The sequence below is a fragment of the Chanodichthys erythropterus genome, chromosome 20, assembly GCF_024489055.1.
Source record: "Chanodichthys erythropterus isolate Z2021 chromosome 20, ASM2448905v1, whole genome shotgun sequence".
Taxonomy (NCBI): Eukaryota; Metazoa; Chordata; class Actinopteri; order Cypriniformes; family Xenocyprididae; genus Chanodichthys; species Chanodichthys erythropterus.
The window spans coordinates 34374696-34479922 of record NC_090240.1 but is presented as its reverse complement, the minus strand read 5'-3'; the positions used below and the strand labels follow the sequence as shown (position 1 = coordinate 34479922).

Genomic DNA, 105227 nt, shown 5'->3' with positions numbered 1-105227 from the left:
TGGCAAACTTTTGAGACTTCAAAACACAACAATTTGGAGAATTCATAATAGTTTTTAGTATATGGATATAAATATGGAGTTTCACTTGCTGTTTTATCAACAATATTTTGCCATTTAAGAGTTTGTGTCAGGTTATAATCATTTTGAATTCTTTTTTGAGTGTGTGGAAACAATTTGTCATCCTTTTGTTTTCTAGTTTCAGTTTTTGTTAGAATTTTTTTAGAGCTGAAATTAATGAAATATGTGTTCTTTGTTAACACAGTCAATGCATTTACCTAATTTGACATTTCTGCCCATTTCTGTTATTGTTATGGATCAGAACAGTAGGAACTTGGCAAAAGTTCAAGGACATCCAAATCAAAATGAGGGCATACGTAGACTTGTGTTTTTGTATTAGGCTAATAATATTGACTACACAATAACCCAAAAAGCTTTTTGCATTTTCAGAATGCCATTTTTGGATCATGTCTGTTTTCATTGAATGGAAAGAGCAATAAGAACATCCTGCCAAACAACATGTTCGACCGATGAAAGAAAGTCATACAGGTTTGAAATGAGGGTGAGTAAATGATGACAGAATTTTTAACTGAATTTAATAAATTTCTGGTTACACTAAACTATTAAACTACAACTTTTCCCTCAATAAACTCCTAATTTACTATATAGGTAGTTGTTAAGTTGAGGTAGGATTAAGAATGTAGAAAAAGGTCATGCAGAATAAGGCATTAATATGTGCTTTATAAGAACTATAAACAGACAATTTTTTGGTAATATGCATGCTAATTAATTAGCAACTAGTTAAAAGATCCTAAAATAAAGTGTTACCGAAGTTCCAATTAATAAAGAACTGAAAATAAAAATAAGTCATACAATTCATGCTTTTTTTAAGCATTCTTATAATTATATAAGAAAACAATTCCTTAATATGATGCATCCAGTTCCTTTTTTTAAGGCAAAGAGGGAAAAAAAGGTGTGTAAGTCAAATTATGGCTGACACTTGAAGTGAAATGTACATGCACTATGATGAATCATTACAATTTTCGAAGATGCTCTGGCTGGTTAACATCTGTTTAAGTGCAGTTTGCTTTGATTCCTAAAGGATCTTTAGCTGTCGCTTTAGTACCATCATCAGGAGTATTGAGAGGCTAGGTCATACATGACTACTCACTCGCTGGGGTTCAGTGGGTTTTAATGAAGCATCTGACAGGCACGTTATTCAACAGTGCTCCACTAAAAGCTCTTTATTTGACCCAGTGCTTTTGCATCTTCTGAGAGTCATTGATGAATAAGACAGCTGGAGAGCGATGCTTAGCCTTCGGCGCTGCGGATTAATTGTGAATGAGGAGCAGAGATGTGTGTGGTGTGCTGGGATTATGTCATCTAACGCTCCTGTGATTCTCTGATTCCCTGTGCAAAAATCACTGACTGCGCAGATTGCCTACACCACTTTTCATACTATATATTATTTTTCTTCTTTTTTATTGATATACTGTTAAAAAGCTTTGGGTCGGAAAGATTTTAAAGGTAGTCTTTTGTGCAAACCGAGGCTGAATTTATTTGATCAAAAATACAGTAAAAGAAGTAATAGTGTGAAGAGTTTTCTATTTTTAATTTATTTAAAAATGTAATTTATTCCTGTGATCAAAGCTGAATTTTCAGCATCAGTCTTCAGTGTCACATGATCCTTCAGAAATCATTCTAATATGATGATTTGCTGCTTAAGAAACTACTTTTTCAGGATTCTTTGATGAATAGAATAACAAGAACAGCATTTATTTTAAATAGAAATCTTTTGTAACATTATAAATGTCTTTACTGTTACTTTTGATCACTTTAATGCATCCTTGCTTGATTAAAGTATTAAAGGGGACCTTTTTAAAAATGTAACACAAGTCTTTTAATTATCATTTATTACAGCTTGTCAAATTTGACGCTATTTGGGTGTGAGCAAAAACACGTCGTTTTTGTGTGTGTCCCTTTAAATGCAAATAAGCTGCTGCTCCCGCCCACTTTCCAGAAGAGGGCGGAGCTTTAACAGCTCAACAACAACAACAAAGCTGGAGAATCTCACGCAGTCAAAATGAGGATTGTCAGTGTTGGTGTTCAGCCTTACATTGTTCAAACCGGAGTCGACACTGATGGAGAGACTCAGGAAGAAGAATGGCAACAACACTCTACTACAACAACTCTTCTTTGTTGCATGTTCTCGGAGGCGGGGTTTATGTAAATTTTCGAGTTAGTGATGTCACTAACCAAGGAAGAAGCTCGTTGTTTATGCTCAAACAGCAACATTACACAAAGGTAAAAAAGTGAAATCATAATCAACCACCCCTTTAATTTCTTTTTACAAAATATTTTACTGACCCCAAACTTTTGCATGTTTTTTTTTTACATGCATCATGTCTAACAATGACCTTTATCAAGATTATATTTCATACGATATTTCTCTCTATATTAATTTCTTGAGTATTCCTAGCACATTTGGAACTACAAATCCCATGTTTTTGTTCCAAGTCCTTCTGAATCGGTTCAAAATATGTGCAAAAATGGTTGTGCTTTAACCTCAAACTCCCATTCTCCCCAAACACTACACAAAGATATGCATCTGTAAACGCCCAAAGACCATTTGTCTTCAATTCAGTGTTGTTTATGAATAGATCCAGCCAGTTTAATCTTCATTTGATGCTCTGTGTTTGTAATCCAGGCCACATACCCCTTTACACAGCGTGCTTTCGCTAATAGGATTGATGCTGCCCGCACTGTGCACGACACCAACTGCCGCTCGCTTCCTATTGGCTGAGCTGGAAGGTGGGCGGAGCTGATCCATCCCGAATGGGCTTGGAAACAGTGGATGCATCAAAAAAGTGTGATGATCTTCTTAGTCTATTGCTGCATGGTGAAGAACGAGAGACGAGAAAGAAAGAGTATGAGTGTTTTACCCAGGGTCTGAGCAAAACTACAATTACCTTTCTCTTTCACGCTCTGTCCAAGGTCCATCTGCGTGGGTCGTTGTCCCATCTGGATCTGGGTGGTGGATATATGGAGATCTGCTAGTGTGGCTGGTGTTTTGTGGACGTGGGACACACGATGGCCGTGGCGCTGGATGCAGTGTGGGTGCGAGTGAAAGGGGTTTGTAAGCAGAACGGCCTGCTGATCCTCTCAGTGTTGGCCGTGGTTATCGGATGTCTGCTCGGCTTCTTCCTGCGCTCCAAGAACCTCTCGGAGCAGGTTAGTCCTTCTGTCAACCCCTTGTATGACCAAGCCACCGAAGCACTGTAAAATTCTCTCTCGAAACCCTTTCCAGCGCCTCCTACAATGGTCACAAACTTGGTCTCATTTGGTCCGAATGACCTGTGGGTTTCCTTTTTTAGACGACTTTCCAGTACTATTGCTTTTGTTTCACCCTGTCTTTAATAATATGGTTAAATGTATACATTTTTATATAAATGCATCAACCCCTGTTTTGAGTTTGTTTTGTTTTCCCTAATATCCTTTTTTATACATCCCTTGAGTTTTTTTGTGTCTTGATTTAAGAATTTTTAGATATTTGTACTGGAAAACAAGACAAAAAATTCTGCGGAAGAACATACACGTAATTTTTGCAATGTAGATTAAAACTACAGCGTTATGTAGATTAAAACTACAGTGACTGAATGAATGACAAACAAAAGGTCACGTTGGCTAAAACCTCCGTTATGATTCTCAAATACGCCTAAAAATAAAACCTCCACAGGCCATTTGCTGTGACGGCCAGGGATTACTGTCCAATCATATAAATGCTCTTAGTAATTGTACATTAAGCAAGTGCTGCTTAGCCTCGCAGCGTTTAAAGCAGGTCGGTGAGGCTATCGGCCGTTTCAGCTAAATTAGAATGGGCTCTTTAAAAAAAATTGGCTTATTTTGCAAGAGAAACTTAGCTTGAACCTATAAAAGAAAGAAAGGAAATGTTATGTGCATTTTTGCATTTGGCAAATGCTCTTTATCTAGGGCGACTTATGTTTTGTCAGTACATGCATTCACTGAAAATCGAACCCATGACCTTGGTGTTATGCTTGATAATTTCAGCTACAGGAACATCTAATTCATGTACTCTACTGGTAATAATTCCATTTATTTTGTTTTTCAAAGAGTTTTTTGGAAAAAAAGACATAGTAATATTGTGAAATATTATTATCATTTAAAATAACTGTTTTCTATGTGAATATATTGTAAAATGTAATTTATTTCTGTGATCAAAGCTGAATTTTCAGCATCATTACTCCTGTATTTAGTGTCACATGATCCTTCAGAAATCATTCTGATATGATGATTTGCTGCTCAAGAAACATTTCTGACTATTATCAATGTGGGAAACTCTTGTGCTGATACATATTTTTGTGGAAACCATGAAACATTACCAAGAAAAAGGATAGATTTTTTTTTTTTTTTCAGCAAGTGCACATTAAATTGATCATAAGTGACAGTAAAGACATTTATAGTGTTACAAAAGATTTCTATTTCAAATAAATGCTGTTAAACTTTCTATTCATCCAAGAATTCTGATTTGTTTCCACTAAAATATTAAGCTGTTTTCAACATTGATAATAATAAGAATCTTTATTATTAACATCAAAAATAATTACTTATAATTGAGCACCAAATCAGAATATTTGCCATCACAGGAATAAATTACATTTTAAAATACATAAAAAAAAATAAATAAAAAAAAATTAAATTATACTTTAACAATATTACTGTTTTTATATAAAGGCAGCCTTGGTGAGCAGAAGAAACTTCTTACAAAAACATAAAACAAAAATCTTTATTATTCCAAAGTTTGAATGCATGTAAAAATTAGTTATTGTCCTCACAATCCACAAAAAACAAATTGCACCAAAATATCGAAATATCTTCCAGTTGGCTATTGTTTCCAGTCAAACAGCATTTTCGCTTTCAGTATTGAGAGATTACTTGATGGAAAGAAATGTTTGGCTCACTTCATACAAGCTCTTTTATCTCTCTGTCTCTCACAGTCTTAATCTCAGTATCAAGTGTTTGATTCACAAGCAGTCCTTTAAGGAGACCATTAAGGATGGGAAGTGTGAAGAATAGTTTCTATAAGTATCTCTCATGCATGTATAGAGTATAGTACACCATTACCAACATATAATAGGATATTTATATATAGTAGCAGTAACACAGTCACTTACATTTTTAATTTATGGTCTTTTAAAAAGGTCTCTGAAATAATAAACGAATTGTAATGTAGTGTCATAAATATTGATTTTTCGATACTGAAACATCTGAACCTAATTTTCCTAAGAATAGATACACAATACCAGCTGCTCTTTCTCTCTCTCCATCTCTCCGACAGTGATTGACACGCAAACCATCCTCCCCTCACTCACTCGAATCATAATTTGACTCATTCCTGCAGATTTTGTGCTCCTACCCAAAGTGTGCTGCCTTCTTTTTTGCTGCTTATTGCACGTAAACAGTCAAATACACACAAAATAATGTCAAAATGTTAGTCAGGTAATGTTTTAAGTGAACGTGTAACAGTATAATGGTATAATGCCAGGTCTTAAAGGGTTAGTTCACCCAAAAATGAAAATTCTGTCCTTTATTACTCACCCTTATGTTGTTCCTTTATTCATCTTCTGAAAACAAATTAAGATATTTTTGATGAAATCTGTGGGTTTTCTGATCCCCCATAGGCAGCAATGTCATGGCAAATTTTCAAGGACCAGAAAGGTACTTAAGACATCATTAAAATAGTCCATGTAACTGCATTGATTCAAACTCAGTGTTATAAAGCAATGACAAAAACATAAAATAATGACTTCATTCACACAGGATTCTCATCACTTCAAAACATTAAGGTTGAACTACTGTAGTCACATGGACTATTTTAACAAAGGTTTTACTACTTGTCGTAATGTTGTAATTAAGTTACTTTCTATATTGGATAAAAAAAATAAAAAACTTAATTTGTGTTCTGAAGATGAACAAAGGTCTTATATGAGGGTGAGTAATTAATGACTGAAATTTCATTTTTGGGTGAACTAACCCTTTAAAGTGACAGCAGCCTAATATACCTGCTAATATACAGAATTATGAGATAATATTATAAATATCTATATGGCAGTTTTTCCCAATGTTATCGATGTCAAAATTGTGGCCAGTGAAAATGGCTAGTAAACTTTGGAAAACCACAAGCCACAGTGGCTGGTGATCAAAAAAGTACAACTATTGTATATCTCTCTATTGATTTATTTTTATACAAAAGCAAACAGAAAACTGTACATTCTATCCCCAAACTCAAACCCAACCCCTAGACACAACCCTTTACATTTTCAAAAAACATCACTCAGTGTGATTTATAAGCTGTTTTCCTCATGGCGACCAAAAGATTTTGTCCCAAAATTACATTTTGTCCCCATAACATAGGGTTTACCTGCATCACACATACACACACAGGCATTTAGCTAGCCATTTTACTACAGAAAATGTTATTGTGTTTAAAGTAAGCTACAACTGCACATCATAAAATGAAAATGTATAGGTCAAATTAATAATCATCACTAAAAAGCATTATTTTTCATTTTACTTTTGAGGATGTGAGATTTTGTTTTTAAAACTATCAAATCAGCATGAAACAGAAGTTGCCATAGATTTTTATTCCCAATTGTGAAGTACATCTGAGTGAAACTGCTTCTCAAACAAGAACAAATGTAGGGCGGGGCTTGTGGAATTGATTGGATGGTTGTGGTTTGCTATTGGTGGATCTCATGTGAGTGACAGGTTGCCCCGCCCTCACACCAGTAAACATGTCATCAGAGAAGAGAAGTCACTGCAAGAGAGAGGTGAAGTTATTTTGATTCAAGATTACAAGGCACATGAATTTAAAAAAAATGTGCATGGATAATTTATAATAAATACTGCAATAGCTACACTTTGCGTAACTATACATTAAATACAAATGCAAATACACTCACATACTTGAAAATACATTGACATTTACAATAGGGAATGTGTCCGTGTAATCATGAAAATGTCATAATTTATCTGTTTATGTCTTTTTAAAATGGTGCAAATCTTCTTTTAAAACGATCAACATTTTTTCTGACGTATAATAAAACTGAATATTTCGATGTTTGACATCATATTTTTTCTTATATGCACTGGATGTGTTTTTCCAACCCGATCTCACGGCAATTCGTACGTATTTTACGAGGTGGCTAAATCGTATGAATTCATACGACCTCACTCGTACTAATTCATACGTGTTTTGCTAAATCGTATGTATTTTACGAGTTGACAAATTCGTATGAATTCATACGAATGACCTACCCCAAACCCCGCCCCTAAACCTAACCGTCACTGGGATTTAGACAAATCGTACGAATTCGCACGAGTGATGTCTTATGAATTTATACGAAATAGCCACCTCGTAGAATAAGTACGAATTGGTCGTGAGATAGCGTTGGTTTTCCCCAATGCAATTTTTCAAACACAAGCAACTTTGACATGCTTATTGAAGGATGTAAAACCCTATCAAAGTGCTTCTGCTAGAAAGATTTCCAAGCTGATTTCAGAAAACGTTCTCACAATACAGACTCTCTTTTGTTGTTTGCATTGTGGAGAGCAAAAGCAGAGCGCCTTTATGTCTACATCTGTCAGAGGTGCTTTGTGTTTGTGTGTAAAGCTCAGTGATAGCAATGCAATCTCAGCACTGGCAGGGGAAGGATGCTGTGGGTCGTGAAGAGATGGTCATGCTTCGCATTAGTTTGAAGTACTCCTGTGTTTATCATGTTTTTGGAAAAGCAAATGGGAGACAAAACTGTCTCCCATTTGGACCCAAAACTGTTTACGGACACTTTGAAGAATAGTCTTTTTTGTTAGCTTTGATGTTTAAGAAGCACAGAATCTGAATTATCCCTATTGTGCATGCAGTTAGTGTAATCTGCACAGCAGCGTTTCTTCATTCTCTTTCAGATGTGAGAATATTCTTGGATTTGTTGTGCCGTCGCTAGCAGTATTGAATGAGATACAAGAAGATATAGCATGCACTTGTTGAATAGTTGCATTGAGAAAGAGTGTTTTGAGAGTAATAGTCACAGATGATCACAGAAAATGTGTGCATTTATTAAGGGTGCAGTGGTACTACGGTGTACATTTTAGGACATCCTCACACCTCAGTCATACTGGACGTCAACGAAAGTCACTGGACAAAACAGCATCTTGCTGCAGAATGAAAGGCTTCAGGTCTCAGGAAAAATGACGTCAGGTTTCAGGTCTCGTACAATTAGCCATCAAACCAAACAGCCTCATACCAAAAGGCATCAGACGAAACGGACTCAAACAAACAGGCATCATAACTTTCTATTGGCTTTTATCCCATCATAATGTCAACCTTCAGTTGTCATTTTCTTTCTCCCCTTTTTATACATTTAACTGTTACTATTCCCAAATTGATGCAAAGGCAGGAACACACCAAGCCGACACCGACGAACTAGTGGCGACGAAAGCAGACTGCCGGGTTGGCTCACGTCGGCAGCGTCTGGGTCCAAAGTTGGCCTGACACGCCAAACCGATGAGGATCAACTTAGACCGTCGTCTTGGTGTGTTCCTGCCTTATGGTGTGTGTGCATGCATGTTAATTATGTAGAATTCATAACTGATGGTATTCATGTAGGCTATTTATGTAATACTTTGGCAATGTTCTTTATTTTATTGTTATTCGAGCATTAAAAATGATTTAAAAAAGAAAAACAGCAACGGGCTGAATGAAAATGTAAAATGTGACTCTTCCATCCAGATAGTGGTATTCTGCTTTTATTGTTATTTTTATTTTTATGCATTACATTTTTATTCTTATGTATTTGTTTCCTTTTTATGTAAAGCACTTTGAATTACCATTGTGTATGAAATGTGCTATATAAATAAAATTGAGTTGTCTTGCCTAATCACCTCTCTGGCGCTGGAACAGCAGAAATAAATCCTTGGTAACCAGTCAAATAGCTCAAAAGACTTTTTACCTCTTTTAAAAAAATCATAGTTAACACACTTTTAACCTTGGTTAATTTTCGTATGTGTTCACAATTGTTTGCATCGCTTCTTTCACAGTCCGTTTCGTCTGATGCCTCTTCGTCTGATGCCTAATTGTACATGACCTAACACCTGACGTTGTTTTTCCTGAGAACTGAAGCCTTTCAGTTTGAGGCGCGGTGCCATTTTGTTCGATGACTGAAGCCTTTTAGTCTGAGGCATGACGCATTTTCGTTGTATGACTGAGGTGTGAGGATGTCCTAAAATGTACACCGTACGGTACACAGATGTCACGGTTCAGTATATGCTGCAGTTTTGGGGTCACGGTTCAAGATGAGTTTGGTATAACAGGAAAAAGCAACAAATGCCCAATGCTAGGATTCTTTTCTTCTATTCTTTGTTCCAACTAGTGGCATTAAGTCCACCTGTTGGTACAGTACAGCCTCCTTCAGTGTATTATGCACAAATGCTGGGTAATTTTTTTTTATAAAACTCCAATTGTGTTTGTCTGAAAGAAGATAGTCATATACACCTAGGATGGCATAAGGGTCAGTAAATCATGGGATAGTTTTCATTTTTGGCAATGGTGGATTCACAAAGTTTGATTTGACTGATTTGGGATGTTCTTTTGCTTTCTATGTTCCTTACTGGGGCCAGACCCGTATGTCAATGTCAAACCAGCTGGACGTGAGTAGAAATGCAATCTGTCACTGAAGCTCAGCAGGATTCTGTTCTGTTGTTTAAAGCATAAATGAATCCTGCAGCGTTTGGTATGATGTTGTCGGTATCGGCAGTTCGGGAGTATCTCACACATTCAGCAGGAGGTTTTGAATAAAATCTCAAAACAATATTGTCCCCAAAAAGATCTTTTGTGCCCTTTATTGAGACATTTCAAAGAGTGACCTGAATGGGAGCTCACGTGCATCATGGATGTACCAGGTCTAAATTGAATTGAGAGAATTGAGAGCAAGGGTGGAAGGCAAAATTTCAGTAAGCAAATTACATTTTGGTGCGTTCCTCACACAAAGCTATTGTGTGGCCTTAGAAAACAAGGAAGATATCGCATTTATAGTGGTTTTTGAAGCTGGACAAACATTAATGATGTCTCTTATCACTATATTATAATGAAAGAAAGTCATATGGGTTTGCTAACAACATGAGGGTGAGTAAATAATGACAGAAGTTTAATTTTGGGTGATGTATTGCTTTTCCTCAGGGCATCACCATAGATTAAGTATGGACGTCTCCAAACAGCTGATATACAAAAGACTGCAGGAAATTTGAATACTCGTTTATCTGTCATCTACTTTTTAAACAAACCTGAGGGGTTTTAATTTTCTTGAACAGACTTTATTGGCCACATAAAGTAAAGTCAAATTTATTTATATAGCACTTTTCACTATACAGATTGTTGAAAATCATGATGTTGTTTATGATATCTTAATATCTTCATGCCTTTTAGTTGCATTTAGCAGATTAGAGCTGGAAAATAATATAGTTTACATTTGGGAAGATATAACCAATCACACAGCCGAGATTTGCTATAGATTTGCTATTATGTGAGTATATCGTATGTATGTACGCAGGTAAAGTACACTTTAAAAACTGCTGGGTTAAAAACAACCTAAGGTGGGTTGAAAATGGACAAACCCAGCAACTGGGTTGTTAAATGTTTGCCCAACCTGCTGGGTAGTTTTATTTAACTCAACTATTGTTTAAAAATGACTGTATTGCTTGCTTAAAATGAACCAAAATATGTTGGAAATTGACATTTATTAATGTTTAATAAATGAACATTTATTAAAAAGTTTAATGAATAATAATTAAACAACAAACATTTATTAAATTGCTTATTAATGTTCACCTTTTGATTATTGTTGCCACTACTAATTATGTGTCTGATTTTTAATTTCCAACCCATTTTGGCTTCATTTTAAGCCAGCCATATAGTCATTTTAAACAATAGTTTGGTAAAATAAAACTGCCCAGCATGTTGGGCAAACATTTAACCCAAACACAGGGTTAAAACAACCCAATCGCTGGGTTTTTCAACCCAACTTGGGTTGTTTTTAACCCAGCAGTATAAGTTGTTCTACAAACAAATTGTGAATAAAAAAGGAATGCAATAATTTACAAATCTCATAAACTTATATTTCATTCACAATAGAATATAGATAACATATCAAATGTTGAAAGTGAGACATTTTGAAATGTCATGCCAAATATTGGCTCATTTTGGATTTCATGAGAGTTACACATTCCAAAAAAGTTGGGACAGGTAGCAATAAGAGGACAGAAAAGTTAAATGTATATGTAAGGAACAGCTGGAGGACCAATTTGCAACTTATTAGGTCAATTGGCAACATGATTGGGTATAAAGAGTGGCAGTGTCTCTCAGAAGTCAAGATGGGCTGAGGATCACCAATTCCCCCAATGCTGCGGCGAAAAATAGTGGAGCAATATCAGAAAGAGTTTCTAAGAGAAAAATTGCAAAGAGTTTGAAGTTATCATCATCTACAGTGCATAATATCATCCAAAGATTCAGAGAATCTGGAACAATCTCTGCGCGTAAGGGTCAAGGCCGGAAAACCATACTGGATGCCCGTGGTCTTCGGGCCCTTAGACGGCACTGCATCACATACAGGAATGCTACTGTAATGGAAATCACAACATGGGCTCAGGAATACTTCCAGAAAACATTGTCGGTGAACACAATCCACCGTGCCATTCACCGTTGCCGGCTAAAACTCTATAGGTCACAAAAGAAGCCATATCTAAACATGATCCAGAAGCGCAGGCGTTTTCTCTGGACCAAGGCTCATTTAAAATGGACTGTGGCAAAGTGGAAAACTGTTCTGTGGTCAGACGAATCAAAATTTGAATTTCTTTTTGGAAAACTGGGACACCATGTCATCCGGACTAAAGAGGACAACCAAAGTTGTTATCAGCGCTCAGTTCAGGGAAGACCTTGCATTTTCCAACATGACAATGCCAGACCACATACTGCATCAAGTACAACATCATGGCTGCGTAGAAGAAGGATCCGGGTACTGAAATGGCCAGCCTGCAGTCCAGATCTTTCACCCATAGAAAACATTTGGCGCATCATAAAGAGGAAGATGCGACAAAGACCTAAGACAGTTGAGCAACTAGAAGCCTGTATTAGACAAGAACATTCCTATTCCTAAACTTGAGCAACTTGTCTTCTCAGTCCCCAGACGTTTGCAGACTGTTATAAAAAGAAGAGGGGATGCCACACAGTGGTAAACATGGCCTTGTCTCAACTTTTTTTGAGATGTGTTGATGCCATGAAATTTAAAATCAACTTATTTTTCCCTTAAAATGATACATTTTCTCAGTTTAAACATTTGATATGTCATCTATGTTGTATTCTGAATAAAATATTGAAATCTGAAACTTCCACATCATTGCATTCTGTTTTTATTCACAATTTGTACAGTGTCCCAACTTTTTTTGGAATCGGGTTTATATATATATATATATATATATATATAACATGGAAAGCATGCTGCTCATTTACATGTAGTGACCAAATCTGTCAAGCTCCAAAAATATTAATGATCTTTTTTCTTTTTTTTTTACAAAGTCATACCATAATTTTGTGCGAAAAACAGACTGATATTTAAGTCTTCAATTCTGTCTGATCTTCATTCAGTGCTATTGTGTGCTATCAAGATGAGTGTGTGAGAATTAGTCCACTTCAGGGTTCTTTATGTGAGGAAACATAAAGCTTCAGGAACAATATTACCTGATTAAAAGCTGATCTTCAGCTCCATTCATCTCATGAGAAATTAGTGGGCTTGTTCCACTAGATGGCAGGATTCAAGCAGGTGCCCTGAGGTCTTGAGGAAAAACTTGATGGAAAAACTTAGTGATAGTTGTACTTCTGAAATTACAGTGTTCACCAACATGTTAGTGATATGCTGACTATTTAAAGTACTTTTTTACAGACTAACACTTTTTGGAAGTCAATTCACCCAATAGATGGATCGGGCTGCGCAATAATGATAATCATGATTATTTTGTTCAGAAATTATAATCACGATTATTAATCACAATTAATATCCAGATATTCCAGGGAAAGAGAAAGAAAAGTTGTTGACATTGGCATAAGTTGACACTGTGAAGGCGATCTCAAAGGTTAGTAGGGTTTGATTACGTTAGGTTACACTTTATTGTCCCAGTTAGGGAAATTAGTCTTGGTCTGATAAATGAACACATTCAATAATAAAATATATGCGAGAGATATATATATACATTCAAAATATACAAAGAGCCTCAAAGGGTCTTATTCTCATATCTAGGCTCTGGAGTGAGGCTTCAGGTGTTCACTGTTCAACCCTTTTTGCTTTTAAACATCAGCTAATATGTTCGGTTCAGCAAGGACACTAAAGCACTCACACTTAAATTGCTTTTAAAAAAGAAACAGTGCGTTCAAAAACTTGCATGGAGAGGCTTTTAGAGCAGAGCAGACTGCTACAGTAGAAGGACTTGCTCTTGTTTTGCTTGTAAACATCCCATACTAGACAGAGATAACTCATTATAAATAAATCAGTGCATCTTTTTATTTATGCAGCGTCATTCTAGAGAGCATTTGATTGAACAAACATCTGCATGTACTCCATGTAGTGCAAGATAATGTCATCAATATTTCTGTTACATTTGAATTACTACTAAAAGTTAATTTTGTCAGTTTTCATTTTAAAAATGAATGTTAACATGGGTAACACTTTACAATAAGGTCCCATTAGTTAACTTTAGTTAATGCATTAACTAACATAAGTAACAATGAACAATCCATTTGTTACAGTATTATTATTATTAACCTTTTAATAAATGTTATATATAAATAGCAATTTTAGTTAGCATTTATTAATGTTACTGTTCAATGTCAGTTCATGTTATCTCCGGTCCATTAAAAGGGGCATATCATGAAAATTGAACTTTTTCTGTGTTTAAAGGATTAGTTCACTTTCAAATGAAATTTTCCTGATAATTTACTCACCCCCATGTCATCCAAGATGTCCATGAGCTTCTTTCTTCAGTCGAAAAGAAATTAAGGTTTTTGATGAAAACATTCCAGGATTATTCTCCTTATAGTGGACTTCAATGGGCACCAAACGGTTGAAGGTCAAAATCACAGTTTCAGTGCAGCTTCAAAGAGCTTTAAACGATACGGAATAAGGGTCTTATCTAGTAAACACAATCGGTCATTTAAAAAAAAAAAAAAATGTTCGCTTATATAAAGCATATACATTTAAATTTTTTGTTTTTCGAAAATGACCGATCGTTTCACTAGATAAGACCCTTATTCCTCATCTGGTATCGTTTATGAACATCTTGGATGACATGGGGGTGAGTAAATTATGAGGAAAATTTTATTTAAAAGTGGACTAATACTTTAATGCTTTAGAATTGCTTTTTACTGTTAGTTAACTAAAGTTAACAAATGGAACCTTATTGTAAAGAGCTACCAGTAACTGTAATGTCTTTCCCATCTTGACTTGTTAGGGAAATATCCCGTTCTGTATTTTCAATATGATTACATGTTCTTGATTTCTTGTTAGTCTCTGTCATAACAAAAGGCGGTTTGTACCATTTAAACACAATTTTAAAGTCTCCCAGGACACATTTGTACTGTTGTATACCGCCCAGTCATTGTTTAACCACTAAAAACAAGCATGATGTACCTTATTGTTACGCTTTAGGAGAACAAGTGTGCCATCTGGCCTCTGCTCTCACACACAGATGAGCCACTTATGCACAAATCAATGGTTAATTTTTAAACAACTGCTTTGTGATTCTTCTCAGAGTGTAGGGACAGAGGCATTACAATTCCACCTCAAAAACTGAGCATTCAGAAACAAAGCATAAAATGTTCTTAAAGAAATAATGGATTGGCAATCATTGTTCCATTGTAAAATATGGACCTGGACATCTTGCAACATGAGGAAAAATACAATGCTTGTCCTTGTCCTTTCAGACATTTCCTAATCAATACTTGCAGTGAAGTGTCTCCCACTGTAATTAAAGTGATCTAATCCAAAAGAACATCTATTTTAAATAATGCAACAGGCAGATAGGGAACGTTTTTGATAGGGTGATTTGCAATTTTCTTTCCGAGCAGTTGTTCCTCTTCAGAAATGATTGGCCTTTGGGAGCCATTACATTAAAAGAGTAATCAGTAATTGAAATGCAGCAGAGTAAGGGCATTTTCTGTATGAAGGGCACTTTCTGTATTCTGAGATTAATTCTCTGTATTTTACAGTGGTCGAAAAACATCAAATATTTAAACATATATAAACATATGTTTGTTTGGTTTGAAAACAGTTGTGCCGCTTGATATTTTTATGTAAACTTTTTAACAGTTTAAACTGTTCTTTCAGGATTCATTAATATACCTCATGTCCACTGTCATTAGGATCATTTTAAAGGACTTATATTTCAAATAAATGGTGTTCTTTTAAACTTTCATCAAAGAATCCTGAAGAAAATCTACCATGGTTCCCACAAAAATATTAAGTTCCAAATTTTTTATCAATTTTACTGGTAGTCCACTGTATGAAGAATTTTTGGGTTTAATATATATAATATGTCACAATTTACTTTATTTTGCTATCCTCACTTACATAAATGAACAATTGTCCTGAACCCACTACTAAAAATATATCAAAAATGTCTGCATAATTTTTGGTTTGACTGTATATGACATTCATATTTGTGTATTTGCCTATGTGAGCAGTGGATGGAGTGTGGCTCTGCAGTTTTAAGATGGATTAATTTCTCCGCTCTGGCAGTCCTCTGCTCTCATAGCATGCCACAAAACAGGCAGAGCTTAAAGTAAAGAGGCTTTCTCAGAGTCCTGACCACAGGCCAAACATCCAACCAAAGAGAGAGAGAGAGAGAGATTTGGGCATTATCGCTGGGCAGTTTTGGACTGAGGTCACTGCTGAGTTCTGATGAAGAGAAGTGTTTAGGCAACTCAGTAAGATTTGCTGATGCTAGCTGTTTTCTGCCTGAAGTTAAAGGGATAGTTCACCAAAACATGACCAAACCCAAACCTTTAGGGACTTTCATTCATCTTTAGAACACAAATAAAGATCTTTTTGATGAAATCTCAGCGATTTCTGTCCCTCCATTGACAGCTACACAACTAACACTGTGACGCTTCAAAAAGTTCATGAAGACATCGTAAAACGAATCGATATGAATTGCCGTTTTAGCAGTTTAGTCCAAATTTTCTGAAGAGACATGATCACTTTGTGAACAGATGTAAATTCGGCTTTAATTTACACATAAACACTGACCAGTGAACATGAACAGAAGCTCAAACGTGCTGCGTAACATGAGAATGAACCTCATTGGTTCTTGCTGAAGCTCAAATGTGATGCGTAACATGAGAATGAACCTCATTGGTTCTTGCTGAAGCTCAAACATGCTGTGTAACACGAGAATGAACCTCATTGGTTCTTGCTGAAGCTCAAACATGCTGCGTAACACGAGAATGAACCTCATTGGTTCTTGCAGAAGCTCAAACATGCTGCGTAACTCGAGAATGAACCTCACTGATTCTTGCAGAAGCTCAAACATGCTGCGTAACACACCAGAATAGCTGTCAATGGACAGAAATCACTCAGATTTGGAACAACATGAAGGTGAGTAAATTTTAGGTGAATTATCCCTTTAAGAAACAGAGGCATAATCTCTTAATTGTGGGTCAGAACCTCATTTTCTTTGGAGGGTTTTGGGGAATATTAAAGGTCAATACTTCATTCCAACAGTATGAAAGCAAATCCTGATTATATTGAAACAAGCCCTGACTACTGAACAGCACTTACAGGCAGCTTTAAAGCTGAAGCCTGAGGACTATTGCAAAACCATTATTCCCAAAACACTGGGAAAGAGAAATCTCACCACGGCATATCAAAAATTCTCTCACATGATGATTCTCCGCAATTTCTCTTATAAACGCCTCATTGAACTCTGCGACTGGTCTATGTTTTGTTTATTGTTGTGTCTTTTTTTTCTCCACCAGGAAGTGAAATACTTCCAGTTCCCTGGAGAGCTGCTGATGAGGATGTTGAAGATGTTGATTTTGCCTCTAGTCGTGTCCAGGTAAGCTTCGATAATGATTACAATACATAACAAGCTGATTTTATGTCTGCAGTTCTCCATGCCCTGCTTTGAAAACAATCTTAAAGGATTAGTTCACTTTCAAATGAAAATTTTCCTGATAATTTCCCCATGACATCCAAGATGTCCATGTCCTTCTTTCCTCAGTCAAAAAGAAATTAAGATTTTTGATTAAAACATTCCAGGATTATTCTCCTTATAGTGGACTTCAATGGAGCCCAAATGGTTGAAGGCCAGTTTCAGTGCAGCTTCAAAGCATTCATTTTCTAAAAAAAAAAAAAAAAAAAATTATATACGTTTTAACCATAAATGTTCATCTTGAACTAGCTCTCTTCTTCTTCTTCTTCTCTTTTAGAATTCCGGCAGTGTAGACACTGCTAAGTGTATTACTGCCCTCCTCAGGTCAAAGTTTGAACTAATTGTTATATACTTGCACTAGTTTGGGGTTGGCAAGATTTGTCACGTTTCAGAGTTTCTTATGCTCACCAAGGCTACATTTATTTGTTCAAAAATACTATAAAAACACTAATATTCTGAAATATTTTTACAATTTAGAATATCTGTTTTCTTAAAATATTTTAAAATATAATTTATAATGATCAAAGCTGAATTTTTAATAAACTTGTTATCTTCATTATTATTGGCCCACCTGTACTAAATTAAGAGCCTTTAGATTTATCCATATTCCATAAGAATCATGCTCATAAACACCCTGCAAACTGTATTGTAATTATAAATAAGCAACCTGGTCTGACATAACAAGCACAAAATAAGCAACAAGAACCTCCAAAATATCACCCCTGGTTTTCATACATGGTTTTAATCAATGCTAATGCAATATGGTTGCCTAAGTTACAAATTATCTTTAAAAAAAGATGTAAAAGTAACTGCTGAGGATGTCATATGATTTGGTGTTGTTGAGAATGGTGTTTTAAGTTTATGTAGCACATCCAATAACTTGAAATGTTCAATTTCAAGACATAAACAACAGTCCACTTGATGCAGAGAGGAGTGTGAATTGCACAGCAGTGGGCTGAAAGTGTCTGGCATCAATGGAAACAGGAGCTGATTTCTGAGAAAAATCCATTCAGTTCCTGGAAGCGAAGAACCCGTGATATGTCTGCCTATTTCTTTAGAGTGTCTTGCATATACACGAGGAGAGCTCTCGCATCCTGCTCTTCATATGACCTTTGACTTTAGTGTGAATTAACCGTATAAACTCTTTGAACCAGCCACAGATGTCAATGCGGCCAAAACAGACGGTGGAAAATTGAAAGATCTTAAATCTGAAGCTTAAATAAGCAGATATGCATTTATTGCGTGACATGAGACTGCTTGCAAAGATAATACTATCTATTCTACTTTATTTGTTTATTTATTCTTTACACTGCTGCTACTGTCATGGCAGAGCAATAGTTTGAATTGAATTATTTGAGACAATGTCATTGCATTGCATTTTGTACAGTACATCTATTGTTTTATTTATTTATTACAAAATATCAGGTATTATGCCTGTTTTTTTTCATGGTATGACCTTTTAATGCAACCTGTTCTAATGGAAGTCACATTAACACCTGCCAATCCACCAAATGCGGGTGTATTTCAGCAGTGGCGTGTAACACAGTCACTCCTACTAGCCACTTTTGGTAGGTTGAATTGGATATATAATATATACATTTTTCAATTGTAGTGTTTTAAAAAGGCACACAAAATAATAAACTAAGTGCAATGTAGTGTCAAAAATATAGATTTTTCGATAGCAGCTGCTCTTTCTCTCTCTCTCATCTCTCTGACAGAGAGTTGACACACAAACAGTCCTCCCCTCACTCACTCGTTTCATTTGCTCCGAAAAAATATTATTGGTGTTACAGAGCTTGAATTTTGGTGTAGGATTATGTGTATTGCATATAATTTTACTAATTTCCACAGATTTTTGGCTTACACCAAAAAAGTGCGTGCACATAACGCTGCCTCTCAGTACTAAATTGAGTTATTTTTCGGCTCTCATTGTGCTTGAACAGTCGAATACACACAAAATAATGTCAAAATGGCGAGTATTCACGTAAACACAGTCAGTTATGTTTTAAAAGGATAGTTCGCCCAAAAATAAAAATTTGATGTTTATCTGCTTACCCCCAGTGCATCCAAGATGCAGGTGACTTTGTTTCTTCAGTAGAACACAAATGATGATTTTTAACTCCAACAGTTGCGGTCTGTCTGTAGTATAATGCATGTCAATCGGAACACAATCTATAAGAGTAAAAAAAAAAACATGCACAGACAAATCCATATTAAACCCTGCGGCTCGTGACGACACACTGATGTCATAAGACACGAAAAGATCAGTTTGTGCGAGAAACTGAACAGTATTTATATCATTTTTTACCTCTAATACACCACTATGTCCAACTGCCCTGCGCATACAGTTAGTGAGGTCTTAACGCGCTCTGACAACAGAAGTGATGTCTCGCTCGAGAACACGAGCACGAGAACATTGAAGTATAAGCGTCAGAATGGGTTTTCTGACCTTACCAACCAGATGCTGAATGCAGTTGTACATAGTGGTGTTTTAGAGGTAAAAAAATTATATCAATACTGTGGTTTCTCACACAAACCGATCGTTTCGTGTTTTAAGACATCAATGTGTCTATATTGACAAACTGTATAAATTACATGATTTGTCCAGATTTACCAAATTTAATCAAACTTTTAAAGTTAGTAGTGTGAGTGCAACCAAACATTGAGAACACTTTGACCGTGTACCATCAAACACTCACTATCAGAGCTTTCACTAATACAGTATGTGCCCTGAGACTGAGCCAGTGTTATTTTAGTATCATTAAGGCCATGTATCCACCAAAGCATTATTAGCTTTTTCTTTTAGTCAAGACACTTTTCTTGCAAAGATTCAGAATATCTGTGGAAGTGTTACTAGTATCTGATGCCATTGTACAAGCAGGATGTGTTGATTGGTTGGTGTGTGGTGTTTGTCCCGCCCCTCCTCCACTGTGATTGGACGGCTGGGTAAAAACTGACAGTCATGAATGCTGTGTTTGAACTGAAAAAATACTCTGGCTTTAGGAAGCAGTGCTTTGGTGGACACACGGCCTAAGTATAGTTTTTATTTTTATTTATTTTGCTTTTTTTTTTAATTAGTTTTTATTTTCATATTTTCCATTTCCAAATGTTATTGTGTTTTTGTCCATTTTTGAAAGTTGTAGTTTTTTTTTAAAAACATCGGTATAGTTTTTATTAACCCCTAATAAACCCCCTAGTTTTAGTAACCCCTGTTTGAACTGCTTTCTGCTTGCTTCAGTCACAGAATATACAATTTAATGGCCCTAATATATACGGTGATTTAAATGGTAGTGAGGCTTCCTTTAGCACCTTTGTTTACATTAATCTTGCATCAATTTGCATATCCTGTGATTTTTCTCTTGTCCTATTTTCTCCAGTAAATCACCAGGTTAGTCCATTTGAGTGTTCTTCAGATGCATTAGATGAATTACAAAATTGATGTGAAGACTCTGTGGTCTTTATTAGAAACAAAATTAGAGGTTTCTTGGTGCAGTTTGAAGGGTTTACTGCTTCTTAAATGACCCTCTTGCACAAATGGCTGAAAATCTCTCTATAGTGAGTTTCTGACATGTTGCAAAGTCTTAATAGACCACATGCTCACTTGATCTCTTAGGACTGAAATAGCCATCATTTGCGTAAAAACATGTCTTGTTGAGCATAACTGACTTTGGTTACAATCTGTGCATGGCCGCTTGATGAACTTCCAGCTTTGGATTTGGCGACTATTTGACGTTATGGATCAAGGTGGATTGTTTGGCTAAAATAGGCCATTTACCAGCAATCTGACCTCAGCGACGAGGCAAGATCCTGACAATTAGCTGTAATCTGTAACGAATGCTGAATGCACTGAGGACTTTCATTGCATGGAGATTAATTAGAGGGAATTTTCATTGATGACTTCTGAAGATGCATTACAAGTCTTCACAAAATTTAAACTGAACTGAAAAGAGAACTAGTGAATCCTTAGAAAATTGCAAAGAGCAAAAAGGCACAGGCAGAAATATTAGAAATGAATCATGTTTTTTTTAATAATGTAATGCACTTTCCAAGGTCATTGGTGAACCAGAAATAATGGCAAACCATGATTTCGAATCATCTTGACTGATTATTTGGTCATTATGTCATTTTTACACCAAATTAGATTTTAAACAACCATGATTAACAAGATAACTTGATAACAAGATGCTTCTCACTGAATTGATGTGTGACGTGATGAGGTCTTGTGACACAGATGAGGTCTTTCGAAAAGTGTGCTTTTGCGCACACAAAATGAAAAAAAACTGAATGCAGTATTCTAGAATTTCATCCTAAACTTACAACTAAACCTATTATGCAAGAACTTTTGAAGCAATGACATATTTGTTGTGTTTTTATTGTGTGGTGTAACATTAACATACACAAGTATCAGATCACATGAACTTTATCTGGAAAATTGCCTTTTTGTTGGTGTGCCATTCATAAGAGACACATTTAATAAAGACTGTGTTTAAACTGAAATGAAGTAGTGACTTAAATGTTGATTTTCCAGCTGGTCAAATTAACAAAATTTCGGATACCTCCCCAGCTCAAATTTTTTCCTGAAGAAAGACAAATATAAATAGCAATAAAAGCCAAAATATTAAATGTCATGGATGTATATTTACTGAGTAATCCATCCTTTTGTAGAGGTGGTCAAAATGACAATTTTCACCTCAGATTTGGAGCCAAATTAGAGGGGGGTAAAAATGATTTTAGAAAGATGGCAGCATCACTATTTCATTTTTACACAGAGATTAGTAGGTCTATTAGTAAAATCTGTTGACTTTAGCAATCTTTGTTGCATTACACGCCAATGGTGGCATTTTGAAAATGGGGAAAAAGACATTTTCAAGTGTTTTTCTCAAAGTCTGCATACCTGCAACTCAAGAAGCATTAAAGATAACTTAATATCTTTTTAGATTTTGGTTCATAACAAACTTTTCTTTAAATAGCTTCATTTTGAAGGCCCTATGTGGTTTAATTCCAGATATATTGGGATCTCAATATGGCTGCAAGAACAAATTGTACACATCTTAAATGGTCAAAATGCGGGTAACTTTGGATACAGCTGATCATTTATTCTTTTAAAGAAGAATGTCTGAAGTTGAAACTAGAAATTTATCGTTTCCTTCTATGAAAACAATTGCATAGAATAATCCTGTCTGAGTGACATAAATATTCCTTTCCCCAAGTTTTATATAACTTTTATTTAGATTTGTTAATTTTTAAAGGCCGATATGGTTAAATTCAACAGTTATATGGATCTCAAAGCGGTTCCATGTCCAAACTGTTGTATATCACTCATTTGGCTTTCTTCTTTATGAATGCCTTTCACCAGAAATCACATTTTTAGCCGGGGACCTCTGGTTGAGTTGGCACGGAATGACCCAGTTCTTTTATCTTTTCTTTCTGAGCCTGGTGTTGATGAATATCTCCCAGGACATTGTGAGAGCCAGTAACTGATGTCAGTAAATCTGATTTTAAGTTGTTGGCAGTTGAGCACATCTAATCAAAACATGCGGATATGACGCATTTCCATAATCTAGTGGCTTAGGTCCTGTTTAGCAGGCACTCTTTCAGTCAGTGCGGTCAAATCACTAATATTTCTTACAATAAATCTAATTTTTCTTTGTTCCTTGATAGCCTATATTATTTACACCAATCATGTCAACCATTCAATGCACAAAGCCATATAATAGAAGCTGGCGTGAGAAACCTTATAAAGGTCAACAGCTGCACTGAGTTGAGTCCTTCTACATGCTTTCACTGAACGCCTGAAGATTATGATGCTGTACATGAACACACAAGAGGGACTTACTCTCCTGTTCTGAACATTTTTACCCCTTTAACAATAACAGATGTACTGGAGTCATTGAAAACAATTTTAGAGTCATTACTACATTCATCCATTGCAGGGAGCCTCGGTGCAGCTGCTGTCTTGAGTGGCACATGAGAGTGGTTTTGTTCGGTATTGGTTTGATTGACAGTTTTATGAAACCCCCCATTTGCACTGGTCATACCACAGTTGTGAAAAATAACACAAGCTGCAGGTAAAGAGCTTTTCAGGTGCTGTCATTTCACACAAAATGCATTTTTCTTTTCCTCATGTTGATCCAAACTTGCTTTCCTATGGAAGCTTTTCCACCACAGAATAAAACAATTTAGAAAATAATTGCAACTTTTTATCTCACTATTCTGACTTTTTTCTCAGGTAAAAGAACTGAGGTACAATTTAGACAATTCAGACTTTAAAAACACGAAATTCTGACTTTATATCTCGCAATTCTGACTTTATAACGCACAGTTGTGACTTTATAACTCACGATTTTGACTTTATAACACGCAATTGCGACTTTGTATCTCACAATTATGACTTTATAACTTGCAGTTGCGACTTTGTATCTCATAATTATGACTTTATATCTTGCAATTCTGACTTTATAACACAATTGCAACTTTACATCAAGCAATCTGACTTTATAACTCTCAATTCTGACTTAACTCACATTGTGACTTTATCCCCCATCCTAGTTTAAATGGCATGTTTGAGCTGTTTTAACTGAAAGCAACTTGTACTGACATGTCTTAAAGGGGTGTTTCAGTGTTTTTTTTTCTAGGCTTGATTGTGTTTTTGGGGCACAGTTTAACATGTCTTAATGCTTAGTTTTTTTGAAAACGCTGTATTTTTCATATATTTTACCTTTATTCTACACCTCTGTTTCAACTGTCATTCAAACGGCTCGTTTCACTTCCTGCTTCTATGAAGCCACTGGTAACACTTTAGATTACAGCCCGGAAAGTACTGCGTAATTACAATGAATTTACAGCATAACTTTCAATATTTATAGTGTAACTATAAAGTAAGTATGTGTAAGTATAGGGGAACAATATGTAAAGTATTGGGAATAAAGGGGTAACAACCAGGAAAATAACTAATTATTTATACTGTAAATATTTTATAACTAAGGGGTAAGTGTGACATTACGGGCCGTAAATTAAAGTGGAGCTTGTTACCCTCTTATTTCATGTAGTTACAGGGTAAGTAATTAATAAAATGCAAACAATCTGACATCACTGACTCTGAAACCTTTATTTGAAAAACAACTTTATTAAAAACAGGTCTACAACACTTATTATTCATTTTTTTTTAAATCAACTTTTCATTTCAAACTCTAAAGTCCTGACAGAAAGTAACAAGTTTTGTCCGTTTTTTGGTTGTTGTTGTTTCTCGCTTGGCTTCCTCCTGCTCTTGTTTCTCAGCTGATGAATCTTAAGAAGGAATCCCGTTGCTATTCTGTACTATAAGAAAATACAGTACACCACGAAATTCATGGTTTAGGCTATTCATCTTTTCACTTCCGACCAACTGTCACCAGCGCCTGCATGAGAGTCGACTTCACTTTCGATGAAGCATATTGAAATGAGCAACGTGTAGCTTTCATGGCGTTCTCGCGGGAGATTCGTGTGAAACTCGCGCGAGAACTGCCGTCTGTTATTCTGTCTTGTTTGTTTCTCATTCTCATTATCTGTTATTCTGTGTATTTTATTGTGAGCATTACTAAAAAAATAATAAAAAAAGAAAACAACTGACGGCATCCAACATCTGCGTGAGTTTACGTTACGTCACGCTTCAAGTTACGTCAAGCATGAACTCTCAACCCTCGCATGCACGCGCAGGAGACAGCTGGTCGAAAGTTTTAAAAATATTCAAATATATGGTATTTTTCTTACAAATACGTATCGTTTCACTTCAGAAGACATCGATTCATCCATTAGGGTCGTATGGATTACTGTAGTTATTGCTGTTTGTGCTGTTTGATGCTTCGACTTTTAGGAACACGTGAGCTTGCATTATAAAGCGTTCCCAGATGATTTATTTTTTTCCTAAAATGCTTTTTGTGTTCATCTTAAGAAGGTCGTATACATCTCAGATGGCATGAGGGTAAATCATGAGTACATTTCCGGGTGTACTGTATTTTTTAAATACAGAATAGCAAATGGGATTCCCTCTTAAGATTCATCAGTGGAAAAAAAGAAAAAGAGGAACAAGAGGAGGAGGAAGCCAAGTAAGAGAAACGAATAAGAAGTGTTGTAACTTTAAATCTGTTTTGAAATAAGTTGTTTTTCAAATAAAGTTTTCCAAGTGATATGACTGTTTGCGTTTTTATTTATTTATATATTTTGTATTAATTACTTACCCTGTAACTACATGAAATAAGAGGGTAACAAGCACCACTTTAATTTACGGCCCGTAATGTCATATTTACCCCTTAGTTATAAAATATTTACAGTATAAAATCATTTGTCATTTTCCTGGTTGTTACCCCTTTATTCCCAATACTTCACATATTGTTGCCCTATACTTACACATACTTACTGTATAGTTACACTATAAATATTGAAAGTTACGCTGTAAATTTGTTGTAATTACGCAGTACTTTCAGGGCTGTAATCTAAAGTGTTACCAAGCCACTCCCTCCGAAATACGCAATGTGCTCAGATTGGTTAGCGGGCCCAGTGTATCCAGAGTCATCATGATTCGCTGAAGCGTCCGGAAACGTCACGATCCTTACATTTTTTACGGGTTACGTGCGCTTCGGTTATATTAAATGCTCAATTTAATTTTATTGCTGTATCAAATTGAGCCCAAATCAGACCCAGATGAACAGCAATCACGGCTTTTAAAGGACGTTTATGCATGGTATTTCATTTAGTATTTGTGTCAAAGTGTTTAGATGCTGTCACTGCTGTTTGTTAGCTTTCAATATACGGTTTTATCCCGATTAAAGCTTTACTGTAGCCGAATACATGACTGAGTAGTCGCATTTTTGTAAAGGTAGCGTTTAATTTATAGCATGAACAACTGTTTGTCTATGAACATAGAAGTTTGTTGGTGTTTGTTGGAGAAGTATGCACTTTAATACAGCTAACTGGCTAGTTACTTTAAAAGACAATATCTCAGTTTGCATTGAACTTTCAGCGCTGTAATTTTGCAGATACTGTTTATGCTCAAGAAGCAACATTACACACTAACTAAAGTAAAAAAAAAGTGAAATCGCATTGAACCACCCCTTTAAATATGTAAGTGCCATTGTTTGTTCTCAAGATGCACACCAGTAATGTTTTTTTTTTCTAGTGAACGTTTATAAAAGCTACTTAAATATCCTAATCCACACTTTACTTTATACTTCTGACTTTAAAACACGCAATTGTGACTTTGTATCTCGCAATTCTGAGAAAAAAAGAATTGCGTGATATAAAATTGCGAGTTACAGTCAGAAGTGTGAGATTTTTTTATTTTTCATTCAGTGGCGGAAACAAGCTTCCATAGTTTCCTCTGTGCAGCAAAAAAAGAAAAATTCTAAAGACTATGTAAGTCAATTCTTTTTTCATGCATTTTTTCTCGCATGGAATTACAGGTAATGGGGTTTGAAGCTTTCAAGCTTCAAAAAGGACCCCGAGGCACCATAAAAGCATCATAATTGTGATTCAAGCAACTGAACTTATATCATATGTTGGCTTTGTGTGAGGAACAGACTGAAATGGAAATCGTTATTCAATTAAAATAGTTGGTTGTTGAGTCAGTGAGCAGAACCTGATTAAACCGCATCAATGGACTCATTAAAAAGATCTGATTCAAAAGAATGACTCATTCATGAATCAGGCATTGCTAATTCTCCCAGGAAATCTAATAACGTAGCCAAGGAGAGCCAAATTTGGTGTGTTTAATCCTTAGGATTTTAAACCATGGCTGTGCTTATACATAGGACTGAACAATATATATTGAATATTTATGATAATAATATTTATGATAATATATATATATATATATGTGTAGACAGTCCTGTGGTGTTACTGTGATATATCAGCTGCACATTTTTCCCCCTAAAAATAAACAACACATACCTAGCTGTTTTAGCTTGCTAAGAATGCATTCATTTTACAAGGATGTTATTGAAATACACAAATGACACTATCACATGTGCACATTTTAGACCGATTTAAAAGGTGCTATAAGATTTTCACTTTAATAAAGCATAAAATACCCCAATATGTTTGCAGATTTTTAGGAAACATGCTAAGTTCACCTACTTGTATCTCAGAAAAACATTACTACAGCCGGACATTCTACTTTGAAATGTGAGTTCCGTGTCGGAATGTCCGTCTTCGTTTTGGTCTGTGTGAAACCGTGTGCTGTCAGTTTATCCAATAGTATATCGACATCACAGGTTGCCAGTTGTCAGAAAACACTGCGTATTGCAGACATGGAAACCAGCAAACAAACCGGGTCACAGATATTCTCCAAAAATCATAGTCCATACCAGGCAGGCGGTCAAAACACATGTATCAGTCCAAACACATACCATCCACAGTGAGAAACTCCACGAAACAAAAAGAGACTGCTCAAGAATATTGACTGTCATGCAAACCAAAACAAACAAACAAGACTTCATACTGAGTACTTGCCAAAAGGCATTCAAATAGACAGGGTAATGACGGGGTAAATAGACACAGAGTAAACAGACACAGCTGAAACCAGGGGCCAGTTGCACCAGCTGTGCGCAAGTTACAACGTAGACTAGTTTTGACGTAAATGGGCACTAAGTTACAATTTACGCACTACTAAATATTTTTGTGTTGCACCATTAAACTTAGTTGAAGCGTAACTCTACGTATACACTAAATATTTACGGAAGCCTCCTATCAGGAGTAACGGTTGGAATAAAATAGCAGACTGACTGAACTGCATCAATAAGCTCTTGTTTTACCTGACAGACTTCATTCTTTACACATATATGATGCTGCTGACATTTACACTCTCTTAAATTTTAAGAGAGAGAACATCATGTGAAAAGATTACTTTGTTAGACACTCTTCAACACGAACCCGTTAAACAGCGCGCCGCTGTGTGCATCGGTCCTATCACTCCGTGTTGTGCATGTCAAATAAAATCAGTCATAATCAATAAATGTAATTTCTTATGTTTTTGTTGTTGTTTCAGTATTTATTTATTGATCCTTATTAATTTCGTTTCAAATACAGTTTCTGAATGTTATTTACATATAAAAACATTTATGATTAAGTAGCTAGAAGGCTATTATATTTAATGGGAACTTATTTTTACTGTTAGCTACGTGAGGCAAAATAAGTCAGAATGAAGGATAAACTGAAATTCACGGAATTTCAACAACTTCTGCTCCTGTATTTGAAGGATAACTGAAGGTAAACGTCATATTATGCGACTACGCATTACTTTACGGAGACCTTACGAGCTACTAGCTACGTTCTGCCTTAAGAACAAATGGTGCAACCGAATAAAGTACAGCGTTAGTTACAAACTAGCTAGTAGTTACTAAGCCACTAGTGTGGACTTTACGTTCCAATTTAAGAAAGAACTTACGAACGGCTGGTGCAACCCTACCCAGTAAACTAATAATGAGCAGTGGGTTCTGGGAAATGGAGTCCGGAATAACTCTATAGAGAGAGGCTGCCATCTGCTGGTACATGATAGCATCAGCAGCTGACAGGTATAACTTCATGTGCACATGAACTTTAATGACATCCAATTCTTAATCTGTATGGTTTAATATGGAGTTGGCCCACCCTTTACAGTTATAACAGCTTCAACTCTTCTGGGTAGGCTTTCCACAAGGTTTAAGGTTTTGTGGGAATTTTTGACCGTTCCTCTAGAAGCGCATTTGTGAGTTCAGGCAGTGATGTTGGCTCACAGTCTCCGCTCTAATTCATCCCAAAGGTGTTCTATCAGGTTGAGGTCAGGACAGTCAGGTTCCTCCACACCAAACTCGCTCATCCATGTCTTTATGGACCTTGCTTTGTGCACTGGTGCGCAGTCATTTTGGAACACGAAGGGGCCATCTTTGCTGTTCCCACAAAGTTGGAGCATGAAATTGACCAAAATGTATTGGTATGCTGAAACATATAGGGCCCTATTTTAACGATCTAAACGCAAAGTGTGAAGCGCACAGCGCAGGTGCACTCAGGGCGTGTCCAAATCCACTTTTGCTATTTTAACGACGGAAAAACGGTCCGTGCGCCGGGGCGCATTTTTAAAATGGGTTGTCCCTATTCTCTTAATGAGTAATGGGCGTAACGTTCAATAAACCAATCAGAGTGTCATCTCCCATTCCCTTTAAGAGCGAGATGCGCTCGCGCCATGGCGGATTGCTATTTACATGCCGGAATTTGTTGGCAGAAAAGCTGAACGCTTTTAAAGCGAAGAAACCGATCTGCTCGTGCGCGAAGTTAAAGCGCGCGAGCAGATCATCTACGGGACAAGCAGGATATAACATTATATATATTATATAATTATATATTATATAACATATAACATTATAAAATACACTGACTTATTAAACACACCGATTCAACTGAGGAGTTCAACGAGTGATGTTTTGCTGAAATTACCTGTTAAGTGGCCAGTCAATCTTTCAGTCGTCTGCGTTGGATGCAGGCTTTCAAATAGCTCCGCGCGATCAGTCAGTTAATATGTGTGTGTGTATTGGCACGATTGTTCAATTAATTAGCCAGTTTCGTTCATCATTATAAGTAGCAATAGGCTGAATTGAAAATAGGTATCCTAATTCTAATACACACAATGACTATTCATCATTACATTTTTATATTTATGTAGCCTACACAATAATATTCTTTTACACTGTAATCCTTTTGTTTTTAATATTTGGCATATTTGTGTGATGCGCATCCCTGTGTGTAATAAGCAAAGTCAAGCGCACTGTGGACGCGCCCAGAGGTGCAGTTTCTACCAACGCGCTCTAACAAACAAAATATTGCGCCATTGACTTTAGACTTTAGACCAGGTTTGATTTGGTCTATGGCGCAGTCTATTTTCAGCTCCTTAAAATAGCAATGCGCCAGCAATGCGGCTGAACACACCTCTTTTTTAGACCAGCACGCCCATGGGCGCACTAACTGGCGCAAATGCATTTACTAATTTAAGGACGTGGCGCTGAACGGGAAAACGCGAACGGCGCCGGACGCAAACTAGCAAACACACTTGCGCTGCGCCTTGCGTCGCATTGCGCCGGGTGTATTATAGGGCCCTAAGAGTTCCTTTCACTGGAACTAAGGGTTCAAGTCCAACCCCTAAAAATCAACCCCACACCATAATCCCCCTCCACCAATCTTTACTCTTGGCACAATGCAGTCAGGCAAGTACCGTTCTCCTGATAACTGCCAAACCCAGACTCGTCCATCAGATTGCTAGACAGAAGCGTGATTGGTCACTCCAGAGAACGCGTCTCCACTGCTCTAGAGTCCAGTGGTGGCGTGCTTTACACCACTGCATCCGAAGCTTTGCATTGCACTTGGTGATGTAAGGCTTGGATGCAGCTGCTCGGCTATGGAAACACATTTCATGAAGCTCTCTAGGCACTGTTCTTGAGCTAATCTGAAGGCCACACGAAGTTTGGAGGTCTGTAGCTATTGACTCTGCAGAAAGTTGGCGACTTCTGCGCACTGTGTGCCTCAGCTGACCCCGCTCTGTGATTTTACGTGGCCTAGTTAGTTGCTGTTCTTCCCAATTGCTTCCACCTTGTTATGATACTATTAACAGTTGACTGAATATTTAGTGGTGAGGAAATTTCACAAATGGACTTATTGCACAGGTGGCAACCTATCAAGGTACCACGCTTGAATTCACTGAGCTCCTGAGAGCGACCCATTCTCTCACAAATGTTCGTAGAAGCGTCTGCATGCTTAGGTGCTTGATTTATACACCTGTGGTTATGGAAGTGATTGGAACACCTGAATTTAATGATTTGGAGGGGTGTCCCAATACATTTGGCAATATAGTATCTATCTATCTATCTATCTATCTATCTATCTATCTATCTATCTATCTATCTATCTATCTATCTATCTATCTATCTATCATCTATCTATCTATCTATCTATCTGTCTGTCTGTCTATCTGTCTGTCTGTCTGTCTGTCTGTCTGTCTGTCTCTGTCTGTCTATCTATCTATCTATCTATCTATCTATCTATCTATCTATCTATCTATCTATCTATCTATCTATCTATCTATCTATCTATCTATCTATCTATCTATCTATCTATCTGTCTGTCTGTCTGTCTGTCTGTCTGTCTGTCTGTCTGTCTGTCTGTCTGTCTGTCTGTCTGTCTGTCTATCTATCTATCTATCTATCTATCTATCTATCTGTCTATCTATCTATATATATGTATAATAAGAAAAATTATATTGAGTTTTATTTAAATCAGAAAAAGTCCAGTGAAGAGTATTGTTTTGTTCAAAAAAGTTGAATTGCTTGATCATGATTCATAACACTTATTGTATGTAGAGAGGCAAATAAATTCATCTGTCCTGTGTGTCTGACTGTGTCTCTAGCCACACGCTTCATTTTGCAGACATTTGTCGCAGCTAAAGCTCGGGTCACGTCACTCCGCTGATCTGGCTGTCAGGCGGCTCGGAGCTTCGGAGGGGATTTGTTGTTTTGAAGTCGACCCACTGAGGCGTATGTTCTGCATCTGACTGCGATATGATTTTGATGAAGTGACGTGCAGGAGACAGGAAGGGATTTTTCCCCCAATAAGTGCATGTGAATGGAGCTAAATGGCTTATATAATTTCCTTTATCTTCTCTTAGATACTTTTACCCATCAGAAACATGCAATGATATAAAAAATTATGTAATTTACATCATGCAACTAGACCTGTGCAAGAAAGTGCAGCATTTGAACTCCACACGATTTTATTGGCTTAAAACTGTATTTTTTGTAGACCTTGAAAGCGATGTGTTGTTACGTATCAAAACACTACTTTATGCAAGTGCACAAACATTGTTAGCTATGTAAGCTTTAATTCTGCCATTGTTTTGTTCAGAAATGTATACGGCAATATGACATTCTCCACATTACTGCAAGGGTTGCCTCCTACTACTGTCATTGTTTTAAGAAATGTAATGTCTGAACGTCATTGCATTGATTTTGTACAGAATACCTTTTGTTTTATTTAAATGTCAATATTCTCATCAATTTATCACCTCAATATGTCTTTCTACTTACTTTAAGATATAAAATGGAATTTATACAACACTATAACTGTGCACAAATGTTTGAACTTTCATTCAGGCATTGCTAAGTTCAGAAATGTTAACGGCAACATGCGTGACATTCTCCACATTACTGCTACTGTCAAGACAGAGCAATTGTTTGTATTGAATTGTTTGAGACTTAATGCCTGAACGTCATTGCATTGCATTTTATACAGTCAATCTCTTGTTTTATTTATTTAAAGGCCAGCAGATGAAGTGTTTTGTTTGTGCAATGTTCCGTAAAAATAAATGTTTTGAAATTATTATCATCTAATGCAATGACATTCAGCCATTTTCATTTATTTTTATTTTTTTGCACCACAGTATATTTTGTATATCTATTCATGGAGATTATGATGCTCTTTCCAATGTTAAGAATAAACTGAACATATGCTTCACATTCCTGTTATGAGTTTCTGATGATGATTGTTTCCTCTCTACTGACAAAGGTCAGCGAGGGTGAAAACACACACTGGAAACAGGAGGGGATAAAGAGAGAGAGAAATAGATTTGACATTTCCTTAATAAATCCATCCGCACGCAAACCCAGATTGAAACGTCACTGCAACTGGATACGGATTACCCACAACGCTCACCACGGTCACAATGTTAAACAAGAGGATGTGATTCATTCAAACATGCCTATTTACACTGATCTGACATCAGCTGTGCCATGTTAGCATCTGAAATCGCCCCCCTATAACTTTTAATAGGGCACTATTTTGAGAGGACATTCATTTGTAGTGGTGTCTGAAACCATAGTGGATGTTATCCAGTGCACTCATTCAATCCCATAATACACCGCAATAACAAGTGTACAACCTAAACACTAAACGGCAAGAGAATACCCATAATGTCGCACCAAATGAATTCCAAATGATATTCCTAATTCTAGAGATAAAGACTGCAGTGATATGACATGTTCTCAACAAATTCTCAGACTGTGCTCAGCATCAGATCTCAAAGGTGCAGATCTCAACATGAGCATGGATCTCAACATATCAAACGAGATTAAATAATATGAGCTGCTATAAACATTCATTTACAATATACCTTTTCATACTATTACTGTATGATGACTATAGAATGCAGCAGTCGGGTTCCGGAAGTAAAAACTCTCTATAGGGAAATTGATTTTTTAATAATAACTTATAAACCTTTAAAGACAGCCCTGCTGTGAGCTATGAGGTTGTTAGTCAATGGTATTTGCTTCCGTCCGCATGCGTTATTTCAACTTCGTTTTAAAATAATTGTGTTTAAAAGCAGAATTCATGGTGAAAAACTACATTACCCATGATGCTGTACAGAAAATTCCACCAATCAGAGAGTTGCCACAATCAAAACACTCCAAAAGATCTCCTTAGCCCCGCCCACTGTCATGAAGCCCTGCGAGTGATGTAATTGAGGGGCTGTTTACACGACACTGTTAGAAAACTTTTTATGCATTTTGGCTGTTCATTTAAACGGCAAAGGCATTTTGGTGGCCTAAAAACATAAATTTTTGAAAACTGGTTTCAAAAGTGCAAGTATTTGAAAATGACGACGTTGTCATCTCCGTGTACACTGCAAAAACACAAATCTGTGAACACGGTGAGGGATGCACATCCGTATTACATTTTTAGTCTATCCACCTTATTTTTCAGTGTGTTTTCTGTGAATGTGATTTATTAGCCACTACAAGGAAATAACAAGAAGAATATCAAAGTGCAGTAAACTGTAAAAATAAGGTGGATAGGCATTCGCGTTTGGCGCGAGTGCTCTGTAAAAGAACACGTATGTTCTTTACAAACTTCCATCTTTGTTGTGTAACGTACCCTTAGTCATCCTCTCAAAATATTTGCATATATGTGCATATTTTATCGCAATAAACGTAAAAAATATATAAATAAATAAGTCACTGGCCACTTGCAAATGGGGCAAAAAGTAGTAGCTTTATTAGGCTGCTGTCACTTTAAGACATGCACTGTTTACGTTAACTTAAGACATACGCTACGATATTTGCTGAGATGGGCATTTTTTGACATAATTTTGTTCAAATTTGTTGGTTCAATCACAAGAAGAGATGAAAGAGAGCTCAATGAAGTATTCGTGTGCTGTCTGAGATGTGGCTTTCTGGGCACACGCTTCGGATGTTTGTGCACAGAAACGAATTCCCTTTCGTGTCTTCTTGTGCTTGAATATTTAAATTGGCAAGGCTTAAACTTTCGTGATGATGCAGTACTTGCTCTTCATCTGTCCCGAGCGTCATTCATGTTTATTCACATTCATGTTCTCACAACATTGCATTGCTAGAATTCATATGAATGTTACCAGTAAACTGGTGATTGGCAGTGTTTCATATACAACGCCAATTTTTACTCGCATTTGGCACTTACCGAGTATTCATTATATATATATATATATATATATATATATATATATTATATATATATATATATATATATATATATATATATATGTACAGAGGCTAAAATTTACACTCGCCATGCGCCAAATGCGACTTCTGGAACCACTGCCATTAAAAAAGTGTGCAGGCACTAATGCACTCTATTGAATGACTATTTTTAGTAATTGTAAGGAATGCAGAACAAACTTCATACTTAAATGAAACACAACTGAGAACTAAATGAAGTTTCCTGAGCTATGAAAGAGAAAAAAAAATCCTCTGAACAGTGACTATGCAAAACTCAACATGTTTTGAGTGCTTTTGGTTGCTAGAGTCAAAAGAGTCCACCCTTAATTCTATGAAACAATAAAATATAGGTATTGAAGGAAGAACCTGAATATCAATTTCATTTTCTTGTTCATCCACATCTGTGACTATATGTATCATAGCATTACTATACTCAAAATCATCTCTGATTTGAAAAAAAATCCAATATAGGAAGAGGAAATCATGTGAATATGAAAAAGCAATATTTTTGCGAGATGTCCTGCGGTCATTAATATGTAATCTCTGGCTGATGGAGCCAGCTGTTCATCTGCACAACAGAGGCTGTTTAGAGGGCACCTTCTCTCGCACGCTAATCTCGCAGCTTTTGTGTGGATGACTGCTCGTGTTGTAGTGAGATTTAGCTGAATTCCCACCAGAGAGATGAGCGCATGTGAACATGACAATGTTGGGCTTTTTTATAGGCACCTAAAGGCCTTGAGAGGTCAAATTGTAGGTCAAAATTTGGTCTGCTAAGATACCTTTAGGATTTGACATACTGTAAGATGCTATTGCACATTAGCGTTTGAAAACATTATTCATATGAAACATAATTTACAGACAAAGCATTATGAAATCATTTACTTACAGTTTGTGATGCAGCTGACAGATCTAATACAGTTGGCTGCTTCATCTTTCAACAAAAGTTTCTTTGTGAACTCTCCATTACACTGTGCCTAGATAACAAAACAATCTGCAGTCAAATGCTCCGAACAAACATATAATCATCTGATGCGATTAAAAATATAACATCCACTTGTTCCGGCCACTGAGATCCTTCATGAAGTCTATACAGAGACGCAAACAAACTGTTTAAACTGGACGCAAAGCGAATGCTTTTTCAATCTTCCATTTATCGAGTTGTCACAGACTCAAGCATGTGGAGTGTCAGAAACTTAACGGACATCATTACTGTATACAGTGTAGTCAGCATCAGTGATTATAATGAGGTCAATTTTTAGGGTTGCCCAATAGCTACTCAAAACTAGCCCAATGGCATTTCAGAGGGGTCCTCCAGAAAAAAAAAATTGTGCTCCTAAGGGTAAAATCCACATTTTGGCAGGGTAAAATTTGCATTCCGGGGGCTAAATATCATGTTATTTAGGGTCGCTTCAACCTGCGGACATGAAAAACAACCCATGGCAACAGTGTTAGTAGCCCAATTATGTAGGAAAACTGTGGACTTGGCAACACTAGTCTATTTGCTTTTGATGCAACTGTTAAGTGACTGAACGCCAGTGGGCGGGGCCTATGGTATGATGATGTAGAACTATTCGTCGATCTCTTGCTCTAAAGGCGGTCATATGTACTTGTCCGTGTAACATCACAGATCCCACAATATTCAAACAAGATGTCTTTGGAGCTTGGTAAAAAAAAAAAATTAATTAAAAAAAAATAAAACTTTGTTTATAAGGAGAATGTTTTAAGCTATGTTTTAAGCTATGAAAACCACAGGATGATTAAATTATGTCAAAAGCACAAGGAAAATTTTATTTCTCATGTCATGACCCCTTTCATTTGCCATAATATTTCCAAATATTATGTTTTTACTAGGTTTGATCAAATAAATGCATGAGTGTTTGTGTAAAAATGAGCTCTACGGAAGACAGTAGTGTCATTTTTCATCTCAAATGTTGATTCAGTCCAGTTCAATAACTGTAAAGTTCATCAATTATGAAACAAGTTCATTTGAGCTATAAGCAGCTCTACAGAAGACAATAGTGTCATTATTCACTTTGAGTCAGTTCAATGTTGATTCAGTTCAATTCAATAACAGTGCCGATGTTGCAAAATTTGACAATTATGAAAAAAAGAAAAAAAAAAATCGCATCATCTATAAAGCAGCTCTACAGAAGATAACGGTGTCATTTTCCAGCTCAAGTCTGTTAAAGATAACTCTGTTTGCTCTCTTTCAGTTTGATGTCTGGTCTGGCGGCGCTGGATGCAAAGTGCTCCAGTCGGCTGGGCCTCATCACGGTCTCTTACTACCTGTGGACCACCTTCCTGGCTGTGGTGGTGGGAATTGTCATGGTGTTGATCATCCATCCAGGTGGAATGGCACAGAAGGAAGACTCAGAGGACAGCGGGAAACCCATCATGAGCTCCGCTGATGCTCTCCTGGATCTCATACGGTGAGACAGACCTTATGTTTCTCCCTCTTATCATTCCAAACCTGTATCACATTCTTTTTCTGTGGAAGACAAAAGAAAAGGTAGTCAGACAACTCTGATCCACAATCATGGCTCATGATATTAACCCAGCTAACAGGCAATGTTCTCAGAACGTTCTGGCTTGGTTCACCCAAAAATGAAAATTCTTTCATTAATCACTCGTTCCAAACCTCGTTCATGTCGTTCCAAAGCTGTAAGACTTTCGTTCATCTTTAGAACAAAAATTAAGATATATTTTTTTAATAAAATCTGACCAATTTTTGTCCCTCCATTGACAGCAACGCAACTACCACTTTGACGCTTCAAAAAGTTCATAAAGAGATTGTAAAACTAATCCATTTGAATTGAGCAGTTTAGTCCAAATTTTTTATATGATGAACAGATTGAATTTAGGCTTTTATTCCCATATCACATTAATCAACTCACACAGTTGTGGTAAACGGAAGCTCAAGCATGTTCACTTGACAGGTTCATTCTCGTGTTACGCAGCATGTTTGAGCTTCAGCAAGAACCAATGAGGTTCATTCTCGTGTTACGCGGCACGTTTGAGCTTCAGCAAGAACCAATGAGGTTCATTCTAGTGTTACGCAGCACGTTTGAGCTTCAGCAAGAACCAATGAGGTTCATTCTCGTGTTACGCGGCACGTTTGAGCTTCAGCAAGAACCAATGAGGTTCATTCTCGTGTTACGCAGCATGTTTGAACTTCCGCAAGAACCAATGAGGTTCATTCTCGTGTTACGCAGCACGCTTGAGCTTCAGCAAGAACCAATGAGGTTCATTCTCGTGTTACGCGGCACGTTTGAGCTTCAGCAAGAACCAATAAGGTTCATTCTCGTGTTACGCAGCACGTTTGAGCTTCAGCAAGAACCAGTGAGGCTCATTCTCGTGTTACGCAGCACGTTTGAGCTTCAACAAGAACCAATGAGGTTCATTCTCGTGTTACGCAGCACATTTGAGCTTCAGCAAGAACCAATGAGGTTCATTCTCGTGTTACGCGGCACGTTTGAGCTTCAGCAAGAACCAATGAGGTTCATTCTCGTGTTACGCAGCACGTTTGAGCTTCAGCAAGAACCAATGAGGTTCATTCTCGTGTTACGCGGCACGTTTGAGCTTCAGCAAGAACCAATGAGGTTCATTCTCGTGTTACGCAGCACGTTTGAGCTTCAGCAAGAACCAGTGAGGCTCATTCTCGTGTTACGCAGCACGTTTGAGCTTCAACAAGAACCAATGAGGCTCATTCTCGTGTTACGCAGCACGTTTGAGCTTCAACAAGAACCAATGAGGCTCATTCTCGTGTTACGCAGCACGTTTGAGCTTCAACAAGAACCAATGAGGTTCATTCTCGTGTTACGCAGCACGTTTGAGCTTCAACAAGAACCAATGAGGTTCATTCTCGTGTTACGCAGCACGTTTGAGCTTCAGCAAGAACCAATGAGGTTCATTCTCGTGTTACGCAGCACGTTTGAGCTTCAGCAAGAACCAATGAGGTTCATTCTCGTGTTACGCAGCACGTTTGAGCTTCAACAAGAACCAATGAGGTTCATTCTCGTGTTACGCAGCACGTTTGAGCTTCAGCAAGAACCAATGAGGTTCATTCTCGTGTTACGCGGCACGTTTGAGCTTCAGCAAGAACCAATGAGGTTCATTCTCGTGTTACGCAGCACGTTTGAGCTTCAACAAGAACCAATGAGGTTCATTCTCGTGTTACGCGGCACGTTTGAGCTTCAGCAAGAACCAATGAGGTTCATTCTCGTGTTACGCGGCACGTTTGAGCTTCAGCAAGAACCAATGAGGTTCATTCTCGTGTTACGCAGCATGTTTGAGCTTCAGCAAGAACCAATGAGGTTCATTCTCGTGTTACGCAGCACGTTTGAGCTTCAACAAGAACCAATGAGGTTCATTCTCGTGTTACGCAGCACATTTGAGCTTCAGCAAGAACCAATGAGGTTCATTCTCGTGTTACGCGGCACGTTTGAGCTTCAGCAAGAACCAATGAGGTTCATTCTCGTGTTACGCAGCACGTTTGAGCTTCAGCAAGAACCAATGAGGTTCATTCTCGTGTTACGCGGCACGTTTGAGCTTCAGCAAGAACCAATGAGGTTCATTCTCGTGTTACGCAGCACGTTTGAGCTTCAGCAAGAACCAATGAGGTTCATTCTCGTGTTACGCAGCACGTTTGAGCTTCAGCAAGAACCAGTGAGGCTCATTCTCGTGTTACGCAGCACGTTTGAGCTTCAACAAGAACCAATGAGGCTCATTCTCGTGTTACGCAGCACGTTTGAGCTTCAGCAAGAACCAGTGAGGCTCATTCTCGTGTTACGCAGCACGTTTGAGCTTCAACAAGAACCAATGAGGTTCATTCTCGTGTTACGCGGCACGTTTGAGCTTCAGCAAGAACCAATGAGGTTCATTCTCGTGTTACGCGGCACGTTTGAGCTTCAGCAAGAACCAATGAGGTTCATTCTCGTGTTACGCAGCATGTTTGAGCTTCAGCAAGAACCAATGAGGTTCATTCTCGTGTTACGCAGCACGTTTGAGCTTCAGCAAGAACCAATGAGGTTCATTCTCGTGTTACGCGGCACGTTTGAGCTTCAGCAAGAACCAATGAGGTTCATTCTCGTGTTACGCGGCACGTTTGAGCTTCAGCAAGAACCAATGAGGTTCATTCTCGTGTTACGCGGCACGTTTGAGCTTCAGCAAGAACCAATGAGGTTCATTCTCGTGTTACGCAGCACGTTTGAGCTTCAGCAAGAACCAATGAGGTTCATTCTCGTGTTACGCAGCACGTTTGAGCTTCAGCAAGAACCAGTGAGGCTCATTCTCGTGTTACGCAGCACGTTTGAGCTTCAACAAGAACCAATGAGGCTCATTCTCGTGTTACGCAGCACGTTTGAGCTTCAGCAAGAACCAATGAGGTTCATTCTCGTGTTACGCAGCACGTTTGAGCTTCAGCAAGAACCAATGAGGTTCATTCTCGTGTTACGCAGCACGTTTGAGCTTCAGCAAGAACCAATGAGGTTCATTCTCGTGTTACGCAGCACATTTGAGCTTCAGCAAGAACCAATGAGGCTCATTCTCGTGTTACGCAGCACATTTGAGCTTCAGCAAGAACCAATGAGGTTCATTCTCGTGTTACGCAGCACGTTTGAGCTTCAGCAAGAACCAATGAGGTTCATTCTCGTGTTACGCAGCACGTTTGAGCTTCAGCAAGAACCAATGAGGTTCATTCTCGTGTTACGCAGCACATTTGAGCTTCAGCAAGAACCAATGAGGTTCATTCTCGTGTTACGCAGCACATTTGAGCTTCAGCAAGAACCAATGAGGTTCATTCTCGTGTTACGCAGCACGTTTGAGCTTCAGCAAGAACCAATGAGGTTCATTCTCGTGTTACGCAGCACATTTGAGCTTCAGCAAGAACCAATGAGGCTCATTCTCGTGTTACGCAGCACGTTTGAGCTTCAGCAAGATCCAATGAGGTTCATTCTCATGTTACGCAGCACGTTTGAGCTTCAGCAAGAACCAATGATGTTCATTCTCGTGTTACGCAGCACGTCTGAGCTTCAGCAAGAACCAATGAGGTTCAGTCTCGTGTTACGCAGCACGTCTGAGCTTCAGCAAGAACCAATGATGTTCATTCTCGTGTTACGCAGCATGTTTGAGCTTCAGCAAGAACCAATGATGTTCATTCTCGTGTTACGCAGCACGTCTGAGCTTCAGCAAGAACCAATGAGGTTCATTCTCGTGTTACGCAGCACGTTTGAGCTTCAGCAAGAACCAATGAGGTTCATTCTCGTGTTACGCAGCACGTTTGAGCTTCCTCGAGAACCAATGAGGTTCATTCAGGTTTGAGCTTCCACAATAGGTTTGTTCTCACCAGTGAAGCAGGTTTGATTGAGCTTCTGTTTTTGTTCACTGATCGATGTTTATATTGCAGTACAAGTAAATTTTGATTCTCTGATCTTAGTTTTCTTGGAGGATTATATGGGATTAAAAGATTTGCCAAATAAGACGGGGCCTGGTTGTTTAAAGATTTGTACACAAACATTAAAATTCTGTATTTAATTTTAAAATGGACCAGGAGCCAATTTAAAGAAACTAACACAGGGGAAATTGATTCATATTAACTTTTTTAATAACCTCACCAGGGCATTTTGTACTGATTGATAGAAGTGATGCCAGAAACAAAGAATTAAAGAAATCCAGCCATGATAGAATAAAGATGTGGATTACTGAGTCTCAGTTTCTTAAGAATGCTTCAGTTTTGGCTAACAAATGCAAATTATAAAAACAAGCCCGGACCACTGAATTCATTTGTTTATCTAATTTTAGGTTATTATCAATTAAGAAGCCTAAATCTCTCACTGTTCATCATATGAAGTGATCGAGTCTCTTTAGAAAATTTGGTCTAAACCGCTCAATACTTATGGATTAGTTTTACGATCTCTTTATGAACTTTTTGAAGCGTCAAATAGCTGTCTATGGAAGAGCAGAAATTGCTCAGATTTCATCAAAAAGATTTTAATTTGTGTTCTGAAGATGAACGAAAGTCTTACGGGTTTGAAACGACATGAGGGTGAGTAAATAATGACAGAATTTTCATTTTTTGTTGAACTAACCCTTTAACATTCTAACAACAAAAAAATGTTTTTAAAACATTTTTAAAAAATGGATGTTTTGAACGTTCAGGGAACATTCACAAAAACGTTTTCACAACTTAATGGGAACGTAAGTTCTTGTTTTTTTAGCTGGGAAAGTGACTTTTTTGTTATCAACAATAACTGGCAATAAAAATAGAAGTTGATTTATGAATTACTTGCAACTATCAGGCAGGTCAGCAATATTTTACAGTGAACATCATGGATACAATTTCCAGACAACCTAATTGTGTTTCGATTGAAGGTATAGCAGTCATAATGTCACATGACCTGTATGAGAGCACTCGAGCATCTACAATGAGTCATGAGCACGTCTAGAACGACTGGGAAAACATTGTAGATTTGTGTAGATTGATGTAACTGTATTTGATAATAAAATTAACTATAAACATGTTCCACAAAAGATAATCAAACACAAAGTCAAACAATATTGACTCGTCAACACTAGATCTATTGTTTTAGGATTTCAAACCATGTAAATGTGTTTTCGCTTGAAAGTGTGCTTGCGGCTATGTTTATTTGCTAAAAATGACACTTGGTTTCATATTAAGCTATGCACAGGAAGTGAATTATTAACCACGCTGGAAGCAAATACAGCCATTATCTCTGCCTCCAGGAAGCCAAGTAACTAAAATAAATTACACTCTGATGTTACAATCCGTCAGCTGAAGGTAATTTCATTACAAACATAATATAAACAGTTGTTTGTGTAGACAAGCCATTTAAAAGACACTCAATACATTCAGAACCTACATGTGGTCTGTTGGCAGGGTTATTTGGTTTAATCATTTCTTTAATTAAAACGAACGATAAAAATGCTTTGCTATGTCATAACTCATTCCAGCCCACATAAGAATAAAACATAAAACATAATATAAATATTTTTCTATCTTTGGAATGTTAACGTCCCTCAACAACAGCAGAAAATATAATTTTTCAGTGACTATTTGTTGGCCTTCATTCATTGTGCTTTTTGTTTTTGTTTTCCAGCCACATTACAACTACATGGTTTAGGTATATTTATAAAAACAGGTTTAGGTATAGGGAAGCACGATAGTAAATTGAGTCAACATTGAGTCTCATATAAAAGATTTTGTCCTTGCGGTGTTCAATTAAAGGACCTCACAATGTGAAACATTCCATATCTTTCATACGTTGTGGGGTCTTCAGGACACACACACACACACACACGATGTAATATAAACAAGAACACACACACACACACACACACACACACACACATGATGTAATATAAACAAGAACACACACACACACACTGAAGAGCTGCAAGGACATTTTTTATAAAGGACACTAGCAGTTGTGTACATGTTATACTTTCTAGAAAAGTCTTAATAAAAGCACTCAATAGTTGAATAGTGAAACTATGTGATATATTTTATGTCCCCAAACAGAAACATGTTTCCAGCCAACCTTGTTCAAGCTACATTTCAACAGGTAAGTTGGACAAAAAATGAAAATGAACCATTGAATTAATGAATGCAAAGCATGAATGCATACTTGAGCGTTTTGAATCAACTTTCAAAAACTTTGTGTTTTCCTCAAAAAAGTGTCTTTAAAAAGAACTTATTTTAGTATCACTGAGATACAATTGGTTTTTGTTAATATTTTGAATAAGTTTTATTTTTTTATTTTTAGTAAGTTTATTTTTAGTCGGGTTTTATTGTCATTTGTATTAGTTTTTCTTTTAGTTTTAGTTGTTTTAGTATGGAAGAGGATTAGGGCCAAGCAATAATAAAAAAATAAAACCATCTCGAGATTAAAGTTGTTAAATTTCGAGAAAAAAGTTGAGATAAAATGTTGAGAAAGTCATTAAATTATGAGAAAAAAGTCATTAGATTATGAGAACAAATTTGTTAAATGATGAGAAAAAAAGTCGTTAAATTTCGAGAAAAAAAATTTAATTTCGAGAAAAAAAGTCATTAAATTTCGAGAAAAAAGTTGAGATAAAATGTTGAGAATAAAGTCATTAAATTACGAGAAAAAAGTTGTTAAATTACGAGAACAAATTAGTTGAATTAGGAGAAAAATTTCGTTAAATTTCGAGAAAAAAGTCTAGATAAAATGTTGAGAATAAAGTCATTAAATTACGAGAAAATATCATTAGATTATGAGAACAAATTCGTTGAATTATGTGAAAAAAAGTTAAATTTCGAGAAAAAAGTCGAGATAAAATGTTGAGAATAAAGTCATTAAATTACGAGAAAAAAGTCATTAAATTACGAGAACAAATTTGTTAAATTATGAGAAAAAAGTCGTTAAATTACAAGAACAAATTGGTTAAATTACTAATTTGTTCTTATAATTTAACGACTTTTTTCTCATAATTTAATGAGTTTATTCTCAACATTTTATCTCTACTTTTTTCTCAAAATGTAACGAGTTTTTTTCTCGAAATTTAACAACTTTAATCTCGAGATGGTTTTATTTTTTTTATTATTGCTTGGCCCTAATCTTCTTCCGTAGTTTTAGTACATCAAGTTTAACTAAATTAAAATGAGAAATGTTGCCTTGGCAAATAGCTGAAATGTGTAAATTATATTTAATTTAATCCAATTAACATTTATTTTATTTCAAGTAACAAAATGTTTTTAATGGTTTTAGTTTCAGTTTTAGTTTTATTTAACTATAATAATCCTGCCAGGAATGACTTAAAGGATTAGTTCTCTTTCAAATGTAAGTGACCCCAAGCTTTACTCACCTTCATCTTCTTTCTGATGAACACAACCTGAGAAATATTAATAAATATCCTGACGCATACAAGCTTTATAATGGCAGTGAACAGGGGTCATGAGTATGAGCTGAAGAAAGTATCTTCATCCACATCCATCCATCATAACGTACTCCACAAATGCATCACATCACTTGAAGTGATGCATTTGTGTAAAAAAAATATCCATATTTAACAAGTTATGAAGTAAAATATCTAGCTTCCGCCAGACCACCTTCTGTATTCACCTTATGAAGAAAGTGTAAAACTCTCACAGCTTACGCTACGTCCTACGCCTTCCATATTCAACTTACAGAAAAAGCTTAACTGATGCGACACCACTTTACACTTTCTTCACAAGGTCAAGAAGGCTGTCTGGTGGAAGCTAGATATTTTACTTCATAACTTGTTAAATATGGATTTTTTTTACACAAATGTATCACTTCGCTTCAGAAGGCCTTTATTAACCCTCTGTGGAGTACGTTTATGATGGATGGATGTGGATGAAAACACTTTCTTCTGCTCATACTCGTTATTATCACTCACTGCCATTATAAAGCTCGGATGCATCAGGATATTTATTCATATTTCTTCTTTTGTTCATCAGAAAGATGAAAGTCATATACACCTAGGATGGCTTGAGAGTGAGTAAAGCTTGGGCTAATTTTCATTTGAAAGTGAACTAATCCTTTAATTTCCATGGAATTACACAAAATTAATCACTTGTAAACCAATTAGAATCAAGAATTCAACTGTCATTGTATATAATGCTATAGACCTGTGATTTAAGATATGGCATCTGTTTATGGATTATGTTCATTTTTTTTTTTTTTTGGTGACATTTGGCCTTTATTATTTAGTGATATGTTTAAAAGCACTTTTTCAATGATATGAGAACATTTTCATCTAAAATGCCTTTCAACTTCTGAAATAACTTTATTTGCCATTATATCACTAATATTTAATATTCCTTTAAAACAATGAATTATGCACTGCAAAAATGATTTTCTTCCTCAGTATTTCTGTCTTGTTTTCCAGTACAAATATTTAAACATTCTTAAATTAAGATAGAATTACTTGAGAAGCAAAAATTCCTAAAAAAAATAAAACATTTCTGAGAAATTGATAAAAAATTAAGTGATTTATGTTTAAAAATGCCAATGGAGCAAGTAAATAAATAAATAATCTTAAAACAAGATTATTATTCTTATCTAGTTGGCAGACATTTTTTCATGTCTTCAGTGTAAAGTCAGAAAACAAGACTTGTTATCTTATGTCATTTTGCTTCTCAAGTAAATATATATCTTGATTGAAGAATGTTTAGATATTTATACTGGAAAACAAGACAAAAATACTGAGGAAGAATGTTTTGCAGTGTGAGCAGGTCGGTTGCTTTGCAGTTAGCATCACTGACTAAGGGGCCGTTTACCCGACAGCGTTTTCAAGTAAAAGCGTAAAACTTTTTATGCATTTTGGTCAATCGTTTACACGACAATGGTGTTTTGGAGACCTGAAAACACAAACTTTTGAAAACTTCAAGTGCAATTTTTTGAAAACAATACCGTTATCGTCATGAACTATTATATTTTCTATTGGCGCTTAGTGTTTCTTTACAAAGTGAAATCGCCATCTACTGGACTGGCAGCAGAATACAGCGATTTGCGTGAACGGGGATCACTTTCACAACATTGCTGTCTGTACGCAAAAAACATTTTAGTTCATTGGTGTCATGTAAATGTACCATAAATGCATTTGAGGAGCTTCTGCTCTGATCACACAAACTGAAGTCAAATAAAGACAGATTCATTTTGTTCTCTCTTTAGTATCGTACCAACAGTGTGCCCATAATGAAGACGCCCAAGGCGACAGTGGCCACCAGTCTGACGGAGAGCACCACTCGCCGCACGCTCATCTACGGGATTCAGGATGACAACGGGACGGACATCCAGAACTTTCAGCTGGATCTGACCCCGCCTCCTGACGTGGTGATGCGAACGCTTCCTGGCACCAGTGAGGGCATGAACGTCTTGGGGATTGTCATTTTCTCTGCCACCATGGGTGAGAAAACTGCCACAGAGACAATAAATGACATTTGAGAATAAATGTGTTAATATTTTCACATCATATCTCTGCTCATTTTTGCGCAGGCATAATGTTGGGTAGAATGGGTCCTAACGGCAGTGCTCTGGTTAACTTTTGCCAAAGTCTAAATGAAGCGGTGCTGAAAATCGTTGCTATTGTCATCTGGTAAGATTGTTATTTTATCAATTTTTATTTTCCTTTGATTTTAATGTTTAAAGTGATAAAACATTACCAACTGTAACCTTGTAAAGTCTGACATTTGAAATGATAGTCAGAAAATTTAAACATTTAGACAAATTCTTATTTTTTAAAAAAGAAAGAAAAAGTGTGCATATGTGTTTTTATGGCTCATACATTATGATATAGCAAAAATATGCAATTTTATGATAAAAGCTCTGTAGTATTAAAACATATAATGCAATGCATTACATTGATTACAAATAAACATTTTTCAAAAGCCTGATGGATCATATTTGATACAAAAAAATGATGCATGGATAAACAAGTAAACCTAAGTTGCTTCCGTCCAGTAAGTGTTCATCTTGAAATATTACTAACAATATAAAAGTTATTTTTACATTTACTTGATAAAAATCTAGCAAAAAGACTTAGAATTATGCTGAAATGCCTTTTACTTGCTAAAAAATGTATAAACTGTCAATCAGACCACAGAAGGCTTGCAGTAAATGTGGTTTTGTTCATGTTGATTATTTAGAGGTCTTACAATCTTGTGTATCAAATATGATACTGTAGGCTTTATAAAGTCTAAAAGGCCCTGTTTCTGTGTAGGTACTTCCCGTTCGGCATCGTGTTTCTGGTGGCCGGTAAGATTCTGGAGATGAGCGACCCGTCTGCGATGGGGAAGAAGCTTGGCTTTTACGCCATCACCGTGGTTATGGGTCTCATTCTGCACGGCCTCTTCATCCTGCCCAGCATGTACTTCTTCATCACCAAGAAGAGCCCCATCGTCTACATCCGAGGAATCCTGCAGGCGCTGCTCATCTCACTGGCCACATCCTCCAGGTACAACACACACAAACACCTGCGAAATCAAATACAAATGTCATATTCATTCCTGTTATTCTTTTGCTAAATCCCTTTAACTAACAAAAGCCATTACTTAATGACATCATCCTCCAAGAAGTGACCATTTTTGGTGGTAAAACAGCACAAATGTCAGAATTAGCAACAAATTTGATGAATTCTGTGGTGTTTTATGGTATGTTGATGGATAATACCAAAATATATATAGATATATATGCAGTACTGTTCAAAAGTTTGGGGTCAGTAATTTTTATTTTTTTATGTTTTTGAAAGAAGTCTCTTCTTTTCACCAAGGCTGCATTTATTTGATCAAGAATACAGTAAAAACAGTAATATTGTGAAATATTATTATCATTTAAAATAACTGTTTTCTTTGTGAATATATGTTAAAATGTAATTTATTTCTGTAATGAAAAGCTGAATTTTCAGCATCATTACTCCAGTCACATGATCCTTTAGAAATCATTCTAATGTGCTGATATGAAGTTGAAAACATTGAAACAAATGTTTATACTTTTGAACAGTAGTGTGTTTTACCATAGTGTAACCCTATGGTCCTGCTCATTTAGCGGTCAAAAATGACAGAAATTTTTATTTTTATTTTAATGAAATGTACTATATTTTAGTTTGATAATGTTTTTAATTTAATATTTTGTATTTTTAGGTGATTTTATGGTGCTAAATTATATTTATGGAATAGTTATGATCCATTTATTACCTGTTAATGGCTTAGCATAGACCTGGGGCCAGTTGCATAAACTTAGTCACTACATTAAGACTGTGTCTTAAGAACTTGTTTGATCAACTTGCAGTTAACCAAAGGGTAATCAATTTTATTTTTCCAATTCAAATTACACCAATCTACCTTTTTATGTAACAGACTTTAAAAAATTAGGGCCACTCTTCAAGAAAAACACTAGTGTCTTTACTTTTAAGACTAGTCTAAGTGGTTTATGCAACCGGCCCCTGAAGATGAAATTTCCAACTTAAACTGTCATAAATCTTGAATGTGTTGGAGCTCAGACTTATTTTTAAAGAAGACACTTGGCAAATTAGTGCTTAAGTTTATTATCATGAAAATGCATAAAAATACTATTTTTAAATTTTATATGAAATATATTTTCCAAAACACACTTTACTCTAAAACTGAGACAAAATCAAAACCATGATCTAAACAAATTTGAGCTTGATACCACAAAAAATGAGCTTTCAGTAAGATTTTGTTTGGGCGCAGTACCAAATGTTTCCACTAGATGAAATTCGCTTCCCATTTGCTTCCAATGCGGTCATTTTTGACCATGAGAAGCACAAGTGTGACTATTTTTTTTCAGGACCATTTAAACTTTTCGAATAATGACTATGATTATGTGTGTGTTTGTGAGTGTGTGTGTTTGTGTTCACATAGCAAGTGCCAAAACCTTTACCAAGATTTATACCGTTCCAATGAAGTAAAAAATCTAAAACACAAAAACAACATGTTTACAGCCAGACCACAGTTTGTGTCCAAGGAAAGTTTGTGGCACGAGAGGTTTTGTGTGCGTTTGGAGTGCTTACAGATTTCAACAAACGCCTGAAGCTCTCATTTCAAACTACACAGGAGGTTGTGACCCTGCATGCACCCATGAAAGAGAAAGGGAAAACATCATAAATATTGGACAAGCACTCACCCACATGAGAAATTTCATCAATATATTTACCCTTTTGTCAACTCACTCTGCCAGTGGCTGTGGTTCACATGTGTCTACTTAAAAGAAAAATGTGCAAACAAAATTGTATTAATGGCAATTATTTTCTTCTCTCTCACTTAAAAATATAGCTCCACCACACAACTCTCATCTGTAATTTATTCATAACAATGATGCTTTACTTCAGTCTTTTATTGCAGTGATTGCATCATGTGAATGTTTGCACATACATATATAGTTGTGTGAGGTTGGGTGGTTATACAGTATAAAGAGAAACTGTTGAAACCGATATTATAACTATATAGAAGCATTTTCTACACTGATTATGGTGATAAATATGTGGATTTTCTCAGAATATATTTAAAGGTGGCAAATTGTGTTTATGAGGGTAGCGGTATATATGAATAACGGATGACATGAGTTTGATATATGAATAACGTGAGATCCTTTTTCATTTTCAGTTCTGCCACTCTGCCTATCACCTTTAAGTGCCTGCTGGAGAACAATCACATAGACCGGCGGATCATTCGCTTCGTGCTGCCTGTGGGAGCCACCATCAACATGGATGGCACTGCACTGTATGAGGCGGTGGCAGCCATTTTTATCGCCCAAGTCAACAACTATGAGCTAGACTTTGGCCAAATCATCACTATCAGGTATGTTTGGAAATTTAAGTCATGTTCCTAAAAACATTTGGGGCCCTATTTTAACGATCTAAACGCAAAGTGTGAAGCGCACGGCGCAGGTGCACTCAGGGCGTGTCCAAATCCACTTTTGCTATTTTAACGACGGAAAAACGGTCCGTGCGCCGGGGCGCATTTTTGAAATGGGTTGTCCCTATTCTCTTAATGAGTAATGGGCGTAACGTTCGATAAACCAATCAGAGTGTCATCTCCCATTCCCTTTAAGAGCGAGATGCACTCGCGCCATGGCGGATTGCTATTTACATGCCGGAATTTGTTGGCGGAAAAGATGAACGCTTTTCAAGCGAAGAAACTGATCTGCTCTTGCGCAAAGTTAAAGCGCGCGAGCAGATCATCTACGGGACAAGCAGGATATAACATTATATATATTATATAATTATATATTATATAACATTATAAAATACACTGACTTATTAAACACACCGATTCAACTGAGGAGTTCAACGAGTGATGTTTTGCTGAAATTACCTGTTAAGTGGCCAGTCAATCTTTCAGTCGTCTGCGTTGGATGCAGGCTTTCAAATAGCTCTGCGCGATCAGTCAGTTAATATGTGTGTATTGGCACGATTGTTCAATTAATTAGCCAGTTTCGTTCATCATTATAAGTAGCAATAGGCTGAATTGAAAATAGGTAGCCTAATTCTAATACACACAATGACTATTCATCATTACATTTTTATATTTATGTAGCCTACACAATAATATTCTTTTACACTGTAATCCTTTTGTTTTTAATGTTTGGCATATTTGTGTGATGCGTATCCCTGTGTGTAATAAGCAAAGTCAAGCGCACTGTGGACGCGCCCAGAGGTGCAGTTTCTACCAACGCGCTCTAACAAAAAAATATTGCGCCATTGACTTTAGACTTTAGACCAGGTTTGAGTTGGTCTATGGCGCAGTCTATTTTCAGCTCCTTAAAATAGCAATGCGGCTGAACACACCTCTTTTTTAGACCAGCACGCCCATGGGCGCACTAACTGGCGCAAATGCATTTACTAATTTAGGACGTGGCGCTGGACGGGAAAACGCGAACGGCGCCGGACGCAAACTAGCAAACACACTTGCGCTGCGCCTTGCGTCGCATTGCGCCGGGTGTATTATAGGGCCCTTGCTCTCTATGATTTTTTTTTTTAACTCTAGGTGGCACAAGCTGATAGGTCCTTGATTGAATCTGCTTGCAATCACATCATTCTCTAATAACAGCAGCATTAATAACCAACAGCAAAGCAGCAGCAGCAATAACCAACATCAGAGCAATAGCAGAGCAGCAGCAATAAAAGAAGCAGCAAAAATAACAGCAGCAACAATAATAACAACAACAACAATAATATCAGCAGCAGCAATAACAGCAGCAGTGTAGCAAAACATTGCCAAAAACCCAAACATATCAACAATGTCATATCCATTACCATGCCAAACAGTCCAAGAGTAAAAAACTACACACAAAAGTAATTCAAATTATTAATAAAAAGTATAACAATATCTCAACAATACTAACACAACACTAGTATGAGAAATTTACCACTATTTGACCCATTCATCCATCAATCTGTTCACCAGTCTAGCTAACTATCTAGTTGTGGATTTACAGTATTTTGCACATGCAGATCTTCATGATCCAGAGACTGAATGAAGCCAAAAAGACACTTTAATCCAGCTGCATGGTGCACAAAAGAGCATTATGTAATAGCAGTCCATTATTTATGCAACTGTTAAATTTTTAGAGGAAGTAATAAATATCTTAGAATAACAATTCAAACTTTTTTACCATTTCAAAGCTCTTTCCACGCTGAAGTGGCCCTTCAATTTATACAAGTTAAACTAATTCATATCAGCTAAAGTGCTTCAATTTTAAGGAATGTATATGCAATTTCAAGTTGCATTACTGTTTCAGTATGATTGAAAGTATGCAAATATAAAATAATTATGATGCATGTAAAATATTTAGCATGTGCATGGAACCTACACCTATAATCTATAAATATTCCCCAGTATCGCCATGCCACAATTTCATGTTGTGCTCAGTTTGAACAACAAAGAGGTGCTGTTGACATGAAAAGAACTCAAGACCTCTTGAGATCCATCTTTGGTTAGATGCATCTGAATGGACAAAATACTGAAGCATCTCATGACAAATTTACTCTGTTAGTTTCACATTTCCTCCATTCATGTGCACATGCTCATGTGGGGTTTATTTTAGCATGCACAAGACAGCTGCTGCTGCGCAGATGTGGTGATACGTGCTTGACAGAACCATCATTTGTTAGATCTTTTGGCATGCAGCATTATCTCAGAGCTTTGGTGCCCTCCACAGAGTCATAAATATTCCCATATTCATCCGGTCTGGACTAAAAGGAAGACCAAGCACATACTTCAGAGTTTACTGTGCACTACATCATAGATTGACATGAAGACCTCATAATCTTGCAAGTGGAAGGTCAGGTGAATAAATGGAGGGTAAGAAAATACAGGGATAGAGAGTCAGAGAGCATTTGGGGCAGCGCTGTTACATGGATAAACACCGCTGTCACATGGCAGTCTTACAGCAGGATTATTGCGCAGTTTTCAATTGTCCCCCCACCCCCACCACTCTTCCCAAAATCCATCAGCTGTCTATCTCTCTCTTTCTCAACCCTAACTGTCATTTGCACTGTGTTAGGGATTGAACGAGCCTGTTTCACACCACATGCATAAGCAGGGCAATAGCACAATGCATTTATTGCGACGCCAGAACTCACTTTGCATACATATGCAGTGCAACAGCAGCAAGCAGTTATTGCGGTGCTCATATTAACATGCTACAGAATTCTCTCTGCACGCAATAGCACAGAATTTACTCTGTACACATATACAGTGCAATAGCAGCATGCATTTATTGCAGTGCTTATATAAACAAGTCACTATTTAAGCTTGTTTCTGCCACTGAATAAAAAAGAAAAAAAAAATGTAATTGCGACTTCTTGCAATTCTGACTTTATAACGCAATGTGAGTTTATATCTCGAAATTTTGACTTTATAACATGTAATTGCGAGTTTATAACTTGCAGTTGCGACTTTATATCTTGCTATTGCAACTTTATATCTTGCAATTCTGACTTTATAACTCATAATTGTTAGTTTATATCTCACAATTTTGACTTTATTACACGTAATTGTGAGTTTATATCTCGCAATTCTGACTTTATAATGCAATGTGAGTTTATATCTCACAATTCTAACTTTATAACTTGCAATTACGACTTTATATATCGCAATTCTGACTTTATTACTTGTAATTGCGAGTTTATATCTCACAATTCTGACTTTATAACTCACAATTGTGAGTTTATATCTCGAAATTTTGACTTTATTACACGTAATTGTGAGTTTATATCTCGCAATTCTGACTTTATAACACAATTGCAAGTTTATATCTCACAATTCTGACTTTATAACTCACAATTGTGAGTTTATATCTCGAAATTTTGACTTTATAACACGTAATTGCGAGTTTATAACTTGCAGTTGTGACTTTATATCTCGCTATTGCAACTTTATATCTTGCAATTCTGACTTTATAACACGTAATTGTGAGTTTATATCTCGCAATTCTGACTTCATAACTCGCAATTGTGAGTTTATATCTCGAAATTTTGACTTTATAACACATAATTGCGAGTTTATATCTCACAATTTTGACTTTATAACTCGCAATTGCAAGTTTATATCTTGCAATTCTGACTTTATAACACAATTGCAAGTTTATATCTCACAATTCTGACTTTATAATACAATTGCAAGTTTATATCTCACAATTCTGACTTTATAACTTGCAATTACGACTTTATATCTCGCAATTGCAACTTTATATCTCACAATTCTAACTTTATAACTTGCAATTACGACTTTATATATCGCAATTCTGACTTTATTACTTTGTAATTGCGAGTTTATATCTCACAATTCTGACTTTATAACTCACAATTGTGAGTTTATATCTCGAAATTTTGACTTTATAACACGTAATTGCGAGTTTATAACTTGCAGTTGTGACTTTATATCTCGCTATTGCAACTTTATATCTTGCAATTCTGACTTTATAACTCATAATTGTTAGTTTATATCTCACAATTTTGACTTTATTACACGTAATTTTGAGTTTATATCTCACAATTCTGACTTTATTACACGTAATTGCAAGTTTATATCTCACAATTCTGACTTTATAACTCACAATTGCAAGTTTATATCTCGCAATTCTGACTTTATAACGCAATTGCGAGTTTATATCTCACAATTCTGACTTTATATCTCGCAATTGCAACTTTATATCTTGCAATTCTGACTTTATAACACAGTTGCGAGTTTATATCTCTCAATTTTGACTTTATAACTCGCAATTGCAACTTTATATCTTGCAATTCTGACTTTATAACACAGTTGCGAGTTTATATCTCACAATTTTGACTTTATAACTCGCAATTGCAAGTTTATATCTCACAATTCTGACTTTATATCTTGCAATTGCAACTTTATATCTTGCAATTCTGACTTTATAACACGTAATTGTGAGTTTATAACTCGCAATTCTGACTTCATAACTCGCAGTTGTGAGTTTATATCTCGAAATTTTGACTTTATAAAACATAATTGCGAGTTTATATATCACAATTCTGACTTTATATCTCGCAATTGCAACTTTATATCTTGCAATTCTGACTTTATAACACAGTTGCGAGTTTATATCTCACAATTTTGACTTTATAACTCGCAATTGCAAGTTTATATCTCACAATTCTGACTTTATATCTTGCAATTCTGACTTTATAACACGTAATTGTGAGTTTATATCTCGCAATTCTGACTTCATAACTCGCAATTGTGAGTTTATATCTTGAAATTTTGACTTTATAACACGTAATTGTGAGTTTATATCTCGAAATTTTGACTTTATAACACATAATTGCGAGTTTATATCTCACAATTTTGACTTTATAACTCGCAATTGCAAGTTTATATCTTGCAATTCTGACTTTATAACACAATTGTGAGTTTATATCTCGTAATTCTGACTTAAATAAATATTATAACTCACAATTATCTTTTAAATTGTTTTATTTTGTGGCAGACACAAACTTCCATTCAATTGTCTCTAGTTTGTTGTGTAACGTTTTGTTTAACATGTTTTCCAGTATTACAGCGACAGCAGCGAGCATCGGTGCAGCCGGGATCCCACAGGCCGGTCTGGTCACCATGGTAATAGTGCTGACATCTGTAGGACTGCCCACTGATGACATCACTCTCATTATCGCTGTTGATTGGGCCTTGTAAGTATCGACATGTGCTGTATATTATATGCATTTATTGCAGTGCTTATATAAACAGGTTACTATGGAAGCTTGTTTCCACCACTGAATAAAAATAAAACATAAAACATAATTTTTTATTTATGTTTATAATGATAAACATCTATTTCTTTCTCAACTGTTTACATTCACTTACGACATACCCAACTGTGTTTATGAGAATGCTCGCCGAGACGGGTACTTTGACAATTTTATGTGTTGGCTATGTGTCCGATCGTTCAGGCACAAGAATATGCGAAAGAGGAATCAATTCGGTCTTTGCGCTTTTGACAATGAAATTAATCTGTGAATTACACCGAACCTGATCTGCATGGATCACAGATCAAGTGAATTAAGTGAATTTTAACATCTTGTCTGTTTGCCCTCACCTCTTCAGAGACAGATTTCGCACCATGGTCAATGTGATGGGCGACGCTCTGGCCACAGGAATCATGGCTCATATCTGCAGAAAGGATTTCATCAAAGAGGGAGATGGGGTGAGTTACCAGAAACATCATATAATATCTGTACACACACACACACAGACAAAAAATACAGTATACCATGTCACATTACTTGAAATTTCATGTAATCAGCCAAAATCTGAAAATTTAATGGATGTTCAATGACAATTTAATGTATTGGAATTAGATAGAGCAGAACAACTTCAGGGAATCTTTTACACATACTCATACCTGCATATATTTCCACAAACACAAAGACCAAGTTTGATCCTCCCATGGTTTTTCTCTGCCATTGTCTCTGTGGGGGCTGTGAACTGCTATTCTTTGTAAAGCTCTTTTGGAAAATATAATTTGTAAAAAGCACTACACACATAATTTCACTGAACTGCAGTAAATTTCTCAAAATTACAAGTTGCACGGAGACAGTCCTCTCTGAATGATATATTTATCATGTGTTTATTTCTTTGTCAGTGTTTCATGAGTACAGATATAAGTGCAATCTTAATTTTACACCCACACTTTTATGCCCTCAACATGGTAACAATAATGAGGGAGATGTGAATGGAAAATAAGTATGTTAAGTTACTACTGAATATGGAACTCAATTAAAGAAAAAAATGGGTTTAAAAGTTTTTTCCTTGACAAATACGGCAGATCACCTGATTCAGAACTCACAAAGACATCTCAAGGATATTTTATTGAAAATCAGAACAAACTTAGTGGTGCGAGGAGAGTTCGTGACTATTGCATGCAGATAGCTATTAAGATAGTCACGACAAGGTCAGGTGGAAAAACATTAGTTTTTAGAAACTATGTAAATATGACATGATACCGATGTCATCACAACGGACCCTTTTCACAGACTGTGATGCATTTCGACAGCTAACGTTAACATCATAAATACAGCAGTATTTTTTTAATTAAAGAAAATGCAAAACATCCATTTTTGTTGTTTTCATTGCAAATGGTTAAGAAAAAATATAATTTGTCTTTATTTTTTGCTAATGCCTGATTGAAGGCATATGTGCACCATATGTTGAGGGCCATTTCTAATGATTCTTCAGGACATGTGAGTGCTTCTGGGACTGTGATGATCTTATTTTTCCACTCTTAGTAATTAAAAAGTAATTTAGCAGACGCTTTTATCCAAGAGCTACTTGTAGTTCAAGGAGTATTCAACTGGACAAACTAGTTCAAGAGCAAAATGATGATAGCTTATTTAACCCCTATACACCACACCACCAAAAGATGATCAAGTGCCTTCACTACACGATATTTGGTTGGATTCCATGACAAAAAACCCGTATTGTAGTCAAATTGTAGTAACACACTGCCAAATCATAGCCATGCTGATATTCAGTAAACAGTGCATTTGTTCATCAAAATTTTGCTTAAAAGTGTTTACTTTTTAGTGCATATTTGCTTTTTCTTATAAAGGCAAATATGCACTAAAAAGTAAAAATCTTCCTGAAAATTTACACTTCATAAATAGTTAATTTTGGACACTGATTCAAGACCAGCTGCTCATTTCTCATTTCATTATTTGCCAATTTCTAGGTAGTGATGATTTTGATGCATTAACTAATGTTAACAAACAGTGTTGGGGAAAGTTACTTTTAAAAGTAATGTTACAATATTGTGTTACTCCCTCAAAAAGTAACAAATTGCTTTAGATAGTTACTTTTTATGGAAAGTAATGCATTGCATTACTTTTATAATGTGTAAGTAATGTTACAATATTGCCTTGATCCCTAAAAAATTAACTAATTATGTTAGATAGTTACTTTTTATGGATAGTAATGCATTACGTTACTTGTGTAATGTGTAAGTAATGTGTTATTGCGTTACTCCCTAAAAAGTAACTAATTACATTAGATAGTTACTTTTTATAGAAAGTAATGTGTTGCTTTACTTTTGTAATGTGCAAGTAACATGTTACAATATTACGTTACTCCCTAAAAGAGTAACTAATTAAGTTAGATAGTTAATTAGATAATGTAGTTACTTATAGAAAGTAATCACTGCATTACTTTTATAATGTGTAAGTAATGTCTTACAATATTGCATTACTCTACAAAAACCTAATTATGTTAGTTACTTTTTATGGAAAGTAATGTGTTAAGTTACTTGTAATGTTTAAGTAATGTGTTACAATATTATGTTACTCCCTAACAAAAGTAACTAACTACGTTAGAGAGTTACTTTTTATGGATAGTAATGCATTATGTTACTTTTGTAATGTGTAAGTAATGTGTTATTGCGTTACTCCCTAAAAAGTAACTAATTTCATTAGATAGTTACTTTTTATAGAAAGTAATGTGTTGTTTTACTTTTGTAATGTGTAAGTAACGTGTTACAATATTACGTTACTCCCTAAAAAAGTAACTAATTAAGTTAGTTACTTAGATAACGTACAGTAGTTACTTACAGAAAGTAATCACTGCGTTACTTTTATAATGTGTAAGTAATGGGTTACAATATTGCATTACTCCCTAAAAAAAAAAGTAACTAATTACATTAGAGAGTTACTTTTTATGGAAAGTAATTTGTTACTTTTGTAATGTGTAAGTAATGTGTTACAATATTGCGTTACTACCTAAAAAAGTAACTAATTACATTAGATAGTTACTTTTTATGGAAAGTAATGAATTACATTACTTTTGTAATGTGTAAGTAATGTGTTATTGTGTTACTCCCTAAAAAGTAACTAAATAAGTTACATAGTTACTTTTTATGGAAAGTAATGCGTTGTTACTTTTGTAATGTATAAGTAATGTGTTACAATATTGTGTTACTCCCTAAAAAAGTAACTAATTACGATAGATAGATACTTTTTATGGATAGTAATGCATTGTGCAACTTTTACTTATAATGCCTTACTCCCAACACTGTTAACAAATAAGACTTTATTGTAAAGTGTTACAGAGATTTCAGTCGAACAGAACAATAGAAGAAATGCTTCATTTGACAGCATTTCCCCATTTCTCCATAGGTCCCTCTCATCTGCGAAACAAAGCCTGTGACTAACCAGGGTTTGCCAAACTGTCAGCAGAACAATGGTAGTTTCCAGCCCCCGCCACCAGAGGGCAAACCCGAGCATGTCCCTCCAGATGTGGCCCGCCTCATGCAGCTGGAGGAGGGGGTCCGTCCGCCGCCTCCAGATCGGAAAAAGCCGCCCATACCACCGCGACACCTGAAACACAGAGACAAGGACCATTGTGCCATTGACATGAACGGTCTCGAGACTAACGTATAGCGACCATCAGAACCTTTCAGGACGCAGACTGAAATTGATTGGACTAAAAGAGTCCACATACATGGGAACGGACGAACAGACATGTTTTATTTCCTTTCAGTTTTTCTCTGAAGCATTCATGAGGCAACACATGGTATGATCCTGCACATATGGGCCACAGTAATGCCACTGTTGGCAGCACATCCCAGTCGACCCATTCAGTGCATTAGATAATGTCAGGATGGAAAGAGAAACCAGGTCAAGGTCCACAACACCAAGCCAGCCTGTTTGTTTGGGTTCATGGCCTTGAGAGCGAAAAAATTAAAAATGACTGAAGACTGTCTATAAGCATGAGTGAATTGTAAATACAACATAGCTATGTACTCTATGCGGTGTGTTTTTTATTTCTCAAGTTTATATATAATTTTATATCGTATAATTGATTCTTGTCTCTTTAACCAGGCCTTGTAAAAAGTATTGTAAAGATTGCAGGTGTGCGTGAAAATCGACATTCACTGTGATAATGAATGTTTTATGTTATTGGACACTGTACAAAAAAATTTATTTTCTTCGTCAATATTTTTGTCTTGTTTTCCAGTAAAAATATCAAAATATTCTTAAAATAAGATATATTTACTTGAGAAGCAAAATGACATAAGATGAGACTTGTTTTCTGAGAAATTGATCAAAATTAATTGACTAATTGAATTCAGCAACATTTTTTGAGAATTTTTGCAAATGTTTGTTGGGTTTTTTTACGCTTGTGGTGTTCCTGGTCAAAAATGACAGGCCTACAAAAAATTGCTCATAAATCTCTCTTACTCTGTATTATCACCAAAAATTGGATTTTATCTTTTTGTCAACTTGTTTTCAGTCCGTTTTAAAAAATAAAACAAAACCAGTGCTAATTGAAACAAAAAAAAAGTTTTCTTTTTTTCAAAATGAAAACTTTTCAAAGCAAACTTACTGGTTAAACATTAAAACACACTATTTCCCATATTTTGTTGAATATTGACAAATTTATCCACAAATAATGATTTTTTCATTCCAAAACTGAGGTGCATAAGCTCAGATCAATCAATTCCAAAAAGAAATGTAAAACCTGTCCTAACTGAAAACAAGAATCCAATATTTAGTGATAATATAGCATAATTTACAAGCAATTTTTAAAAGGTTGGTCATGTTTGACCAGGAACACAAAAGGTGGTCCAGGGTTTTCAACACAGCACAAGGGTGAAATATTTATACCAGAAAACAAGACAAAAACACAGAGGAAGAAAATCATTTTTGCAGTGGATATTCTCTTCTCCCGTTCTTGTGCGAAACACATCTGGGTCAGTCCCACTGTAAAGCGAATTACTGCTATGACTAACTCAAAAAAGCACTTAAACCACTTAAGGTAAGCAGTACCAGTTTGGGAAAATAAATAAAAGTGTGATCCCAGTCATATATGGGCCATGAAACTGTATGATTATTCAAAAACAAATATTGGTCTATAATATAGCATGCACATCTCAGAAAGTGTGCTAAATTAGGCCAGAATATTATCTTGTTGAACTTACATCTGTGTGTACATTAACCTTTATAAGCTTTTTGGTCATTTTTGAACAATTTCATATCGTTGTTTTTATAAAAAAGGTTAACTCAATCTGAGTGCTTCAAAACTTTGTGACCTTTTTTAGATATGCAATCTGAACAAACAAACAAAAACTGGGCATAACATGATTTTGACCTGACATTATGTCATTCTTTTAACCCAAATATATTAAGAGTTAAACATTCTTTGTTTCAATTTACACAAGCAACGCTGGGAATGTGGTGTGGTTGAATCGCATTATGAATGTGTTCTGGCACAATTCAGAATGCATGATGTGCGAAATCATGCTTGAATTGCTAAATGTGCACTGGTTACAAACCTACTCAAAAGGGCGGCTGAGTTACCTTCATACTGTATGTCTGTGCCAATAAACAGGATGTTTATAGCCAGCTACTTATGGCGTGCACCTTCACTCTTAAAAATAAAGGTTGATTATTAGCATCTGCAGTTCTGTGAAGAACCTTTAAGATCCAAATAAAAGTTCCAAATGTCTTGCCAAACTGCTGCAATGTCATAGAAGACCAATTTTGAGTTCCCCAAAGAACATTTCAGTGAACAGTTCTGAAAAGAACCATTTTTTTTCTTAGTATGAAGATTTTAATAATCTTATGAAGCTTTTTCACTATAAAGAACCTTTTGTGCAATGAAAAGGTTCCATTGATGTTAAAAGTTCTTCATGGAACCACTGATGCCAATGAAGAACCTTTATTTTTAAAAGCATGGAATAACATTGTGCAAAAGATTCTTTATAGTGAAACAGGGTTCTTTAGATTATTAAAATGTTATTTACACTACACTCTTTAAAATAAAGGTTCTTTTCACAGTGATGCCATAGAAGAACCACTTTCAGTTCCCTAAAGAACCTTTCAAATTGAATCTTAAGGACCTTTTCCACTATAAAGAAACTTGAATAGAAATGTTTCATGTATGTTAAAGATGCAATATGTAAGATTTTCTGATCACTAGAGGCCTATTCAAAACAAAGGCGTAGCTTGATGATGCCAAGTTTGAAAGCGGAATCTTGGGACATGTGGTCTTCACCTCAATGGACGGTGGAAAGTAATTGGGATAGGACTCGGGAAGAAATCATGTTCATGGATGCGATTATTAACGTTACTGTAGTATGAAGCAGAGCAGGGCCGAGTGTTGTGGGAGCTGAATGAGGCCGATGGAGCAATTGCTGCCTCACAAGCAGCGGGACTTTTATCATGACACAGTCGCCGGCGCTGCTTCCGCTTTTCCGGTCATGAGTATGAGCAAAGTCCCTTTAAGACAAGTCATTTCACTCGGCGGCCATCTTTGAAACGCCTCTCGGGCATCCTGGGCATCATGCAGCTCCTATCTCTTTGAATGGGGAAACATCAGATTCTCCAAAACTGTTCGTCAACCTTATGATTAAATTTGATATTTGAAATCACCAATGAAATCTAACAACAACCGACTTCTAAATGCTCGAATCATGACAAAAAAAATATTTTTTTTTTTTCAGGCTGGATCAAGCTAATGCGCATGCGCAGACCTAAATGCGCGTCTCTTTGGAGGCGCGCGTCTGACTGTTTCTATAGAAACCGGTGATTCTAACGGCCCCTGAAGTGACGCGATGACTTTACCAGTCGGCGATTGGCTCTTGGCTTTAGAAGGCGGGACTTATTCTGCCATATTGCGCGTTACACTTTCTCCCATTCAAAACAATACAAGTGACACGTCTTGTGTTATTCTATAGTCTTTGGTATGAGGTAACGCAGCTCTGTTTATCATATTAGATACATTTGAGTGTGTTGAAAATGATGTTATAACGTTACTCTGTGCGTTCTCTCGGCGGCTGCTGTGAGACACTGTTACACACTGCAGTAAGATAGATCGATTTTACAATATCATATTAAATGCTGGATGGCTTGTGTTGATAAATGGCATGAAATTAATTAAAAAATGTATTGTATGATGGAGAAATGCTGTATTACTGTTACTAAAAATAAAGCTGCATCTGATTATGCTATGTTAGCTACTTCACAAAATAGTGTTTTTCTCTGAGGCATGGTAAAGCATGGTACTCGCAAAAAAAAATCAAGAAAATTTGATTTTAACAATAAGACTAAACGTGTTGAGCTATATAACAATAATTAGTTTTCTGTCTATAAATATATCAAAACAGTTGTTCCCTTGTCTATTAAAACATGTAAATATTAAAGCGTCTTTGGTGTTTCCATGGTTTCTACAAAATTAAACCGGAAACCGAGGGTAACGCGGGTATGACGCAATTGACAGGCGACTCGCACGTCCCGGAGCCTTGGTTAAAATCGCAATATTCTCACTAATTATAAATAGTTGCAAACATTTGGGATATTGTAAGTACTCAAGTGAACAAAACATATAACACTGGCCTAGTGGTTTTTGGATATTTTACTGCAAAATTCTTACATATTGCACCTTTAATGGTTCTTCATGGAACCATCGATGCCAATAAAGAACTTTTACTTTTAAGAGCGTGTAATCTTTGCATTGCATAAGATTCGTTATAGTGAAAAATGTTATTTAGTTTATAAAAATATTATTTACAATACACTCATTAAAATAAAGGTTCCAAGAGAGGGTTTTCATAGCTATGCCATAAGAACCATTTTTGGTTCCTCAAAGAACCTTTCAGTGAACAGTTCTTAAAATAACCATTTTATTCCTATTGTAAAGAACATTTTAAACATCTAAAGCACTTTTTCCACTATAAAGAATCTTGAATGGAAAGGTTCCATGGATGTTAAAGGTTCTCCATGTAACCATCAATGCCAATAAAGAACCTTTATTTTTAAAAACATGGAATTTTTGCATTGCACAAAGGAAAAAAACGTTATTAAAATGTTCTTTACATTACACTTTTAAAAATAAAGACTCCAAAAGGGTGTTTTCGCCATACAGAAGAACCATTTACGGTTCCCCAACGCAAAGAACCTTTGGTAGAATAGAAAGGTCCCATGGATTTTAAAAGTTCTTCACGAACCATTGATGCCAATGAAGAACCTTTATTTTTGAGAGAATGGTTCTTTTAAGAACTTTTAAGAAAAGTTCCTCATAGAACCAGAAATGGTTCTTCTATTGCATCGCTGTGAAAACCCTCTTTTGGAAGCAAGTTTTGAAGCAGCACTGAGAATATGACAATATGACTTGTGCCAATACTGAGTATGGAACCTACTGCATGCTTGCATTTGCGCTCCCGTACTCGCGTAGAGTATATTTCAGGTCTCACTCTGCAGTCAAGCGTGTATGTTGCGGTCTCTAATCTCTGCTGAAGTGCATCCCACTCTCATTTGTACTGATTACGAAGGCCCATCTCAGTAAAGCCGTGGCACGCGGGGCGGTTCATGACTGGCTGCTGTCGTCTCTCAGAGCTGATTAAAGCGCTCAGCTGTACTCACAGCTTTTCTCATTGACATATATAGAGTGTTCCATGTGCTCTTTGTGATTAACTGAATTAGGTTGAAATCCCTCTCTCAGAGTTTGACATTGATGCACAGAATCTGTTCTCCACGGGTAAATGCGGACAGGATTTCCATGCATGGAGGAGAACTGCATCAGGTTCTGCTCCACCTGAGAAGAGAGAAGACGCATATTTATTTGATAGCAGTTTCATAGTCTTGTTTTCTTGTGAAATTTTTCATAAGGCAAAAAAAATAAACTGCACGTTGGCAGGCAATGAAACTGATCGCAGTGTTGGACAGCAACAGCAGCAGATTTATTGAGCTTAGAAACAGCATTATTTACCTCTAGACCAAAGAAAAGCAGGAGATGACGACATTTAAACAGCTTTTGTTCAGCTCACAAGGTCAAGTACAATAGTAAAAAGTAAAGCAAGACAGTAAAAAATAATAATGCATGACCTTTTAGGTATTCTGTAGAAAATAGATCTCAGTCCGTCACATTTGCACATAAAATTGATTTTCTTACAGGAATGAACACTTTCTGCTAATTATGAAGATTCATCACTGGCCATTAATATTTCAACCAGCAATAAAACTGTATCCTGCTGTATTTGCTTGATATATTTTTGACAAAGGAGCAGCCGTTTTCATTTTTGTGGTAGCATTGATTCATTTGAAGCCTGCATTATGTTGAGATGCAGTTTCTACAAAAGAAAGGTAATGCATTTTTAATTTACTCACCGAATCCCATTTTTACTTGCATTGTATTTGGACACTGGATAAGACGCATTGAGGAACATCTGTGAACCAATAAATATCCCCACTTCCTCAGATTATATCTGTACAGTTTATAATTAATTATATTTTGTTAATACTGTAGAGATAAATGCATCAATAAAGCAGTTTATATACACTCATTTGTTCATTATGATTAGACACTAACACAAGGGACTGCAAATTGCTTTTGGAAATAATCACATTCTGTCAGCAGCCAGAATTTATAATTTCCTTTATCATTTCAAACGGTTTGTCAGTTTTTTTGAGGTGAATAAGCTTGAATGAACTGTTTTTCCACACAAAAGCTGGTAGGGCTACATAATCTCAGATCATTATGATCAATTTCAGTTCCAAAAAGAAATACAAAACCTGTGTTAATTGAAAGAAAACAAGTTGACAAAAAGATTGAATCCAATATTTGGTGATAATACAGCATAATAATGAGAGATTTACTAGCAATTTTTAAAAGGCTAGTCATTTTTTGGGGGAACAACAAATGAGGTCAAGGCTTCTCAGCAGGTTTCTCATTTGCTTTTTAATGCCTGTTATTGTTTTCACTCAGCTATTATTTCTGAAGTGATTTTATTACAATTAAAACGGCAAAATTTATGCTGCTAAAGGGTTAGTTCACCCAAAAATAACTTAATTTCTGTTCTAAAGATGAATGAGCAATAAATGACATTATTTTCATTTTTGGGTGAACTAACCCTTTAAAGAAAACGTCCTCCTCTTCTTCTTCTCCTCCTCGGCCTCGGTTGGGAGAGATGTTTCCGTGGCCAGTGTCCAACACCTGAAGCTTGGACAGGTGAGAAAAAGACTCTTCGGATACCGAATGAACCGAGAGACGATTAAATCTGTGGGAGAAAGAGGATGAGAGGTAATTTCTGTTCTGAAGATGAATGAGTAATAAATGACATTATTTTCATTTTTGGGTGAACTAACCCTTTAAAGAAAATGTTCAAAAAAATATAAAATGAAGCGAACTGTGAGGATGACAGGCTCACAATCTCGAGCTTTTAGCTGAAGGAATATTACAGCAAATTATAACTGTGGGTGAGATTTCAGTCTTCACTGGATGCGTCTGTCTACATATTTGCGTTGCATGTCATGTTCATTAGCTTAGACAGGAAGTGAACATAATTAAAATCTTTCTGGGAACTGGCTGCTAGTTTAAACACCCGTCTGCTACAGAGCTTTCTGTTCATTAAACTCAAAGTGATTTTCCCAGAAAATCAGCACATTCTGTATGATGATAGAAGAACGTTTAAGCACAGCCTAAATATGTCTGCACAAGAAGTAGGTAGTTTATAACTTTCTGTGCATGATAATGAGAAAGATGAACAATTGACTGGCTCAAAAGGCCAAGATAAAGGGTTGTTTCACCTAAAAGTGAAAATTCTGCCATGATATACTCACCCTCATATCCTTCCAAACCTGTAAGCATAGAAGGAAAACTTTTGAACAATCTTCATGCAGGTCTTGAGTGACCACATCTGTCAAGCAGAATTGTGCAAAATTCAGAAATTAACAATTCAACTCTCTACAATATTGTGAATTTGGACTGCACTACCCATTTCAACCACTACACTTTTAAAGGGGTTGTTGATTAAGATTTCACTTTTTTAACTTTAGTTAGTGTGTAATGTTGCTGTTTGAGGTTAAACAACATCTGCAAAGATACAACTCTCAAAGTTCAATGCAAAGGGAGATATCTTCTTTTACAGAAATCACTTAAGAACTACAACAAATGGCTGGTAGTGACATCACAAACCCTAAAATTTACATAAACCCCGCCCTTGAGAACATGCAACAATGGGGGCGGGGCCATGTTGGGCTGCTTTAGAGAAGAGGGTTTGCTTCACAAACGAGGATCAATTCAACGCTGGATTTGCATAAAAGTTTAACATGACGGCACATGCTAGTGGATGAGTTGAATCAAGTCCACAGCAACTACATAAATTTATCCACTAACCATTCAGAAACGTCCAGTTTCATTCTAAAAGTTGTAACTTCTCACTGAGTCTCTCCATCAGTGTCGACTCCGGTTTGAACAATGTAAGGCTGAACACCAACACTGACAATCCTCATTTTGGCTGCGTGAGATTCTCCAGCTTTGTTGTTGTTGAGCTGTTAAAGCTCCGCCCTCTTCTGGAAAGGGGAGGGGGCAGCAGCTCATTCGCATTTAAAGGGACACACACAAAAATGGTGTGTTTTTTTCTCACACCCAAATAGGGGCAAATTTGACAAACTATAAAAAATTATTTGTGGGGGATTTTGAGCTGAAACTTCACAGACACATTCTGGGGACACCGGAGACTTATATTACATCTTGTAAAAGGGGCATTATAATTTAAATATATTTTTAAACTTTAAAGCCAACATTCATGTGCCTTTTTCTAGTTAAAATTACACTAAATATTTCCATTTATTCATTCATAAAATTCAAATTCAATTCTGGTTCCTCTTTGGAACCTCAGTTCCAATTCAATTCAAATTCAGTTATTGATGGGAATGTAAGAAAGACATTCTCAACAGATTCTGAATGGTGCACAATCAAGCAGTCAAGTTCTAAACAAACAAACAAATATAACCGATATCTCCTGCACACTATATTACAAATCCTTCAAAATCATACAATAGATTTGTGTAACAGACCAAAATTAAAGTTGTTCTTCATGGAAAAAAACATCTAAACATCAAACTATCAATAACAGAAAATTTAGAGCTGCACATTGATGCACGACTTTTGAATGTGAATGAGATTTAAGCATGTCTGTTCCTCACACAAAGCTTTCACACGTCTTCAGAAGAGCTGGTATACATCATACTTGTTCAGTCTTCCTTTACAGAAAAAAAATACTCAGATGAGCCTTTTCTCTGGAGAAAGAAATTATAATTTCATAGCACAAAATGGTTTCATACACAGACACAGTGAGCAATGAGTCATGATGAATGAGCAAACACCGCAAAAACAAAAAATAAAAGACAACCAATAAAACTTTCCGGTATCCTGCACCAGATATTTACATGCTGTATATGACACTTGTTTTCTTACTATTGCATCCGATTACAATATAAAGCCAATTTTTTTTGAAAAATTAGTAGTAGCAAAATTTGTATTTTCCTTTTTCATGTCTGAAATATCTTCCCATGCACTCGGATGTAATCAGTCAATGCTTTCGGAAATAATCACATTCTGTCAGCAGCCAAAATGCATTTATGATTTCAAACTGGTTGTCATTTTCATTTTATTTTTGAGTGAGGGAAAGTTCAGGGCGTGAATTTTACTGTTTTCCATTCCTTCCTGTCTCATGAGCGTTTCTCCACCTCTTCGTACGGTAAGTCCTCCTCCTCTTCTTCTCCTCCTCTGCCTCGGTTGGGAGAGATGTTACCGTGGCCAATGTCTAACACCTGAAGCTTGGACAGGTGAGAAAAAGACTCTTCGGATACCGAATGAACTGAGAGACGATTAAATCTGTGGGAGAAAGAGGATGAGAGGCAGAGAAATAGTTAATGCACTGAAAAGAAAAAAAATATACATTTACTTGAGAAGTAAAATGACTTTTTTCTGAATGAAACAATGAAAACCTTTTTTTTTTTTTTTCAGGACTTTGTAAAAGGGCATAATAAGTCCCCTTTAAGATATTAAGTCTTGCTTTCTGAAAAAAAAAAAAAAAAAAAAAATGCATCAAAAAGAAGTGTTTACGCTTAAAACAAGAAAATATGCTTTCCAGTGGGGTCAGTAAAATAAACTTGATTCCATTTTTTTTTTTTTTCCCCAGAAAACAAGACTTAATATCTTAAACGGAACCTATAATGCCCCTTTTACAAAGTCTTTATTTTTGGCTCTACTAGAACAGGTTTTCATGCTTGAATGTTCATTATTTTCCTCATTTTCTCCATTGTTCAGCTCACAGTCTGTCAGTAACACTCTGTTTAGTTCCTGTCTCTATGAAGCCCCTCCTTCTGAAAAGCACTGCTCTGATTGGTCAGCTGGACCAGTGTGTTTTGATTGGTCAAGCGTTTGGGAAATATCCCGCCCCTTACCATAACCACCAGTTTCAACACACTACTAACTAACTCCATCAAGCCCCGCCCCTTTATTTTGCATATGCCTTGGGTGGGAATTATTTAAATGAGGAATATTGTGAATATTATGATAAACTCAAGACTATAATGGAGTACTAAGGAAGAACATCATTTTTTGTAGTGTGCAAAGGAAGAATCATAAAAGTTCATTTTCGAACATGCCGTCTCATTCCAGTTTAGATGGCGAGCAAATTCTCAGAAAAGATGAGTGGTTCAATCCTGGACCATCAGATGTTCTCAAATCAAAACAGGAATTCAGCACTCCAGCCCATTTCGTTATTAATAGACTAGCTAAATTGCTTAAAAGTTACCCTGACATTGGTTGTAATGGCTCAGGCATGTAACTTCCATCAAATCCATGACGTCGTCCACCCACGCACTTGAGTGTTTTATTGATGCACATGAATCCATCAATCTTATTTTCTTCCGTCTCTTCATCTGCCTCTCCCTAAAGAGCATTAGTTTTGGAGAATCAACTCATATCAGAATTTGACAACTTTCATGTTCTGTTTGGTTCCTGAATGCTTCTGTTCTTCTGCCAACATGAGGGACCATTTTCATTTTTGGTGAACTACTCCTTTCATATCAATTATAATAATAATTAATTTATTCTTGAATACTGTAAAAGTCTCAAACAGCACCTAAAATAGTGGCTGGATTGGGGCAATCAGGTCAAGACGGGGAAACTATTTTGAGAACTGTTCTTAAAATGCACCATTTCATTCGCTCCACATGCTCCCCGACTCAGTTTACAGTAGAAAGGGTGTTATGTTACTGTATGATTTTATGGGAAATGTTCTCACCTCACATTATGTGGGAGTAAGTACAGCTGTGAAAACTTTGAAATAAGTTTGTTACAGCAGAACAGATCCAACGACCACAAAAATGAATCGCAGAGTTTCAGAAAAAGAAACCCACAATAAAACCACTGATGTGATCACAAATGATCATATTATCCAATGAGTGTTTGCATGTACAAAACGCATCAGCTCATTAAAAAAAAATTAACAATGCAAGCAAGCCATGTTTACAGGAAATTTTGAAATCATCTGGGTTTTTTCCCAGATTTGACACCAAAACACAAACAGACATGCACACATGCAAACAATGAATAAGCCATCAGAACGGTGATAAACCCTGTTTATATGCAAAATCAGGAGAATGGACAAAAATCTAACATGTGGCGATCTGGTTTCACAGACAGGGCTTAGATTGAAGGGTTAGTTTGCCCAAAAATGAAAATTGTGTCATTAAAGAAGACCCCTTTTCACGAGATGTAATATAAGTCGCTGGTGTCCCAGAATGTGTCTGTGAAGTTTCAGCTCAAAATCCCCCACAGATCATTTATTATAGCTTGTCAAATTTGCCCCTATTTTGTGTGTGTCCCTTTAAATGCAAATGAGCTGCTACTCCCAGCCCCCTTTCCAGAAGAGGGTGGAGCTTTAACAGCTCAACAGCAACAAAGCTGGAGAATCTCACGCAGCCAAAATGAGGATTGTCAGTAACGGTGTTCAGCCTTACAAGTGTTCAGTCGACACTGATGGAGAGACTCAGGAAGAAGTTACAACTTTTAGAATGAAACTGGATGTTTCTGAATGGTTAGTGGATAAATTTATGTAGTTGCTGTGGAGTTGATTCAACTCATCCACTAGCATGTGCCGTCATGTTCATCTTTTGTTCAAATCCAGCGTTGAATTGACTTAATGAATTAATAAATGCTGTAGTAGTATTGTTCATTCTTAGTTCACGTTAACTAAAGTAGTTAACTAATGTTCATTAATGAAGTGTTACCATTTTAACTTATTAAATCACCATTTAAGACCTTTACATGACAATACATGCTGTTGGGTTAACAGCTCATTTATACTTATTGTATCACGGTTTCCACAAAAATGTGAAGCAGCACAACTGTTTTCAACATTGATAATGTTTCTTGAGCAGCAAATCATCATATTAGAATGATTTCTGAAGGATCATGTGACACAAGACTGGAGTAATGATGCTGAAAATTCAGCTTTGATCACAGGAATAAATTACAGTTTACTATATATTCACATAGAAAATGGTTATTTTAATTTGCAATAATATTTCACAATTTTACCATATTTTTGATCAATTAAATGCAGCTTTGGTGAGCAGAAGAAAGTTCTTTCTAAATATTTTATAGTTTCGACTGAAAATCGTCTGAGAGTGGGACGCCTGCCTTACTACTAGTGGAATTACAAGCAATACACAAAATCACAAGTGAAAGAGAGAAATTTAAAGGAGCAGAGAGTCACCTGAGGAAGATCCCTTTGATGTTGGGTGTGTTGAGGAAGGCTGTGGCAGAAACCGAGCTGATTCTGTTGCTCTGCAGGTGAAGGAACTCAAGAGACTCGGGCAGGTCAGGAGGAATGTGTGACAACATGTTACCAGAGAGATCCAGAGTCTGAAACACACATAAAACATGTTTCAGCATCCTCTTTTTCTCCATACATCACATATCAAAGGGAGATGTGGCTAACTTTGAAATGTGAAACTGGACTTTACCATTCAGGAAACATCATCAGAATCTGTAAGAGCATTGGGGCTGCTTTTCTTATCAGCTGATAACAGAAAAACAAGCTCTCTTTCAACGGGAATAATAAAATAAAGATCAAAGCGATCAGATTCTTTCTTAAGGGGTCCAATTATGCTTTTGTTTTTAAATTTTTTACTTTTTCATGAAATTTAAAACTGACATCTTTCATGAAAACAAGTTTACAGTTTTTTGTTGTTTATATTTCACCAGCAAACTGAAGAAACAATTAAAAAGTTGACATAAAAACTGCCTTATGTGCAATCTAAACATTTGTACAACTCATATTTACCTATTCGAGTATTGATTATTAAATAAGTTTGATTAATTAATTGATTAATTTTGGTTTTCGGCCAAATGCATCCTGAATTTTCGGTTTTGGCATATATTTTTCCTTTAGGTGCATCCCTATTTATTATAAATGATTTATCTGTGCTCATATTATATATATATTTTTATCATTGCTTACTGGCATGAGGGCGGGGCAACCTGTCACTCACATGAGATTCATCAATAGCAAACCACAACCATCCAATCGATTCCCCATGGACAAAATCAAGCCCTGTCCTACATTTGTTCTTGTTTGAGAAGCAATTTCACTCAGATATACATCACAATAGGGAAGAAAAGACTATTGCAACTTGCATTTCATGCTGACGCAAACCATCACTAGTCTTTTTAGTGGTGGGCTTATGGCTTGCAACGAAGATGCCCTCTCATTTTTAGTTGTGTAACTTCAAAATCAGGACAAACAATCACTATCTCTCACCTTGAGCATGCTCAGCTCCTGCCACGCTCCTTGGTAGATGGAGTTCAGCTTCAGTTGATTGTTAGACAGGTAGATCTCCCTCAGCGAGCTCATTCCCAGCAGAGCTCCTTCCGGTATCTCAGTCATCTGGTTGTCCTTCACCTTCAGAACCTGGAGGCTCTTGGGAAGTCCCAGCGGCAGTGCCTGCAGCTTGTTTCCAGACAGATCCAAGGTCTCCAGTATCCTGAGCTTCCTGAAGGCATCTCTGTGGAGCTTGGCACTGGTGAGGCGGTTGTAACTGAGGTTGAGCTCCGTGAGGGTGTAAAGCGCGATCAGATCGTTGCGCCCGATCTCGCTGATGAGGTTGTGGAGCAGCATGAGGGTTTTTGCACGGCGTGGAAGACCGCGGGGAACTCGCTCTAGGAGGTTGTTGTACATGTGGACGGTGTGGAGACGTTTGAGGCCCATGAAGGCGGCCGGATGGATGGAGCGGGAGCGGAGGCGGTTGTTGTGAAGGAGCAGGTACTCCAAGTTTCGGACGGGCGTCAGAGCGTTGATTGTGATGCTCTGGATGTAATTCTTCTCCAGGTGAAGCAGGACGATATTGCGGGGCAGCCCGAGGGGAACCGCGGTCAAGTTGTTATTGGACAAATCCAGATATTCCAGACTGTTCAAGTGACTGATGAGAGAAGGCAGGATATTTTCCATCAGTTAGAGCTGAGTTTTTACAAGAAGATGAAGAAGGAGAGAGCCGTGCAGAAGAAAGAGTGGGAGGTAAATTATGGTTTTCTTGGTTTATTCAGTCATGCTGACCTGAAGGTCTCGTTGTCCATGCCATCATTACTCAGGAAGTTGTTTTGCAGGTAAAGTTCTCGAAGATGAGACAAATTATCGAATGCACCTGCGGGAATCTTCTCCAGCTTATTGTTCTGCATAAAAACAGACAAAGAGTCATATAAACATTCATGGCTGTTTATTTTTGTTCCAGGGACGTGTATTGAGGCATTTTTGGTTATAATGGCATCCTGTTGTTATTCTTATGAAAAAGAAAAAAACGGTTATTAAACTTTTAGATTGCCCAGAACTGAACATTTGCATTCAATTAAAATATGGCGCATCAAAACTTGTCAAACCAGGTTCAAAGGGGTCATGAATTGAGAAATCAACTTTTCCTTGAGCTTTTGATTTATAAGAGGTCATTGTATTATAAGAATACACTGCAAGTTTCAGAACTAAAAACTTCCTTGTTAGTCCAATAAAAGCTTTTACTGACAAATGATAGGTGAAACGCCGCCTCCACAGGAGAAATCAACGCCTACTTCATTATTGCAACATTAGCCCTGCCCACTGTTAGTGAGATGATGAGGAGAGAAGAGCGATAGAGGACTAAAAATAACATTACCTTTTAAAGGATCCTAATGTTTGGAATATGGTTATTAATTTTCAACAATGTGCATATCTCAGTTGAGCTTTATTTATTTGTATTCAGTACATTTCACTGTGGATTCTTTGGTAAATCAATCGCATTTCGGCACAGGCTTTTGCAAACAGACTTTTATGATATGGACTCGACAGTAATGCAACAACATGTCAGTAACTGTGTTCATTCTAATGCCTGATCTGATATTAATGATTCATGTACAGTCAGATGTGTCAGTAATTCAAACCAGTAACTAAACACTCAACTTCACATTGTTTCTCTTAGGAGGATGAAAATAAACTGTGATTTAAACGGTGATTAAATTATATATAGAAAGCGATTAAAAAACGCTCCCTTTACAATCGCTGGGGCTGTCAATCAAACAGCACGAGTTTATCAGTGACTCAGTTCTGAAGTCATGCCAAAAGTCCCGTTTTATTCAACAAATCTCTTAGTTATATCATGTCTGCACTGTTAGTTATGATGAAAACATTCGTTAGTGTGCAGAAATTGAGTTGTAATGACGAGATCACTGCTTTCATGCGCTCAATTAATTGTTTGATAGAGTTAATTTTAAAGGCTCTTGTTCACTTAGGTCTGGTTTTATTACCGCAAAAAATGTCAGATTACTTGATTAATCGTCAAAATAATCGACCGATTACTAGAGTACCAAAATAATAATTCACCACAGCCTTAGATTAGTTCAAATATTTCATTTTTTTTGTGACTTTATAACCTCCTTTAAACCAGGGCTGCGTTCAGCCCCGACAAAACGTTGCAAAACGTTTTTTAACCCTCTGGAGTCTGAGGCTGATTTGTGGCTTGGAGAAGTTTTGACATGCCCTGACATTTGTGCTTTTTTCAGCTGTTCATAAACATATAAATGACAAAAGTGTTATTACACTGTATTCAGCACAAACTAGGCTACCATAATATGTGATGAACATGTATGTACATGTTTGTATTTTTGAAGGAATAATGTTTATGCGTGGTTATTGAAAAAACAAAAAACTTAAGTCACTGAAATAAGGCCAAAAAAAGTATATTAAATCTGTGTTCACAAGACTTCTGGGTATTGGAGGTTGTAGAGTAGAGTTTTTGCTTCAGAATTATGTCAAATTATGCTGCCTATTCCTTCATATAAAACAATATACTGATTTAGTTTTTGTAAGACACTTTTTGTCAAGAAACACAGTAGGCGTGGAGGCGTGAATCATCATGAATAATGGGCCATTTACATCTGAGAAGACAAAAGAATCACATAATAATGACCTGAAATGACTTGCATATTAAATGGAAACGGTGGTACGTTGAACACCCTGTTCTGATGACGCAAGAGTTGCAACTATGGCAGCTGAGAAGGACATTCTTTGTGTTCTTTTTGAAGAATTTTTGGAGCCTGATGAAGTCGTATAATGCAGCAAAATACGCTTGATGTTACAGTCATTGCCCTTGCCATTCAGAATAAAAGAGAACACATTTGTAAACGACTTTACTTGGACCCATTGTGCAAGATATCTCTTTAATTCCACATGGTTTATATATATGTTGATGCTAATTGGGCTGACATTTTTGACACACCCACCAAACAAGAGAAAGCATATCTCAAACCTCGTTGCACACCATTTCCAGGAAACATGTCGTTCAACCCGGAAACCGTAGTAAAATGTTGCACACCGGTTTGAGCTTGAATGTGCCCCAGAGCAGCTGTGATATAGGGTTTTGATTGGTGGAGGAGGATGAGGGGGCGGAGACCAGAACAATAAAATTAAATAGTCTCTCAATCCAACAGCTGCTGCTCTCTCAGGTCAAAACTCTTGAAATATAGTGGATATTGACCACTTTTATGGTGCTTTTTGTGAAAAAATAGCACTTTAGATTTTCGACAATGCATATCTGTGTTTCATAAAAGACAAAACGGTTTAGAACAACCTGAGTGCGAGTAAACGATGACTAACATTTGTTTTTGTGTGAACTCTTCATTTAATGAGCTCCGCAGTGGTCTCACCTTCAGGTGTAGGCGGTAGAGGGCAGTGGGTAGAGCCTTTGGGACATAACGGAGGAAATTACTGGACATAATTAGGATCTCGAGGTTGTCTGATCCATTAAACATATTCTCTGGCAGACCGGCATCCGTTAGCTTGTTGTTATGGAGATACACTGACCTGAAGCACAGCATGCAGACCATTAACACTGAGTCACAAAGCAACACATAAAACAAGTGAAAAGAGCATTTTGGGCTTACTTCAGAACAGGCTTCTGACCAAATGTGTTGGGGTAGATTTTGGTGAGCTGGTTTGCAGCGAAATCAGCGCTGACCAAAGAGGGAGGGAGTTGTCTGGGAGCTGATGTGAGCTGCAAACACGTTTAAAGGACAATGTCAAAACAAGTCGGTCGTTATGGCAAAATGAACACTGACACAGACTCGCATGGTCATGAAGCGCAAAGGGTTATTTACATGGCTAGTTAGCAAATAAAAGAAAAAACGGACAGAAAAGATTAATTTGAGTTGAAATTATTTTATTATGTGAGAAAAAGGGAGCACAAGTGATACCAGAGACATTAAACTAGCGCTCTGCAGTTCAATGATGCATTTATTTGATGCAAATTGCCGTAAAAACAGTAAAATTGTGAAAAATATTATTACAATTTAAATTAACTGTTTTCAATGTGAATATATTTAACCCCTTAATGGTCACCATCCCACTATTGGCACGCTTGGAGCTCTTTTTTTATTGTCTTTTTTTCCTATCACATATTTTAGTAATCATCATAAATTAGTATCATTAAAAAGCTTAAAAACTCAAAATTCATCTAGTGAAAAGAGTTTTGAAATCAGATATTTTAGCTGGGCTCCTCCCCCTAGTGGGCAGTGTCATGTTTGATATTAAAAAAATACATATTTTAAACTATTTTATAGTCAAAAGTTTTCTAATCTTGACAAAACACATATTGTCAGAAAGGTCTAAGACTCAAGGATCCATATTTGGCAACTGTTTTGTGATAGAAGTGATATTGTGACAGAAATCTATTAATTTGTTAAAGGAGAATGCAACAAAAATTGTATTATGTCTAAACAAAGTCTTGTAGCAACTTCAATTTTTGTGATATCAACTTCAATTTTGGAAAACAACATGGTTAGAAACAAAGCCTGATTTAATTGTAATTTTAAAATAAAATATATTTTGTAAAATATATATTTTGTAAAATAAAAAACAAATAAATAATAAATAAAACTATTAATTGATTTATTTTTTTAATCGTATTGATCCCAAACTGTTGATCGGTAGTGTATGTTGGAAATTGTGTGCCTGAGACAATATGTAAATTACACAAATTAGCAATCAATATTTAAAAATATTTGACTGTAGTAAGGTGATGTCGACCAATCAGATTAGAGTGTTCCAGTAAGCCATATAAAAAAAAAAAAAAAAAAAAAAAATAAAAATATATATATATATATATATATATATATAAATAATTTAGCTTATAGCTTATATTATAATATATGGCTTACTGGAACACTCAAATTAGATTTTTCAGATTTTATATATTATGTGTATATATATATATATATATGTACACACACACACACACACACACATAAAAATACATACATTAAATACATTAAATACATGTTTAAAAAAAGAAAGAAAATAAACAGCATGGTGATATGATATTAGATCAATATCTCAGTCATAATATAGTGATTTTAATGAAAGACTTCATTGGTACTTTTTACTCCAAAATATTAAAATTATCACAAAAACAAGAATCTAAGGATGTCAGTACAGCATTGTGAGGTTATATATTTCAATTCGTTGAAATATAAATTTCTTCACCTCTAGTAACCAGAACTTTACCCACGCATCACAAAGAAAAAGCACACACACAATACACTGAATACAAATCAGTATTTCCAATGCCATTTGGTGACGGCAGCTGCGATTCTTCTCTAACATACTCAAGGAGAAATATTTTACGTTCATTGAAAAAGTTGTATTTATATTACAGTTGTGCATACAAAGGAAAGATTAAGGGAGCCATGGACTATGAGCCACTAAAAGAGCTGAAGTGTGAGTCTTAGAGCAGCGATCAAGGCCTCCAGCATGAGCCTGGAGATTGAAAAGGGCTGCAGAAAGAGAGACCGTGTCCGTAGATCCCTCTGAGTGCAACAGTGTATAGCAAACAGATTGAAAAGAAAAATTAAATGAGCAGAGTGCTGACAGAAGACATAAGACCAACTTCACGTGCTTTAGAGACTTACAAGCTGTAAGGTCAAACCATTATTGGTGTTATTTTTTGTTTGAAATGTTTTCAGCAATGAGCTTTAATTATGTGTTTCATTATTTTTCATTATTTTTCCAGATTTCATTTATGCACACATTACTTTGGCTTCTCAGACGAATGACACCTCTAGCTAACAATATGTAATGCAATGCAAGTTAATGCTGCACTTTTAGTGTTGCCACAAGGAGCATTATAGCATATATTTGCAAAAATCGGTGTGAATCATATAAAAGGAGTGGTAGTTATTTCAGAGCATGATTTTTTTTAAAAAATCCACATTCAAACCAAAATAGCCGACATCCTGTTGGTCAGAGCTAATGATTGTAAATTAGAAAGTTGTCTGGCTCGATGAGACCAATATATGTACCAATTTTCGTGACTGTAACCCCGCACTTTTGTCAAAAGGTGGCGCTATAGAGGCCCTCCTCGCCCATTTCTAAGGCTTTGCTCATGTCTTCTGGCCGACAACTCTGATGTGAGTCGAGTTTCATGCTATTTGAAGCATACTAAGAGTCTAAAAGGCAGCCAAAAAAACATTAAAGTTTGATTCGTTGACATGTCAACAGTATTTAAGATATCAAGAATCCTTTCACAGGTCTACATTTGCCATGTCTTGATGTTATTCTGATAAAGAGGGCAATTTCAAAGCATTTTGGCTGCCTGTTGGTGGTGCTATAACTTTGACTCAAAATAGTCACATCCATGTGATCGGCCTCCTACAATGCACACACAGCTGAAATTTCATCAAAATCAGTCAATATATGCAGAAGTTATAACACACTTCCTGTTTAACTTTTTTTCGTCATAAATTTGTTGCCTTGCCACAGCCAAACTGTTCGAGATATCGAAAATCCATCTGCAATTTAGCATCCTCAATGCCTTCTCTTCTTGTTGACCGAGTTGGTGGTGATCAGACGAATCCGCTAGGAGGATTATATAAAAATCCCAGAGCAACCCGATTTCCAAACAACCCTAAATAGCTGACTTCCTGTTGGGTGGAGCTAATCACATGCAGTGCAGAAGTTGTTCGGTTCGATGAGATCTATAAATGTATTATTTATTTATTTGAACCTAATTTAATCTATTTAATAAATTAAAGGCTTGTGCACACCGGGACGTTTATCGCGCACTTATCGCCGACGTTTAACACCTTGTGACTAAACAAAAGGGCGCCAATGCGAGCGCGCACACCGACGTGCAAAACGGCAGGCGTAAAAGCTTCGTTTTTGGAAAAAAACACCTTGGGTTCATTTTTTTAGTTTGACGCACAGCATTAAAAACTGGCCAACCACTGAGATTGCTGCATTTGTTCATGTGCCTGGAGATGCTGAAGTTACAGTAAAACACGACTGGGTGGCGCTCTTGCTGAGCACACATTGACACCTAAGAAGAAGACAACGAAGAGGAAGTAACTAGATGAAGAAGAAGATGCAACAAGGCAAGATGAATGTAATGCTGCTGGTCTCATTGGTGTCTGAACACAAAAAACTATGACAAACGCCACAGCGACTATAAAAATCTTGATAAGATGGAGTTGTTATGGAGAGGAAGTGCATTTCACTTCATTTTCTTTCATGTACATAGGCTTGTAACTTTCCGACAAACTTTTGACCATCGCCATCGTTTGTGTGCTGTAGTGGAGGTTAGAGCGCCATCTACTGTCAGGGAGTTAATTTGCACGTTCACTTGGCGCATCGTCAGTGAAAATTGCTTGGGTATGAACACAAAGACGCATCGAATAACGTCTCGAAAAATGCTGGCGATAAGCGCGCGACAATCATCCCGGACTCCGGGTGTGCATGAGGCTTAGTAACTAACTTTTTTTTTATCTTAACCACATTTTTATTACCATAAATTATTTTTAATCTATTTACTTACTTTAATCTTATTATTAATCTTAGTATTATTATTAATTATTATTTATTTGACACTCCCTTTCAGGCCCCTGGTTTGAAAACCCCTGTTATAAGCCACAAAGCTTTGACAAATTCACTGATTATCTGTTCTTCGCTCACTCAAAACACTGACTCAGTACTGCAAGAATGCATGTAACACATCCAGTGGGAACAACGGCAAACATTCACATCAGCGCGTATGTTTCTGCCATTTGCTTTGCCTTTTATTGGTGTGTCTTTGTCTTACTTTTATAGCACGACAGTGAGATTAAAATCTCAGTAGGATCTCTTTCTCTTGCTGTTATCCTTTTTAAGTCCATCAGCTACAAATCTGTCCATCACACACTTTGGAGGTCGTCAGGACCTCTTTAGCTCCCACCGCCTGGCATGCACAGCTGGGTGATTAACAGGGAAAGCTGGCACGGTACAAGGGCATGCTAAAGCCTGTTGCCACCGCGTCGCTGTTACCAGCTGGCATAAGAGAAATCCACTCCGCTGACGGAACTAGGGATTGCCGGAGCTAAACAGCAATGAGCCAAACTGGCTCCTGATAACACGACAACTGACTGTCTCCTGACCAACATAAACATCAAACCTACCAAGTTCCCACCAGTCAGCGTTAAACAGACCTGGGAATGGCTTTACACTTGGAAAACAAATGTTAAAAAGTGAGTCACTCTCAGGGGCTGTGACCGAAAACCCTGGCCTTTAAATTACACTCTGTCTGGTTTTATGTCGAAACAACTAATTCTGCTGTTTTATGACTGGCAAGGACAAGGAGTTTGTTATGAAAAGCGTGTGCACTTGCCAAAAAAATGTGGTGCAAACACCACAGCAAATCTGATTACATGATAAACAGAACAATGCAAAACAGAAACGTGGGTTTGGTTTTTAGCACAACATGCTGAAACCTTGAGAATAAAGGCGTAACTTGACATGCCAATGTGTTCCAGATGTGATAAATGATCAGACGCACCATTTTCACCTGCTGGACCATAAAACAGGCGGGAAAAAAAATCCTCAAAACCCACATTGCAACTTGCTGACAGCAATTAAGAACATTTTAGCAACCACAAAACAACACTCTGGCAAACGCTCAAGCCTCGTGACAATGAGGAAATGAGTAGACATAAAAAACGGTGCAAAAATGGCTTGTTTAGAATGCCACAATCATTAGCTCATATGGGGTCATATGACATAGGTCATATGACCGCCCATATTTGACAGCTACTGGCTGTGTTTAAGTCCACATTTTTATGCCCTTCCCTCACTAATTTCTCTCCATCTCGTTCACTCTGATGTACATCATCGTTTACGCTGAACAAGCGCCCACTACTGGTAGGACCCTTGAAATGTGTTTAAATGGAACACCCTAAACCTTTGATCACTTGTGGGTAAATTAAGTGCAAGCACTACGAGTTGCTGTTGTGATTTCACAATTGTGTTGCAGTGTGGTCTATGGATCTACCTGAAGTGTGCATATTGAGTAGACTCGCTCCCTATGTCAAAATCGAGCGGTCGAGGGTTTGTCCAAATAAACTTCCCTCTTCCACTTTAAGTTGAACACACTTCAAAATGGCAGTGGGGATTCCCCAGAGGAGAAGTGATGATGATGAACGAAAGAGCTAACTATGCTGGAATATGATCATGACATCATTTGCACAAAGTCTTAAAGGTACGGTAGCCAAAATAACTAATTCTAAGGATGGAAAAACGGTCATGGAAAACTAAATTACAGCTTTTTTTTGGTGCAGAAAAATGTGGAATGCAGTTAAAAAAAAATGTGTGCGACCTGTGCGTACAGTACGCACATACTCTTCTGATGACGAAAAACGTGTCACACGCACTGTACGCTGACCCTCGCGTACGCGTAAAAATACGCCTTTAGCCCCATTATATATTAATCATGAAAACTTTACATCTAAGCATTCAAGTTAGACAGTGAACAAAGGAGAGCAAGACAGAGAGGAGAGAGAAGGAGAGAGATGAGTGTTAGAATAAACATTGGTGACTCACCTTATTATTTGCCAAGTATAAATAGCTCAGCTTTTCCAGAATATGAAACCCTTCATCGTCAAGGCCTGCACACACACACACACACACGTTATTCTTGACATGCTGCACATACCTTAATTTCATGTTTCATTTCATGAATTATGTATATATATATATATATATATATATATATATATATATATATATATATATATATATATATATATATATATATATATATATATATATATTATATATACATAAAAAAACACTGATCAGGCATAACATTATGACCACCTTCCTAATATTGTACTGATCCCCCCAAAACAGCCCTGACCCGTCGAGGCATGGACTCCTCTAGACCCCTGAAGGTGTGCTGTGGTTTCTGCATCAAGATGTTAGCAGCAGATCCTTTAAGTCCTGTAAGTTGTGAGGTGGAGCCTCCATGGATCGGACTTGTTTGTTCAGCACATCCCACAGATGCTCGATTGGATTGAGATCCGGGGAATTTGGAGGCCAAGTCAACACCTCAAACTCATGCGCCTCAAACCATTCCTGAACCATTTTTGCTTTGTGGCAGGAGCATTATCCTGCTGAAAGAGGCCACAATACCGTTTCAATGAAAGGGTGTACATGGTCTGCAACAATGCTTAAGTAGGTGGTACGTGTCAAAGTAACATCCACATGGATGGCAGGACCCAAGGTTTCCCAGCAGAACATTGCCCAAAGCATCACACTGCCTCCACCGGCTTGCCTTCTTCCCATAGTGCATCCTGGTGCCATGTGTTCCCCAGGAAAGCGATGCACATGCACCTGGCCATCCACGTGATGTAAAAGAAAACGCGATTCATCAGACCAGGCCACCTTCTTCCATTGCTCCGTGGTCCAGTTCTGATGCTCAAGTGTCCGCTGTTGTCGCTTTCGGTAGTATGGGCATGGGCACCCTGACTGGTCTGCAGCTATGCAGCCCCAATTTAAAATAACTGTTTACTATATATTCATATTATATTAATACATTTTAAAATGTAATTTATTCCTGTGATCAAAGCTGAATTTTCACTCCAGTCTTCAGTGTCACATGATCCTTCATATATCATTCTAATATGCCGATTTGCTGCATTTCTGTTGTGCTGCTTCAAACTGTGATATTTCAGGAAATTTTGATGAATAGAAAGTTTAATATAACAGCATTTATTTGAAATAGAATTATTTTGTTACTTTTTATCAATTTGATGAATTCTTGCTGGATAAAAGTAACAATTTCTTTCTTTCTAGAACAGTGGCAAGGACATTTATAGGAATAGTTCACTTCTTGTACTGTTCAATAGTTAATTTACTTCATAAGTCGTTCCAAACCCCATGAGACCTTTTGAACTAGCACAACATGTTTTTTGAAAAATAGTGTTTGACATTAATGACACATTGAATAAATTATGGCTTCAAAATACTTGGAATTTAAAACAAGTCATATGGGCAGCTTTTATGGTGATTTTTTAGCTCATATGCATGAACAGAGCAGCATGTGTGTTTGAACAACTGGAGGGCAAGTAGTCCTAAATAATAACAGAATTTTTTAATTTTGGCCAAATTACTCTTCTAAAAAAAAAAGGAATCTGATATTTCTGCTGATTTATTTAAATAAAAACATTTTCCACTTCAAACAGTCATGTTGACCACACATGCAGGAAAGAGTGAAATCCAAACACAGCAGCTCTTTCACTACCCTTCCCCTCATCATCCCTCCATCCTGGCCTCTCTCTCTTTCATCCTGACCCTCTGTAACAGATTATTCTGTGCTGTTTTCAGCTGCTGTCCTCTGCTGACCCTCTCATCCCCCTCCCATCAGCTGTACCTTGTGTGGTGAGGCGGTTGTTCTGTAAGTTTAGTGTCTCCAACTGCTGAAGATGTGACAGATGCTCCAGCGTGACCTCAGTGATTTGGTTATTCTGGGACAGAGAAAAAAAAGGCATTTAACCCTATAAACACACACGGCCTCTGAATCAAAACGTTGCTGAAAAACCTGCTGAACTGTCATCTGATTGATATTTTTTGAGCAAGTAAAGGGCATTTTACTATAGGACTAACTGTAAATTCATCCCCCTTCAGGTCGTGACACACGACTCTTTTTGCTGGGAAATATGTACTGACTTTTATAAAGTAAAAATAACTTATATTTTTAGTAGGGATGCACTGATATGAAAATTTTGGCCGATACCAATAACTGATAATTCTTTGTATTTGAAAGCCGATAACTGATATATTGGCCGATAAATCAAAATCCAAATTTTATATAATTTTTGAGAGAATTGATTACAAAAACAAACGTTTCTCCAAGTTTCAATCATATTTCAAGCAATTCAAAACCATCATGGTGAACAGTGCACATCTAAAGTATCAGCTGAAGCAAATAATCCATTATTTATCGGCTTTAATATATCGGCCAAATTTTCTTATCGGGCCGATATATATCAGCTGATACCGATATGGTGGCCGATATATTGTACATCCCTAATTTTTTGTAATATTTCAAGACAAAGCAACTTATGTTTACTTGATTATACATACTTAAAATGGTAAAATCGTGTCAAAATGTGAGTATTCAAATATGTAAGTAAGATTTTAAAAATGCATTCAGCAAGCAAAGATGCATTCAATTGATCAAAAGTGACAGAAAAGACATTTATAATGTTACAAAAAATTTCTATTTCAAATAAATGCCGTCTTTTGAACTTTCTATTCATCAAAGAATCCTGAAAAAAGAAAATCTATCAAGGTTTCCACAAAAATCTATAGCAGCACAACTGATTTCAACATTGATAATAATGAAAAAAAAAAATTTTGAGCATCAAATTATCATATTAGAATGATTTCTGAAGGATCATGTGACACTGAAGACTGGAGTAATGATGCTGAAAATTCAGCTTTGATCACAGGAATAAATTATATTTTAACATATATTATATTCACATAAAAAACAGTTATTTTTAATAACACGATTCTAAACGGTTCGATTTTGTAATAATATTTCACAATATTACTGTTTTTTACTGTATTTTTGATCAAATAAATGCAGCCTTGGTGAGCAAAAAAAAAAAAAAAAAAGTAATTATTTTGATTTATTAATAAATGAATCCGCTCCAGAACACCAGACTAAACTCCTATATATGGGATAGTTCACCCAAAAATGAAAATTCTGTCATCGTTTACTGACCCTATGTTGTTTTAAACCTGTATGAGTTTCTTTCTTCTGCTGAACACAAAAGAAGATATTTTGAAGAATATCAGTTGATGGACCCCATTGACTTCTACAGTTGATGGGGTCCATCAACTGTTTGGTTACCCATATTCTTCAAAATATCTTGTTCAGCAGAAGAACGAAATTCATACAGGTTTAAAAAACATGAGGGTGAGTAAATGAAAAAATGTCCCTTTAACATTTCAGTCTGATTTTATCAGCAAATGAGCAAGAAACAAAATACTCAGAGAAAGTGTGCTGGGTAAACAATCTGCACACAAACCCACGCACCTGCAGCGAGAGCTGACGGGTCTGTTCGGATAACTCATGTGGGAATTCATTCAGGCTCGCTCCGTTACAGTCCACCGCCCCCTCCTCGGTGCAGCTGCAGTTCTCCGGACAAAACATCTTTTGCACCACATTTTCCACTATTCCAGGGGCGTCCTCCGCCTCACCGTCCTCCTTTAAGTCTGTTTCCGCCTGACCGCGAACCAGAGTCCAGCCCAGCAGAACCAAACACAGCAGCTCCAGCAGGCCGCGCCGCTGATCCATACTTCCGGGCCTGGATGCGTTCGCTCGGGCCAAAGAAGATCTGAAACCCTCACTCCAACTCCGATCCAGCCAGAACCAAACCAGATCTGGACCTCTGGGCATTAACACACACACACACACACACACACACACACACACACACACACACACACACACACACACACACACACACAAAGGATTGATGCATTCTGAATTTACCAAGTGACATTTACTAGGGAGATTTCCTTCTTGTAAGTGTGTTTAATAGGGCTTGGCATTGACACAAAATTCACAATTTGATTCGGCTTCGAATTCACAAGCTTGTGATTCGATTCAAATTCTATTCAGTTAGATTCAATATCGGTTAATTGAGGTAATTATCTGGTACAGCACATGGGTAATTTCCTCAAGGGAAAAATAGCTCTTAACGAATTATGCAAACTATTCAGGGAATCCCAGTTAGTACATTTGAAAGGTTGAAATTAACTGATTCGTAGGCTACTTAGCTATATTTAAATTGCACATAAGGAAGTTTTATATTAATAATTAATAATACTATTAAATAACACATTTCTAATGACTTAATTATGTTAAAAAATAGGTCTATAAACATTTAATTGTTAAAGAAAATGGTGGATTTATTAAAAAAAAAAAATTACAGAACAGATAAAAATGTAATGAATAGTGCGTTTTAAAAGGCTTTGAGGTAAATGTAACATTACGTGACATTGTTTACAAGCTGTTTTATTGACATCTTTTCAAGGTTATATGAGACATGATAGGGATTTCGATAAGTTGTACTGTATCTTTCAACATACCTCCTGATGTTCATTCATGTTTATTTTGTGCTATAACTAGTAGTAAAGTGGAAGACATGATCAGTTCCCCTGCGCTCTGTGCAGCGGCTTCACCTGAACCGAAAATTGACATCATTTTAAAGGGGTGTTTGATTATGATTTCACTTTTTTAACTTTAGTTAGTGTGTAATGTTACTGTTTTAGCTTAAAAAACATCTGCAAAGTTATGACGCTCAAAGGAGATATTTTCTTTTACAGAAATTGCTTTTTAAGGACTACAACAAACAGCTGGTAGAGACTACAAGCTTCTTCCTGTGTTGGTGACATCCCAAGCCTCCACATTTACATAAACCCCGCACCTGAGAACACACAACAAAGGGGGCGGGGCCATGTTGGGCTGCTTTAGAGAAGAGGAAGAGTTGTTGTAGTAGAGTGTTGTTGTCATGCCGTCATTTTACGCCGGACTGCTTCACAAACGAGGATCAATTCAACACAAAAGATGAACATGACGGCACATGCTAGTGGATGAGTTGAATCAACTCCACAGCAAATACATAAATTTATCCACTAACCATTCAGAAACGTCCAGTTTCATTCTAAAAGTTGTAACTTCTTCCTAAATCTCTCCATCAGTGTCGACTCCGGTTTGAACAATGTAAGGCTGAACCGCAACATTGCTTCTCAGATGTTTCTGCTGAGAAAAAGCTCTTTTCTGGAGGTTCTAATAAAATCAGCAATGTCTCAAACTGCACTCAGGTTTGCCAAGAAACCAAAGTCTGTGATCAAAAGTCAAATATTTCAACAAATTCATCAGAGACCAAATAAATAAATTGAATGCTGACAGCATACAACTCTTGTTGTAAGTCAAAAATGTACTCGTTGGGTTATTCGGTCTCCTGAGCAATGAAACAGCAAATTCTGAACAATATCATTTTCCAGGTTTGTGTGTTATGAATAGTTTAATCTCTAGACAAAAGAGTAGCATTATCATTTTTTTTTTTTTGTCATTTTTCCTCATTAATCCTATTAAACCTGTATTTCAGTTCTCAGAGAACCATATTTATTTGTATATCTTACAGTTTTTCATTATTCATACATTTATTCTATGTGCATTATTTTGCTCTATGGCAAACAGCCAAACAACAGCAATTATTGTGGTGCTTTAATGCGGCTTATTTCGCCTCAGTAAATAAACACAGGTCTGGATTCATTCACCATGTGAACATACCACCAAACCCCTGATCTGAGAGCAGTTTTTCTCCAACGTGTTCATACAAACCCCAACATTCCACATCTGAAGTCTCGTTTAAAGAACTGGAAGGAAAAAGAACTGGGAAAAAAATTCTGGAATGAGTTCCAACAATCCTAAACAGGTGTCTAACATAAACACGGGTCACATCGCTGTGAGAGCAGGAGGAGCTGGATTGTAGCTGGAGCATGAGGGGAAAGACTAGAAAAATCTCAGTCTAATAACCTGTGCATGGGAACAGCTCCAAACCAGTGTTATTGTAGTATTATTTCTATAGTATATATTACAGGGATAGTTAAATAAAACAAACGTTTTGATATAATAAACTTTAAACTGAAATAAGCTTATTAGATTTCAGATTGCCAAGGCAACATTTCTCACTTTCATTTAGTTTAACTTGATCTAAAATAACAAAATCTGAAATTAAAATGAATAAAAATATATAGACATATATTAAAAAAAAACAAAATGACTAAAATAACTAAAATTAAAATATAAAAATGCAAATTCAAAATATGAAAAACTGTAATAGTTAAATGATAATAACACTGATTTATTACTATTTTCCTTTAGCTTTATTTTTATTTATATAGTTCTCACTTTAATTTTAATTTAAATAAAACGTAAACTAAAATTAAAGTGAGAACTGAATATATACAAATAAAGCTGAAGGAAAATATTAATCAGTGTTATTTATTATCGTTGTGCTTTTGTATTACTATTATTATTTTTCTAAATATTTCTGTTTAGCTTTAATTTATTTTCAATTAAGTTTTAGTAATTTTTATAATTCAACTTCAACATATTTATGTTACAATAACAAAAAAAAAATCGGTGATTTACTTTGATACAATTTAAGTAAATTTCACAAATAATTACAAAGAAACGGCAAGTAATTTTTTTCAAGTAGAGAGACTTAAATGGTATTTTCTTGTAAAATATACTTTGTTTTATTTACAGCTTTACAGTGTATTTGCCAAGGACAATTTTTGCAATTTTCAACTAAGCTTTTTGTGCAATATTTATATTCAGCTTTATTTAAATGAATTAAAATGATTTCAATGTTTAGTCAACAACAACAACGCTCCAAACCTATCATGACTCAGACAAGTAGGACATGTTCCAACATCATAATGTGTTTTCAACATCCTAGTCAAACAATCATAGATGTAACCAACCGCAGCATTAACTAAAATCAAGAAAAAATAATCTGGTCAAGCTTTAACCATGAACTTAAAGCTGACAGGAATCTTTTTCTAGTGTCAACAAGGTTGTTGATCCAGAAACATGTCCAACTTGGCAAAATCATGGTTATCACAGAGTCTCAGCATCCCAAATATCCTTTTCACTGACTAATTTATATACAGTGAGGTCCAAAAGTTCCAGACCACAATAATCTAAACCAAAGAAAAACAAATATTTATCATTCTGCACTGTGACATCGATCACATGATTTCCTTGCTTCCATTGACGCTCTTTGGATCATATGAAATCATGTACTCTTTAGGCCGAGTTCACACTGCACGATTTTCAACATCGTAAGATCACTTTTCTTTTCACACTGTAGACTATCTGGGGTAGCATTCAGTCGCTGCTGTGAATCGCAGACAACTCTGTCTGGTCCGCAAACTACGTTTCACAGCCAAACACACACAAGAAGTAATGCAAGGTCACACGTGAGACTGAGCTCTCATGTGAGACCGGAAATGTTATTAAAAATGTGAGCCCGCAAGAAGCTTGTGATCCAAATTGTCTATGCACTAATTTGCAGCGAAAAAGAGAAAAAGAAATTCGAGTCTATAAATCCTCCCCATACTTCCCTCTGCCCTGTATCTTGCTCTCTCATTGGCTGTAGGTAATCGTCAATGAACATTTCACACAGCAGGATTTTGAATCTCAGACAGATCCAGATATTTAGCATGCCAAATATCTCACGCCGTCGGCGATGCATCGTCGATTCTCTAAGATCGCGTCTTTGATCATTCACACTGAGTGATTGTCACTTACGTGAACGAGCAACAATTTGCCATGCAGTGTGAACTCGCCATTAGGGGGCGTTTACACGACACCGCTTCAACTAAAAATGCAAAGGTTTTTATGCCCATTCATCTACACGACAATGGCATTTTGGAGGTCTGAAAATGCAAACTTTTGAAGATGGATTCAAAGTGCAAGTTTTTGAAAACAATACCATTATAGTTTCCATGTAAAGTAAAAAAAAAAATGCAAATTTGTTTGCATGCATATTACGTGTTCAGTTTATAGGTGCCTAGTATTTCTTTACAAAGTAACATCGCCATATTCTGGCCTGGCATGAATAATACAGCGTTTTTAGTTGCTTTTGTGGATCCATGTGAACAAGGATTGTTTTGATAACATTGTCGTCTGTACGCAAAAAACGCAGAGGAAAAACTTTTCCGTTTTTTAACATTAATCTCCCTTACCATTAATCTTGCACGAAAAACATTATATAACACTTAATTTTAGCTTTTATTCTCCCTTTCGAATGCCATGGGCAAAGCATGCTGGGAAATAGGAATCCTAGCCCAGTTTCAGTTAAAATTAAGTTTGTCTAAATTAAAAGAAATTAGTTCATACAACTCAAAACGATGAAACGGTTTAGTTTACTTGAAATAGATCAGTGCTGTGAACTCAAAAGAAAATAGTTCGAAATACTCATAACAGTTAATTTAACTGAACTAATTTGTTTAATTTAAGCTTGTCCTACTCAAAACAATTAAGTATTTTGAGCGTTAGGGTTTACAGTGTAGTAGAAAAGGTTTTATATTGAACCTAAGAACATGTTTGGCATAAACAGTTCTTTAAAATTGAATAAAGAACCATATGATTCTATATATAGAACCCCATTGAACCTTTTTTCTAAGAGTGTGGAGAACATGATCATCAGGTTTTGTTCATGCTGTTGAGACACCAAGTACTAAAACAGTCTCAAATTCTTATGCTAATAATAATTTTCAAAGAAAAGCTTGTATTGTATTCGAATGGAAGGCAAAAAGAAGGCATTTTTAAACTTTTGGACCGCACTACATATTTACTGCTCAACTCCTTTCACAAAAAATAAAAAGCTTCATATTAATGCAGAAAAAAAACAGACATTCTGTTCAGAGTTTCCATAAAGTTCACCGTTATGTAACACTAACTGTAACTCGTGGGTCAGATACTATAAAACATACGAATAACATATGAAAAACACATGACACCAAGATAACACCTGCTCGACGTCAAAACATCAAAAACAGCTGGAATCAGTTCACATGCTCTGGGAAATCTCAATGGATTGGGAGGGAAAAAAAGCATGTATGCATATTCAGAAAATATAGATTCGTACCTCAGTTCCCTCTGAAAGTATCCAAACAGAGTTAAAGCAAAAGTCCAGCGTGTCAAAGCTTCCTGAAACAGCCCAAACACATCATAAGATCAGCAGTGCTGGAGAGACGCAGCCACCCGTCGTACCTTCCAGATGTGTGAAGAGCCAGAGAGGGAGAGAACACAGAAGAGGAAAGAGGAATAAGTGGTGTTGCCAAAAAATTAACGTCTTCTGTTCCTCTTGAAAACAACTTTTCCATGATTGTAGTTGATGTATGAGGCTGGTGTGGATTTCATCTTGTGGAAAACATATTTTACGCATTCAGTGAGTAGAAATGTTCTCACTTTAATATATAAACAATATAAGTTTGTCATTCACATCAAGAAAGTTCCCAAGCCATTGGGAGACAAATAGGTCAACCCAGAAGAACATGTGTTTTATATTTGTCTCTTGGGTTTGAACTGCATCATTTATACGCATGCAGATCTTGAATTACATGTTGTTTTAATTCACTTCTGTCTGTTAATTCACTGTAATCTGTAATATAAGGTCAGGGTTTTCATTAATAATGCATTTTAGAGGTGAACTAACCCTTTAATACAATCTGAAAAGGGACTACAAAGTAGCAAGTCATAGTTCATGGCTGTAATTGGTGCATTGTTTAACAAAGAGGTGTGTGCGTTGCATTTTGTCCTGCCCAAATTCCAGTTTCATTCAAATAAATGTCAGCACAGGACACAAAACTGCTCCTTTTAATAAGTTTCATGGGGTCTCTAAAGTTATAATGAAAGAATGCATTTTAATTCCAAAATACGTATTTCTGAGAGAAAAAGAAATGTAGGCCTTGATTTTATTCACATAGATGATGTAATATGGGCTTTCATAACAGAATGCACAAAAAAGCTTTTTGATTGGAACAGAGAGGCTAAAAGTCAAAATCATTTTCACAGAGCTTCAAACAAACAAGAAAATGAATAAGTTGATTTTACTTTTCATTATACATGAATACAGTACATTGAGAAAATATTTAGAAGAAAACAAATCGCTCTAATCTTTTTTGAAACCTTCAGAATTGGCAGATTTGGCAGCTGTTAAAGCTCCGCTCTCTTCTGGAAAGGGGGCCAGGAGCAGCAGCTCATTTGCATTTTAAGGGACACACACAAAAATGGCGTGTTTTTGCTCACACCCAAGTAGCACAGCATAGCGCTACAACAACCATAATGACCCTTCACAATAGATAATGCATTACAATGAAATGTTTTAGAGAGTTACATATGGCAATTTATCTGTTCAATAAAATACATTACTCTGTTGAGTAATAAAACACCATCATCTCTGCATTGCTTTTACAACATTTCAAATCCCTCAGTTCTTGCCATCTCTGAAAAGCCATGTTGATTCTTGTTATATTACGAGCTCTGTCTCATTCTCTTTTTGCCAGCAGACTCTCCTCTGTTTGACGTTTGTTTAAAATGGGTGATTCCCTGGAGGTTGGAGATTTAGCTGCTCCATATCAACCTTTCTCACTCGTTGTGATACTAATCAAAGTAGCCAGAGCAACTTTTCTCTATTTACAGCTATGATGAGGCATGCACTGATGAGTGACGCATGTATGCAATTTTTCACGCGCCCTGCGTGAAAAATTGCACCCTGACAGGTCTAAAATACGAACACTTACAATAGAATTAAAAAATAGTGAATCAGGGTAAGACAAAAACACATTTGGGATTATTTTTTTTTAAATTTAAGGCTGCAACTCAATGTTTTTAACGTTGGACATTTTGATTTCATGTTGACTTAAGTGTAGCATGTATCAAATGTATTAATGTACAAAAATTGCACGCTGATACAGGCTTTAGAATTCTGCACTTTTTAAACTGAAGAATTAACTTTGTCATGCTTCTAAAACTGGACTTGTTTCTGGGCAGAAGCGCATGGACAAAGTGAGAGGATACAGAATTCACAAGCACCCAAAGGACAAACTCTGATGTTAAAAACAAGGAGCGGCTCTCTTGTAAACACATTTCATAGTCATTAACTCGACTGCACTTGCATACTTTTTGAATGCACTGAAATTTTTTTTAATTGCTATAAAATCAGACAATGGGGCAGACTAGGGTCACTGCTTTCTTTAAGTCTGATGTTCTTATTTGTGCTGGATGAAAAGGCAAAATAATCTTCTACAAGCACTTAACCACAACCTAAAAATTGAGGCACTTAGACAAGAGAAAGAGAGAGACAAAAGAAAATTTCCTCTTTTCTGCATTTCACCTCTGCTCAAACTTTTCTAAATTAAAAAACTGGCATTGTATATTGTTGTCTCTGTGATGAATTTCTTATGTTCCTCATGTGTAAGTCACTTTGGATAAAATGTCGGCCAAATTAATAAATGTAAACCTAATATATGCATCCACAACCAACAGGGCTTCTATTACAAGTTTCAATAAATGTGATAAATTACAGTCAGTAATTTATTCAATAACATTTGCATAGTAATGTCATTTTCTGTCAGAATTTACTGGTACACACACATACATACATAGTCTTATTTTATTATGTAATATAAATATGTATAATATACATATGTATCTATATGAATAATATACATGTATCTATAGGTGTAATTATTATTTTTTTTTATATTATATTACATTAATTTCATTGTCCAACCTTTGGCAAATAAACTTAGGATTCTTTTCTAGTCACCAAATATCAAATTCACAATAGATTAATTAATTAGCTCATTAACACGTTTTGGCACGAAAGAGTCAAATAATTAACAAGCATTCTTTTACACAAACAACACAGCCTTCAAGGCACTTCTGAGTCAACTTGCTTGATTTGGTTGGATTATTCATCAAGAGTGGAAATACAGTACATAATCATATTCCTTTGCTTCTGGGATGGTTCATTATCATTATCATCATATCATAGTCAAAAAGAGCCAATGATGAATATGCCTGACGCAGATACACCTTATTCTAACATACGCAAACATACACAAAATTTCTGAAACACTTGCATTGATGAAAACATGATAACCTCATTATGATTTCCTGTCTCGTGAAGGGCTGAATTCATCTGTGTAATGTGTGAAGCTGCCTCACACATTACACAGGTCTTGCAATCCAGGCATTACTAATTAATCACACTAAATAACCTGAAAAGACCTTTTCTAGGAAAAATAATTAATTCATACTGTATATCAGTGCATATTCAAGTGAGTCTGACTCACCTTCAACAGCCTGGACACTTGAAATCGGTTATGAAAGCTGATGAAACCTGCAAACACTGACTTAAAGGGATAGTTAACCCAAAAATGAAAATTATTAATGTTACGGAGCACATATGAGCTTCCTCAAAAACCAATGAGGTTCATTCTCGAGTGTTACACATCACATTTGAGCTTCCTCGAGAACCAATGAGGTCCATTTTCAAGTGTTACGCATCACATTTGCGCTTCCTCAAGAACCAATGAGGTTCATTCTCGAGTGTTACACATCACATTTGAGCTTCCTCGAGACCCAAAGAGGTTCATTCTCAAGTGTTACGCATCACATTTGCGCTTCCTCGAGAACCAATGAGGTTAATTCTCAAGTGTTACACATCAAATTTGCGCTTCCTCGAGAACCAATGAGGTTAATTCTTGAGTGTTACATATCACATTTGAGCTTCCTCAAAAACCAATGAGGTTCATTCTCGAGTGTTACGCATCACATTTGAGCTTCCTCGAGAAACAATGAGGTCCATTTTCGAGTGTTACACATCAAATTTGCGCTTCCTCGAGAACCAATGAGGTTAATTCTTGAGTGTTACATATCAAATTTGAGCTTCCTCAAGAACCAATTAGGTTCATTCTCAAGTGTTACACATCACATTTGAGCTTCCTCGAGACCCAGTGAGGTTCATTCTCGAGTGTTACGCATCACATTTGAGCTTCCTCGAGAAACAATGAGGTCCATTTTCGAGTGTTACACATCACATTTGAGCTTCCTCGAGAAACAATGAGGTCCATTTTCGATTGTTACACATCAAATTTGCGCTTCCTCGAGAACCAATGAGGTTCATTCTTGAGTGTTACATATCAAATTTGAGCTTCCTCAAGAACCAGTGAGGTTAATTCTTGAGTGTTACATATCAAATTTGAGCTTCCTCGAGAACCAATGAGGTTAATTCTTGAGTGTTACATATCAAATTTGAGCTTCCTCAAGAACCAATGAGGTTCATTCTCAAGTGTTACACATCACATTTGAGCTTCCTCAAGAACCAATTAGGTTCATTCTCGTGTTATGCATCACATTTGTGTCATGATCACTAGTGAGAGTGCCCTAGTCAGCCACTAGAGGGCACTCCATTCCGGACTCTTGTTTTCACCCCTTGGACTACATTACCCATACTCACTCCTGGACTCATTATCCAACTCATTGCACACAGCTGTTTTGTTTATTCATTAGTGTCTGTCTATTTATACCTGGTTTGTCTCTGCCCTTGTGATGGTGTCTTCACGAACGTTCCTGGTTTCTCGGTTTTGGTTTTCATTGTGTTTTTCTTGTTTTGTGTACGGACTGTTATCATGGATTTTGACCCTTGCCTGTTTCTGGATTTACGCTTTGGATTACCCCAATAAATACCTGCAAATGGACCTACCCTGTTTGTCTTCGTGTGTGCCGTGACAATTTGAGCTTCCTCGAGAAACAATGAGGTCCATTTTCGAGTGTTACACATCACATTTGAGCTTCCTCAAAAACCAATGAGGTTCATTCTCGTGTGTTACGCATCACATTTGAGCTTCCTCGAGAACCAATTAGGTTCATTCTTGTGTTAAACATCACATTTGCACTTCCTCGTGAACCAATGAGGTTCATTCTCAAGTGTTACGCATCACATTTGAGCTTCCTCAAAAACCAATGAGGTTCATTCTCGTGTGTTACGCATCACATTTGAGCTTCCTCGAGAACCAATGAGGTTCATTCTCAAGTGTTACGCATCACATTTGAGCTTCCTCAAAAACCAATGAGGTTCATTCTCGTGTGTTACGCATCACATTTGCACTTCCTCGTGAACCAATGAGGTTCATTCTCAAGTGTTACGCATCACATTTGAGCTTCCTCGAGAACCAATTAGGTTCATTCTCGTGTTATGCATCACATTTGAGCTTCCTCGAGAACCAATTAGGTTCATTCTCGTGTTACGCATCACATTTGAGCTTCCTCAAAAACCAATGAGGTTCATTCTCGAGTGTTACGCATCACATTTGAGCTTCCTCGAGAAACAATGAGGTCCATTTTCGATTGTTACACATCAAATTTGCGCTTCCTCGAGAACCAATGAGGTTAATTCTTGAGTGTTACATATCAAATTTGAGCTTCCTCAAGAACCAGTGAGGTTAATTCTTGAGTGTTACATATCAAATTTGAGCTTCCTCGAGAACCAATGAGGTTAATTCTTGAGTGTTACATATCAAATTTGAGCTTCCTCAAGAACCAATGAGGTTCATTCTCAAGTGTTACACATCACATTTGAGCTTCCTCAAGAACCAATTAGGTTCATTCTCGTGTTATGCATCACATTTGTGTCATGATCACTAGTGAGAGTGCCCTAGTCAGCCACTAGAGGGCACTCCATTCCGGACTCTTGTTTTCACCCCTTGGACTACATTACCCATACTCACTCCTGGACTCATTATCCAACTCATTGCACACAGCTGTTTTGTTTATTCATTAGTGTCTGTCTATTTATACCTGGTTTGTCTCTGCCCTTGTGATGGTGTCTTCACGAACGTTCCTGGTTTCTCGGTTTTGGTTTTCATTGTGTTTTTCTTGTTTTGTGTACGGACTGTTATCATGGATTTTGACCCTTGCCTGTTTCTGGATTTACGCTTTGGATTACCCCAATAAATACCTGCAAATGGACCTACCCTGTTTGTCTTCGTGTGTGCCGTGACAATTTGAGCTTCCTCGAGAAACAATGAGGTCCATTTTCGAGTGTTACACATCACATTTGAGCTTCCTCAAAAACCAATGAGGTTCATTCTCGTGTGTTACGCATCACATTTGAGCTTCCTCGAGAACCAATTAGGTTCATTCTTGTGTTAAACATCACATTTGCACTTCCTCGTGAACCAATGAGGTTCATTCTCAAGTGTTACGCATCACATTTGAGCTTCCTCAAAAACCAATGAGGTTCATTCTCGTGTGTTACGCATCACATTTGAGCTTCCTCGAGAACCAATGAGGTTCATTCTCAAGTGTTACGCATCACATTTGAGCTTCCTCAAAAACCAATGAGGTTCATTCTCGTGTGTTACGCATCACATTTGCACTTCCTCGTGAACCAATGAGGTTCATTCTCAAGTGTTACGCATCACATTTGAGCTTCCTCGAGAACCAATTAGGTTCATTCTCGTGTTATGCATCACATTTGAGCTTCCTCGAGAACCAATTAGGTTCATTCTCGTGTTACGCATCACATTTGAGCTTCCTCAAAAACCAATGAGGTTCATTCTCGAGTGTTACGCATCACATTTGAGCTTCCTCGAGAACTAATGAGGTCCATTTTTGAGTGTTAAGCATCACATTTGAGCTTCCTCAAGAACCAGTGAGGTTCATTTTCGAGTGTTTCGCATCACATTTGCACTTCCTCGAGACCCAATGAGGTTCATTCTCAAGTGTTACACATGACATTTGAGCTTCCTCAAGAACCAATTAGGTTCATTCTCGAGTGTTACGCATCACATTTGAGCTTCCTCAAGAACCAATGAGGTTCATTCTCGAGTGTTACGCATCACATTTGAGCTTCCTCGAGAAACAATGAGGTTAATTCTTGAGTGTTACATATCAAATTTGAGCTTCCTCAAGAACCAATGAGGTCCATTTTCGAGTGTTATACATCACATTTGCGCTTCCTCGAGACCCAATGAGGTTTATTCTCAAGTGTTACACATCACATTTGAGCTTCCTCAAAAACCAATGAGGTTCATTCTCGAGTGTTACGCATCACATTTGCACTTCCTCGTGAACCAATGAGGTTCATTCTCGTGTTATGCATCACATTTGAGCTTCCTCGAGAACCAATTAGGTTCATTCTCGTGTTACGCATCACATTTGAGCTTCCTCGAGAACCAATGAGGTCCATTTTCGAGTGTTACGCATCACATTTGCACTTCCTCGAGACCCAATGAGGTTCATTCTCGTGTTATGCATCACATTTGAGCTTCCTCGAGACCCAATGAGGTTCATTCTCGTGTTATGCATCACATTTGAGCTTCCTCGAGAACCAATTAGGTTCATTCTCATGTTACGCATCACATTTGAGCTTCCACAAGAACCAATTAGGTTCATTCTTGTGTTACGCAATACATTTGAGCTTCCTCGAGAACCAATGAGATTCATTTTTGAGTGTTACGCATCACATTTGAGCTTCCTTAAGAGGTTTATTTTCGTGTGTGAAGCAGGTTCCGTTGAGCTTCTGTTTATGATTGCTGATCAATGTCTATATGTGAGTAAAAGCCTAAATTCAATCTGTTCATCGTATAAAGTGATTGAGTCTTCAGAAAATTTGAACTAAATCACTCAATTCATATGGATTAGTTTTACGATCTCTTTATGAACTTTTTGAAGAGTCATAGTGGTAGTTGTGTAGCTGTCAACAGAGGGACAGAAATCTCTAGGATTTAATCAAAAAGATCTTCACTTGTGGTCAGAAGATGAATGAAAGTCCTAAAGGTTTGGAACGACACGAGGGTGAGAAATTAATGACAATGATTTTCATTTTTGGGTGAACTATCCATTTAACCGCCTCCATTCAGTCTAGACACATTTTTCTTTCAGCTGAATAACCTGGACTGAACACAGCTGCACTCATCCTGCAGATCACTCACTGTGAGTGTCACATATTTACAATATAAACATTGACTATAACATAAAATATGACTCCAGAACTCAGCAAATGTCTTCACTCTGCCCCAATTTAAAAGATTTATCATCAGATATGACGCATGCTGTTTGTTAAAGTGACAGTTCATCCAAAGTTCACTGTAAGATATTTTCACGTTTTATTCCATGACATATATAACATCGTAATACGACATTGTAAAATACAATACCTTGTGATTTGACTTGTCTTGAACAAGACGGTTGCTAACAAGCGTCTAATTGGGACTAAACATCATCACACTGTACAGACAGATAACCTCGTCAATCCACTAGTCGCTTACACAGCCTCGCTGTATTTATAATCATGCTCTTTCAACCTATTATAACTCAAACTTTCAGGGAATATGTTTTTAAATAAAGACTGAAAGTGTTAATGAAGTCATATGACCGTTGTGTAGTTTGTTTATAGTCTACATTTAGCTTTTTACTTTTTGTATTCAGCTTACAGAATTCATAAAAGTTGTGTTAATTTGTGAAGATTATAATCATGATGAACAAAATGTGTAAGAATCACTGGGTTGTCGTCGAGGGAAACAGTGATGGAAACTTACGGTTTTCTATTTCTCTGCCACTATAGTATCCACAAATGAAGGATGACTCAAAATGTTGCCTGCAGTCTCTGTATATTCAACTAGGATAGAAGAAGGTATTTAAACACAGAAAGAGAACACTTAGCGTAACACCTGCTCAGATCTGCACTTTAATAAATTTCTCCTTCCTTTTATTACTCTGGTGACTGTTAAGTTGGATCTGAGGAAACAGACAATAAAACTGATGGCCTAGAAATGTATTGCCTGAAAAAATTCTTCCTGGAGAAGCAGCAACGCTCCGTCAGTCTGACCGGGAAACACTCCCTGAGGTCAGGCAACAGACGAGACCTACAACACACATTAAACATGATTTCCTTCTTTTTAGCTTTTCTCTCAGGGTTGTCACAACACTGAAATTTCCAACTTCGATATATGATACTTCGAACAATATCGAAATTCAATACCATTTTTGATACACTCTCAGAAAAAAAAGGTACAAAAGTTGTCACTAAGATGGTACTCTTTAAAAAGATTTTAATGTGTACCATTTAGGTACTTATATGTACACTATTGGTACCTTTGAGGTATTCATATTAATATGCACAAAGGTGTACCTTTTGAAAGGGTACCGCCCCAGTGACCGCTTTGTACCTTTTTTTTTTTGGGAGTGTACAACGGGAAATCTAGCCATACGTACAGATAATTTGTTATTATCTCATCATTTTTTTGATAATTTTGCTGCATATATTTAAAACACAGAACAGGGAGGCTTTATTTGAACTACTACTTATAACAATATATAACAATGACATGGTAATACATATTAATGCTTACAGTTAAAGTTACAAAAGTTAATCAGGGAGCAGCGAGTGATTTTCTTTTTTCGATTAACATGACAGACAGCAGCAAGTTTATTAGGCCGCTGTCACTTTAAGAGCTTATGCACTGATCCAATATACTGATACACAACATGCATTTTCTCTCAACTGTTTACATTCAAAAACTGACTGTATTTATCTGAATACTCAGCAAGACGGGCATTTTGACATAATTTTGCAAGTATTCAACCATTTAAGCGCAATAAGCCAAGAAAAAAAAGTCAATTTGGTACTCGTGAGCTGTTTGAGAGGTGAGCTGTTTGAAACCTGCGGGAATAGAAGCACTATTCAATCGGAGCGAATGAGTGAGTGACAGGAGGTGGGTATGATATAAGACAGCCGGAAAACTTCAGGTGAAATGTCACTTGTTGGTGTTCTGTATCTTCAATGTCCTGAGGTAGCTTTAACAGCATCAATAGTGTAATACTTAGTTTAAAATCAGAATATAGTCACTTAAATAGTCAGGTCTAACATTACTTTAGTTATTCAAACGTAAGATGACTTAAAAAAAAAGATCCTCCTCTGCACTGACTGACAGCTTCTGTGATTATAAAGGGAGGGTGCGGTACTTACTTTCTGTGTAATTCATTCACAAGAAAAGTTATTGTTTTTCATGAGATTTTGAGTACTTCAGTACTTTAACCTTGAAAAAAAGCATTTTAAAACCTAGTGAGTTTAATATTTATTCAAAAGCGAACCTGAGTGAAAAACTATTTCAGGAAATGTGTAATATGAGCAAATAAATGCTCCTCTGCCGCCATCTGCTGGTTATAATGGTAAAGTGTTTTCTATCAAATGTTGGATTTCAGGGGACCTTTAGTCATTTCTTAAATGTATATATTGTTGTGAAATAAAAAATCAAGTTCTGAAATGCTGTTAGACTTTTTACTTGTAGTTGAGCTTGGATGACACACAAATTATGCCTATTGATTCGATATACTATCATGACTTGTCATAGTTTAACATTTAATCAAAAATGTATTTAATTTTAAGTTCTGTTAATGTAAAATACAATCTGATGACGTGTAAACGTGTTTCATTGTTTTGAGTTGAACACTTCTTTTAATTTAGATTAACTTAAGTTAAGTGAAACTGGGCTGGGATTTATATTTCCCATCATGCTTTGCCCATGGCACTTGAAAGGAAGAGTAAATGCTAAAATTAAGTGTTATTAATAATGTTTTTTTTTTGCACAAGATTAATGGTAAGGGAGATTTAGCAGTAATTAATGTTTTGTTATGCTAATTTAGTAGAGTTTCTGTTAATGTGGGTTTTTGGAGAGTTACCATCATGATGACAAGCGGTGCTTGGTAAGATCATGTTACTTAGAAATGCGTTTTATTGTGTCCAAAAAGCGTCTTCACCTTACTTAAAACATTATGTTGGATCAACTTAAATAGTTGCATTCATGTTGACAATTATTAAGTTCATGTTACTTATAAATGTGTTTTTATTGTGGAAAAAAAAACGTCTTCACCTTACTTAAAACATTATGTTGGATCAACTCAAAATATTGCTTTGAATTAATGTAATTCTCCCAATTGGCTTAAGTTAAAATTTCTAGTGGAAAACGTTAACATATATATATATATATATATATATATATATTTTTTGTTGAACCGTTTTATTTTTTAGTGTACATCTTGAAACGTTCGGTTTTACAATGGAGAAAATCTCAGAAGGATGAACAAATAACGTTTGTGGTCATCACATTAAAAATAACATTTGAAGTGCTGGAAAAATGTGGCGTGTCACAGACACCACATTTCTTATTCAAACGCTCCCATTAGCTTCATCTTCATTGCAATCAATATTGGCAAATTAGTGTGATAACTGCATTAAAATATAAATACAAAGAAGACCTTTGGGTCAAAATGTTCAGTAATAAAGTTTATTAATAAACTGATCTTTTGGAGCAGCAGTGGCAATGTGCTGATTTTTGTTTATCTTTAGTGACACACTAGAAAACTGGACACATGTTAAACCCCTACAGATGCACTGAGTTCATGAAAGGTGCATTTGATGCTTTGTGTTCTGCTCTCAGGAGAAGCTACAATTTTACATTGAAGGACACTGAGAAACTTCAGATACAATAAAACGCCTACAGAGAAACACAGGGCTCTTAACAGTCATTTCACATCAAAAGCTCTAGGACACTTTATGACTACAAGCATCAACAGAAGCTCTTCCTGTCTAAATGTGCATTACTTTCTCTGGGTTTCTTTGACAGCAGAGAAAAACAACATCTAGCTGTAAATGTAAGAATCTCAATTAATTATCAAGTTCTACATTCCACTTGTATTTCTTGTGTATGTGGGTTTAAAAAGTTTCAAAGCACCTGTTTAGATTAATGTGTGCTAAACTCATTCAATGTTATTCAACTAATGTCAATGGCTTGTAATAAGAGCACTGAAATGAGCAACAAATTATATAAAGCTATTTAGTAAAGCAAAAAAATAAGGGGTGTTGAAGGGTTAGTTCACCCAAAAATGAAAATAATGTCATATATTCCTCACCCTCATGCCGTTCCACACCCGTAAGACCTTCGTTAATCTTCATTTAACACAAATTAAGATATTTTTGACGAAATCTGATGGCTCAGTGAGGCCTGCATAGCCAGCAATGACATTTCCTCTCTCAAGATCCATTAATGTACTAAAAACATATTTAAATCAGTTCATGTGAGTACAGTGGTTTAATTTTAATATTATAAAGCAACAATAATATTTTTGGTGCACCAAAAAAAGAAAAAAAATGACTTATATAGTGATGGCTGATTTCAAAACACTGCTTCAGGAAGCTTCGGAGCGTTATGAATCAGTGTATCGAATCAGCGGTTCGGAGCGCCAAAGTCACGTGATTTCGACAGTTTGACACGCGATCCGAATCATGATTCGACACAGAAGAATCATAAAACTCTCCGAAGCTTCCTGAAGCAGTGTTTTGAAATCAGCCATCACTAAATAAGTCGTTATTTTGTTTTTTGGCGGACCAAAAATATTCTCGTCGCTTTATAATATTAATATTGAACCACTGTACTCACATGAACTGATTTAAATATGATTTTAGTGCATTAATGGATCTTGAGAGAGGAAATGTCATTGCTGGCAATACAGGCCTCACTGAGCCATCAGATTTCAGCAAAAATATCTTAATTTGCGTTCCAAAGATTAACAAAGGTCTTACGGGTGTGGAACAGCATGAGGGTGAGTAATAAATGAGATTATTTTCATTTTTGGGTGAACTAACCCTTTAAGCATGACGCAAAGCGGAAACTCTCTTAACCAATAAAAATCACCTTAAGTCACATATTGCTTCCACAAGCTTTATAGATGAATTGAACTCATTTGATGATCTTTACACAGTTATTGAACTGAACTGACTCGAGCCGAACAATGACAATATTTTTCTTTTAAGAGCTGCTTTACAGCAGAATTAAATTCTCTGAGAGCTCCTACTTATGCCACGTGACTGCTGTAGTTTCATTTAGGCGTTGAGTGTTGCCACTGAAACGCATAATTCCCAGCCTGAGGGCAGCTCCAAGTAGAACTTCATGTGTCGTCATCTGTAAGCTACAGTAATTACGACATGGTGTGAACGCTGCATAACAGCAAAACAGTGAGCAAATAAGTCAAGGCGGTACAGACAGAAAGCTGTTCTAATTTACGAGTGTTCCAGGGCGATTGTTTAATATTAACGTGAGCAGAGGGGAATATAGAAAGTGATCAGCATGAATGATATTCAAAACTGCTGCTTTGTTTAGGGTGTGTATTTCTGCAGCCTGCAGTGCCGGTCTCCCTTTCTGAATTATGAATATAGATGGAAAAAATAGATAGCTGTATCTCTCGGTCTTTATGAAAAGTCGCAGAAACTATCAGGGATTTTTTTCTTTCGCTATTGCTATTCATTGCTATGGAAGTTTACCCAACTATGACGACTTCTGCTTCTGAAAACCCCGGAAATGTAAAAGTCCATTCAGCTACAATTCAAAATGACCTAATAACAATAATAATAATACAGTATTTTACCAGTAATGCATCTGATATGGAAGAAATAAAGGTTTCAAATGAAGCAAAGAGAGAAAGTCTCAGCTGTGGAATGTAGGTCAGAGCTCGTTAACAGTTTCAGGGATTTAGTGTTTCAGCTGACGTTTTCAAAAGGAAAAACAAAAGCGTGGCAGGCTGGACACCGGCCATAACTGTGAGTGGAAACTTCTGAGTGCTGGAACACACTTACACTGGATCATCTCCCAAGAACAGCAAGAAGAAGATATACAGGAAAACAAGCTTCAACATGAACAGAGCACTTAAAAAGAAAAGGCGTTGGTTTGAATTTTTTCTTGCTAAATCAAATTGGTTTTCTGAAGCATGGCCTCCACATTAATAAGTAGTGGGTGCGGGGCCGAGAGCTGCGGGAATGGAACGAGCAGGAGCTCCGGAAGGATTAAAGGAAAAATGATAACAGCGAAGGACAAGAAATTTTAGCGGCATCTAACGGTGAGGTTGCAAATTGTAATATAGAGAAGCTATGGTGGCCGACACAGGACAAAGATGTCATCGAATCATAGAAGATGCTACACTAAGACACACTTCTCCGCTCCTCAAACACATAAAACAGTATTTATATATAGTGTTTCTTGAGTAAAGAAAATGCTTTATTGTGATAAGAAGTTTATTGTAAGTATTACCATGCGTTCACACCGCCGCCGGCGAGAGCGTCAACAATCGCCTTGGCCGCCCTGCCAACAACGCTGTACTGTTCGTTCAAACCGACGGGAGGGTCAAAGTAAATGA

General features: G+C 36.5%; 2 protein-coding genes and 1 long non-coding RNA gene across 6 annotated transcripts; 1 reads left to right on the top strand and 2 right to left on the bottom strand.

The window, feature by feature from the left end:
- The first annotated feature begins 3087 nt into the window (after positions 1–3087).
- Positions 3088–59195, top strand: slc1a7b (solute carrier family 1 member 7b). The gene is made up of 11 exons (XM_067370730.1): positions 3088–3228; positions 17087–17166; positions 36998–37213; positions 43321–43363; positions 46460–46694; positions 46784–46883; positions 47508–47741; positions 49909–50103; positions 55323–55457; positions 55873–55972; positions 58932–59195. Exons 1-11 carry the CDS (start codon positions 3088–3090, stop codon positions 59193–59195), a joined length of 1743 nt encoding a protein of 580 aa, XP_067226831.1.
- On the bottom strand, positions 55865–64090 carry LOC137008935 (uncharacterized). The gene is made up of 3 exons (XR_010892830.1): positions 63956–64090; positions 58968–59132; positions 55865–55938 (listed from the first exon to the last, which is right to left on the bottom strand). It is a non-coding gene; the product is annotated as an uncharacterized lncRNA (long non-coding RNA).
- Positions 64091–64190: 100 nt separating this feature from the next.
- Positions 64191–91233, bottom strand: podn (podocan). Of its 4 annotated transcripts, XR_010892876.1 has the most exons (14): positions 91114–91233; positions 85479–85831; positions 83805–83898; positions 81974–82038; positions 76018–76127; positions 75781–75937; positions 73166–73281; positions 72374–73031; positions 71327–71475; positions 68247–68433; positions 66375–66451; positions 65666–65812; positions 64923–64981; positions 64191–64350 (listed from the first exon to the last, which is right to left on the bottom strand). XR_010892876.1 is itself a non-coding variant. In XM_067371509.1 (10 exons), the coding sequence occupies exons 2-10, from the start codon at positions 85737–85739 to the stop codon at positions 68268–68270; spliced, it is 1776 nt and encodes a 591-aa protein (XP_067227610.1). In that variant the 5' UTR covers positions 85740–85831; positions 91114–91233; the 3' UTR covers positions 67911–68267. The 4 variants fall into 4 exon arrangements, 1 of the variants encoding a protein (XP_067227610.1); XR_010892877.1 differs by lacking the exon at positions 64923–64981; XR_010892878.1 differs by lacking the exon at positions 68247–68433.
- Positions 91234–105227: the final 13994 nt, after the last annotated feature.

What these genes read in the sequence shown, in the direction of transcription:
- slc1a7b (XM_067370730.1), top strand. Translation starts at nt 3,088, where the DNA reads ATGGCCGTGGCGCTGGATGCAGTGTGGGTGCGAGTGAAAGGGGTTTGT. An exon ending in ATCGTTGCTATTGTCATCTG is followed by an intron (nt 46,884 to 47,507) that starts GTAAGATTGTTA and finishes GTTTCTGTGTAG; the next exon opens with GTACTTCCCGTTCGGCATCG. An exon ending in TCATCAAAGAGGGAGATGGG is followed by an intron (nt 55,973 to 58,931) that starts GTGAGTTACCAG and finishes ATTTCTCCATAG; the next exon opens with GTCCCTCTCATCTGCGAAAC.
- podn (XM_067371509.1), bottom strand. Translation starts at nt 85,739, where the DNA reads ATGGATCAGCGGCGCGGCCTGCTGGAGCTGCTGTGTTTGGTTCTGCTG. An exon ending in TATACTTGGCAAATAATAAG is followed by an intron (nt 76,128 to 81,973) that starts GTGAGTCACCAA and finishes ACGTGTTTGCAG; the next exon opens with CTCACATCAGCTCCCAGACA. An exon ending in GGTCAGAAGCCTGTTCTGAA is followed by an intron (nt 75,938 to 76,017) that starts GTAAGCCCAAAA and finishes GCTGTGCTTCAG; the next exon opens with GTCAGTGTATCTCCATAACA.